Source organism: Tenebrio molitor, chromosome 1, assembly GCF_963966145.1.
Source record: "Tenebrio molitor chromosome 1, icTenMoli1.1, whole genome shotgun sequence".
Taxonomy (NCBI): domain Eukaryota; kingdom Metazoa; phylum Arthropoda; class Insecta; order Coleoptera; family Tenebrionidae; genus Tenebrio; species Tenebrio molitor.
Genome location: NC_091046.1, coordinates 38,047,207 through 38,186,569, shown reverse-complemented (window position 1 = coordinate 38,186,569; position 139,363 = coordinate 38,047,207). Strand labels below are relative to the sequence as shown.

At 34.7% G+C, this 139,363-nt stretch overlaps 18 protein-coding genes and 1 long non-coding RNA gene across 32 annotated transcripts in view; 10 read left to right on the top strand and 9 right to left on the bottom strand.

Annotated features, from left to right (window-relative positions):
• LOC138128798 (titin-like) overlaps positions 1–267 on the top strand; it is an 85,827-nt gene extending 85,560 nt beyond the window's left edge. Inside the window, exon 34 of the mRNA XM_069045035.1 lies at positions 1–267. This exon is cut by the window's left edge and continues 611 nt beyond it. Coding sequence (XP_068901136.1) covers positions 1–48 — 48 coding nt within the window. The 3' untranslated portion in view covers positions 49–267.
• Positions 268–10,160: 9,893 nt separating this feature from the next.
• Cyp4aa1 (Probable cytochrome P450 4aa1) lies at positions 10,161–17,693 on the bottom strand. 4 transcript variants are annotated; one of them, XM_069048976.1, is made up of 11 exons: positions 17,523–17,693; positions 12,576–12,769; positions 12,103–12,269; positions 11,853–12,050; positions 11,630–11,806; positions 11,524–11,578; positions 11,347–11,473; positions 11,151–11,297; positions 10,799–11,036; positions 10,559–10,738; positions 10,161–10,483 (listed from the first exon to the last, which is right to left on the bottom strand). In XM_069048976.1, exons 2-11 carry the CDS (start codon positions 12,578–12,580, stop codon positions 10,320–10,322), a joined length of 1,458 nt encoding a protein of 485 aa, XP_068905077.1. In that variant the 5' UTR covers positions 12,581–12,769; positions 17,523–17,693; the 3' UTR covers positions 10,161–10,319. The 4 variants fall into 4 exon arrangements, with proteins under 4 accessions (XP_068905077.1, XP_068905091.1, XP_068905084.1 ...); XM_069048990.1 differs by having other exon boundaries at positions 12,610–12,769; XM_069048983.1 differs by lacking the exon at positions 12,576–12,769 and having other exon boundaries at positions 17,523–17,692.
• Positions 17,694–28,778: 11,085 nt separating this feature from the next.
• Positions 28,779–33,744, top strand: Arp3 (Actin-related protein 3). Its single transcript, XM_069045298.1, has 6 exons — positions 28,779–29,015; positions 29,073–29,253; positions 29,309–29,623; positions 32,805–33,341; positions 33,392–33,475; positions 33,529–33,744. Exons 1-6 carry the CDS (start codon positions 28,972–28,974, stop codon positions 33,622–33,624), a joined length of 1,257 nt encoding a protein of 418 aa, XP_068901399.1. The 5' UTR covers positions 28,779–28,971; the 3' UTR covers positions 33,625–33,744.
• On the bottom strand, positions 30,301–32,408 carry LOC138129047 (uncharacterized). The gene is made up of 2 exons (XR_011159048.1): positions 32,276–32,408; positions 30,301–31,207 (listed from the first exon to the last, which is right to left on the bottom strand). It is a non-coding gene; the product is annotated as an uncharacterized lncRNA (long non-coding RNA).
• Positions 33,745–34,173: 429 nt separating the features above from the next.
• Positions 34,174–42,845, top strand: LOC138122171 (uncharacterized). Of its 5 annotated transcripts, none has more exons than XM_069036353.1 (9): positions 34,178–34,331; positions 34,660–34,729; positions 34,793–34,919; positions 34,980–35,351; positions 35,406–36,054; positions 37,092–39,210; positions 40,659–40,718; positions 40,775–40,819; positions 41,298–42,845. In XM_069036353.1, exons 1-9 carry the CDS (start codon positions 34,302–34,304, stop codon positions 41,474–41,476), a joined length of 3,651 nt encoding a protein of 1,216 aa, XP_068892454.1. In that variant the 5' UTR covers positions 34,178–34,301; the 3' UTR covers positions 41,477–42,845. The 5 variants fall into 5 exon arrangements, with proteins under 5 accessions (XP_068892436.1, XP_068892454.1, XP_068892444.1 ...); XM_069036343.1 differs by having other exon boundaries at positions 35,406–35,763; positions 35,815–36,054; positions 37,092–40,718; positions 41,298–41,342; XM_069036335.1 differs by having other exon boundaries at positions 34,174–34,331; positions 34,609–34,729; positions 37,092–40,718; positions 41,298–41,342.
• Positions 42,846–42,989: 144 nt separating this feature from the next.
• On the top strand, positions 42,990–52,503 carry Socs16D (Suppressor of Cytokine Signaling at 16D). Of its 3 annotated transcripts, none has more exons than XR_011156379.1 (7): positions 42,990–43,389; positions 43,440–44,141; positions 48,406–49,056; positions 49,109–49,277; positions 49,334–49,532; positions 49,583–50,657; positions 50,764–52,503. XR_011156379.1 is itself a non-coding variant. In XM_069036365.1 (6 exons), the coding sequence occupies exons 1-6, from the start codon at positions 43,246–43,248 to the stop codon at positions 49,857–49,859; spliced, it is 2,142 nt and encodes a 713-aa protein (XP_068892466.1). In that variant the 5' UTR covers positions 42,990–43,245; the 3' UTR covers positions 49,860–52,503. The 3 variants fall into 3 exon arrangements, 1 of the variants encoding a protein (XP_068892466.1); XR_011156380.1 differs by having other exon boundaries at positions 49,583–50,661; XM_069036365.1 differs by having other exon boundaries at positions 49,583–52,503.
• Positions 50,221–51,903, bottom strand: Ubc7 (ubiquitin conjugating enzyme 7). The gene is made up of 5 exons (XM_069036459.1): positions 51,763–51,903; positions 51,630–51,711; positions 51,462–51,580; positions 51,272–51,412; positions 50,221–50,612 (listed from the first exon to the last, which is right to left on the bottom strand). The coding sequence occupies exons 1-5, from the start codon at positions 51,803–51,805 to the stop codon at positions 50,494–50,496; spliced, it is 504 nt and encodes a 167-aa protein (XP_068892560.1). The 5' UTR covers positions 51,806–51,903; the 3' UTR covers positions 50,221–50,493.
• LOC138122245 (RNA polymerase II subunit B1 CTD phosphatase Rpap2) lies at positions 52,362–54,463 on the top strand. Of its 2 annotated transcripts, XM_069036425.1 has the most exons (7): positions 52,362–52,503; positions 52,562–52,673; positions 52,728–52,892; positions 52,946–53,070; positions 53,122–54,012; positions 54,064–54,213; positions 54,263–54,463. In XM_069036425.1, the coding sequence occupies exons 1-7, from the start codon at positions 52,436–52,438 to the stop codon at positions 54,432–54,434; spliced, it is 1,683 nt and encodes a 560-aa protein (XP_068892526.1). In that variant the 5' UTR covers positions 52,362–52,435; the 3' UTR covers positions 54,435–54,463. The 2 variants fall into 2 exon arrangements, with proteins under 2 accessions (XP_068892526.1, XP_068892521.1); XM_069036420.1 differs by having other exon boundaries at positions 52,562–52,892.
• Positions 54,464–54,532: 69 nt separating this feature from the next.
• Positions 54,533–56,941, top strand: LOC138122230 (nuclease SbcCD subunit C-like). Its single transcript, XM_069036416.1, has 10 exons — positions 54,533–54,667; positions 54,720–54,919; positions 54,987–55,091; positions 55,145–55,315; positions 55,368–55,616; positions 55,774–55,916; positions 55,973–56,119; positions 56,169–56,428; positions 56,481–56,648; positions 56,710–56,941. The coding sequence occupies exons 1-10, from the start codon at positions 54,547–54,549 to the stop codon at positions 56,889–56,891; spliced, it is 1,746 nt and encodes a 581-aa protein (XP_068892517.1). The 5' UTR covers positions 54,533–54,546; the 3' UTR covers positions 56,892–56,941.
• Positions 56,882–59,594, bottom strand: Ns4 (Nucleostemin 4). The gene is made up of 7 exons (XM_069036411.1): positions 59,332–59,594; positions 58,942–59,276; positions 58,748–58,888; positions 58,483–58,693; positions 57,923–58,432; positions 57,642–57,866; positions 56,882–57,286 (listed from the first exon to the last, which is right to left on the bottom strand). The coding sequence occupies exons 1-7, from the start codon at positions 59,417–59,419 to the stop codon at positions 57,027–57,029; spliced, it is 1,770 nt and encodes a 589-aa protein (XP_068892512.1). The 5' UTR covers positions 59,420–59,594; the 3' UTR covers positions 56,882–57,026.
• A 152-nt stretch (positions 59,595–59,746) lies between these two features.
• Positions 59,747–60,934, top strand: LOC138122282 (selenoprotein S-like). Its single transcript, XM_069036454.1, has 5 exons — positions 59,747–59,945; positions 60,000–60,146; positions 60,202–60,308; positions 60,359–60,473; positions 60,529–60,934. Exons 1-5 carry the CDS (start codon positions 59,891–59,893, stop codon positions 60,615–60,617), a joined length of 513 nt encoding a protein of 170 aa, XP_068892555.1. The 5' UTR covers positions 59,747–59,890; the 3' UTR covers positions 60,618–60,934.
• Positions 60,848–64,085, bottom strand: Nulp1 (Nuclear localized protein 1). Its single transcript, XM_069036400.1, has 8 exons — positions 63,803–64,085; positions 63,571–63,747; positions 63,308–63,513; positions 62,847–63,257; positions 61,754–62,170; positions 61,450–61,699; positions 61,218–61,396; positions 60,848–61,165 (listed from the first exon to the last, which is right to left on the bottom strand). Exons 1-8 carry the CDS (start codon positions 63,932–63,934, stop codon positions 60,973–60,975), a joined length of 1,965 nt encoding a protein of 654 aa, XP_068892501.1. The 5' UTR covers positions 63,935–64,085; the 3' UTR covers positions 60,848–60,972.
• A 120-nt stretch (positions 64,086–64,205) lies between these two features.
• Syx7 (syntaxin 7) lies at positions 64,206–65,943 on the bottom strand. The gene is made up of 6 exons (XM_069036446.1): positions 65,807–65,943; positions 65,589–65,714; positions 65,458–65,527; positions 65,160–65,407; positions 64,976–65,106; positions 64,206–64,925 (listed from the first exon to the last, which is right to left on the bottom strand). The coding sequence occupies exons 2-6, from the start codon at positions 65,689–65,691 to the stop codon at positions 64,677–64,679; spliced, it is 801 nt and encodes a 266-aa protein (XP_068892547.1). The 5' UTR covers positions 65,692–65,714; positions 65,807–65,943; the 3' UTR covers positions 64,206–64,676.
• Positions 65,807–68,164, bottom strand: Swt1 (Swt1 RNA endoribonuclease). The gene is made up of 6 exons (XM_069036434.1): positions 67,363–68,164; positions 67,131–67,308; positions 66,925–67,080; positions 66,772–66,875; positions 66,363–66,714; positions 65,807–66,311 (listed from the first exon to the last, which is right to left on the bottom strand). Exons 1-6 carry the CDS (start codon positions 67,888–67,890, stop codon positions 66,172–66,174), a joined length of 1,458 nt encoding a protein of 485 aa, XP_068892535.1. The 5' UTR covers positions 67,891–68,164; the 3' UTR covers positions 65,807–66,171.
• A 162-nt stretch (positions 68,165–68,326) lies between these two features.
• barr (barren) lies at positions 68,327–71,521 on the top strand. Its single transcript, XM_069036387.1, has 10 exons — positions 68,327–68,501; positions 68,555–68,748; positions 68,800–68,976; positions 69,032–69,248; positions 69,298–69,541; positions 69,622–69,780; positions 70,238–70,720; positions 70,773–70,962; positions 71,018–71,227; positions 71,278–71,521. The coding sequence occupies exons 2-10, from the start codon at positions 68,632–68,634 to the stop codon at positions 71,482–71,484; spliced, it is 2,004 nt and encodes a 667-aa protein (XP_068892488.1). The 5' UTR covers positions 68,327–68,501; positions 68,555–68,631; the 3' UTR covers positions 71,485–71,521.
• Positions 71,522–72,641: 1,120 nt separating this feature from the next.
• Positions 72,642–74,678, top strand: nop5 (nop5 ribonucleoprotein). The gene is made up of 3 exons (XM_069039053.1): positions 72,642–72,826; positions 72,881–72,957; positions 73,011–74,678. Exons 1-3 carry the CDS (start codon positions 72,782–72,784, stop codon positions 74,524–74,526), a joined length of 1,638 nt encoding a protein of 545 aa, XP_068895154.1. The 5' UTR covers positions 72,642–72,781; the 3' UTR covers positions 74,527–74,678.
• A 1,005-nt stretch (positions 74,679–75,683) lies between these two features.
• Positions 75,684–78,271, bottom strand: TH1 (negative elongation factor complex member TH1). Of its 4 annotated transcripts, none has more exons than XM_069039017.1 (10): positions 78,085–78,271; positions 77,578–78,021; positions 77,372–77,521; positions 77,183–77,313; positions 76,945–77,138; positions 76,635–76,887; positions 76,371–76,581; positions 76,016–76,156; positions 75,834–75,963; positions 75,684–75,779 (listed from the first exon to the last, which is right to left on the bottom strand). In XM_069039017.1, exons 1-10 carry the CDS (start codon positions 78,139–78,141, stop codon positions 75,745–75,747), a joined length of 1,746 nt encoding a protein of 581 aa, XP_068895118.1. In that variant the 5' UTR covers positions 78,142–78,271; the 3' UTR covers positions 75,684–75,744. The 4 variants fall into 4 exon arrangements, with proteins under 4 accessions (XP_068895118.1, XP_068895124.1, XP_068895130.1 ...); XM_069039023.1 differs by having other exon boundaries at positions 77,578–78,018; XM_069039029.1 differs by having other exon boundaries at positions 76,945–77,132; positions 78,085–78,270.
• Positions 78,272–78,397: 126 nt separating this feature from the next.
• Urm1 (Ubiquitin-related modifier 1) lies at positions 78,398–83,728 on the top strand. Its single transcript, XM_069039066.1, has 6 exons — positions 78,398–78,413; positions 78,463–78,607; positions 78,665–78,735; positions 78,981–79,062; positions 83,504–83,552; positions 83,604–83,728. Exons 2-6 carry the CDS (start codon positions 78,576–78,578, stop codon positions 83,670–83,672), a joined length of 303 nt encoding a protein of 100 aa, XP_068895167.1. The 5' UTR covers positions 78,398–78,413; positions 78,463–78,575; the 3' UTR covers positions 83,673–83,728.
• A 20,099-nt stretch (positions 83,729–103,827) lies between these two features.
• LOC138141147 (KRAB-A domain-containing protein 2-like) lies at positions 103,828–106,063 on the bottom strand. Its single transcript, XM_069061813.1, has one exon. It carries the CDS (start codon positions 105,763–105,765, stop codon positions 104,188–104,190), a length of 1,578 nt encoding a protein of 525 aa, XP_068917914.1. The 5' UTR covers positions 105,766–106,063; the 3' UTR covers positions 103,828–104,187.
• Positions 106,064–139,363: the final 33,300 nt, after the last annotated feature.

Genomic DNA, 139,363 nt, shown 5'->3' with positions numbered 1-139,363 from the left:
GCGAGTTTTCAAAAAGCCGCTGCTTTTTGGAACTCGTCAAAAACCTAATTATTTCATTTACATGATATTTAAATGACGCGTAAGTACCTATTTATGTAATATGTATATATTTTATTTACATCATATAGTGCCTTAAGTTGTATAAATATTTTAGTTGTAGGTCTGCTCTCTTGTTCTAATGTTTGTGTTTTCGAAGAGCCGTTGTACCCTCCAATAATGTACCTATTCATGTAACATTGACTAAAATAAATTATATTTATTATTGTTTACAGTTTATTTTATTGAATTTTATTGAAAAGAATTCTCTGAAAAGAAAACTTTCATGTTGTTGTTTTTTTTTTTTTTATCGCCGACCAAAAAGGTACCGTAAAAGCCGTATGGCAAAAAACGGGAATGGCATAAAAAAAAAAACTTTCATGTTGTTTTTCATAATCTCCGTCAGAGTTTTACAATAACCGGGGGATCAAAAAGGACTGTTTGAGTTGGTAATTCTGAATTGTATTTTTAAATGGTACAACTGGAGTAATCTCCGGTTGTTGACGGCTTGACACTGAAAATAGTACTGTACTGTATTTCAAATTTAATTTTTACTCTCATAAGTCATAACATACCATTTTGTCACTCTTAATACCTGTTACGTCAGATATCTGTCCTCTGCACCAACTAATACGTTATGGGTGCAGTTCCCCGGCTTGTCTCCTCCGTGACGCCAGACGCCATTGTTCAAAAAACGGTTGATGTAACAGAGGCCTTCCACTAAGGACTGTTGAGAAGCTCCAGGACCCGGGGTTTCCGTCAAGAAGCTGTCCCCTTCAAAAAACGATGGCACCCCCCAAGACTGACCCCTTAGTGTGCCCCCATTTTTTATTACCTCATTTCCAATCTGCCCCCGCGTCGACAACCTAATTTCCGCTAAACACGTGCTCACGACTTTCCTTATGGCCAATAAATGGCCGTTCCCGAAATGGACTAGAGTTTATTAATCACACGCTTGTTTCTGCATGAATTTGGTTTCGCTGCTGTCACGCCCTTCGATTCGCACATCCTGCTATCAGTGCCCTACACTGGATTTCGCCTCTTGTCCGCGCGCTATACAGTTACGGCGGCTGCGGTACCCGGAGGCCCGCAGATCTCTTCCGGGGCTCACCTTGACGTGTCACTCACCGATAACGTCCTAAAAAAGTCAAGTGTAGCGCAAAAGGGAACAAAAAGCATCGGACAGTGATAACAGCTCGGCTTCCAGGCTAGGCCACACGGGTGCGATATAATACATCCTGTTTGAAAAAAATAAACCACGTTAGGTACCGCTGTTCTTGTCATCCTGGAAAGGCCAAATACGGGGTGCTCCTCACGTTTCCGGGGGAGGACTGGAGGTGATCCTCTTCTGTCGAGTGGGCACGACCTCTCGGTGCTGAAGGAAGGAAACAAATCCGCCACCCAGGCTTTCGGTTCTTCCTAAACCTTCCGTGCGAAGGGCCACTAAATCTGCCGCAGCGCTTGGCAACAATCTCCCATTCCACAACCTTCGGGAAAACTCGAACCTACAGGGACCCCACCACACTTTTCACACTTCACCGTCGGTGTATCATTTTCCCTTCGGTCTCCACAACTTCTCTTAATTCTAAAATTAACCCTGTTCTCGAAGGACGAAGACCGATCTTTACTCCGCCCACGAAATAAATAACGTTAAAAATTGAAAAAACTATCAAATGATAAAATTTAAACACTTTAGCTGTGTGCCAAATTTCAATGAGCTCTGCTAAACCGTTCTGAAAATATTTAGCTGAATCCATACTTTTTAGCGACCCTGTATAATGTAGCTGTAATGACACGCAACCTCGGAACTATCGAACTGAACTGAGACGATTATAAAAAAAATCACTTAAAAACATAACCCACTGAAACATACAAAATTCTCCATCCCGCCAGTAGTTATCCTATGCCTATGATGTTGTTTACAGAATTACAGCTGTGACTCTAAATGAAGTTTCAGTACAGGTATTTTCAATAATTGTTATAAACTGTTGTTGGAATTATTTATTCTTCGAGTATTAATGATATAGCAAATGTTATAAAGTGTAGACACTCGTCTCTGTGTCTGTAAAAAAGTGTGCAATCTATCATCAGTGGACAGAGTATAGCTGTTCGTTGCGTGCTCGGTTCGTCGGCTGTTCGTGGCACCAATTTTGCGACGAGCATTACATTACATGTTACATTACATGCTCGGTTCGCGTAGTCTGTACGCGCCCTAAGGGAGGTCTTCGTGATCTTCGTCTCGTCCTCGAAGTACTAACAAAAAGGCACGACGATAAGCACATAAAAAGGATAAAAAAGCAAGTAGGTACACCGATCAATTGTCCGTTTGCTAGCAAGGTCACCAGGCCAGTAAGATAACGAAACCCTGTATAAAAAAAGGAAACTAAATTAACAATTCAAAAGGGCTAACTGAAAACTTAGAATTACTTGGAACAAACGAAACGAAACCGCTTAAAACTAGTCGGATACAGTCACCGAAGCTCTGATGTACATACGGCATACAGTGCGTTCGTAAGTATTAATTTCTGAGAAAAATCCTCAAAGAAGTCGACTTTGTTTTTAAAAAGTGCATATTGTTCAGTACTTTACTTATGTTGACAGCTTTTCATCTCCTAATAATGACGTCATCAATATTTTTTTTAAATCACAATCCCCACTTGTTTCTTCTTTTTCGGGTAGGCCTTCGTACTACCTAAATGATGAATGAAAAAATTTGATACCTTACATAAGATTTTTTTTAGAAAATGACAAATTTTAGGTACTTCAAAAATTGAATTTAATTTTTAATGTCAACATTTTTGTTCTATGGGTTTAGTTAAAATGGAAGGTTTATTTTAATAAACCAAACAATTTAGAAGATTTGCGGCAGAGAATTCGCGCTGAAACGGAGCAAATAAGCCCTGACATTACTAATAGTACGAGATCCCACTGCATGATTTCTACGTTCATCTGTTTTTTAATCAAAATACAATTTTTATAGATAATTTAATTCATGTATAAAAAATCCCATAAGCCGCGATGCATTTGTCACTTTGACATCGGATAAAGTTAGCCCTAACTTTACATCTGGATAAAATGTGCTTAAACTTCCATGGCAAACTTTTTCGAACCTGATTATTGTTTGTTGTTATGATAACGAACCAACAATCTTAAACTTTGACACAGCTTGTAATAAATTGAAGTGCAAAATGCCCAATTCAATGTTTCATAATTACCTACCTATTATTATTCATTAACACCACCAGATAAAAAAACTCGTCCTTCGGACTCGTTTTTTTATCGGGTGCTTTGTGTCGTCAATTTACCAAGCAACCAAATTATCGTAAAAAAAATCAATTTTATCCGGACAAAAAAAACCTCTTGTGTAATTACAGTCGATAATTATGAGTAGAGAAATACGTTTCTGCCGGGTTGCCTAGCAAAATATGGCCGCAAGTATTTTTTAATTAAAATTAAATAAATTATTTTTTTCCAAACAGTTTCGTTCACTTGTTTTTAAGATAAATTATAATTCATTTCAAAGAGAGATGTGTAAAGAACTTGAAAAATTTTGCTTGCCATTTCTCAGTTGTCAACTTCACATCATTTTTGCTCAATTAGATAGCCTCATTTTTATTTTAACCACCCACAATGCATCCTTATCTGATGCACGGTGTGGTGCGCTAACTCTCTCTCGCTCTTATCTATCTTTAACAGTTAGAGAAAAAAATTAGCTTTAATATGATATATAATTTATGAGGATACGTTATGAAGTTATAAATTAAACAGAGAGGTACATGTTTACACCCGGTTGCCAAGGGGTTGCGGCCAACTGAGAAATGGCAACCCAAACTTTTCAAGTTCTTTACACATCTCTCTTTGAAATGAATTATAATTTATGTAAAAAACAAGTGAACGAAACTGTTTGGAAAAAATTAATTAATTTAATTTTAATTAAAAAATACTTGCGGCCATATTTTGATAGGCAACCCTGCAGAAACATATTTCTCTATTCATAATTATCTATAATAATGGTATTTTGATTAAAAAACAGATGAACGTAGAAATCATGCGGTGGGATCTTAGACTATAAGGGCAGTGTACAAAGTGTCGGTGAGTGCTAAATGGTTGGCGGGAGGCAACTTCCGCATTTGCGTTAAATTGTATTGTTATAGTGGCGGCCGGGGAAAATGAGAATGACTTAAATCACTCTGGGCTGTATTCAAATAAAACTGTAATGGTTATCATTATAAAGATTTACGATAGGGTCAAATTTTTGCCTGTCACCACCTGCAAACAAAACCCTTCTTAAATCGTTCCTTCTAAGAACACAGGTATTCAAAGAAATCGGTCCCTGTCGTAAATCTTTCTAATGATAACCATTACAGATTTATTTAAATACAGCCCAAAGTAATTTAAGTCATTCCCATTTTCCCCGGCCGCCACTATAACATTAGATGTTCGTTTGTTTTTGTCTGAGGTCAATTATAATTTTTACAATAAAAATTAAATTAAATTTTTGAAGTAAAATTTGTCACTTTCGTAGTACTTGCCAATTAATTCGATTTAGTATTGAACCTCCCTAAACTCCTTGTAGAGATCATCTAGGGCTGACATGCGTGATTTAATTTTGTTTACATTATCACCTGGTGGGAATGATGCAACAAATTTTGATATTCTGTTAAGCTGAGCTGTGATTTGATTGTTCTTGACAGTTAATTCTGCTAACTCAGTCATTTTGAAATGAAATATGTGATTGAAATTAATTAAAGCTGAATTAAATGTGTCGCTCACGGAATGGATCTGAACGGGAATGATAAAGGATGCTCACTGACATGACTTGCTTGACTTGACTTCTGCTGTTGTCGGATGCTGCTATGGTGATTTCGCTGATGCACGAATTAAATCACTTGTCACTAATCACTAACTCGATGATATCCGGCTCGAAAAACCAACAATATGTTCGTGACTAGAACCATAACGAGTTGCTGGTATTTGTGTTTTTGTAGTAAATTGTTCGAAGGACCTGATTAAAACTCTATGTTTTAAATTTAACAATGTACACATATTCATCCCATCATTCCAACAACAATGGATTTGGACCGAACTGTCCGATGGTTGACACAGAAGTCGTTGTGTTTGAATGTTTATCTAGTGAGGTAAACTACCTGCAGGATAGTGCCCACCCTTGACGAACCAAACTACCTCCAGATGCACCAAGACCATTTTTTTTTTGTAAAGTTCTTTTTTGAGCCATATCTCATTTGTCATTTATTCCAAAGAAAAGTTTTGTTAATTTTTTTTTGAAGTGAGGAGCGAGTCGAAGGGCGAATGCGGATGGCGGATGGTCAGTTTTCCTTCCCCTTTTCTCCGGGAGAATTTTTTGCTGCGTTTCAAGAATTTAAAATTTTTATTTTATAACTGGGAAAACGACTACACAGTAATTGTAAATTTTTCAAATCCGATAAGAGTTTTCTTCATTTAGAGTGTACTCCTAAGATTTGAGGCGATAATAACCCATTTGTATATTCCACATTTTGTATTATTCTCCCGAGCTCCGGGCCGTCAACATCCTCCACCTGTTCGGTCGCTGCGCTCTGGAGGAAATCGCTGCGAAACCGACTCGAAGCTACACAAAAAAAAAGTCGTTACAAAAATTTCGGAACTTCCTGGAGAAACTAAAAGGAAACTAGTAACGTAACAGTACCTTCAATTTGGCGATAACAACGGTAACGGATATATGGATATCATGTTCTACTTGTATACAGGGTGGTCCCGATATAACCTGCCAAAAGACATCCAGTAATAGGTGACGATGAGTAGAACTCATACAGAAAAAAAGTTTCTAATAAAAGTCTTTTCGTTTTCGAGATAAAAATAATTGAAAATTTTGTCAAAATTTGCTGTACGCTAATGAGTTAATCGGTTTTAAAAAGGTAATTCTGGTTACTTGGCTGCAATTTCTTTAGCAACGGTACCTGCAACACCTATGACATTTGTCAAGTTTAATTTTAAATTTTCGAATCCTTCAAAAGGTTATGAAATTCACAAAACAAGAATACGCCGATTTGCATTTACTCTATGGCGAAACACGTGGTAATTCAAGACCGGCAAGGCGACCATACGGCGAGCGTTTTCCTGAAGGAGTCCTTCCGTCCCGTTGTACTTTTGTGGAGCTACATCCGCATTTATGTGAGGTTGGTTCTGACTGATTCCAATACGATGGCGTCCCCGATCCTCCATTTAACCCCTCTGGATTTTAATTTTTGGGACCACACGAAAGATTTGGTATACGAAGTTGAAATAAATACAGGAGGCCAACTCCAGAAACGCGTAACAGACGCCGCGAACCAGATTTGTAAAAACCCAGAAATGCTGAATTCTGTTTATTAAAATTGGTACCAGCGTACTCAAATCGGTGCACACGAGTTCCCGTCAGCATAATATTTTATACCTGGGCTTGGACATAGGCCCTTTAATCCTGCACACGAATTCCCGTCAAGGCAAAAATGCACCCCAAATTCTAGACTCGAATTCCCGTCAGAAAAAAAATCTTGGTTATTGAAAGCACTGTTACGAAAGTAAGATTCAATGATGAATCTTCTATGTTCTGAAGTAAAAACCATTTTTGCGTTAAAATATTTGGTTAATAGTGACAGTTGTTTGACATTTATTAGCTGACTTAGCAAAGATACGAAAAATCTGACACTGTCAAAGTCACAGCCGCCCCTTATCTAAGTACATATATAATTGTTGATCACAGGGTATTTGTAACTTTTTAAAATTTTAAACATTTTTTTGGTCCACGTAATGGTAAACAGCAATGGTACCGGGCAACGGCTAGAGGGGTAGGTAAGTAAGGGATTGACGGGAACTCGAGTTATGGATTATATCAGTTGATAATTACCTGACGGGAATTCTTGCATTACTTTATGACAAGTAATAAGTCAGACGGGAATTCGAGTGCGCCCACTCAAATGTGCTTAAATGCCAACGGAAGGCACACAGAACATTTATTATAAAATAATTGTTCTAGTCTAGTTTACCTTTCATTAATTAGTAGATATTCTCAGTTAGAGTTGAAAGTACGAATATGTAAAGTGTAAATAAATTTATTCAATACATTATTTTGGCTATTTAACCACAATTAAGACGATACTCTTGTTACACAGTTCTTCCACAATTTTGCACACACTACCTCTACATTTATTTACACATTGAGGAACACCACTTTATTTATTACTCATTCATCTCAGTCTACAAAATCAGCTTTTGTACCTAAATAAGCTGGTGAATTAACGCATACAGTGTAGGTACAGCGTTTTCAATAAATGTCATTAATTTGATTTAGTTTGTCAGATTTGAGATTTGTCATAAACGATTCAGGTACCTATGTTGCTTAGATACTGTCATACTTACAAACACCAACAATTAATTCCTGAGTAGGTACGTATTTTTGTGGTCAGCAGCGTCGAATGGGTGTGGATAGGGGTTAATTTATCCCCATTATTTTGGACCTAACAAAATGGGGTTTTTTGGATTTGTTAGATCCCTCTAATGACCCAGAATTTTTTTGGCAGGTTATATCGGGACCACTCTGTATATTTGAACATTTACTTTAAAAATGTACTTTTCGTTTAATGTTGTTTCCGTTCTTTGTTAAATGTCAAAGTGACAAAATTTAATAAAAGTTGTCCAAACATTTCATCACTGTTTTTTTAGCAGCAACATCTAAAGTCATTTCCTCCGAAACGCATACATTTAGTAGAGTTACCTTCAGGAAGGCGTGTGTGATTGGTTATCTTAAAATCGTTCTCATTTCAAAACTAACATGCTTTTGACATTTTTTCTTGTAGAATCCTTGTCGGATTAGATATTAAAGTTAGCAGTTAACGACTGACGCGCGAGTTCTGGGACACCTGTATACTAAATCATTTTTAGCAATTACTGCCCATTGTGAAGGGGGCTAAAAGGGAGAGTGGCTGAGCGACGGAACAGAGTGTGGAAACGTTCCAACGAGGGTGAGGCTGGAAAAAGGCGAAAGGAAGTGACCAGAAGATCCAAACCCAGACACAGTGAAGCGGATTTGTGCTTTCCCAACGAAGGGTTTCTGAAGAACCGTACGCCGAGCAGCGGATCAGAATTCCACGCCTGGATTTTGCCGTCCACCGTTGTTACCGAGGCACGTCCCCAAAGAATCAGCAGGGTCATTCGAGGACGTCGACAGTCCCACGACGGCCAAGCTCGGATTAGCGGTGATAGTATCAAAATTAATGTTAAGAAAGAAGAAACTTCACCATCCTTATACCGTGCGATCAACAATTTACATTATTTATCTTACCTGTAGATTAAGTAGGATAGTTTTAACGTTGTAAGACAGACGCTAAGGAATAAATAGTTTTAATAAATTTTATCTACTTTTTTCACTGAAAATCGTTGTAATAGTAAAGTCCATTCACGTTGGATTTTCCCTGCCAAATTGTTGTCACGTTGCAAGCCTGCGCCTCGTTTCTTAGTAATTTTTACATTATCGTGTTTTATTCGTGATAGAGCGATTGAGAGCGATTTGACGTCTTTAATTTTGAATGTTAGTCATGTTAGTTTGACGTGTGAAATAAAGTCACAGATTTTTTAATAAAATTCTATTCCTGAGTGATTTTACCATGGCGAAAAGAAAAAAGATTAATTTTAAAATTGCGTTAACCTTCCACAACTGACGTAATGTGACGAAACCCGCAAGCTAATACGGACTCAAGAAAAAATGCTTCAGTTCAAAAATTAATTAGTTAGAATCCTTTAATATTTAATGTATTGTACTCGTATGTATTAACATGATTATAATCAATTACGACCTTTATTGAGCAGTTTTAACAATACGACGTTATTTTAAAGGTAATGTTCAATTGTAAGCAATTGTAAAGCAAACTTTAGGATGTTTAACCTTATTTTTTACTACTGTCAAAATTATTTTAATCTATCAGTGTCATACGGGTGGGGTAAATCCCAGCTGCGGAGGCAGGGTTCAAAAGCAAAAGATCAACATGGTCGGGGTTTAGACAACCTTCAGAAGCAAGTAAGACGATTCTATATTTATCCAAAACTGAAGGTGCCATATTTTTGACAAGAATAATTTGAAATTGTCATGTATATTGACATTAATACTTGATTTACATTTGAAGTGTCAAAAAGTGACGACCAAAGTATTTTGGCCGCGATAGTATGTCAATTGTGTGAAAATTGCTTTTTATAAATTTTTAAATTGTTGTTAGATTGTTGAGAGTTGCCTTTTTTTATAAATTTACGAATAAAAGTTTGAGTCGTGTTTGAAGTAATTCAGTAATTGGTAATACTTGCCTAATAAATAAGGCAAAATATTTACACACATTAAAATACATCAATAAAATCCAGCTATCAGCATGGGTTTTGGTACAGGTTTCTAAGTAACAACAATTAAAGGATAGGTTTACAATATGGCAATCTAGCCAAAATTGTGCTCACTACTTGTACGCTTTTTTTTTTAATAGAAGTGTACAAGTAACATATTGTCGTAATCCTTCATGAATAAGGGTTCTAGTTTTAGTGATGTTTCATGACATTACAGCATCGACCTAGTTACGGATGAAACTGTCAACATTATTTCCAAATAAAACATTAAATTCCAAAGTTTTTGAATTTTGAATATTTTGCATTACTTAATCACTACCCTATACGAGTATAGGGTATTTCACGAGTGATAATGAGCCCGAAGGAATTGAAAATGCAACCCACAATGCATTTGCAAAGTAAACCTGGATATAATCCCTGTCCATAGCCAGGTTAATTTTGGAAATGTATTGTGGGTTCTGGGTTGCACTTTAAATTCCATCGGGCTCATTATCACTTGTAAAATACCCTGTATATAGTCTATAAAATACGTAGAGTTATTTACATCAATCTAAAATTCTCTAGAGTTGTCTGATTGTAAATAAATAAGACATGAAAGTGTGCTTTATGAAATTCAGTGATAGCCTTACTCATTTTGAAATCAATCATCAATCATATCATAATCATTTACTACACGTAGAAATGGAATTTTGATTTTTATCAAAACAATTTTTTTACATTCGATCATTTTAGCATACGTAACGTACGTTAACAAGAAAAACTTAGCTTTTTAAAATATATTTCTAACAAAACATAAAAATACAAATCTATAAATAAATTATTTAAAGGAAAATTACAATAACTACGATTGAATTTCTTTCTCCGTTGGCATTTTAGAGTCCTTTTTTAAATGATTGATGCATGTCTTCTTATAAAATGATTTAACCATTTCTATCCTTCAGCCTCAACCAAATGCCTTTTTTTGCTTTTAAGGTAATTCTGTATGATAAATTTAATTGCTCATGTCCAGGAGTCAATGACAGATGGTAATTTCTCAGTATTTGTGAAATTACAGTTTTCAGTTCTATCATGGCAAATTTATAACCTGCAAAAATAAAAGGTTTAACCAAATAATTTTGGTGAATTTATTACTTCTGATAGACTTTAATAAAAACAATACCAATGCAATTCCTTGGACCAGCGCTGAAAGGAATGTAACCGTACGGATGTATATTCATTTTATTTTCTGGTGAAAAACGTTCAGGATCAAATTTTAATGGATTTGGAAAAATATGAGGCAATCGATGCGTTGCAAATGGCGATATGAAAATATTTGTTCCCACGGGCAGTACATATTTTCCTAAAAAATATTCAAATGCAAAAAACATTCTTATATTGATAATTGAGGCTGAATATCTACCTAAAAGAACTTCTTCAGTTAATTTTCGAGCTATTAAAGGTACACTTGGGCACAGTCTCATTGTCTCTTTGATACATTGTTCTAGATATTTCATTTCAAAAACATCTTCAAACGTTACTTCTCGGTTAGTTTTTGCAAATATGCTATTCAGTTCGTCCATGACTTTATCCTGAATGTCCTGATGAGCGGCTAAGAAATATAAAGAAAATGTCAAAGCAGCTCCCACTGAATCCTGTCCCTGTAATAAAAATTAAGAGTTTGTATACAACAAATATTTCAAATTAACTACATAATTACTAATTATTATGCTGCTAACTATTTAGTTAAAAGTAATCAAGAGTAAGTAACTTACCGCCAACATAAAAGTACATGCTTCATTAATAATATCATCATCCTTAAAATCTGGATTGTTTTTAGATATTTCTATCATCATTTCCAACAAGTTACTTAAGGGTTTATTTTCGTAACTGTAAGTATTCCTTCTTTTATTTTCTAAAATCTGATCTGTTGTGTTTGTAAATTCTCAACAAGTAAATTGTACAACTTACAGATTTGGTGTAATTGCGTAAGAGATTTCTGTGTTTTGCTTCCATTTTCGAAACTTCGGTGGTTTTAAAAAGTGCGTCGAGGAGCAACCACGGTCTAACCAGCCTATATGGCATAAAAACTTTGCCTCTAAAATTTTATAAACTAAATTTAAAATTAAAAATTCATGACAATACTACTTTCTATACGGAGAAGATTCTGAATCGTTTTTAACAGGAATACCTAAAATAGCATCTAAAAATATTTAGATAAGTTTATTTGGTCTTATTTTTCGTTTTACGATACCTTGCAAAACATCCAACACAAATCTATTTGCATATCCTGTTATATTAACATCTTCTTGGTTCTTCAAATCTTGCACGATGATAACGGAACTTTTGTAAAATGCGTCAAAGTACACTTTCAAAATGCTTACGTGGAAATATGGCTGAATGAATCTACGATGTTGCTTCCACTTTTCGCCTTAAATTGTTTGTTATTTTTTTATTCAACGTATGCGAACAACTACCTGTATTAGTTATAAGACCGTCTCCTATAAAATTATGTAAAAGAGAATAAAACATATTCTTGGTGGTGTATCTGTTGGTGCTGAGAATAATTTGTAAATCTCTTGGTTCGAACACAAGAAAAAAAGGTATTATGGATATCCAAAATGTTACTATTGAAGAATACAACTGCGACAATCTTGTTCCCAAATCTTCCATTTCTAACATGGTGTTAATGTTAATTGAGAACTGTATAATACAAAGACAACTTACTTTTACTATCTTGTATTAAAAGGACATTTCCTAAAATGGGTAAAGCTGGAGGTCCAGGTATTTTAAATCCTATGTACAGAGCTTTGAAATAATTTTTAAAATAAAGCAGAATTAGCATAATTGTTACGATAAATAAAGTGGTAAACGAATCACTCCAAAGCATTTTTCTGCAAAGGAAAAAAATTGAATTAAAACCGGTGTTACAGTTGTTTATTAATAAAAAAAAAAGATTTAACCAATAAAGATATGTTTTTTTGTGAGTCAAAGTTGCATAAATTAACATCTGTTTATCTAAAGTATTGAAATTTAAATTGAACGTTGACGCAAACTATAGCAGAACTGAATGTCAAATAAAGCAGTTTTTATTGTTTTAGATAGTTTCGCTTAGGACAAAACTATTAGGGAAGAAAAGCTTTAACAAATGAATTTAATTAAACAAGTATAACTATAAATTAACATTGACTGCTACATACATCATCTCATCATACTGTTATATACGAATCTTACAAAGCCGTCGTGACTAGGTTGCTTCGTAGATATCTCTTCCGCAAGTCAAGTAAATGTCAATCCTTAATAAGATTATTCCGTACAGCAGTGTTTGATGCAATACAAGTACCATTGAAAGTAATAATTATACTACATGTAATCCCTTCACTTCTTCTAATCCCTGTATTAATTTTTAAATATTAATAATACTAAGTGAAAGATAATTTTTAACGCAGGTGCATGAAGAATACTTTTTCCCAATTTTGCTTTTTAAATTTTTTAAAAAATCATTTTTTTAAAATAATTACATAAACATTTTTGTTTTATAATACAAAAATTTCCGATAATATTGCGGAATCTGGAAAAGTGCCCCGAATGCTTGCAGCGTTTCCACGTTGAATGGCAAGGGAAATCCTCTCGAAAAGGAATTTCTTTGATTTTGAATCGCCTGATTCCGCGATAAGTCGGTTTCCGATGACATTAATGAAATCGATGGCTTCTTTGCACCAAGGGCCTAAGGTTTCAAATGCTAAACCTTTAAACACATAGTTTGACGAAATGATTGAACTATATTTGCTATGTTTGCGTTTGCAAGCCATTTCAGCGGCAAAACCTGAGACTTCAGATGATTTCAATACGTAACTGTCTGCAAGTGTATCTACAACAGTAACGTCCCAAACCAAAGGTTGACCTTTAATCCACGGTACTAAAGTCATCCCATCTGGGCGTTTTCCGTCATCCCGAGACAGTCCGTTTGGTTCTAAAGTTGAATTCACATGAATTGAAGTTAAAGACCGATTGATAATGGAATTAATTTCAGTGTGTCTTGAAAATCTACCACTGCTTTTGAAACAACTTAGACCGTGGGTGCCAATTTCGTCAACTTTCGCATTGCATTTGCAAATATGAGGTGTACAAAGATTACAACCCAATCTTAAACCAATACAAACTTGGAAGGAAGTGTTATCTAAAAGAGTACCAATATTAGGAGAAGGTATTGCATGTAACCAAGATCCTGATTCTCTGCATTGCAAAGCTTTAAAACGAGCCAAGTCTCTAGGTGAATTAAAGATTAAGTCATTGGCAATTATTCCTTTGATATTAATATTATCCCAATTCTTCTGAAATTGTGGAATTGTTGGTATTTCGTTCTCATTTGCTACACCCCAGGCTGCTAAAGCTTCATCATAATGGTGAATATTAAGCTCATTATCCTTTGAGTTTAGTAATAAAGAAACAAGCTTTTTAACCCCATTAATTGAAGATAGGAAAGCAGGGAGGCAAATATCGGAAATGCGACGAATTCCCAGACCACCAAATCTAATCGGTAAAGTGGACTGACGCCATTGTAAATCAGTTAAACGTAAATTAAGTATTCTCTCTAAACAAATAAAAATAGAGTGTGATTTTGAAAGTTGTGCAGATATTTTAACTCCAGGTAGTACATGTTAAAAGAAGGCAAAATAACCCAACTTGCCTTATGCAGAAATGTTAATGGTTTACGAGAGAATCAAAAGAATCAGTTTGTTTGGGAACCGCTGAAAAATTTAAAATTTGGACGTTTTTATGGCTATATGTTTAATTTTTTTAAGTTTTTTGAGTTTCATAATCAATTTTTGATAAAATTTATACAGTGATGATATAACTGCAACTTATTCAGAAAACAAGGGCTTAATTAACAAAGTAAAAAAAACTGTAATTGTAAGTAGGTAAAAGCAAAGAGTAAGGTAAAAGCATAAAATGAAATATGTACTTATCGAAGATACCTTTTGTGGGGTTTTATCACAGGTTAAAATATCTGCACAAGTTTCAAAATCACCCTGTATGTTTAAAAAATATTTAGTTTGGAATAATGCTTTCCAGAACTATTAGTAATGAATTGTAACTAGATATTTTTAATAAATGTATAAGTATAGAAAATGACATAATTTGCGAAAAAATGTATTCTTCCATAAACCATTATGTATACATACCTATGTACAGTGGCCGGCAAAACAAGTTAACCATCATTTAAATGTCAGTGTCATTAAAGCATTAATTACACATTTGGATTTTGACGTGACAGAAAAGTGATGGCTAGTTTTTATTGCCGGCCATTGTACATACAGGGTCTATCAGAACTGGCAGACCAAAATAATACGGTGTAGATATAAGATTACCTTAAATTATATTAGTAACTATCGAAACAAATTTGATTGTTGCGAGATCATAATAATTGAATATTATGTCATAATATAGTATTTTATTTCATCCTGTGTCAAATTTCAATACTTTACGTCATCAGTTTGAATCCGGGAAAACGCAAAAAACGGCCGGACGCCGGTTAAGTGTTGCTATTGGAAACACAAAAGTAACAATCGCAATAACAATTATTCAGGTTTAAGAAATGTTTTATTCAAAACTACATCTAAATGCAAATTAACAATTTAACTATTTCGGCCACAAAGAAGATGCACTTACTTTCTCAGACTAAAAACGTTAGTTCACAAATAAAGTAATACAACCATTTAAACCAAATCTAAAAAAATAGGTCAGCCAGTATAACCTCTTCCGTAATTTTCTTCACATTATTTTCTGATTTCTATTTACAAAAATGGCTGAATTGTTTTTGATTCCTTTCACCAGACTTGCTAGGTATTAATTCAGCACAGGCTTCTGCAGATTTTCTTACAATTTCTGGAGGATTTGCTTTAGAAGTCATTTTGACGCACAAAATTATTTCAACAAAATAAACAATTGCCAAACAGCCGTTGCGAATCATGTTCCAAAAATGTGACTAGATTTGGAGCTTTTGTTGAATTATTTTGAAATTAATTTCAATGTTTCTTTCAAACGAAATTTGAGGCAGGATGAAATAAAATACATAACGACATTCGTCCGTGAACTCTTTTTACAGTACTCGTTTCGAGTTTCAAGACTCGGCTCCTTCGTCGCCTCGTCCTTAAACGTCTAACTCGTAGTGTAAACTATGAGTTCCCGGACTTATAACGTTAATTACTATTACAGTAGAAGTCCGTTAGGATAGCCTTTACTGCCGAGCCAGAGATTTTGTGAGACGAGCTCGCAGAGCGAGTCGAATAATACTGGCAAGGCTGTAAAGGCCCTAACGGACGTGTATTGTACAATAGTTTTTGTAATATCTCTACGATTCGTTCACAATTATCTTTTTGAAATACATTTTTTTCAACGCCATCGAAAAAACCGAATGATTAATAAGTGTGCGGAGGACGTCGTCATGTCCACTGTTGTTTGTGAAAAACATTGTTGCAATGTTGTTGTCAGATTTGTTCAACGCTTAACTTTCCGTTGAAAATAAATGAATGAAATCAATAAAAAATCGCAATCAAGATATGCCCGATGTCCGGAAGTGAGGTATCGTTATTGCCTGCAAAATCGGGCTTGTGTTAGTCTTAAAATTGTGAAGCATCATCTTCGATCTTGTCTACATTTGCTGCTGTTTGTCAGATTTGTTCGACACTTAACTTTCCGTTGAAAATAAACGACTGAAATCAATAAAAAATCGCGAGCAAGATATTCCCGATGTCCGGAGAGCAAGTGAGGTCATCGTTATTCCCTGCAAAATCGCGCTTGTGTTGTGGTGTTAAAAGTCTGAAGCATCATCTTCGATCTCGTCTACATCTGCTAGTGGCATACGGATTTCGATTAATTCAAGGTGTGTCCCATAACATTAAACATTAATTATTGTACCAATTGTAAAAAAGTTGAAAAATAAAGTTTAGATCTACGTTGCTATAGTTATTTAGTCATTCATAACGGCCGCTCCCGCTCATAACGGACACCCTTAACGGACTACGGCCGTTATGAGGTTGTTTACATGGTGACAAACAGTCCGGAAAGCCACCTTTAACAACTAGATATTACAAAAAATTATTTCTGAAAATTACAAAGTTTTTATGTCAAATACTATAACGTAAATCCAACAATGCATATGCACTATTTGAAATTGAAATGCATCCATAGTTACAAATAAAGCAGAAAAACTAATTTATAGGTAACTTAACATCAACAAGAGAATTGGTCAATTTAAATTGCTTCTTTCCTAATCACTATTTAAGATAGATTTTTTTTAACATTTTACCTATTATTCCCAGAAGATGATGATTTCATCGTATTATTTTGGTCCACCAGTTCTGATAGACCCTGTATACCGGGTGTAGAATTGGTTTACGAGACATAGGATTTTACATGTAAAAATAAAGAGTTTCAATTATTGGCTCCCCTAATAAATTTACGGCAAACTAGTTAAAATGAAAGTTGGAGAGAATTAAAATTACTGCGTAATTTCAGGCTTACTTTTTTTCTAACATCTTGTGGTACTGAAAGAAAGGCAAGAAAGAAGTTGACACAAAAACAGTAAAAAGTACTACTAAGCATGAAATTGTGAAATTGTATTTCTTTCTTTAAATGTTATTACGGAGGATCTTTTTTAAGCAACTTCCAAGCAATATTTGCTTCAGGTTTCCGCGACCGATCAATTCCTGCCACAGAAACAATTGAAAGAATTGTAGAGAAGTTTGAGCATTTAATGGAAGATACCTTTTCAATTTTCATTCATCCTGTAGTCCTGTACGACTTCATTTGAAAGGCAAATTAAAAGACAATTAAATAATAGAGAAACCATCCGACATACATAGTATTTTAAAAGTCAAATTTTATGGCTAGTACTACTTTTTAGTATTTTTGTGTTAACTCCTTTCTTGCTTTTCTTTCAGTACCACAAGATGTTAGAAAAAAACGAAGAGTGGAATTAGACAGTATTTTTAATTCTCTCTAACTTTCATTTTAACTATTTTGGCATAAAATCATTAGGGGAGCCAATAATTGAAACTCTTTATTTTTACATGTAAAATCCTATGTCTCGTAAACCAATTCTACACCCGGTATGCATTATATTTTCTGCCACTATAACTTACCAAAACGTTGAATTCAACAGTCACTTATTTTTTAATTATACTTATAAAATAAGGAACATCGCATTACCACAAATGTTATTTATTGTGAAAACGAATTTATTGCTTTAATAAGTTTCGCTACTACACACTGCATGTGTTCACTCTAAAGATGAATATTATACTTACTATCATATAAGAATGATTCCGGTACGCAGATGTAGATAATAGAAATTACCGTATAAGGTAATTACCATACCATTTTGCATTTCTGTCGACGCTCGTCTTTAGACGTGAGTTGTAAACAATAAGTGTTGAAAACAAGGACAATAATTTTTCTTTGTTAGAGTCAATAAATAATAAATTAGGAAATGATTGAAGTAGACGTCAAGCAAAAACGATTCTTAGCATTAAACGGACAAGCTGAACTAATTGCGACTACTTTTTACTTTCGAACTGCATATGTTATAACAATTTTTGTTTAATACTTACAGTATGTAGGTAATATACGGGATATATTAAAAATTGTAAAAAAGCTGCAATCGCTCGGTAATGTGGGAATATGAAAAAATACAACGAAACATGTATGCAAGATGAATGTTATTTATAATTATTTAACAATAATACAAGTTTTTTTAATTAATGCCTACGTATGTCAAAATGTACTTGGTATAAAAGTGATAGTGGCCAACGTTTAGATGTAATTAAACCTCCAGAACATAAGGAACCACTAACGTCAAGGATCAAGTACTTTTGTGTTCAAGTAAAATGCAAATTACCTACTATGTATTTTTCGCCTAGCATGTTAAGAAATAAAACGCTAAGGATCTAATAATACCGTTACAATACGTTTGATGTGACTTGATCTATTCTGTTGTTGGTTTTACCATCAAATACTTACAGTTTACAGTGTTCTCAAAAAAGTTATACAATGTGGAAACTTTAACTGAAATAAAATTCATAACTTGGACATAGGTTATTTTTCTAAAAAAATCACGAAACAGGTCGATTTTTGTTTTTCCTTGCCCACATTTTGGCGCATATGGTTTTTGCATATCTCCTCCCGGAAGTGCGCAAGCACCCCTAACTTTTTGTTCAAATGAAAAGGTATGCCAAGTGACACCTCGTTTGAAAGCCTACTTCGCAAAGAATACAATGCACTATTTGTTTCCTGAATATTTTCAAAGTCTACGTGCTAAAAAATAAAAACCAATTTTATAAGTTAAATTCTATTTAATGCAACAAATGTTCAAAATGGGCAACTTGCAAATCGATAGTAACATGCATTCCTTACGTTTTGTAACATTCCGGTGTGATTTGCCTATAATAATACTGTTCGGTTTTAGGCATGAAATTAGGCAAATTACACGGGAGATGTTACAAAATCACCTATGTCCAAGTTATTAATTTTATTCCAGTTAAAGTTTCCACACTGTATTATATTGACTTCGAGCATAGCAAGAGTGTCGCTCGTAGGAAATAAAACATTCTTTTAATTCTGAAATTATGCCGTTAAAGATATTAAAAAAAAAATGAACGAACTCACAGAGTTCAAGGAAATCAAGCTACAGTCACCATAAACATTTTACTGTCGTTTTGAGAAAAGAAAATGTTTATAATATATGAGACACAATGCGCACAAGTAATAAAACAATGTAAAAATGAGTTGTCACAAAATGAATAAATATTAGCGAAGAATTGCAGATTGAATATTTAAACAGTAACCTCTAGCAAATATAAGGTTTAATAATACTTTAAATGCGCCGACCGACTCTTTTTTCATATAATTTTTAAAAATTACAGTAAGAATTTAAATTCTGATGTGAACTAATAACTAAGCTAAAAGTTGAGCACGATAAAAAACCACAATACTTTACGTGAACTCTGAAGATGGTTTTATATGTATTTATCTAATCCCGTGGGATAAATGATACTTATCCCACTAATTTTCAGTGGGATAAGAACTTCATTACCTCACGCATTACTGCACTCAGTGGGATAAATGAGTTTCATTACCTCACCCAGTGGGAAAAGTAAATTCTTATCCCACTGAGTGCGGTAATGAAACTCAATTATTTCACTGGCGAAAATCAATCAGATTTACCTTTTTTTTTTTAATTTAGGGCGGTCTTAGATAAAATTTTGTACATAACACGTGGGATAAAGCATATTACAGGAAACTCGTGTGATTACAGATGAATTCGATCTAACGCCCTCGTCATCTGCAATCTTCACACTCGAGTCCTGTAATATTGCTTTTATCCCACTAATTATGTAAATAACTATTATTTAGCAGATATGTATATAAAATTGTTTTTGCACGACCTGTATATAATGAGCAACTTTACTCCCTGATTGTATGGAGTGAAGTGGCTCTTTTTTCCCCTTGGGCAAAAAACTGCAGCCAACTCAAGCTTTTAGTCATCTTTTTTCCCCTTGGGCAAAAAACCATAGCCTATTCAACCTTTTATGGTACATATTTATTTCGCATTAATTTATTTTTTCACTCGAGATGCAGTTTGTAGCCCGAAGGCGAAGCCCGAGGGTCCTACAAAGCACCGACGGTAACAATCATGCAATCCCGAGGTGCAGATACTATTGTTTGCACGATCCAAAAATTTTAATTAATTGAAAAAAACCGAAAGGTTAAAATTATTTTTAACTGTCAACATGGCATTTAAATTTAGCTTGACAGTTAGTGATAATTTACAAATTTTCGGCTTTTTTCTATTAAAATCGGTGAGTCGTGCAAAAAATAGTGTATGGACCTCGGGAGTGAATGATTTTTACCCTCAGTGCTTTGTAGCCCTCGGGCTACGCCCTCTGGCTACAAACTGCACCTCGGGTAAAAATCATCCACTTCACTCCCTCGGTACATAATATACTATTATAAAATTCCACCAATTAAAATTAATAATTAAATCAAAGAAATTCCTTTTCGAGAGGATTTCCCTTGCTATTCAACGTGGAAACGCTGCAAGCATTCGGAGCACTTTTCCAGATTCCGCATTATTATCGGAAATTTTTGCATTGTAAATCAAAAATGTTATCAATACAATTTGTAATTTATTATAAACTAAATAATTAGTTATGGAAAATGTTAACAATGAAAGTTAGGTGATGAATAAAAATCTTACAAATTACTAAATAAATACTTTAATAAAATTTAATTCATAAAATTCGATTTATATTGAAATTTAATATTTCATTTTTTAGAAGGCCACACTTTTTTTATGAATTCGCATAAAATTTACGATTCTTTGTTTTATAAATTACATACATAAATTAAGTTAAATTTTATAATTACGAGTATTACTACCTCTGTACTATGGTATACGTTTGAAATTGAAAATACATATACAAATGTATACCTACCATATTTTTGAACAGAGGTAGTATTTAGTAATTTACGTCCCAAGTCTGATTCAATCTGTAAACTCACTCCAAAATTGAGATTTCCACAGCGCCGAAATTTATTCAAGATTACGTTCTAAGAACTCCCGTACCTAGAGCTTTGTATACACCTGCGAAGCAAAACGACGAACCGTTTCGCAACCATTTTACAGAACTTGAACAAGGGTGGGGTATGGCGTTAGCGAACTTGTTTTCTTAAAAATAACTTCCAAAACAGGGGCAGGTTAGTCTTCTAAAACCAAAAATTGTTTATTATTAGTTACATATCTCCATGTTCTTACAATGTTTAAATTGGAAACGATACAGGAATATTTTTATAATCAAAGGGTACAGACAAGATAAAATACTATGAGGACGACTGAGAAAAATGTGTAACTTGTACGGCCTAGATGCTGTAACACATCAGTAAATGGAATGACAGTCCCCCCACATCCGAATCAACAACCAGCAAAGCTATTAGGAAAATTATCTGGATCCCGCATTGAGTCAGGGAACAAAACGAGGCTGCTGGAACAGCTACAACAAGTTCACTTAAACATAACAAAAATGGTGAATGTAGTTTGGATTAAAATTAATTGTAAATATTTTTGGAACCTACTAAATTTTGATGCATTCAAAGGCGACGCGTAGAATTTTATAACTATATTTATTTTTCGTCTTATCGTCCCCCTTTGTTTCAGCTATCTTGATTCCACGTTATCATTTACAATTGATAATTTTTGATCTCAGAAATTCCGTATTTTTTGCAAAGATAATTGGATATCACGAAAGATTTCTTCTGAAAATGCAAAATTACTCGTCAACGAAGTGTAAAGTGCAGCTAGACTTATTTTTTTCTTTTTAATTTCGACTTTCAGTCACAGTCACTTTTCCAACCACTTTTTAGTTTGGTTAAAACGTTTCAACAACAGGCTCGCGTCTAGAATGCTACACAGAAAAAATGTGAAACAAATTACATTTGTGTTTTGTTGTTTTACAGAAAATGAAAATTTTGTAGCGAAAAAAATGCGTATGTGGAAATTCTATTGTATGAAGATTTTTTTACAATTTAAATGGGGCACCGCTGACCGCTGTACCGGGTGAGTCAAGTTTTACCGCCCGCACAATAAACCTTATTATTAAGGTTGTACATAGATTAATATAAAGGGTGTTTTTTAAAATTTGGCGTCGAAGTGGGAGTTGGAGAGTCGATTGAGATCGCACCACTCGTGTAAAAGCGTAAGATTTAAACAGCTGATCCGTGATCTGTAACCTGTACAGTATAGTTGTCCGTTTTCTCTAAGGTTATATTGGGGCCGTAAAATTATCCCATTGTGTAAAAGTTGATTTGTCTACAATAGGACAATAGGGCGGACGGTGGCCTAGTGGGAAAGAGCGCAGACTCTCACGGCACAGGTCCCTGGTTCGAATACTAGTCACGGCGGACCATTTTTCCGTCATCATCTCCATCCGTCCCCCCTTCAGTTGCCCGGCCAGCAATTAAGGGTGTATTAAAAAGGCTCAAAAATGTAGTGGTTAGTACGGTGGAGGAGAAATATCTCTCTCCACGGCTCGGTGCACTACAAAAAGCGGAAACGGTGAGATACCGTAGGACCTCGCAAATTATATATATAGGAAACATTTAGTGCTTGTAAACAGCAGGCAAACCCAGCTGGTTGTTTCATTCAGAATTTTTTGATTTATTGCAGGGGCGCGTAGCTTCTGAAACCCACACAAAAGGGCAGCTTATTAGGAGTACTGGAGTAACTACTTTTACGGCCCCAATATAACCTTAGAGAAAACGGACCACTATACGTTCACCATCGACAGTTCAACGCCTACTTCGACGCCAAAATTAAAAAAACATCCTATACTACATACAGAGTGTCCCAAAAATGGCGTACTAACGGTGCACTACGGTGTAGAAGAAACTACCGTAAACGTCAGAAAAATGTTTAAAAAATTCTATTGGACTTAATTGCTGATTTGGCGGTCCTTGAAAGTGGCACTTAACAGGAAAATTATTTTGAAATATATGTATTAAACTGTCATGACAGCTACCTCTAATCGTACATATTATCACAAAGTACAAGATTACTCACTAACAATATCTAATCCTGCACAATAGTGAATTTAGAAGCTTTGGAAATCGAAAAAAATATTTTAAATCCACTACGGTAACATTGCAAGGTAATGATGTACGAGTACATTTTTGTTTACATTGTATTACCGTTAATAATAAAAATAATAATTTATTTTTTTGTCTGAAATTTTTTTTCCATATTTTTTTCGTGTATATTTAAACATCCTGGATACAGTAGTAAGTAGTTAGTACGCCATTTTTGGGACACCCTGTATGTACGTATGACTGTAGTCCAAGTAGGCGTAAAAACTGAATGTAAAATTTATGGTTGCCACTCCATATAAAAAACATCAAAATGATGTGAATAAGTGAGTACACACCGTTCGCACACAGAAGTTAAATTGGGTACAAAATAACTTAGACTTGGTTGCAAAACAACTCAATATTAATCGTTAATTTAAAAAAAATAAATAAAATTCTCATCATCGCACTTTTCACCTGAAAATTGACAGTGAAAGCGACAAAAATTGATAGTTCACCTGAAAGTGGCAAAAATTGCCAGCAGCGCTACCTATCGGCGATGCTAGTCTCACTCATGTTATAAAGTTTCCGGCACATGCAAGTACGTCATCAACGCCTACTGCGATGAGACAATCATTTGTAATGACCCCGTATAAATTTTCTCTTAAATGGGCTCGACGATGATAGGTTCATGACATAACGCTTTCCAGTAAACTACATACATTAGGCCGGTGTTTCCAAATTAATGATCGCCATGTACGGTTGGTGGACAAAAAAAACTGGGACACGCAAAATTTCTTACGTTTGTATCAAGCTCTTAATTGTCAAAATAAAGTCAAAATAAAACTGATTTTTACAATCACTGTTGACAGTTATCTTGTCAGATATAATGCCAACTCTAACAGAATTACAAAAACACGTAATTAGACAACGCCTTGGGGAGGGTATTACCATAAGAGCAACTGTTAACGAGCTAAACGTTAGCAAAAACACTGTTTTGCTCGCGAAACAAAAACTTCAAACCTTTGGTAACAATGTGAGAAGACCAGGCTCTGGCCGTCCAAAAGTTACCACAGATAATGAAGATTTTGAGATGATAAACTTTCTTCGTTTACATCCATTTCGAACCGCCATCAGAGCTCGACAGGAGACGAATTTTCCTGCTTCTTTAAAAACAAGAAGAAGAATAAAGAAATCTGAATTAAATAGTAAACGTACAGCAAATAAAATCTTTTTAACTGCACAGAATAAACAACAAAGAGTTATGTTTGCTCAAGAATATATTCATTAAAATATATGGGATGCGGTAGTATGGGGATATATCAGCATTAGGGGCCCAGGAGTTTGTGCAATTGTGGAAGAAAGACTAAGAGCACTGGTCTATGTTAGAATTCTGAGGGAGATAATGCTTCCCTCAGTCACACATGTGTTTGGTGAACGAAATTTTATATTTCAAGACGATAACTGTCGTGTCCATAGAGCCAGGGTTAGAGAATTCTTGGATGAGCAAGGGGTGCGTCTTTACCGTGGCCTTCCAAGTCACCAGACATAAATCCGATAGAAAATATTTGGGGCTGTATGACCTCAATTATGTATAAAAATGTGTTTCGTCCAAATACTGTCGAACAACTGCAACAAGAAATTGTTGATACTTGGCACGAGATATCACCCGAATATACCAGGGAGTTGGTATCATCAATGCCACGCCGATTACAGATGGTCATTGATAATAATGGTGCAATGACGAAGTATTAGGTTTAGGTTTTTTGTTCGTTAACAACTTGTTTTAAACAAATATGCAATATATCAGTATTCAACTTACGTGTTTTTATAAATTGTGTGGATTTAAAAAAGGAATTGAAAACGGATGAAATCTAAAATCCGATTTCATGTTTGTAAGTGAATAAAAATCTCTATCAGAATTACTAAAAAAAAGTATGTGTTCATATTTGAAAAAAATTTTGTTTGACAGTTTAACGTTGAAGCCCTTGGGGCTTTACGTGAATTTAGTAGGCCATTTTGTAGTCTATTCACAACCATTTAATTTAGTGTACAGATAATTAAAATCCTCCTATAAATATGGGAGCTATGGACTCGTCTTTGTTTTGGCGACACCCTGTATATTATACATAAATTTTTATCTTTCTGCACTTCTCCTCCATATAACCTTTAACCATGCCAAATTTCACACTCCTCCGTGCGCACAGTTTGCTTAAAAAGGTATACAAAGCTTTTCGTTCACGTATTAATATACAATGAGCGGCAAAAGTATGGAATAAATTCATTAAAAATGAAACAAATTTTTTTTCAAAAAAATCTTTGAACAGGGCAATTTTAGTTTATAAAAATATGTACATGTTTTAGTATCAAAGAAAATTCCAAGCAGTCATTTGTTTTCGAGTTATCATGTCATCGATAGTTTTTTTAAATGGAAACCCCCTATTTTTTTTCTTGATTCTGATAGCCCTTTTAATTGTCTAAATTACAGTATAAAAATTTTGTTACCTTACATAAGAAAATTGTTGAGAAAAAAAAAACTAAAGTTGGAAAAAATAAATTTTATAACGAACAAAAACAAGTCAAAAAATTAAGTAGGTAAATCAAACAGTCAAATGTTATTGTCAATTTCATTCGTATGTGTTATTTGTTTTACAAAACGTTTTCGAAAATGACTCATTTAACAGAAACACAACGTATAGAAATTTTAATTTTGATTGGGTGCTGGGATAAAACTAAAACAGGGGGAATTTCTTCATAAACTTGCTTATTGTCAACAAGCTGGGGGATGGCAAATCGAACATTTAATTCCATAATTTTAAATACTTACTAGCACAGTTTTTGACTTGTTTTTGTTCGTTATAAAATTTATTTTTTCCAAATTTATTTTTTTTTCTCAAAAATTTCCTTATGTAAGGTAACAAAATTTTTATACTGGCGTTTAGACAATTAAAAGGGCTATCAGAATCAAAAAAAAAATAGGGGATTTCCATTTAAAAAAACTATCGATGACGTCATAACTCGAAAACAAATGACTGTTTCGAATTTTATTTTGCATTAAAATATGTATTTTTATAAACTAAAATTGACCTGTCCAAAGATTTTTTTGAAAAAAAATTTGTTTAATTTTTAATGAATTTATTCCATACTTTTGCCGCTCACTGTATAGATTCATTTTTAATTGCAATTTTACTTGCGAAAAATGACAATTATGTTTAGTCTAGATTTAAAATTAGAATGATTTTATTTGTATATAGTCCAATATAGTCCAATCAATAGGGAATTTTACCTTGCAAAAGGTACAGAAAAGTTTATACTTGGCAGGTATCTTCTATCAGGCATATTATTAATATTGTTGAGTTTGTGACCTTGGGGGGTTGCCGCTCGCCACGCCATACTGGAGAATAGGGGTGCAAAATCACATTTTTGCGATTATTTCATTATCCGTGCGAGATACCTCTCTATCTAGGTTATTATAGAAAATGTAGAGCATGCAATTATCTACATTTTTTGTTTTTTATGTTTTTTTGTCAGATCAATAGTTTCGTAGTTACAGCGTGTAGAAATCTAGAATTTCTTTTATTTTTGTACATTTTATTCTTTTCCACACCACCATAGAGGTAGAACAATAGGGTGCGTTTTTTTTTGACGTGATGTCCCCAGTGGGCATAGTCCACAATTCAGTAGAAGTTTACTGTTTTACTCTTTTTGATCTCTTTGTAACGTAGACGGACCCGAATGATCTGGATCGAACGGTATAGTTGAGCTGAATTCATCAGAGTTTATGAATTCGGGAATTCCTCTTGAGAACTTTCCTCTTGTTCCTCAGGGTCATCATCATCATCATCAAGATCATCTGGCATTTGCCAAAATAGAAATTCATTGATTTCAGATATTTGTTAGTCTTGATCTTCAGATTCTGGAACGTCTGTGATTATTTCATTATCCGTACGAGATACGTATATCTAACTAATTACAAAAAATATAGAACATTCAATTCTCTACAATTTTTGTTCTTTACGTTTTTTCTGCCAGATCAATAGTTTCGTAGTTACAGCCTGTAGAAATCGAGCATTTATTGTTTGTCCATCTACGGGCATATCGGACTCCAACGTGTATATTAATGAAACAGGTAAACGCCAAATGATCCTGATGATGATGATGATGACCCCGAGGAACAAGAGGAAAATTCTCAAGAGGAATTCCCGAATTCATAAACTCTGATGAATTCAGCTCATCTATACCGATCGATCCAGATCATTTGGATCCGACTACGTTACAAAGAGAGTAAAACAGTAAACTTCTACTGCATCGTGCACAATCCCCACCGGGGACACTACGTAAAAAAAAACCCACCCTATTGCTCTACCTCTGTGGTGGTGTGGAAAAGAATAAAAAGTACAAAAATAAAAGAAATTATCGATTTCTACACGCTGTAACTACGAAACTATTGATCTGACAAAAAAACATAAAGAACAAAAAATGTAGAGAATTGTACGCTCTACATTTTCTATAATAACTTAGATAGACGTATCTCGCACGGATAATGAAATAATCGCAGAAATGTGATTTTCCACCCCTATTCTCCAGTATGGCGGGGCCAGCGCCAACCCCCCAAGGTCGCAAACTCGGCAATATTAATAATATGTCTAATAGAAAAGTATAAACTTTTCTGTACCTTTTGCAGGGTGGAGCCATTTTTATGTCTTTATTGATTGGACTACAATGGACGTGTAAACACATGAGTGGATATGAATTTCAGGGTTCAAATTATATTCAATTTGAACTCTGTTTGGAAGAATTAGCAGAAAAAGGATATTTTTTTATTTTAACGAGTCCTATTGGTGGTTAAATTTATTACGTGCACTTCCATATTCCATAACACCGGGTTTAGTGTTAATTATGGCCGGGTGTTAAATAACCTCAGACAAATATTTTTAATTTTAATATCTTTAAACCTTATCGAACTATTTGACAAAGAAAGCAAGTAAAGGAATTCTTTTGCCTTTATGATATTTTTTCTACGACTGCTAAAAAATAAAGTATGTAAACTCGGTACGGGTTGCAAAGACACACTTGTCATTTGCAACAGCATTTTTTTCATATCTCTGAACCAAATAAAGACACAAAGGGACCAGAAAAGCATAGTTTGGGTTGATTATTTTCCATATAAGTACAGTTTTAAAGTAATTTCAAATGACTAATGCCATAAAAGCGCTGTTGCAAATGACAAGTAGACAAGTGTGTCTTTGCAACCTGTACCGAGTTTATATTGCATTATTTTTAATACGGAAAACATCTGTTTATGGTCATGGTGGAAAAAAGTACTACCTTATGCACTCGTTGTATAAATTATACATTTCAGAGCCAGCTGGCTGAAACTCAGCCCAATAATAGCGTTCTTTTGGCTCTTCAAAGTTATTTGAAATGTTATAAACTCAAATCCGCTGCTGTAGTGCATCTCTTCCCTTGGTGTCCTAAATATGTCTTATATTACATAATAGTTAATCTGTCTTGGGATGACTTTGATCTTTATATGTATTAAGAATAAAATACAGGGTATTTCACGAGTGATAATGAGCCCGGCGAAATAGAAAATGCAACCCACAATACATTGGAACGTAAACATGGACATGGAGCATGGAGGCGATAAATATCCGGCTTTTCCTCCTGATGTATTGTGGGTTGAAATTATCACCTTCTCTTGGTATATTCTTTGCTGTATACACGAACAAACTTTCCGTGATATGAAACCAACAATACACGTAGGTGCTGATGTGTCTTGCGCAGTTGTTGATACACCCGGGAGGTGCGGTTTGGTTTATTCCCGATGAGTGTATTTGGTTTATGATAGCGACCGAAAAAAACTGTCATATATCATATTTGAAGGTGTGGTTTTTTTTTATTTAATTCCCTAAACCAAATTAAAAATTTATTTCGAAATTCGCTGTTAAATTTATTTATTAAATAACCTACAACATGACCGGAAGGTTACCAGCTTGTGTTATCGACGTCGGTACAGGGTAAGTCGGCACATAACCAAACTTTCATATATCATTCATAAATTTCCTCCTTTGCAGTTACACCAAACTAGGTTTTGCCAACAACAAAGAACCGCAGTTCATCATACCTTCCGCCATAGCAATAAAAGAAACCGCCAAAGTCGGCGATCAGTCCAGTCGAAGACTGTGTAAAGGTGTTGAAGACTTAGACTTCTTTATTGGTGATGAAGCCTTCGATGCCACCGGATACGCGGTCAAAGTAAGATAAGCGCTTTGCGTTTCATATGCTTGACTCAATTTGATTCAACTTTAAGTACCCTGTTCGTCATGGGTTAGTAGAAGACTGGGATTTGATGGAAAGATTTTTAGAACAATGTATCTTCAAATATCTGCGTGCAGAACCGGAAGATCATTATTTTCTTCTAACGGAACCGCCATTGAATACGCCCGAAAATCGGGAGTACACCGCAGAAATCATGTTCGAATCATTTAATGTACCTGGTTTATACATTGCCGTACAAGCTGTTTTAGCTTTAGCTGCCAGTTGGGTTGGACGCAGCATCGAAGAAAGAACCTTAACTGGAATCGTTATTGACAGTGGGGACGGCGTAACGCACGTTATTCCTGTAGTAAGTACAAGAAATATTTTAATTCCATTTTTATATTAACAGTAATTAACCATCAGTCTAAAAATTATAACTTCAATGGTAGTTCCAGTATTTAATAAAACAAACATTAATTTTAATCTTTAGAAATATTTATTATGACATTTGTTTTTATTCAGTGATATTTCTTGCTACATACTTGCCAAAAAAAAAGTTGAAACTATTGAAATGGTATCCCATTTTTCTGTTTAGAAAAAGTTTAATACATTAGGCCTACAGGAATAAGGACCATATTTAAATAATGTCTGTGAAAATGATAAAATACAAATTTCTTAAATCTGCAGTATGTACAGTCGCGAACCATACATTTTGGTCGTCAATGTCATTTCAGAATTTGGTTAGATTGTCAAATTAAAAAATATCATAAGACATGATGATAGGTTATGATATTTACGAACGTTTTACAATGGAGCATTTTCTAATGTGTCAAAGGACATTGACGACCAAAATGTATTGCTCGCGACTGTACTGTTGGTTGCAAAAAAAAACGGGAAATAAAAATTTTCATAATGTAAATTTGGTTTTGTCCATTTGTCTACTTGACAATACCTCAAATATTTTTTCGATGTCATTGAATTTTGACCATAATTCTAACCTATCTCTCGTAAGAAGGTGAAAAAGTTCTGAAAACTAATAATATCTTATGCATTAGATTGTTTTAGTTCAAAGGTTATACAGCGTCATTATAAATGATTGTCCCATCACAGTAGGCGTTGGTGACGTAGTTGAATGTGCCGCAAGCTCCATAACACAAGGAGGTTAAAATGAGAGGAGGGAAGGTCAGTTTGAAAAAGTGATTGCCACCCGCCAAATCGTGGAGAACCATAAAAGGTTGCTAAACAAGGGTAGTTGGTGGGATGTTACCAGTGGCGTATCGTCCACTGTAAAAGACGGGGCGCACAGATGCATTTATTGTAATTTGTAACATAAAGTACATACATACTTGAAAAAATTTAAAGAAGTAAATTTATAATTCAGAAAAAGCTATAAATACATGAAAAATTAAATTGTCAAACGCTTAACACTAACACCTTGTTGCTGGGGTTAAAGGAACGCCACTGGCGCCAATGCGATGCGATAACCAATTCAAGGACGTTCACGGTCTTAAAAGGTTGCTGGAAAAGGAACGATTGGCATCACTTTCAAATGCATTACCAGCGCCTTCCCTCGTCTCATTTTAACCTCATTGTCATAACATGAGTGAGACTAGTATCGCCGATAGGTAGCGCTACCAGCGGTAGTGGAAATCTGTCTATTACATTAAAAATTAAATTAATTTTTAAAAATAAAATTGGCCATTTTCTCAAAAAAAATTGTTATGTAAGTTACCAATTACTATCAGAAAGAGATGAAAAAAGTGGGGGTTGCCATTTAAAAAAATTGGTGATGACGTCATTGCGCCAAAACCAATGACGTCATTTAAACAAGTTGTACGTCACAGGATGGCATTTTTCAAAATAAAATCGACCTGTCCGAGCGATTTTCCAAAAAACATCACATAACGCTACAATGAATTGTGTTCCAGATTTCATGTTCACACTATGTATCCTGTAATCAAAAAGTAACAGATCTATTAGTACATATTTGTTAAAAGATTTCATTTGCAATATTATTTTTCACTGCATAATATTGTTTATTTATTTTTTCAAATTTAAAATTTAAATAGCGTCTTGTCAATAAAAACAGATTTTAGTGCACCTTTTTTTATTTATTCAGAAGTTACGGATCCGAGAGTCGAACTTGCACCCATAATTGTCTAATAGTTATTTATTTAACGAGTTCGTGTGTAATTTTGGCTTTTTTTGGCATGAGTGGACCAGTTTAAAACTCGAGTGCAACGAGAGTTTTAAAGGTCCACGAGTGCCAAAAAAAGCCCAAATTACACAAAAACGTGTTGAATACAACGTTTTTTTGTTCGACGAGCCCCTTAAAGGCTCCAAATCGCTAAAAATCTTTAAAATTAGCTTGACGTTTCGTTTTGACAAGTTGTCAAATTTATCAAAATCCGTTCACACAGGAGAAAATTCTCAAATTTTGACAGTGTCGAACAAAAAATGTAAATTAATTATTTGTATTGTAGTTACTTTCACTTTTTCGACGCATCCAAAGCATGTACATAATTTAATTTTTAATTTCTTAATTAAGCAGTACAAACCAAGATTACAATTTGCAATAATTCAATTTTTTACTCTGCTGGTTTTACGAAAACTCAGTAACATTTGACTTTTGACCAAGTGTTAAAGTGCTTATTTACGGATGCACGAAACAATTAAAAAACTGCACGCCGCTACGCTGACGTAAACTTCGGTTAACAATGACAAAAAACCATCGTTAGCTTTTGTAACATGGTTTACGGTCACAACAGGTTACGAGTAATGCGTCAGACAAATAAACCTCTGGTCAGCAGGTCATGCATTTATTTGTTTACTCACTCATACACAACGTAAAAAAAACAACATGGAGCGGATTAAACCCCTCAAAATAGTAAGATTTTCAATATGCATGTATAAATTTCCACTATCTACAACACGTGTGCAATAAAATATTCAAATTATAAACAACGTTGTTTACGGTTAATTGCGAAGTAACAGTAGTGCCAGTTTGAAACCTACATACCACGGTGCCCCTAGAATTTTCTAAATATTATCGACAAAAAAATGCGCAAATGAGCTAGTATTACTAGGTTTTATTCTTATTTTGTCGTTTTAATTTGTAAACCTGCTCATGGTACTGCGACTTAATAAGTACCTTACCTAATTATTATCAGAGTGCATGATTTATGCAACAGTGCGGTAATTATTGACACAAGAGTAAAACACTTGAAACGTACGTAGATTTAACATGTCAACAATAAAATTGCCGGTTTTGTACAAATATAAATTATCGTTATCCTCTGCATTACCTGCATAACTTGAAATATGTGATATTCGTATATTTCTTGTATTATCAGTATCGTAGTCCCAAATTGATTAAACAAGTACACTGGTGGAGATAACTGAACGATAAAAGTAGCACATAAGTTGTCCGGATTGTGTTCAGGTCTACGTCCTGTCGACGTTAGTTTTAGGTACTGCATTTTTATAGAATGTTAAGCCAACGATGAAACAAGTGGCAACATTAATTAGAGTTTTGCTTCTGTGTTTAGGCCGAAGGCTACGTTATTGGTAGTTGTATTAAACACATTCCGATCGCCGGTCGCAACATCACCTATTTCATCCAGTCGCTCCTTCGCGAGAGAGAAATAGGCATCCCACCGGAGCAATCGTTAGAAACCGCCAAAGCAATCAAAGAAAGACACTGTTACATATGTCCGGACATCGCAAAGGAGTTCGCAAAGTACGACACCGACCCGGGCAAGTGGATGAAAAAATTCGAAGGAATGAATTCGGTCACCAAACAGCCTTTTACCGTTGACGTTGGTTACGAGAGATTTTTGGGACCAGAGATTTTCTTTCATCCCGAATTTTCCAATCCAGATTTTACTATTCCGATTTCACAAATCGTCGACGACGTCATCCAAAATTGCCCCATAGACGTGCGCAGGCCCATGTACAATAATATAGTGTTGTCGGGGGGCTCGACGATGTTCAAGGATTTCGGAAGGCGGTTGCAGAGGGACATCAAAAAGACAGTGGATGCGCGATTGAAGCTCAGCGAAACTCTTGGAGGCGGTCGATTGAAGGTTCGTGGTACTGTTTCAGATTTACTTCATTCATCAAATGTGAATTTTAGCCCAAACCAATTGACGTTCAGGTAGTTTCACATCACATGCAACGGTATGCAGTGTGGTTTGGAGGAAGCATGTTAGCGTCGACGGTAATAAACGCGTTAATCGGATAAAATATGTTTGCTGAAATTTATCGTTGCAGCCTGAATTCTACACAGTTTGTCATACGAAAGCCGCATACGAAGAATACGGTCCCAGTATTTGCAGACACAACCCAGTATTTGGAACAATGACATAAATGAAACATTTGAGTTAAAATTTATTATTGTGCATTTTTATTATAAAATTTATAGATAATATTTTAATCGATTTTTGTGAAATATAATTTTAATTAATAAAAGATACATTAGTTCTTTTAGTTGTGTTTCATTTTTTTCTTACGAATTCTGCAACTCATGTTTTTAAAATTTAATCTGGCTGAAAGCCGGCTGCGTATTGTAGGTAAATTCCTCGATATATGCGTAATTAAACCGATAAAGTCATTTACCGAATGAGATTTTAATATTGTCAGTCATACGGTGTTCGGACAATACCGGAATTAATTTTGACATTTTGGTAAGTGTACAGTAAATTATATAACTTTCTGGCCACTCCCCGTACATTTGAAAATTCCATTCACAAATACCTACCGTTCCCAAAAAAGGCAAACATGAAGTTCTGATCGTTGAAATTTTGTGGACCGTGATAAAATTAACAATCGCAAACGTGAGTACGTTTTGATGTTGTTTATCTTGAGGGAGTTGTTAAAATACTTGTAAATAATTTAAAAGTTTCGTCGTTAACAGTTGGTAACAGTAAACCGCTCGCCCTGAGCCAACTTCATGTCATTTGTTGATGCGTCAACTGACAGATTTTTGTTAAAATGTGTAGTTAACATTTAAAACTAAATGATACAAAATATTAATTATTGTTATAATGTTGCATAATATAATGGAAACTTGCGGAGTAAGTCTACAAAGTATTTTATGTTCTTTAAAGGCTGCATAAGTCAAATTAAAATGCTCCCACCAATGCGCCATTTTTATTGTGTTATTTAAATTTAGTTTAATTCAGCTTGTTCTATTAAAACAACGGCCCTAATTTGATATGAAAATGTCCACACCGTTCCTAAATGATTCAATTGTGACAATAACATTCCCGTTCCAATTTTTTTTGTTCAATTTGTCAACATAACCCAACCTCACCTTCTGTGACCTCACAGTAAACAATATTATTTTTACAGATTTTCTTCGATATTAATTGAGTTCGAATTAATTTATTTTTTATTCAATAGAACATGGATTCTAATTTGATTAATAGAGTCTCCCAGATCATCGAAATTGAAGATGATATTATTGACTTGGGTAAGTATTGAGTTACAATTTTATCAGTTTCCTTTGTAAGAACCATTGTCGTTGTGCCTCCAGACGGTGCCGAAAAAACACCAGAAGAGTTGATATACGAGTGGGACGCCAAAATTCGGAAAAAATTATCAATGTTTGCTGTGGCTGACAATGAAAACGTCCTAGGTGATCTAATGAAAGAATACTTGCAGTAAGTCAAACTAAGTCATGTGCTTTTTTTAAATGTCAAGCTGTTCTACTTTTGTAACAGGTCTCTACAAGAAATGGCTAGATCCTTTGATGACAATGAAACATTGAAGAACAAAGTGTTTTGTCACATCAGTTTCCTCTATTCGTATTATGTTGAGCTGCAGTGCTGTACTCCAGACAATTATTTAACCAATATGGAGGACATTTTAACGTTATATTGCAATTTGGAGTTGGAAGTTATTCGTCCATTAAAGAAGAAAGACTTGAGTAAACATAAATACAAAAAACGAATATTGTCAGTGTCGAGGCAAGTTATCCACGTGTTAACTGTGTATTTATTTGAGCGACACGACCACATTCTGCATGTGTTGATCAAAATGAACACCAACAACATTTCAGAATCTTGCTCAGAAGTGTTAAACATTCTTTACACGTAAGTCTTGTTCACATAAAGCATATTTTTGTTCACAAGTAGATTTTATTAAAGGCATTTTCTCACTAAAGTACCTGCATTCAATTTGTGTGATGAGTCGTTCTGTAGAAACTATATCGTTTTTCAAAAGTGGAAAGAGATTCGGAAAGTGGAAGATTGGGAAGGTATGGACAAAATCATGTACAAAATGTTCAAAAGAACGCCAGAATCCATAAAAAATAATGAAACACTCAGGCAAATCTTGATGCCTGCGTGTCAATCAACTGTTGATATTGTTCTGAATTTATTTCGCTCGTTTCGAGATATATCTAGTGCGTATTTTAAGCACGTGATAGCGAAGAAAAACGTCGAACTGGATGATCTCGATTTCAATATAGATTTAGGAGAGGATGAACCAACCATACCAGTTGATGTAAGTTTGTGTGATGACCATCAACATTTGCGTCACACTTTTGCATTGAAGGATGAGAACGAAGAGGAAGTGAAATTCTTGAAAGCTTACTACGAGGTTGAAAGAAACATGTCAAATTTGGCGACGCAAAATCACAATTCAAATATGGCAGAAATTGATATATTTAGGAAATGTAAAGAGGAATTTGATGACGACGATGACGTTCAATTTATTGGTATTACGATATTACCAAAGCAGCAAGTGCAAGATATTCTCATCGAAGATGACGAAAGCAGTCGCGGGTTAACCAACGTAAGTGATTTTGCGATTTTATTCCTATTTTGTGATAACCCAGAACAACGTAGCAAAATCGATACCCAGTGCAATAGAAACCTATTCTTGTCAAGTCAGCTTAATAAATAAAATCATTCCCTTTTTAACATTTTATAAAATATAAAAAAATTCATTGGTCAAAATTGGAACGTACAATTGTCTTATTTTTTTATTTAAAGTCGGTTGAATCTGGCTCAACTAAATATTCCGTTAGATTTTTTTGTGCGATTATTACCCACGGTGATCAGGATGCTAAGAACGACTACAGTTTTTAAATTTGAGAAGTTTTCAACGTAAACCTCTCGTTGGAGGTTTCTTTCCATTTTTATTTATTTTGTCACATAAGTTTGTTGCTCGGTAAAAATAAAATATAAAAGTGCCAATTGCCGTGTGCATTCAAACCACTTGCGATAATTGTTTTGAAATATTAATGCAACCAGAAATAAATTTTTAACGTTTTTATTTTTATACCCGGCTGGAGAAAGAGATGCAAGCTGTAATTCCTATGACTCGGTTTTATTGATTTCACGAACCAGCGGCCGGGAACGTGGACTATGTGATTTCCCGACCTGATAAACATTTTTGGAAACACTAGCATAATGTGAAATTAATTTTTAGAATTCATAATTAAAAATGTACATTCCAAAAAATATATTAATTAATATTAATTATTTTATTTGTTTGCCAACGGCATTACACATCTTCAGAAAAATGTTGCGCTATTTTTCTACATATTCTAAGGAATAATGCTTATTTTAAATAGAATAATTATTCTAAGCGCAAGATATTTGAAACAATTGGTGCATATGTTTCCCGTAAGAAGTTTAAATTTTTGGAATAATTTTTATAATCATACAATGTAGTTAAATGCTTTTGTTAACGTAGTTCAAACTAGTTTAATCTTTTTACTCACTTTAAAAAGTAACACCCACTAAGTAGACCAATTACTCAACTAACACTCGAATTAATAATCAAGGAGATTGTGCACCTTCCGACGTTTTCTGTTTTATTTGCAGACGAACAAGAGACTCGAGGTGGAAGAAGCAAGGATACCGATTCCCGCTTCACCTTCATTGTTAAATTCTGCGAAAGAAAAGAATCCCGATTTGGAAAATCTGAATGGAATTACGAGGATTTGCGTGGGCTCTCCTAGAACAGTAACGGAAACGTCAAATTCTTGCCCGACCGTAGAAGTGCAGCCGACAATAGAGCTATCAAATCCACCTTTGAGTTCCCAACAAGAAATGACTTCATGTGAAGTCCCTGTAGAAACGAATCAACCTAAAGTGTCCTTGGTTTCGAACAACACGCCAGTTCCGAGTCCTTCTAGTCCGACAAAAATTAGTGATTCAGTTAGTGACATAGACAGCCTCAAACGAACTATCGAAATGAAAAGTGTCGAAGTGCAAGCTGATACCATCAAAGACTACTTGTATAACGACTACGGACTTACAACCCCACCTTTCGACGTACCAGCAGACGAGCAGATCTCGAGGCCCGTCGAACCACGTCTCTACACAAATATCGGCCAAAACCTGAAAGACGACTTGACACTCGAGAGGGACGTTTGCGAGAAAAACGCGGTGGTGACGAGGACGGTCGAAGTGCAAGTGGACCCTCCTCCTAGCAGAAAAGAGTGTCCCTACAACGACTACGGTCTGACACCTCCCAACGAGGTACAATTAGACGACCACACTTCGAGGTCACAAGAGACGTGTCTGTACACGGACATCGGACAAAATCACAAGGACCTAAGTGATAACGAAAAAATTGTCAAAGAGACGTATATCAGCGATTCCGAACAAATTGATGCGCACAACAGTGAAGTTCCGCAGGTCGACGATGTTGCTCAAGAAAGAACCGAAATTGAAATCGAGAGGCCTGACGATGTTATTGACAATCCAGAAATATTACCGAACGCGAAGAAAAAATTCGACTACGAGAGTTGCCCCGTGGACGGGGTGAACGTAACGATAGAGCACGATTCAGAATTTGAAGACTTTGAAAATCAGTTGGACATTTCCGAAATGACAAATATCGATACTGAGTACGACACTGAGGAGATCGACGTGGAATCTTGCCCCGACCCGGACAAAGACAGTCCCTTAGTACCAGACGAGGCTGGTGCAGAAGTGCAGAATCACAACGACACACACAATTTTGAAATCAGAGTCAATCCGGAACTGCAGATTCCCAAAGACGCGTTCAGCACTTTCAAAACGAGCGACCAGATCGACACGGGTCAGAAAGTAATTTTGAATACGGCCCCCAATATCGAGGCGATCGCGAGTATAGACAATTGTTCAGAAACCAAAGACACGGTACCGGAAACCTTCAACGGCAACACAGTTCTGAAACCTCTGCTGTCGTCGAACAGGACAAACGGACAGGCGAAAGATGTTGGCGCCACACCGACGAAGATAATGTACACGTCGTCGCAGAAAATTAAGTCGACGACGCTGGACGACTTCTCGAGGTTCGAAAGCGCGATGCACGTACAGTGGAACAAGATGAAAGAGAACCACGATTTCGAGGAGATACTGTCGGGTCCCGTTTCCAAGATAATGCCCACGAAACACAACAACTTGCTGGCCCCATCGGACAAGTTGGATATCTTCAACACCATCAGTCAAGAGGCAAACACGAAAGCGGTGACGAACACCAACAGCCGGTCCAACAGTCCCACTGAAATGACATCACCTGCCTACGAAGCGATCGACGACTTCCGGAACTATTTCAGTGACAGCGTGAACGGCCGCGTACCTCCCACTCACGACGTCCGAGTTCCCCAAAGTATCCTCAAGAAGAACAACAGCACCCGGAAGAAGAACTACCGGATAATGTTCCACGAGAGCACGTGCGACAACTCCGAAGAGCGAAGACTTCGCAGTGACGGTGTTCTGGTGCCGAAACGAGTCCGTCGCGATCGGAAACTGAACATGGAACCGCGAGTGGTGGTGGAGCGGTTGTCCTTCATCGAAAACAAGATGAAGAAGGTGTTGAACAATCCGCCCACGTTAAGGGTGGACTACGACAAGACGACCACGCACATCAACGAAAAGGACGTAGTTCGGTGCATCTCGCCACCTAGGTTTTCCTGGATCGTCAACCTTTCGCCCAGTAGACACAACCCAGGTAATGTAAAGTCGTCGATCGACGCGTACTGCAAGAAAGTTTCCTTGAAATGCGAACAAAACAAGTCCTCGTGTTGCAATCAACTTGCCGAACAGTTCAACAAGTTAAATTGCAACGTCACCGAGGACAAAGCCCTCAACTTATCAATCCCAGGTGGTGCCGTTCCTGTCGATCCCGAAACCGAATTCTCCAATTCCCCCACTTTCTTGCCGGACACGGACAAGCTCGTGCAACATTGCCTCGAAGAAACGTCAGTCGAGACCGCTTCAGACTTCATCAAACAGAACTCATCTTTGCTTTGTGATAATTCAAATTTTTACAAATCCCAAACTTGTCTGACCAGTAGCGATAACGTAAACGAGAACTTTAGCAGTCTAGATAACATCAACCCGGGTAAACGTGATTTTGTAGAGTCAAGTAGTAATAACAAAAGTAATTCCGAAATCGAGTTGAAAGAACCAGTCGCCGACAGTTTGATACAGTTGCCGACGGCCGTTCCGGAAACGTACGATTTCGAGAAAAATTTAAAGAACGAGGTCTTCTCCAAGATCGACTGGCAGAGTTTGGAAGATTCAGATTGCGAAACTAGACTACCTCTGAAGAAGCGGAAGCTTTCGGTGGCCAACAAGAACGAAAGCGTCACGGAAGAACAGAAGAAAGAAGAAATTAGTTACCCGGCGACGCCGATGATCAGCATAGCGGAAGTCGAAGCGTTGCACCCGAGGAAGTTGCAAGCGAACAACGCGCGCCCGTTCAAGACGCCAGCTGAAAGAAAAGAAATGCCTCCATTACCTGTTTTTTATAACGTAGAGTCTGATCCTAGTCCTATTATTACAGATCAGTTTAATATAAATAATCACACTTACAATAATCCCACTATAAATTATCACATGAATAACGTTCCTGTGCCGTTTATTAATATACCGTGCGGGTCATATTACTCTTTACCTCCTATTTTAGTACCTTTCAATAATGTCTCCACTTTTGACCAAAGCAAAATGAACACTCAGCAGCAAGAGAACTACGTGAAGAAAGAAAGTAGGAAGCAAGGAAGACAAAGAAGACGTCATTAAATTCAAATGAAATTAATTTCATTCCAACATTAATTTTCTTTGAAGTATCCAGTATTCAGTATCTAGTAGTTTTTTAAACTGGCTGTGAATTAGTAATCTCTTTAATTTATTAGTTTGTTGAGCATTTAATGGTTATGGTTTTTTGAATTTTATTATTTATGAAGAAACGAGCAGCGTAACGAAGAAGATTTCTTTTGAAATATATATTTTTTCACTTTATCATATTCATATAATATAAATTGCATGTGATTGTCAAAGATGTTCCTCGTCGTGAAAACATATTTCCTCTACATGGATGGACTTCATAAGTGTTTATAGAAAAATTACTGTCTCTATGTGTCTACCAGTTAATAAAACAATTGTTTCTGTTTTAAGGTTCGCTAACTGTGAAAAATCGTGAACACTTGGAGAAAAAGCCAAAGAAACGGAAATTTGGTAAGACGTTTCGACCAAACGTAAACGACTTATTTTTATTGTTGAACATGTTGCAGAACCGCAGAACAACAGCATCGATGAACCTGCTATAAGAAAACGAGGTGAGTCATTTATTTCTATTGAAAATTTCCGTACAACTGTCTTATCTTGTTTATAATGACATACATTCTGGAGAATCGTGATAATTGTTTCTATGTTCTATGTAATTGGTGGATTGCATGCATTAGTAATTTCATTATAAAGTTAATAAAAAGCAATTCAGATTTAAACGTTGATAAAGTTGTTTTTTTGTTTACGGCTGTAATATCAAAATATTTGTGCTTCTACTTTGAATTTTTTTCGTTGGCGGTTGGACGTAGCCAAAGGCGGTTTTCTACCTATAAAATAGAAAGTCGCTAAAACTTCTCAGGTGAAAGGGAAGGTGGATCAAAGCCTGTTTTGGATTTTGATGTTGTAGTTCATTTTTAGGGTTGAAATTTTCTTCATTGAAAACTAGGTTTCCTTTTTTTTTCTTGTTTCTGTGTTGAATGTTAAATGTCAAATTGATGCATATGTCTGTAAAAATTTAATTATATCTAGCTTTCAGGACGACCAAGAAAAAATCTCTAGCCACGAAGGGGGTGGGGCGAGTCCGAAAGCGGCAAAATTCGGGTTCATCAGAGAACAATTTCGTTTCAAAGAGTGATAGTGAATTTGATAAATTATTAAATAGTGGAGCGTACTCAAATAAACCGTTTAGACTCGACTTAACATCGTAGTTTAACAAACGTTAGGTGCAGTGGATTAATTCCCTGTTGGGGGTATTTGTACATTTTTCTATATGAGAGTTTTGTCTGTGATTTATCCTAATAGATTATTGTAATTTTTCTTTTCGTTAACGGACTGACGTCCTTCCATGTAAATAATACATCATTTGTGCTTGTAAAAATTGTATAAATTGTATAACACATGTAAAGTACAAATAGAAAATAATTTTTTTAAGACAAATGTTTCCAAATCGAAGATTTTTATCAATCGACTGAATATAAATATTTTTTATGTAATCGAAAGTGTGTCATCTCATACAATTTTCTTTTGTACACTGCAATAATTATCACCAAATTTGCCCAAAATAAATTTATATTATTTCGGTTTTAAATTTATTGTGTTTGATCACGAATCAAGGGAACGTGAAAAGTTGTTCAGTGTGAAAGAAAGTATTCAGAATGCAGTTCTAAAAGTTGGAAGGAAAAATGTTTTAAGAAGTGATAGAAACGTGCTCGTCAAGTGTCGCCAAAATTTAACCGTCTGATTATGAAGGACTTGAGGGGAATGACTGATTGTAAATAAACATTTTTTTACCTGAATATTAGCACATCAAACTTCAAATGCAGATAAAATATCATTACATACATGGTAAAGCGTATTACATAAAATTTAAGTTATGTACGGTATGTCACAAATAATTTATTGTAAAACAAAAATTTCAGTTTGTAGTGTTACTTTGTGTTGAAATAGGCAATGAGCAGATAAGATAAAAATCAATTGCAAATTATTTTTTTCAGTGTAATTTGCATATCACTATACATAATTTATTTTTAATTAAATTAATGGATAAGAAGCGAAGTTAACAATGGTTCTACTGTTTCAAATTCTGTGACAATTAAAATAAAAAGTAATGATATTAAAGCATTTTTCAATTTCGAAAACCCTTGCAACCCATTTTGTGTTGGTTTTTAAATAAACCGTCTTTAGTAACAAATATGGATTTATTTGTGGTACTTTTGGTTTTAAGCGGAAAAATTTAATCAGTTATTTGTCAAGCACTTGAAGATTTTTATTCTTATTTAGATACGCAGCATCAGGTTTTTTTTCTAATTCAAGAATTAAATATAATCTATATTTATTATTCAATGCGCAGGTCTTTGTTTTTATTGTTTCCGCTGCCTAATTTGGAAAGAATAAAAAACTTCATGAAAAGTAAAGGGAACGTACAGAATGTCTAATTGGTTTTTATGTTTCTTTTCTCTAAAACATTGTTTTGACTGCTTTAAAAAAATAAAATAGAAAGTCAAATAAGGTCCTGTGGAACTTTATGAGAGACAATTTATAATTTATTTTTCCTATAAATAAACATTCGATATTTTACTAAGCATTTATTTGTTCACAATAAAGAACCCAGTGTTCGTTTAATCAGTTGAAGAAAGTGGGTCAAGGGTGAGTGATAATAAATTTTGCATTAATATGTGATTTAAATCTTGAAAGTTGCCCAACTTGTTTGTACCAACATTAGTAGCGTAAATGTTCCTGAATGGAATCACAGAATTGACAGATGACAACAGCTATGGCTTTCAAAGAATGATTCAGTTAATAAAATTAGAATAATAAACCAAGCAAAACATAAACAACAACGTAAGATTGATTTTTTTATGCAACAGTGCGAATCCCATAACACTCACCATATGGATATTTAGTGTTTAATTTGCATAAACAATCGCCAGAAATGACATGAAAATGGTAATTTTAAAACTGAAAAAATAATCTAATTATGGAATCGCCCCCTTCAAGTACAACTTGGTCCGAGGCTTTTATTCTAAGTGATGATAGTGGTCTTCTGTTAACGAATAGTTCTATTTCCAGTGGTAGTATGAGTGGTGATAGCAGAAGTGGTCCAAACCAATTCTTTTTAGAGGTAAGTGTTTTGTCACTGAAGTGCCTCCAATACTAATTGTCGAAATCCAGGACAGTGACTGTGAAGAGAAATCTTTTTCACAAGATTCACTCGATGGAATGTCCGACATAATGTGTGGAGAGAATTTTAATACATTGAAAAAGGGCCCCAACTGGACTGACCATCCAATAAAACATTCATCTTCTCCTATAGAACCCCCTTTGGAGTTCCAAGACAAACCTGCTGATGACTCATTGGAAGAGTTTTTTGACTGTTTGTCAGAAAAAATTCTCAGAAAAGCGGTGCAGGAATATAGAGACAATGAGTTACGAAGGATGAAAATTCTGAATCACTTTCACCGCCCCTCCCACCATTTATTATTAGGGCGATCATACTACACGTCTGAATTCATTCCATTCAGTCCTTGTCATGGGAGACCTGGTTCGAGAAGCTCTCTAGGCTCTTCGCGTCTTTCTAGTTCGCATAACTCTTTGTCCGTCCCTGCTGCACACAAAGTTGACGATTCGAGCTTTATTACACAGGCAGTGTCTCACGATACGCTTTCATCAAACCAAATTAGTGATTTATACAATGTCCCCTTTGACAGTGATATGTATGCCGTTCCGGTTGATGTTATTAAACCACCCTTGAAGCCCAAGAGGAATCAACAAAATAAGAAACGAAGAAGAAACACGTCGTCAGGATGTAAGGAAATTGAAGCGCGACAGTACAGGGTTCTTTCAAGCAAGAAAAATACCCTCAGATCTGAGAGGGTAAGCATTTTTTTCAATTTGCTGAAACTATTTTTAAAAGCGAAATTATGATCATATTTAATCTTAAGAAAATGCATCAAAAACGTTTCAGTTACATAAGCAGTAACTATTTAAATGAATGAATTCGTGTTGAACAGTTTAGGCTTTTTGTTTAACAAAATATGCATAGATGGCAGAAGTATTCGCAGGTATGCTGTGTATGAAATTAAAGCGCTTCATGTTGTTGATCTCATCCCAAAATAAACGTATGTGTAGTGAAAATAGTCTTCACCTATGCTTTCAGGTAAAACTTTATTTGGGAAATTTAGAACAATTTAAAAGTACGGAAAACTGTTTAATGATAAAATTTTAAGGAATTTATTAATTTACGTTTGTTTGCTATTTTCGATAACCCGAAAGTGTACTAATATTATTTTATTTGAAGTAAATTCATGATAAGAAATCTAAAGTAAACACTTACCTATTATGTAGTAATTATTTTCAACCGAAAATAATTTTCATACATGTCTGTGAATTATAATCTCACATTCACAATAGTGTTTTAAAGTGGCCCACTCATGCCAAAAAAAGCACACACGAACTCGTTGAATAAACTACTATTTTTTTACATCATACATTTTTTGCCCTTTAAAAGAGGTGCACTGGTTTTTTGCTACAACTGTCATTGTTTATAAAAAAAACAATTGTACAGAGTGATTCAAGTTTTACCGTCCGCACGATTAGCCCTATTAAAAAATTAGCCAAAATTACGAAACTTTAGGGTTACATTCCCTTCATACAGGGTCATTATAAATTATTGTCACATCGCAGTTGGCGTTGAAAACCCACACAAATTTTGGATGTGCCGCAGCCTCGCAACGTTAGACAAAATAGTAGACAGATTTCCACTACCGCCAGTGCGCCACCTATCGGCGATACTAGTCTCATTCATGTTATGAGGCTTACGGCACATTCAACTACGTCACCAACGCCTACTGCGATGGGACAATCATTTATAATGACTCTGTATAAGGCTTCAAACGTGTGCAATCAATTTTCCCGTATCACTTCATTCAGAGCCATAAAATTTTAAAAATTGATTTTAATCAAAAATAGTTATTTTTATATTAAGTGCGCGAAGAGAGTGTTTTTTGTGCATGAAAAGGTCTTACGCCGAGACGAAGGTCGAGGCAGTATAAGCCTTTGAATGGTGAACTTTTTGGACGTGAACGGTGAACGTTTTAAAAAAATCCAAGAAACAAAACGTTTCGAGTTTGTTTTCATCAACCGAAGAACATCTTTCCGTTTTGGAGTTTAGTCTTAGTGAAATGTGACTCACTGGAGTCTCCTATCTTTGGTTTCAGGTCGGAGAAGTAGTTTTCATACGCGATTCGATTCCTTCAGTCAACATTTCAAGTACATATTCACCTAATCTCTTTTTGTTAAATTCCATCGTTATTTCCGGAGCAGTAAGTTTAATATTTATGTAACTGATTATTATTATTCATTTAATCATAATGCAAAGCAATTCTTGAAATATTCCTTATCGATTTCGGTCTCATAAATTTCCCGTTTCTTGTGTTCAATTTGGCCCACAGAATATCCTTCACGATTGCTGATTTTATTATTATTGTTTGGGGATTTCCACGTGGCATTAAAAAAAAAAAAGAATTCGTAACTCGCAAATTCTTCGCACCGCGCAAATAAAATAATGAGTTTAGCGGCGTTGTTTAGATAAATTGTGGTTGACTAATCGATTATACAGGGTTATTCTAAATGATTGTAGTCGAAGTAGGCGTGAAAACTGAATGTAAAATTTATGATTACCGCTCCACATAAAAAAACATCAAAATGATGTGAATAAGTGAGTACACACGGGAGTTAAATTGGGTGCAAAACAACTCAATATTTCTTAATTCAATCGTTAATTAACAAAAATAAATAAAAACCTCATCACCGCACTTTTCACCTAAAAAATGACAGCGACAAAACTGACAGTTCACATGAAAGCGGCAAAAATGTAATAACATGGGCATGGTCTACTTCGACTACAATCATTTAGAATAACCCTGTATAAATGAAGAAATTAACAGTCATGAAAAGTGTAGGCGTTTCTCGGATTTTAGAAAAAATAAACTGTTAATTGAAAGAAAAATAATTTCTGATCTGTCTTCTTAACAACCCATTTGTTCTCGGTGCACTTGTTTGTTGAATACAGCTGGTAAAATATTGGTTTTAAATTCACTTGTTTACGTTTAGATTTAGTTGTTACATTTAGGTTGATGCACTTTGCGACAATTTAAAAGTCGCCAATAATTTACCGCTCCTGTAGTACGTACGTTCAGGTTCAGAGAGAAAAGTACACATCACGTGGTGTCAGCCTAATTGATTATCACATAAATCATAGCACCGCCCATGTACTTCTGGATTTGAACGTACTCTACAGAAAAACATACTTTTATTTTTCGCTAAAAATTGTGCCACTCTTTGTTAATTGTTAATTCAAAGAACCCAACACTTCCGAGAAAACGCAACTATACAAACCCCTGCATTATAACTTGATTAATAACATTTTTCATGTAAATTGCTAAAATATGATTAACTTGTGTTTTCTTTAACGTCAGAGTACCTTCTAGTACTTTCAACTTCATATGATTGGCACCATTGATCTTTTTCCGCGGGGACAACCAATATGTTTGCACTTTTGACAGTTACCGCAATTAGATGTACACACTTTAATTATATATCGCTGCGTTTTATATAAAAAATACTTGTGATTTTACGTTTTTATGTTTAATTCTTAATTTTTGAAAACATCGAAAAACTTGCAGACTTATGTTTTGGACATGTTTAAAAAGAAAACATTATTATACAGGTGTCCCTAAAAAGAAGACGAGTCCATAGCTCCCTTATTTATCGAACGATTTTAATTATCTATGCACCAAATTAAATGGTTGTGAATAGGCTACAAGATGGCCTACTAAATTCGCGTAGCCCTAAGGGCTTCAAATACATACTTTCAAATACACATACATACTTTTTTTTAGAAATTCTAATAGAGATTTTTATTCTGAAAACAACAATGTATCACAAGTATAACCTCGCATAAAAAAATATCACTAACTTTTGAAACAAATGACGAGCACCAAGCGAGAAGCTATCGTGCGTTCATTTAAATATATCCCCAAAGTTCGCGTTGAAGAGTCGATTGCGAACGCACCACGCATTACGGATCACGGATCAGCTGTTTAAATATTACATTTTTACACGAGTGTTAGGTTCACAATGGAGTCTTCAACGCCAACTTTTAGGATAAATTTAAATGAACGCACGATATCAAAATGCATTGCGTTACAGTGTAATAACCAAATTAAGTTAACTGGAAAAACAAATGACAAATAATAACATAGTGATTGCGCAAAGATGCCGCCAATGTTTAGCGCAAAATGGAGCACATATTATAGACGATAGTAGCGTTTTTTAAACTTTTTTTTTGTATTTTTGTAATGTAGGTGTATACTTGTGATACATTGTTGTTTTCAGAATAAAAATCTCTATCAGAATTACTAAAAAAAAAGTATGTGTTCGCATTTGAAAAAAAATATTTAGACAGTTTACCATTGAAGCTCTTGGGGCATGCATTTATTAGGCCCTTTTGTAGCCTATTCACAACCATTTAATTTGGTGTATATATAGTTAAAATCCTCCTATAAATAAGGGAGTTATGGACTCGTCTTCTTTTTTGGGGACACCTGTAGGTATATGCGCCGAAAGACTATAACAATATCCATTGAAATTGACAACTTACATTACAGTGTTTTTCTTTCGGTTTTCCTCTTTTGTCAATTGTATTTCACTATTTCTCAAAACTCTTTCCTATCTCTATTAAATGTCCAAAGTGACGTAAATATGAAATAGTGAAATACAATTGACAAAACAGGAAAACCAAAAGAAAAACAATGTAACGTCAAATTAGTAAATAAATCCACCTATAAGAGATATTTACTGAGAAATGGTTTATAGTTACCAAATTCCGTTTGTAATATCTATCATATCTTATGTGATACGAAAATAAAGATAAACGTTTTGACACATCGTTTTAAAGTTTAAACATTTCGCGTTGAAATAAGTTGTGAAAATTATTTGTGGTTTAATTATGCGTGTACGTTTCCTATTTATACTCTGTTTAACACATATGATATCATTTGCCAGAGTAAATGGTTTTTATTGTTAGACCTGTTACCGAGTGATTTATATTTTGGCGACAATTGTTGTGTTTTTTTAGTATCATTGGTGTTTACATCAAGAAAACAAACGACACAGTGTCGCCGGTACATCTGCTCCGGTAGAAGGGGAACCCATCCACATGACTTTACAAGAAGTCCGCCATTATCTTCAAACGCTATATTCAAGTTCATCCGATTCATCCGATCACAAAGAAAGAAGCTACAGACCAAAACCTCCGTTAATCGTCGCAACAGACAACAAGTGTACAACAGAAACAAACAACACTCATGTAAATAGAGATGTTAATTGCGTCTCAAACGCAAACGGAAGAACGAAAAAGAGTACATTCCTTATTAACATTAAGAACAAAAAAGTGAAAGACTCCTGTGATAATGTCGGTAAACAGATAAATATTTCGCAAACGAATAAGCCAGACAAACGCAAAAAGACACCAGCGAAGTTGTTTTCGTTTAAGCAGACCTTATGTAATATGTTCAGATTCAAGCGGTTTTTGTCACCTGAACACGTAAAATGTGATGTTAGCGACGTACAAGAAAAAACCAATTACATTAGCAATGCCAGTTTGGTGGAGGAAGCGCACAACAACATATCCAGCAGGGCGTTGCCCCCTTTGCCTTTGAAAGAAGAGGAGGAAGTCTCAGAGGAACCTATCTTGGATTTTGCCACCAGCATCCAAAGAGTCAAAGACGTAACTCTATCCAGTTTGCTAGCGTTCTCGCATATTAAAAACGAATTTTCAGTATGGCTGGTACTGGGGTCCATTACCGAGCGAAGTCGCCGAAAAAATCTTGTCCAACGAACCAGACGGATCATTTATTGTACGTGATAGTAGCGACGATCACTATATTTTTTCATTAACTTTTAAGCTGAACAACTGCGTTAGACACGTCAGAATTGATCATGATCAGGGTACGGCGTGCCGAACGAAATTTTCGTGGCCACTACTTATTGTCTCGATGTTTCAGGTAACTTTAGTTTCGGTAGTTGTACAAAGTTCAAGTCGCAAACAATCGTAGAGTTTATAGAGAATGCGGTGGAACATTCTCGTAGCGGTAGGTATTTGTTCTTTTTGCACCGGAGGCCCGTGATTGGGCCGGTGAGAGTGCAGTTATTACATCCCGTGTCCAGGTTTAAGCAGGTGCAGAGCTTACAGCATATCTGCAGGTAAACACCGTGGTTTATTTAATGTAGGCGATACAGCCGTGTGCTTTCAGATTTGCCATACACAAAGTGGTGCGCAGGGATTTAATTCCCAGTCTTCCATTACCAAGAAGAATGATCGATTATTTGAATACGCCACATTATTATTCAGAGCATCTGATCGACGTAGAAGATACAAGTAATGAACAAGTCCCACAAGTCCCTCCTAGAAATCCCACCCCAGCAATTCGTCGTGATTATCAAGAAGAGGAAGTCCAAGCACTCGTCGTTCCCAACGTACCTTTAAACAATTATGTTGTTTTAAATAACACAAATCCCAGACAATCCTGAGACTTTAATTTTTCGTATGGTATTATAGTTATTTATTTATTTTTTGTTGTCTTGTTAAATTTGTGCAATTATTCAGACCAAAGTTTTAATGTGATTTTTAGTATTGTTATGCTTGGAAAGTCAGCCGTAGACCTTAAGCCAACATATAATTATTTATAAGAAAGTAAACGCACATGATAGTGGTTAAGAGGAAAGCAGGTATGAAGAACGTATTTCATAATAGGTTGTGAATTATGTTAGTCACAACGGGGGCTCCGCATCGATCGCTATCGATGATTGGCCGCTCCCGATGTGTGCGGATGCTACCATATTTATTTCATCGATAGCATAGGTTCCTAACAGATTAAGTTTATGGTTTAACTGTTTTCCAGAATTAATATATTGAAATAAAATTTTCTCACTGACAACAATTTTCATTTTATAACTAGGATTCAAGTGTATTCCCGTTTGAAAGCAGTTATATTGCGATTGTTGCGTTAGGAATTTGTTATACCAAGTGGTACTGCTAGTCTAAATGAGCGAAGGCTCATATTTGAGCCTTAAATTTATAATATCGAAATTTGACCCCATAAATTACTTTAAGATAAATAGATACCAACTTTCGCAATATAAAAAAAATACCAGATGCCACGATTCACGTAGGAATTCCCAAAGTTCTTCGTACGATTCTCTCGGCTATTCTATTAAATTCTTCTCGGTTCTCTCTCCACATTTTCGCCGCGTCAACGTTTGCCCCGCTCTCATCATTTGGCTCTGTAATAATGTCAGATGATTATCTACAAAGGAACTCTAAAGTAGGTAGGTATGTAATTTCTTAATAACAAAAAAATGGCAAAAAAAAAACATGAATTTAACTCGCTATCACTCAATTGCATCTGTAATTTTAATACACGAAGGATTTTAGGATTCCCCAGTTAGAGTCGCTAATAATGCCTTAGAAAAAAGTAATTACCATCAAAGAAGGACGTTGAAGAGTTAATCCATTAACAGTTTTCATGAAATAAACTATTTTAAAAATAATTTTTATGCAGTGAAATTTGTTATATGGAATCTAAGATACAAGTATGTAATTGCAGATAAAAGAGATTTTTTTTGTGTAACACATTACAGTTTACTTTATTAATTGCAAAGAATATCAATAAAAAAATTGGTATTAAAGTGTTTTTTTTTTTTTACTTTGAGGGTCCACGGGACCCGGCGCTTGTATTAAGTATAGCGTGTCACTGGTGCAACATTAAGAGAGGATGTTTTAATTTAAAATTTACATTAAAAAAATCATTTTTGCAAGTGGGCAATTCATTTTGCACGTTTGTATGGCCACTGTCAATGGGGTAAAGTGTACCAAAAAACCGGTGCGGCTGCGTAGCATCCCCAAGAGACAAACGTGTTTAGAGACAAAAAGACTAATTTACCTGCCAACATGCTGACAACTGAAAGAAGTATTTTTTCAACGCTTTGGACAGGTGACCACCTTTCAGCGCTTGATTCATAACCCATAGGATCATCCCCTGGTGCATGTAAAATGGAAATGCACACCCGACCATCAGAATAAACTAAAAACAGCTGATTCATCATGTGGTATAATTATTAACTGAAACTTACTATTTGGGTGGAACATTTCACAAGTAAATTGCATTTTTGGTGGACTCAGGGGATAATCTGCGGGAAATATTAGTTTCGCCGGGAAAACGCCACCTTCGAAACAAGTTCCCTCTGGACCACTGAAACGCATTTTTTTTACGTTTGTCAGGCAATTATTTTAAAAGTTACGTTATTAAAGCTTCCCACTCGAAAAAATTTTCTTCGTTTATTGGTCCCGCTATTATACCTTCGGGTGGATTTAATGTTAATTCTGAAATTAAAAATCGGAGTGAAAACAGTTTTAGGTTATAAATAACATTACGTTTGTATTCGGCCATCAATCTTCTTAACGCGGACCCTGCCATTCCACCTAATTATCAACAATTTCTTCAACAAACAACTATTTTTACACAAATATATTTGTACTCAAATTTGCAGTTTTTATATATTTCTATATATTTTTTCCATTGCACGTCAACAATTTCTACATATGATGACAAGAGATTTTGACAGAACGACAAATTTGCAAGTATCACAAGGGTGGGGATAATATCAATTTTTATCGGCAATAAAAAATCTGTTGTGTATTTTCCTCATTTTTGATTTTAATTTTTCGATTTGATTTTTTTTTTGCCACTACAGCTATAAACCCGTTTATTTTAAGTCTATCGATCCAAGGGCGTATTCAACAAAAAAATCTTTTAAAGTGTGCATTATTAGTTGTTAAGTATTTCATTTAAAACTTAAATTAAAATAAGTTGTATTTCTAAATTTAATGATTAATTCCAAGCGTAAACCTTTTAAAAGGAATATAATATATTTTTTTAAATGACATTCCCATAATCCCCACCACATTTCAAGTTACGGCGCATTTAATTTCTGCCTTGACGTCACTTTCTGTTTGCTTATTTGACGTTTACTTCACAAAAAATAGGTTATGCCTAAACTGAACAATATTTTCTACAAAAACTAACAGTTTGTAGTAATCAAGCACAATGCAGGACTCATTAGAAGACTTTATACGAATTTCTCGAAATACCAAAGAGGGACCAGCGCAAGTTAAGTGAGTGCCCCCAAAAAATAGACGCATTTAGTTTTTACAATGAATTTTTTGTTTTTAGAAAAGAAGTCTTAATAACTGCTCAAATAAAACAGGAATGCGACACAAAAGCAATGCAGATCCTTCACTTTGCAATAGAAGGTAAAATGAGATCTGATGCTTTGTTCAAATGTGTAAGTACACAGGATAAAGTAGCAAGCGAAAATTTAAGTGCAACTCTGTTGAAGCTACCATACATCAATCAGGCACATTATCAAGACATTGTTGAAGAAAGAGCCATAAGTAAATTGTGTGGATATCCACTTTGTGCTAAACACATTCCAGATATGCCAAAGAAACAGTTCTATATTTCCACAAAAAATAATAAAATTTATGACATCACAGATCGTAAGGTACCTGTACACATTGTAAATATGTTGAATGAGTTGTAATCAAGCAGTTTTAGAATTATTGCAGTAATTTTTGTTATCGGGCCAGCATTCACATCAAAGCTCAAATTGATAATAGCCCACTGTGGTTAAGAAAACATCAAGAGAAAGCTCATTTCACACTCTTACACAAATCTGAAAAGTAAATATTCTAATTTGGTGGTTTGTCTTGTAAGTGATGAATGAATTGTAGGGGATTGCCAGGAGAAGTTGTAGATCAGGGTATAATAAAACCAGTTTTGGAGCCACTGTTTACCTCAGTTTATACATTCACTCAAATGTCTCTAGATGAGGCAGAAGAATATGAACTGAATCCTCAAGAAGAGGAATCTAAGAAACAAGTAAAGAAACCAAAAAAATTCCAAAAGAACACAATGAAAACTATCAATGAAAATGAAGAAGAGGACCAAATTGAAACAGAATCTGATTATAAATCAGACCATATCAAAAAAGATGTTAGTCTTGATAGAATTGATATAGAGGAAGGTTTTAAGCCAGTGGCAAGTTGTGATAAGGAAAATCAACAAATGGAGAATATAAATATAACAAAAACTAAAGAAAATCCAGCCACATCTAGAAAGATAGCATGTGAAATAGATGTAGAATCTCTTGTGCATAAATGTTTTAAAGAGTGGGTCACATTAGAAACATACATGTTGATATGTGGAGAAGATAAAGTGAAAGAAAAGTTGGACAGTCAAAAACTGAGCAATTATTTTGAGTCATTGAAAGTGGCTGAATTAGAAGTGGAACAACAGAAACGTTTTGTAGATATCTGTAGGAAACTGCATCTAAAAGAACTTGCTGAAGAAAAATTTGATAATGCTGTCACTGGAAATGAAGTTTTGAAACCTTTACCAGATTTTCACGAGTTGAAAGAAGAAAGTCAACAACGTGATTTGAAAGTAAAAGCATTTTACAGTGGAGAATTGCACATCCAAGAAAATACCAATTTTCCCACAAAGAAAAAAGAGGAAGATAGTACTAAAGAAGATGAAGGACCACTGGCTATATTACCACTAGTTGATCTCAGTTCACAAAATGCTTTAAGGAGGAAAATTTTCTTAAACTCTTTGAACAAAACGTAAAATTCATTAATTTAATGGAAACTTATGTCTTACAGGAAATGTTTCAGGGTGCAAGTCTTATGTCAAACTTTAAGGATCAGTCCAAGTTTAGTTTTATCAGATCTCCAAACACTTGTGAAGACTTTCACACTGAAAGCTGATAATATTGTTTTCAAACCAGCCATATGGAACTACATTGCCATAATACTGCTGAAAATGTAAGTGTCAAGTTATAATTTAGTTACAAGTTAATATATTGTGTTTTAGTTTGTCCATAAAAGATGAACATTTGCAAAATATTTTGGATGAGGATAAATCTAAGGAGCAGTTAAACCTGTGGCTGTCTTCACTGCCCCACAAAGGTCAGTTGGTCGACGATATTTTGAAATTCCTTTCTGATGTTGATTCTTTCGTTGAAAATTACATCACCTGTAAATAACTTAGTTTAATAAATTTATTTATCAAGTAGTTATGACATTATGAAGTTTCATTGAAAGATGCGCGTGTTGTAAGTTTTATTTTTCATCGAGGGGCTATTTCGCGTATTCAAAATGAACGGTAACGTTATAAATATGTTCGCGGCTAAAAAAGTCAAGTTGCACGGAATGAAATCAGCGAAATGGACTACATCGGACAAGATAACTCAATACAGGGGGCTCATCAATTTATACAGTAAGGTCTCGATCTCGACACTTGGCCGACATTTACTCGCGGAAATTTTTAGCCAGAGATAGAAAAATTATCGAATTGGATACGAACGTAAATCGCAGGAAACTACAGAGGGAACTGAAAGATTTACAAAAGAGCGTTTACAATGACCGGCGAGAGCTGGATAACGCCATCAGGGGCGACAAGCAGAAGTTGCGCAACACTCTGGCCGAACACAAGCAACTGCAATTGGCATATCAGAATTCGCAACCGAAGGTTCGTTCGTACAATGCAAAGAAAATATCGAATGACACCTTTTCGTTAAACTTCCTGATGTTTTTAGATTGTAATCGAGCAGATAGATCAGCTGAACTTCACCAGAAGAAAAGTACTGGACAAATTAAAATATGATAAAAAGATGAAGGGGCAAAAATTAATCGACCTCAAAGTAAATTCAAATTAAAGTAGGTCATGTTTTCATTACTTGACGATTTACTTTAGCTGGAACAAGCTCTGCTCGAAGATCGACTTAAGTACGCTTTTTTCGGCCAGATCAAGCAAGAGAAAGAAGCTCAAATTATAACCGGTAAAGTGCAAGATGCGATATTGCGCAAGGAAGGTGCCTGGGCCATTTATCACATATTTCGGGAAATACTAGACATTATGAAAAAAGTAAACTGAAGGAAAAGTGTGACGAGCAATTAGGTAATTGGAAACATTTTAGGACGCTCTGTATTTCGACGTGATCATAGCTACAGTCAGAAATGACGGTTTTAGCCAAAGCAGATGTTTCTTGGGGGCGACAAAATTGGGCCAATTGGCGACGGAATACCTGGATGATCGACGGCAAGAGTACTACACACTGGAAAAAATTATCATAAAAGACTTGACCACACGCAAGACCGACATTAGAGTTTTACAAGAGCAGGTGGAAAACGCCGCGGCTAGTATCAAACAGCTCCTAAGGAAAGATGTAATGCTTTTTCATTCTTAAATAGATTGAGATTCCATTAAAACTAATCTCACAAACATTACACACCACTGTCTTCGATTATTTTGTTTGAAACACTGATTAAGAATTTACTGCACAAAAATTTGAAGTTTATCGTTTTTTACTGTACAAATTGTAGAGTGACATTACCACCTGCCACGTAACATTAACAGACGGACCTAGTTTGGAAGATCTGCGTAACGACGTCAGCGAAGTTGAAAACACTTTACAGTTTTTAAAAAACACTACACTGGTATCTACGTATGAAGCAATTTATCCGTGGTAGGTACCATAGATACTACGGATTTTATGGATTCTATCTGATTTTAACATTGAAGCCTACAAGAGCAAGTAAAACAAAGAAGACGTTTGAGATATCTCGCAAAGAAATGTGAACGTGACAGAGATATCTTGCAGAATAAAACCAACCACGCTGAGTTGATGAGCTCGGTTTTAAAAAATACAATGGTGGAAACAACATCTGAGTCAGTTCAAAAAACGCCTCCAACACCGTTGAATCATTCGTAATTTTAGATATAAGGCAAGAAAAAAAGAATTAGTGGATGCTGTGGATGAGTTGAACAACGAAAAACGACATTACGAAACCGTTACGGCAAAAAAACGCACTACAGCTGCTAAGATTAGAGTCGGGTTGAGGCAACTGCTACAGCTGTCAAATCAAATAAAAGGTGCCGACGACCGTGACGAAGAAAATAAAAAATCTGGGCCTACTCGAGGCACCGATGTGGACCCTCACGCAGCGAAAAAACCGCCGTCAGCCGAAGAAACTGACGGTAATGGGTCGACGTTGTTTCTGAAGCTAAAATCGATTGGTCTCTTTTTTAGGGTGTAAAATTGTACCCGTATTGATAACGAAATTTTCGTCTTTGATGTCGAGTTACCATCAGAAACAGAAAGACGAAAAAGTTGACGAAGCCTTTAAGCAGTTCGAGCTTATGATGCAAGAGCGTATGATCAAAGCGGATAATGTTGAGCAGAAGATCAGCGAATCATGTAATACATGATTCTGATGTGTCCAAGCGTGTAATAATGGAAATGTTGATTTTATTTTTAGCTCTGTTGCAAGGTCTGTATCACGAGGCCTCGCAACAACTCACGCGTGAGGATATCAAGAAACAAAGTGCCGAAATTGTCGCCGCAAATACAAAAAATGAAGACTTGGTTCCGCTATTCGGGACGACGTTTAGAACAAAAAAGAGGTTTGGAACAAGATCTGGAAAAATGAATAAAAAGTAATCGCTGGATTTTAATGAAAAATTTCCAATAAAGAAAACTTTTAAATTTCATCAATCTACAATTTGTTATTGGATGATTATAAAGTGAAATAACAGTAACGTGGAAAAATGTGAAGAACGGACATTTCGTGAGTGTCTAATCATCTTCTGCCAAGGCCGCAAATTTATTGTGAGCGTAATTAGGAGCCCCATCATCTGAACTGTTTTCTTCATCTTCATCCTCGTCTTCGCTGTTCTCATCTTCACTACTTTTTCGGTGATCACCAGACGAACCAGTAGCCTCAGTGTCGGAAATATCCGAAATATCATCTTTGATGTCCATTGGTTGGCCGGCGTCATCCGATTTCGCTTGAATCCACTTAACTTTTTCGACTTCCGGATGAGAGTTCCAATAATCTGAAAATAGTCACTTCCTTTTAGATTTAATAAAATTTAGGAACTCCTATTGTAGACACATTTAGCAGATGGTGCCAGTGAATCGTAAGATCACAGCCAGCTTCATTTAACTCTAAAGAGTTTAATTTTATTATTTTAAAGTTTAATGAAACTTCAGGGGAAAAAATCTATTATTTCAGATCTGCCATGATATTAAATAGGCAAGTACTGGTGTTCTGTTCAATGGGGGTGAAAATGTACGTGTTAAAATGGTGATTTCTCAACAAAATCAGTATATAATTTTAAAATATTGTATTAGATGGCGCACTCGGCGCCTTGTCAAAACATTTCTGCTTGTCAAACGTGGTGGATTTACCTTTCTTGGCTAAATATGATGGAGGCCTTAGGCATAAACAAATTTTGCCGTCCAGTGCCATTCTTAACAAATCGTTGGCTGCACGATAACTGTCTAATCTCGCGGCTTTGGCTGTGATGAAACCACGCTTTTTCGCCCAGCCATCGCAAACATCCAAAGCACACCATGTGTCGTCGTTTTCTGGATGTTCTATTCTCAACATATTAGGTAAATTCAGTCTTTCGCCTAAATGAAAACATTTTTAAATATTATTCACAAAAGCAATTGCAAAAATGATATACCCAAAAATTTAACTGTTGTAAATGGCTCTCTGAGCTGGGCAATTGGAAAGCTACCCATCAAAACCTGTAGAACTTTAGGGGCTTTTGATGGAAACACTAAACCAGGACAATCACACAGCCTGACGTTGGGAGTTAAAAATATTGTTTGGAAATGTTTGGTGTGTCCTGGAGTTCTTGACACACTGACCACTTTTTTGCCCATAATGGCATTAATCAATGATGATTTACCCACATTGGGTTGGCCTAAACAGCCAATAGTGAGAATGCCGTTCTTATATTTTTCATGTTCAAAAAAACTTGTGTCAACTGTTTTTGTTTGGACTGTTTCACCAATTTCAACTTTTTCATCTTCATCATCTTCATATTCCAAATTCATTTCTTCTTTTATCTTGGTTTCCCACGAACTTACATCTATGTTGTCACCAACTATATTTTTGCAAATTTCAAACAACTGTTGACTTCCTTCAGCTGCCAAGCGAAATTTGCCCTTCCTCTTACGGACTTGCAAACCTATGATTAATCACTGATTACTTAAACACAAAAACATCTCCAACACTAACCAGCTCTATTAACTTGAGTTCCCACCAGATTATAACCTGGAAGTGTTGTAAACATGGCAATGTGAAGTTGTGGATAATTCTCTTCAAAGTATTTTTTCCAAGCAACAACTAACAGTGCTGGTGCCAAATCAATTTTGTTCAGAACTAAAATAAAATCTTTTTTTAAAGTTTCAGTAACATACTCGTAGAGAGATGGTGGAAACATGTGAGCCTAAAAATGAAAATATCACTTCATGTGAATAACTTAAAAATAAAAATGTGTTACAGGAAATCTAATATCAACAATGTGTAAAACAATATCTGACATCTCCAAAACTCTCCATAATTGCCTCCAAGTTTCCAAGTTTAATTCAAAAAAACCCAGCTCCTTCCAATTAAATTTTTCAATTAAATTATTGACATATTCCTAAAAGTATTTTATTAATAATTAATTGCTAAATCATTTTTCAAGTCGCATACATTAAAATATTTGGTCTCACGCGCTTCTAAAGCTTCAGGACTTAAATCATACGACCATGATGGTCTTTTTGGAAAACTTAGTTCTTTGGGAAAATAATCTTCAGAATCAATTTCTAATGCTGTTTCAGGCACAGGATCTAATGTCTTACAAGCTTCTTCTTTACGTGCTTTTATTTCTGCATTACTTTCGCGGTAAAACTGCAGTGCATAGCGGTTTCTATCTGACCTCCCATCTTTAGATGGACAGTAATTAAATTTCTGCACTTGACGTTGTTCCTCATTATCACCTTCGTTGGTTTTTAATATTGGTCGTCTATTTCGGAAGCCAAAACCTTCTGAAAGTGGTCGCCGTGGTTTATTAAGAGATTAAAAAACACATTAAAATCATACCAGGAGGGGCATTTTGTTTAGATTGTTTCTTTGCTTTTAATTGTTCTTTTTTGGCTTTGCCACTGAATGGTTTCTTTCGCTGTGGCATTTTCAGTTTTCACCACAAAACTTACAACGCAACAAATTAGCACAATTTAGATTTATTTTGTTTCCGACACCAACGAATTCCAGAACTTTTTGACTCATATGTCATATTTGAATTGACATCAGGTACAGGTTAGGAATTTAAAGGGAATGTAAAAGTTAAAAGTCCCATTACGTATTTTGAAAAAATTTAAAATGGCAGTTTTTAAATTTAATAAAATATCTATAAACATTTTAAAATGATCTTAATATTCCAATATCTTCTTTTAAAGAAAATATTTATCCTTCCAAAATGGAAAATTTATCATGACGTCATTAAAATTGCTGTCACTTTGACAGTGACAAGACAACAAAACGGTGTAATAATTAAGTGGTTTCGCATTTGCAGTCTGTTGACAAAATTAAAAAATTACTTAATTTCATCTATATAATATTAATTTCTATTCATAGACATTGAAGGATTTTTTTTTAAATAATGGACGATACGGATTTTTTACAGCAGGAAAGTTCTTCCAGTGTATGGGGCTCAGGTAATTTTTTGAATATGTATGCTGAGTACTGATTGTAATAAAATGTTTTTCCAGTCGTTTACGTATTTGAAAGCTATGGTTGGTATATGTTAATTTTGTCAATCATTTTGGCTGTTGTGTACAATAATACAATAAAATCGTACATCAAAAAGTACAGAGAAGATAAGTTTGAGAAAGAGTATTCAGCAAAATATCACAAAAGTAAGTACAAAGGTAAAAATTGTATTGTTCTGATGTTTAAAGAGTTATTTTTAAGATCCTGACGTTTTTGCGGCTCATGTAAATGCTCAGCAATTATGGGCTGAGAAAATGCAGGAAAAATATAATAAAGAAGCTGAAAAACATGAACAAAAAATGAAAGAGGTGTAAAGCGTAATCAGGTATAATATTTTTTACATTACATGATATTTCAGAAAGAAGAAAAAAGGAAACAAGAACTGATGGAGAACTACGGTGGTTCTGAAGGTTATGTTTTAGGTGGTAGAAGTGGTAGAAAAGATGATGATAAACCAAAGAGTCTGAGGCCAGGTAATATCTAGCATCTAACATAACATGTTGTATTGATTTTTGCATGATTTTATAGACTACCATCCATTGATGGGTGGTGGAAGTTCATCAACTTACCGCCCACCTAGAAGGAGTCCTTGTGGAGGCGGCGGATGTGGGAAATAAGTTATCATGTTTTGAAATATAATAAAATTGCTTTGAGATTCTGAAATAAACATTATACCAATACTATTTAAAAAATATATATCCTTGTTAATTGAAAGGGTAAGTGGGTGCTTCACTAATTGAAAATAACATTTAATGAAATGGAACCTCATTTGTACTTGTGTGATGAACACAAGAGTTTGTAACTGTTTTTACACGATTAATGTAAAAAGGGCCATTTAAAAAAGTGATATCTTTCAGATTATTTATTTTATTTGGTTACATTATAATTATAATAAACATTTTTAGAATATACCAACAATAAAGAAATAAAATTATGTTTAGTGTATTCATTGCTAATTTAAACTGCACTACTTTAAGTGAGGTCATCATAATCTTCATCCACATCTGCGTCGTTAGGTACTTCCATCTCTGGCGGTCTAATGTTGTTCAGTAAATCTCTCATTGCGCCTACCAAAGACGCAACACTTCTTCTCAAATCGCCACCTTCGTTATTTGCGTTGTTCTCATAAACTGGCAACGCTACAGCTCCATCTTCGTCTCTACCTCTGGAATTTTGGAGGCTTTTCAACGAATTAATACACAATGTCCGTTACTTACGGCTCCAGTAAATTTTGTGGAATTTGATTAGGATCAAAATTGGGCAAAATTGATCTAAAGAAAATGCCTAAAGGAATGGAACTGTTAGTCGCAACCGTTGGTCGTTTTGGTTTGGTGTAAATGTTGATAGAATCTTTTGGTGGCAACGGATCAAAGCCCAAAACAGGCCCACTGAAGTCCTAAAATAATCCACAGACGCTCCATAATAGATTACAAAAATGTGTAGAATTACATCAGTGATTGGTGTTAAGTCCTTGATGTCAGAGAGTAAAATGTGTCTAGCTATACTCCTAGGAAGAGGTCCTTGATACCTTTTGGATCTTTTCATTTCGTAATCCTTGGCTATCGGATCGTTCTTGTCAACTCTGTCCAAAACCACATGAACATTTTTTTCAAGCCAATGCATTAAATCGCTATCTTTCCATACGTGGTAACATCTACTTACATATAATTGGATCAGTTGCGTTAAAGCTGCTGTTTGTCTAAAAATAAATCTGCGTGGAGACACAGTCGGCATCTCAATCAACCATAATTACTTGTGTTCGTTAGCTGAAGAAAAGAACTTGTGTGTCACTACCCTGTTGTCTATTTGCACTGAGCATTTTTCTAATAAAGGCATGAGTACACCAGGAAACATTAGTAAAGCGTCTTGAAGGAAGCCGTCAGCTTTCGCTGTATCACCGCTTGATGTGTAAAAGTGAGCAACAGCTGTTGAAAAAGCAAAGTTGGGCAACTGCGATAAATTTTTTGTGGTTTCCCATTCATCGTAGAAATCTATCAACCAAGTGTATTCTCTGGCACGTAAGGCATAAAAATCGATGGCTAATTTAATTGCAAGCGGATCGCCTTCTGGATCCAGAGAGAGAAGAAGCTTACAAAACTCTAATGAAGTTCGACAACAAGCACGTCCTCCAACGAACGTCAGGTGTTTGAATAATGTAATGTATAAAGCTCTGAAATTAAAAAATTTACTTCTTATAAAGACAGTAGTAAAAAAAATTAAAAACAACTGACAGAAATAATATTATTGATGAAAATGACGGTTAGAATAACAGTGCCATACAATGGTCAATATATATTTTTCGCTAAACGTTTATTATGAAAATTATAATTGTGGAAAGGGCCAATAATTTTATTGACTCTTTGTTAAACAGATGGCGCTGATAAAATTTGTGAATGTTAATGACAGAAATACACTTTAAATTCAATATTTAAATCAAACACTGTCTAATCATACAGTCGAATGCAAAAAAAGTAGACAAGAAATCTTCGGCTGCTTGGTCCAGTCTTCCAGTTTTTCCATGTTGGTTGGCAGCTGACAACGGCTGTATTCTTGATTGCCTAGCCGAATGCAAAAATAGTGAGAAGTTGTCGGTATTAGAAAAGCCACATTTATAAAATAAAATAATAAATTTTTGTCTACTTTTTTTTGCATTTGACTGTATCAACCACCACAGGTTAAATCATGATGGCTCTGATCTCTTGTCTGTAATGATTCATGTCAAAATGACAGTACAGTCAATAACCAATTAGCGGTCAAATGAGGAATTAACCATATTGCTAGTCCTTATTTGACTTTCACATTTATAATACTTGGTCATGTTTAAAATGATGTAAAAATGCACTAACCTATTCTCTTGTCTTCTATAATCCAACCTACAATTTCCTTGCGCGACGTTAAAAAGCGGGTGAAAAGCATACTCCAAACAGTACAATGCTCTTTCTATTAATTCTGCTGCCATTGCCAAATCTTCACTTAATTTACAAAGATCTGATAACTGTATAAGGGCGTCAATATGGTAAGGCTGGTCATTAATAATTGCAACAATGTTGTCAGGATTGAGACTTTCAACAGATTCAAGGAATCTATTTTGAATTTGCCGGTAACTTTGACTGTGTTCATATGTAAAATACTGTACTCCTTGTTTGTTTTCAAGGAGGTTCATGGAAAGACCTGATTTGCCTACTTGAGGCCATGTATCTTTACTATTTACTAACCAGGTCGTCTTCACGTGACCTCTACCCCTATTTTTTCTTTTGCTACAAATAAAACAATGACATAGTGAAAACTAATTACACAGAACTAATACTGTTCAGCCTGAATGATTTTAGAACCAAATATCCTCTTCAATTCGTTATTTGGGTTCAAGTGTTTATGTTGCACTGATAAAATATTTTTACTGTGTACACCCTTATCATGCTTGGTGTTAATTGGTGGAGTTGAAGATACTTTGGGAACATGGTTTTCACCCAAAAGTCTGTTTACTTCACGAACTGATCTTTCCACTTCATCGATCTAAATGTATGTTCAGAGATAAAATTATTAATCAATGATAAAACAGACAATACTTACATCAGCATTGTCTTCACTGCTTCGTTGTGTATTTACATGTTTTCCAGATTTTTTCTTCTTTTTCTTCTTTTTACGTTTAACAGCCTCATGATTAGGATCTCCTTCACATGATTTTGCAGCTTCTGTTTCATTATCATCTTCTTTCACTTCACTTTCAGAATGTGACTGCTGATTCAGCTGGAATAAAAAGGACGTTTTCAAGCAATCTGACATTTTTTAAAAATCTGTATACCAAATCGTAGCGATTAATATTGAGCTGTTTTCTTCGAGCACCCCCACTGACAGGAATGTCCGTTTCCGTATCTGAGATATCATCCACAATGTCTTTGTCTCCTTGTAGTTTTCTTAATACACGAGAAGACATTACAGTATCTTTAATGAAATATATTTAACTTCTTTTTGAAGAATATGATTATCCCTTGGAAGAAATCAATGTAAATCTGGAGATTTTTATTTTGACATATTTGACACACGACTTTTCCTAACCTACATTTATTTGACGTTTACTACTTTTTCTTCAAAAATGGTGTACCTAAATATGCGCAGTCACGACATTTGAATGCTGACAAACGATTTTGAAAAGAATTGTTTGATTAAATAATTGGAATCAATATCAAGTAAAAAAGAGACACCAATTAGTGAATAACAATTTATTTCATAATTAATACGCTTTATAGAATATATAGTTACTAATTAAGTGGTTTTTCTAATTTCAATTTAAAGCATCTGCATTGATATTTTGAAGAAAAGAAACAATACAAAGCTTTTCATCTTCAAATACACAATACTTAATAGATAACAATTATCAAATAATCATCACAAATCTAGAATAAAGAGTAGATACATAAAATTAGTTTGTATTATACTGGATATAATTTTATAATTAAAAAAATCTTAACAAAATTTATACTGAATTAAAATCTTTCCATATTTCATAAACAATTACAGTTAATATCAGTAAATTTTTAATTTGGCAGTTTAATAAAATGACCTTCGCACTGAATTTAAACTGCATTAAAGACAGCAAAAATAGATCTCATATAACTTAGTCATATGCTGTATGTACAATAATATGGTTTAAAACAGATTTACATACTTGTTACCTATTACGAAGTTTTCCAAATTATTATAATTATGATAATTATTAATATAACAGCACCCACAATACCTAAGATCAGTTTCTTTCTTCTAAGTTTATTTTTATAAGTACTGGCCTCTCTTAGTTGTTGTCCACCTTGACTTACAAAATCATTGGTTCTTTCAACGTTTGATTCAATACTGTCGATTACCTCACCCTGTTCATGAACCAGGGCCCCAAGTTCTTTAAAAATTTGATTGACATCATTTATATCACTCTGAAACACAAATGTGAGCATAACGTTTTTGCTACTATGTGATACCATACTTCCAACTGTCTGATAGATTGTTCTTGTTCTTGGAGGGCCCTCAGCTCAGATTCTTCTTGCATCTGAACTTGTTGTTTTGCCGCACTGCTATCTTGCAATTCAATTAACTGTTCATCTTTTTTATAACTGCCTAAAATTATTTATTTGGGTCAGCAACTTTTTTTACTAGGTTAAATTACTTACTAAGGAATGGTTCTCCATAAGCTTGGGCTTTAGCTTTATTGACTTGTTCTTTTTCTTTCTGTGCTGTACTTCTCTGGGCAGTTTGGAACATGCTCAAAGTTGCAGTAAATTCATCTTGTAAACGCTCCCTTTGCATTTTGCGTTGTCTCTGTTCTGACTGCGATAAGGACGGAGTAATAGCATTAAGATCTTTGATGTAACCATTTGTATCTTTAACCAGTTGTTGAGTATAATGTTGAATAGAGTGGCTAAAAGCAATTTTCTTAGTTTTTAAACAAAACAAACAAAATGAGCATACAGCTGTTTTCTTAACTCAGGTGAATCTTGATGAGTTCCTATTTGGTTAACCATTCGCTGCATTGAGGAAACTATAAGAAGAACATGGCATCAAGATTATGTTAATGACAAAATAAAATCTCTCGTTATTACCATTTTGGGAGATTTTTTGTATGCTAGTTCCAATAGTTTGAGACAGCTTTTGAAAATCCTGCTCCCTATTCTGTCCACCGTTTTGATACGAGAAACTCTCCATGTTTTATTGTTTATTAATATTTTCTGTAAAATCAAACAAACAGTTTTATTATTATAACTTGTTTACTTAGATCAAGGTAATATAAAGATATAAAGTAGTCTTCTGTGTGTCTTACCTATAACATCAAATAACGTAATTGTATAATTAATCAAAACTAGTAATTGTTATTGTATTTTCGCCTTTAATCAATAATCCTTGAAATGTGAGTCACTACTTTGATTTGACACTTTTGACAGACGTCAAAAATTGTTCACTAAATGACAGACAAGAGTGTAAACATTGCAAAAATAAAATTTTAATCTTTCAGCGTACGAGGATCGTTAAAAAACTAATTGACCACACAATTTGATTAATTACATTCACTGCAGTTTAATAAGAATGTACATGTTTAATGTCTCATTTTTACAATAAATACGTTTTATTCTTATTTACATTAATCATAATGAATAAATTTTCATTAAAAAAAAACAATTTAGTACGTTATGACACTTTAATGTTGTTTAAGTCACTAATGGTACTTTCAATAGTGTCTTTGCAATCTGTTACATCTTTTAAAAATAAGCAAACTCTGATACAAAGTCTTAAGAGCTCGTTCAATTCAGGTGAGTCATCTCTAATAGCTACAACATAAATAACATGAAAAGATTATTCTACAAAACCAAACAACTTACTTTTGTTTCTAGCCATGAATGCAGATAAATCATCAACTGATTTTTTAAACTGTTTCATTAGAATTTCCTGGAACACAGGAAACCAGTATTTCGTAAATATTACCATACATTCTTCTAGTGACTTTGGTATAGACTGACATATTGGCATCTTGGTACATGCATCCCCATATGCATTTTTAGCACACTTACGAATGATAATGCTACACAAAGTAGTCATTTTTTCTAAAATAATTTGAGCCTTTTCATTATTTAACATTAATAATATCTTTGTCATTATGTCAGTATGTGAACAAACAGGAATGTTGTTGATGTGAGCCTTATTTCTCATGTTTACATCATTTGTAAGAAGAATCTGCAATTTTATCATTAACATTTACACACAAAAAAGAACAATATACTGCATCTGTACCATATGTTTATGTTTTTCTACAACTTGAATGCAAGTTGCTATTATTTTATTATCTTGACTTTTTCCAACATCATTTTGTTCATTTGCCTCATTTAGTGTTTGACCTATAAATGTTAAAATAATTCCATTTATTTACTGTACACTATTATTTACCCCTTATACGAGGATGTTTCTCACAAAGAGTTTTTTCAATGTACTTAATGGCATCACGAGCTTTGAATTTAAGACTTTTTTTACTTGAATCTTCTTTTATAAAATCTAATTCTTCAATTACAATCCATGGAATAAATATAATTGGCTTATTAGACCCTTAAAAAATATTTCTAACATTTTACTTCACCAAATGTTTAACATTTTACCTGTAATAGTCATTGAAATAATATCTCTAATTAACTGCATTTGCGATAAAAAGATATTTGTATCTACTACAATAAACAAATCAGATGTCAACTTATCACAAGAATTTCTATTAAAGGTCATTAGTGAACTTGATGGACTTGTACAAGTGTTAGATACAATTTCTTCAGAATTATCAACCTAAAATATGAATTATTAATCCTAATTCTACACTCAATTATTTAAAAATTATACAGTAGACCATTCCATGTCTTCATTAGCATCAGCTGAATTTTCTGGTATAGATAAATTAGATACCGGAAAAGGATTCTCTGTAACTGTAGTAAAGTGGTTACTTTTGTGGATAAATTCTTCTTTAAAAACATAACCACTAGATTGGACATTATTTCTACTAGAATCTATTTCTTTTCTAAATACTTTTGTTGATACACATTGTGACTGCGCTGCTTGAGCTCTTTTTCTTCCATAATTTAAATATTTTACTGATTTGTTAATTTGAGGATTTGTAGTTGATGAAGATGCAACTACTTTGCTTGATTCACTAGAACTATTGCGAACCTCTTCATTTAAACTAGTACGAAGTCTTTTCATCCTGTCATTAGCAATATTCTTTTTAGGTGTGTCATTGGAAAAGGCTGAACGTTTAACACCCTTTTTAAAATTATTGTCTTCTCGTTTATTTATGAAGCTCCCTGCACTGCTTGGAAATTTGTTTCTTTCATGCCTTCGCTTAGCACTCAAGATTTTTCGATTATCCGACATATTTTTGATTTTGAATATCACTGTTTTACATTACTAAGACTTTTCTTTCATAGTAACAATTTTACACATTACTTTTCTGTGATGTTGGAGAATGACTGAAGTCTATAAAAGTCGCCTAATTGATGAAGAAAAATTAAACAAAAACAAACGCCATCTTGAATCTTGTGTGGTAAAAAAATTACCATAAATTGACAGGTGTATCGTTGAATAAGTAAAACTACCAAAAATAATCAATCCAGTTGATAAATGGAATATTAAATGTTTATCTGATAACAATGATTCTGGAAAATTACCCAACTTACTTTGGATTTTATCGTTCGCAGTAGACGTTCCCGCCATTGTTTAAATGTTTATTTAGCTCGTGTACCCTCTGGCGGCATTAAGTGACAATTAATTTGAAATGACAATTGACAACTTGACAACAACATTCAACATTCAAACGGTTTAACGGTTTCGATTTTGCAATTGTGGTTAAAAGTGTATTTGTATATCTATTTTGCTTAAAAGTGCAATTATTTTGTCTTTTTTTCTGTTCTGCAGTAGATTTTATTTATTATATGTTTTACTGAACTAAAGAAGAAGTTGACACATTCGAAAAACAAGTTGAAGTGGTTAGGTGTTACATTATGCGCCCAACTTATTTTTAAATAATTTTTATTGTCAGTATATTAACTGTGATAACATCGATCAGCTCAATACATCTTCAAATATTGAGTGTTTTTTTTAAATTAGTACGTAAACATGGAAGTGTCAACTCCATTTAGACAAAATCTTCGAAGACGTTCCTTACTGAACGTTTCGGCTGTTTCGTCACCGCTTCGAAAAAGCACAGTTGGTGGAGCAGATGTTTCGTTACTGGTAGTAAATCAACTATCTCAATATAAAGTGTTGTTGTCATTATATTTAAAGGAACCAGCAGATGATGAAAAAGAAAGAACTAATAGACGAAGCATGGTGGCAATGCAAAGGAGGTTGACAAATATTACATCTTCAAGCATGTCACCACTTGTTGATTCCAATCCCATTATTGATGAGAGCCAGATTAAGGACCATTTACGAATTTGCACTAAACTTTATACTGAAAATGTGAGCCTTAACATTTGTTTTGTTGGTTTTAAACTCATTATCTTTCTTATTCAAGAGAATATCAGCAAAAAATGCTTGGCAGTTGCACGTTATTGATGTTATGAGGAAAATTGCATCAACTGACAATGCTAATGTATTACAAGTTGCTGGGTCATCACTAGATATAGGTGCCAAAGTGTATGGCTTACGGGTAGATGATGTTCATGCAAAAGGCTTACAATTGGCCAGTTCAATGGCAAAAAGTAATGAGAAGCAGATAAATGAAGAAAATGGTGAGTTCATATGTTTACTTTGCGCTTTATTCTTGATGATATTTTTCAGAAGAGGATGGGAACACATCTCTAGATCAACAACAAAGAAAGAGAAGTGCAAAGAAAAAGACAAAAAAGCTGGCAGCTGATAAAAGGAATGTTGTTATCAAAGAAGAAAAGAATTTATATGGGTCAATTAAACATGTAGAATCAGTTGTTTTTTCAACCAAAGAAAATATTGACGTCAGCGCCACAGACAATTTGTTTACTCACAAACTTCCCACAAATCCAGCAAGTCATCAATTTATGTTATTGTATGTTTTTATACAGAAATATTTAGTTTAAAATTTAAAAAATTATTAATTATTATTATTAATTATTATTAACCTTTTAGGAGTGGAGACAAATATTGGACCAATAGCCCAGATCAGGTTTTGCAAGATGTAGATCAAGTTTTAGACATTGAACTACCTCAAGCGACGCATTTTAATTTGTGTCTGTCTTTTAAGGAGTTTGAAATAGGCAAATGGGATCCAGAAGAAGAAGAAAAATTGTAAGTAGTAGATGGCGCTGGCGTCGCCTAGTCAGAATGTCAATGCTTGTACAGGGTTGTTATAAAGGTTTCTAAAATCGTAGGTTTAATTTATTCGATATGTACAGATTTGCCGCCTCTTCTGTGTTTATAAATTTAACAGTTCACATTGTCACTTTGAAGGCTTGATTGCTTATTTTTTAAGTGTAAATTACGGTGCTCTGAATTAATTAAGGCGACCGAAGAAGTCTTTCCAAAACCAGCTCGTGCAAGACAGTTATTTTTTGTGACATTAAAAAAAATAAGTACATTATCTAGAAACTCCATGCTGTTAGGCAACCGACTAATCGCTTATTTCAAATTTTATTTTACCTTCTATTTTTTTTATTGAAACAAACGTTAATACCTCAAATTAAGTGAGTTTGTTATTTGTGTAAATTTAAAAATGAAAAGACTAAAACTTCTTTGCGCACAACAGACTGGCAGAGACGCCGGGTTTACCCGAAGTTGTTTTGGACGATAACGGTCTCCCAATTCCCGAACTAGATGGTTCAATTCACGATATTTTCGAAGACAATGATGTCGCCGAAGATCCGGTCAGCGACGTTGAAGAACACCAAGAAGTATTTCAAGCTCAAATTCACGGCGAAATTGCTCACATAGTCGATGCCGTGCCAGAAGAAAATCGTATTGAAACCGATTACGGTTACAACGTACTCGTTAAAACAACGTCTGGAAAATATATTGATAAGATCTGGGCAGGACCTAGCCACTGGAAAGTAAAATTTAATAGGCGGTCAGCGGCTAGGTTTTCGGGAAGTTGTATCCAGCAAGTGGTCAAGCATACCAGAAAGGTCAGAGTCCAGCAAAAAGTGGACTTTTCTCAGTTAGTAGACGACATACATGAAAATGTGGGGAAATATGTTGTCAAGCGAGCGCCACCTACTACCACCCTGGAAAAGTAAGTCTGATCTTAGAGCGAGTCAGTCAAGTGTTGCTTACGTTTCTTTAAGGATTACACTGCCCGTACCCGACTTATCATTTCAAAATTTTCACAAGCAGACCGACGAACTGTTGATAAAACCGGGAGCGCGACGTCCCAAACTGAATTCAATTCGGCCGGAACTGGGCAACGACAAATACGAAGTACAAGTTTACAATTATGACAATCCTAACGATTCACAATACTGTTCTCAAAATAATGTAGGTATATTAATAATTAGAGGAAATTTGATTATAAGCCAAAATAAAATTGAAGAGTTTCGTGGACAATGAGCCAGACCAAAATTCTTTCCAAGACGACGAGGGTCCGCCAATCTCCCAACAAATGTTCATGGATGAACATCTCGTTAACGCTCCCGAAACGGTTTCAGCTACTCATATTCCGTACGCCATGCAAGCGAAGAAAATGGACATGAAAAAGTTAAAAAACGCCGTTTGGAAATGTGTAACTATGGAAGAGCAAGAGGTTTATTTTCAATTCGTCATAATTTCGGCATAATCATTTGCTGGTTTCAGGGTAAAAAATGCAGCAAAATAAGACCTATAAAATTTTCAACGTTGTATCAAGACTTGCCGCAATACATCAGTACCGATATGAAAAAGGAACTGACGAGTCCACTAGCTCTTGTGGCATTATTGCATCTGTGTAATGAAAATAATTTGGAATTGCGGCAGGATCAAAACTACAAAGATTTTACTGTTTTGAAAGCTGTTAATGAATGAACCAAATTAAAATGTACATATATACTGTTTTGCAGTACATGCCGTTTTTGTTATATCATTTTTGAATGAAGAAATATTAGGAAGTTGTTTGAATCTTAATGCATTGTAAATATTTATTAATGAACGATATGCTACATGGATCTAATTTTAATCTTATTTATAATTTTGCAGTATACTTTTTTATTTTTTAAATGGACGTCGACCAAAATGTCTTACATCCAAAAATGGAATTAATTAAATTTATTATCCTAAGTAGAACATTGTATATTCGGTGAGGATTTTTAATACATCTTAACCAGGAATATTCCAATGTGTTAACAAAGTATTACATTTTCTTGTAATGGATCCAAACGACGTTTCTTGTTCGTTTTGATAAAACATCTCTGCTTTTATTAGTAAATTTTATTTATTATACTACGGTATAACATGACGATAATTTCTTGTCATTAAAATAGTAATTTAGATTACGTAAAAATGAGTATGACAAAAAAAAACACTATAATTTTGTACGACCGTTCTGTGGTTCGACCAGGTCCATTTATTAGTAAATAAGAGTGGTTGCTATTGGTTGGATATTTGAACCGCGCAAGTTTCCCCCACCAAATGTCCCTTCACTAATCGACTGGATTCTACTAAATCATCTCTGTTATCGGGCGGAATCAAATAGACATTATCTTGAATGTCCATAGTTCTCTTAGTCACTTTGCAAAATATTAGAATGCACTTTTATTACTGTTTAATGTGACCGCTTGATTTAAAAAAAAATTACATTATTTTTTAATTTCTTCTTTTTGTTTCTATACATGAGCATGGTTGTTTACATTTTCATATTCAAAATTAAAATCTATAAAACTGAGCAAAAAAAAGTTAATAGTGCAATTTGAAAAAAAAAAGTTGACTATCATCTGTCAAAAACTGAATTCAAGAACAAATATTGGATCAATTATCAATTCAAATTGTAGCCCATTTTAAACGATTTTGTTTGACACATCATTTATTAAAATCGTATGAAAAATAACGAAGTTACAGCACCAAAGATTTTTCATAATACACCCGGTATTTTCTTTTGAATGTGTGTTTGTATTCATATAGCACGGGCGATTTGTATTAGTGCGTTTCATTAGTAACAAAAAGTGTTAACAGATGTCAGCACCCGTTTCCGTATCCGTTCCGTATCCAGAAATCACGTCACGATGAGGGAAGCGTGTTAGTTGATTAATGACCGGTATTTTTGTTATTTGAGTTGTTTGTTTAAATAAAAAGTGTAATAGTCATCGCCATTACATACAAAAGAAAAATGTTGATTTTGTTTGAAACCCCGGCGGGTTACGCTTTATTTAAGGTAAGTCGACGTAAAATTTTAACCCATATAACCTTACATTTTCCACGCTTTCAGCTCTTGGACGAAAGTAAATTAAAGGAGATCGACAACTTATACCACGAATTTAACTCACCGGAATCCGCAGGGAGAATGTACTGCTACCACTTTTTGTGAATATGAAAAGCTAATGTGTGTAATTTTTTAGTGTGAAGTTAAAACATTTTGCAAAATTTGAGGATACAACGGAGGCTTTGGCCGCAACGACTGCTGCGGTAGAAGGAAAAGTTTCAAAAAGCCTGAAAAAAGTTTTGAAGAAATATGTTGACAAGGAAGTGCAGGACAAGCTTCTCGTGGCAGATGCGAAATTAGGATCTGCAATTAAAGATAAGCTTAGTTTGCAATGTCTTTCGAATACTGCAGTGCAAGAGTTGATGAGGTGTATTCGGTCTCAACTGGACAGCCTCATCACGGGGTTACCTAAAAAAGAAATGACTGCGATGGCCTTAGGTTTGGCTCATTCATTATCTCGTTATAAACTGAAATTTTCACCAGACAAAATTGATACAATGATAGTGCAAGCTGTGTCATTATTAGATGACCTTGACAAGGAACTTAATAATTATGTAATGAGATGTCGTGAGTGGTACGGTTGGCACTTTCCTGAACTGGGTAAAATCATAACTGACAATGTTGCATTTGTGAAGACTGTAAAACTGATAGGGACGCGTGATAATACAGGTAGTTCAGATTTATCAGACATTCTTCCTGAAGAAATTGAAGAGAAAGTTAAAGAAGCAGCGGAAATTTCAATGGGTACCGAAATATCTGACAATGATATTTTAAATATACAAAATCTGTGTGATCAAGTTATCGAAATTTCAGCTTACCGCGTGCAATTGTATGACTATCTCAAAGCGCGCATGATGGCTATGGCACCAAATTTAACCGTTTTGGTCGGAGATTTAGTTGGCGCTCGATTAATTTCCCATGCTGGTTCTCTGATTAATTTGGCCAAACATCCTGCGTCAACGGTACAAATTTTAGGCGCGGAAAAAGCGTTATTTAGAGCTTTAAAAACGAAAAAAGACACTCCAAAATACGGCCTGATATATCACGCTCAACTAATAGGACAAAGTAGCACGAAAAATAAGGGTAAAATGTCTCGAATGTTAGCTGCCAAGGCATCATTAGCAACGCGCGTTGACGCGTTAGGTGAAGACGGCAACTTCACGTTAGGAGCCGAACACAGAGCCAAGTTGGAAGCGCGGCTTAGAATATTGGAAGAAGGCAACTTAAGGAGGATAAGTGGCACCGCAAAAGCCAAAGCTAAATTTGAAAAGTACCAAGGGGGCAATGAAGTGAAGCAATATCCGGCCGCTGCAGATTCAACATTACCGTCAACTTCAAAAAGGAAGAGGTCCGAGTCGGAGGTCAAAGAAGAAGATACGGCTCAAGAAACACCTAAACAGAAGAAGAAGAAGATGAAGAAGGAGGAAGCTAACGTCAGCGTAGTAGAAGCGAGAGAAGAAATAGCTGCAGAGAATGGTGAAGGAAGTGAGGTGGTACAGAAGAAGAAAAAGAAAAAGAAAAACAAGGAGAAACAAGAGGAAGAAGTTACGGTGGAAGCAGAAATGGATGTCAGTCAAGAGGCAGAAGTTGGTTCTGAGAAGAAAAAAAAGAAGAAAAAGAAACACGCGAAAAAAGTGGAAGAGCTAGATTAAGAAAGAAAAAAAATCCATTATGAGTGTCGATTTTTAAAAATTCATTTAAGTCTCATATTTCCATAAATACATAGATCTATTTTTTAATACACTATAGTAGTGTAATTGGCTTTGCAGCATATTAAAAGTATATATGTATAAATTATAGTTAATTTGGATTGTTGTCATTTACCTACAAGCTAAAGATGGTTTTTAGTAAATCATTTCTTGAGATTTACAGAAACTGGATAAGCGATGAACGATTGCCATCACCTCTCAGTATCAATTATTTCACCATTTGTCATCAACTGCACGAACGTAATGCTCAAATTTAGAACCGTTTGGTCTTCTAAATCGGTGATAAATTGTGAAAAAATGTATGCTGTTTACAAAATATATAATCTTGATATATCTTCATCTTTTGCCAACATTTTTTAATTGTTTAACACACGACCTGCTGTATAATAACCGGCCTGTTCATTTCATTAAAAAGCATTGCGAAAGTGTTTCCGAGAAAGAGCCAATTTTCGCCGATGAGGGCGCCACAGTACGGGCGCTTCTAAAGAATAAAAATACGGAAAAATATGTTTAGACATGATTTTAGAGTTAAGATTGAGTACAGTAAGTTCATATTTTCTTTCTAAAACAATACTGAATACAAGTGTATTTTTGATTTTAAATTTGATTGTCATTTGAACGAGAAAAACTCTGGGTGACAAAAACTTAAGATGAATAATATCCCCAAAAAGCGCCCGTACACTAGCGCTCTGCGGGGATCACTCAAATTACACTTTTGAACAGGCCGGTTATAATACAGCAGGTCGTGGTTTAACATTTTATAAATTAAATTGGAGATGGTGACCGATAATACGATCGTGGCGCTGCGACGGAAGTTTTTTTAATTAGATCTAATTCCGTATCACAAAGCTAATAAGTGTCAAAAAAAGTGTATAAAATGTTTTGATTACTACATGCTTAAACGGTTTATCTAATGTGCATTCTAATTTCTAAATCTATAGACGGATTAAGAAATATTGAGAAAAAATTAAAACCTTTTAAATATGCCCTTATCTTTTGGACTCTACCTACCATGGAAAAAGGGGATATTTTTGAAGCGCGAAATGAATAAACGTTAGTATTAACGTTTTAAGAATTAGGTTCAAAAGAAAAGTCATAAATTGAATTATGTATTTCTTATTCTTATGGCTCATATTTCAAATACAGTCCTAATATTTTTTATTACACCATAGCAGTGTAATTGGCTTTGCAGTACACTACAAAATTCATATAAATTATGTATTTCATTTAGATTGTTATTATTTATTTACCTATAAACTCGGACACTGGATCATTTTCTCCATCCCCCCTCATCGTTCCAGTTATTTCGTCATTTTCTACCATTGGCATGAATAAGTGCACAAATTCGGAACTATATGGGGGTCCAATCGTTTCTAAAACCTTTTAACATTCTTGTTAAATTTTATGGTCGTAAAATAAAATATGTACTTACTTCTGTCACAAAATACCTAATTAACGAAATATCTGTATCACCTTTTTGCCAACACTGTTTAATATATTTTACAACTGGTACAACACAACCAGCACATAATAAGTTGACCATTCTGTCCAGAACCATTTTTCTCATTTCAAGCTGTAAAAACACATTTTAAAATAGTGAAAATGTAATTTGTCTGGAGGTGCTGCTGAAATAGGTAGTGTCTTTTTAAAACCAATTACATAGTCTCAATTTCTGTATTAGCCATTACATTTTTTCAAAGTTCATGCAATTGCCGAAAAACTAGTAGATCAGAAATTATTGTGGAAAACTTTAGAATTCCAAATATATACTGCTATTGTATACTTACTTGTACTAAAATCTCCAATTCGTCTTGCTTGGATTCAAATAATCGAATCAATAGATCCAGCACTTGGTTATGAAGAAGTGGATGACAGGTAACTACTTCATCAAGTAATGCTAGATGAATTGGAGTGTGTTCTGTTGACAATTTAAAGTAGCTAGGTTCAGTTACTGTACATTCAACCCATCGTATAATCCCAACTGACACTACTGGATATCTAAAACAACATATCATTATGTAAATTGATACATAAGAAAACTTACAACTTACTTAAGACACTGATAAATAATTCCAAGTTCAGCCATGAGTTCTGAACTTCCTTTATTAGTGTTGCATATATTATGTACAGTTTCGATGGAACGAACGGAGGCTTGAAGTTCATCTCTGTTGATTATGCGTTTCTGTCCTTTCTTTGCTGGCATTTCATAAACACTGGCTGCATATGCCAACAGATGAATATATTTTGGTTTATGATCGGGATTGAGTTTTACCCCAGGCTTAAAGAGAGCATCAACTAGAAGTTCTACAAAAAATATAGTTACAAATAAATATTTTTTTTTGTAAAAAATTAAGTGCAAACCTAAAAATTGAGGAGTTCTGATTAAGTCAATAGGTGGTGGGTCAGGAGCATTATAATTTCTATATAGCACAGTAATATCAGCTGGATTTAATGTATTTTTTGATAACATAGATGTTAATGCTTGGCATGCCAAAGGATATGCTGAAGCTCCATTTAAGGCCATAGTTATGGGAGTAACATCATTGCCACTAAAACTAATAAATGAAAACCTAGTTTTAGCATCTGAAAAAATACAAACTTTTTTTGTGCACATTTGGTAATTTCTTGTGACAATCTCTTCATGCTGCTGCCACCTTTAGATTCACGGGCTAATACATGTATGATTACTTGACTGTACACATAAGTATGTTGTCCATGGCACACCATTTTCTAATGTACACAAAATTTTAGTAATTACATTTAAAAAGCTAAATAATCTGATACTTACTGCACATTCTCTACTAGTGTTCTGCCACTCTTCAGGATTAGTTAAGAAACTAGCAATAGAGGTTTTTAAAACTCTAGAAAACACTTCCAGTTGTTGAGCAGCAGTTGAAATACTTGTAATTTCTGCTTGGAAACCAGCATCAGATATGAGCTAAAAATTGTAGCAAATTTAATTTTCTCGAAATGTTGCTATATTACAGAGCTTACTTTAATGGTAAAATTCAACATTAGGCAATCAGGATACTCTTCTGCTAATCTGTAAATTAATGACCTCCAAGTTGGATGTTCAATCAATTGTGTTAACCAAGCAGGAGTTTCACCCTCCTCTGTGAAAATTGTGTCTGCTTTTTTAGGATCAAATGTTTTTAAAATCATTTCTTTTAAGTGATTTTCTACCATCGCTTGAACTGTTGTTACATTTACACCACCAGTAATTAACCATTCAGCAATCAGATTAGCCATTTGCGCTACTGCAGTGTAATTTTGTGATAATTCTTCAATCACTTGTAAGGGATTTCCCCCTGACTGAAAATATCTTTTAAGCTGTGAAAAAATTCCCGGCTCCATAATATAATCAGATGTAGAAAATTTTTCAGCACATTCTTTCAGAACTTGTTCAGGGTTTTCAGCTTCGTCACCTCCTTCGGACTGCTCCAAGTTGATAAAAATTAATTATTGCAACAAATTGATTATAAAAGCAAAAGTAATACATACATCATTATCCAGTCTGTCAACCCCGTCCCAGGCTCTATCGTCATATTCTTCTTCCATTGTAACTTTTAACAAATTTTATTGTTCAACAACTTCGCTAACAACAACGCCAAGAGAACCAATACCGCACTAAATTGTAAACATAACCTGTTGTAAAAGTAGACTCCGTTTTGTTGTATATTTATCGCAGGATAGCCAATATACCCAGCTGACCCAGTTCAAATAACAAAAAAACCTAGATAGTTCGACTTCAATAAAAATTCTGCGTGTCTTTCAAAACCACCACTCATTTGATTATATTTTAAAAATTGAACCAGTTTTTTAAATAACTGGTTTGATAGGTATTATTTATAAATAATAATACTGTAATTTGAATTCTAGGGAATTTGCAGTCCATTTCTTTTGTATTGGTTATTCTGGATTCAGATCGATGGCTCTAGAGGTTATGTTGCAATATTTTGAAATTAACTAGAACAAAATATAAAAACACAGCAATGCCGGATGTACACATTACTGTGGAATTTGGGTATGAGGTATAATACATATTTTGGTTTTTTTATTTTATCATGATTTACATTTTTAGTGGGGGTGCAGAATTACTTTTCGATAATAAAAAAACGCATTCTGTGACCCTACCTGAGAAAGACAAAGAATGTAAGTGCCTTATGAAATTTATTAAGTAACACTGATGACAACTTCATATTGCAAAGTATATTTATATTGTAAGGAATATATGTGTTACATTTTTACGTTAACAGAAAAAATCGTGAATATGAGTTTATGATTATTGGTACTATGATAAAATTATTCTGTAGATAAAAAGGAAATTATATTTTAATTAATTAGAGTAATTTCGCATCTAATTTTACTTTATAATTATAAGAACTTTTGCATTATAGGGTTAATTAAAGATTTGCTGACTTGGATTAGAGATAATTTATTGAAGGAGAGACCAGAATTATTTTTACAAGATGATTCAGTGTAAGTAGCTTATTAGGTACTATTCCAGCCAAAACATTTCGTTCCCCTTTCCTGTCATTTCTTAAAAATTATTATTGACGTTTGCAAATTAAAATTTGCAATTTATTACTGTCAGACTGTCACCCATAAGACCATAGACACAATTTGATTGACACATGTCAACATGTGAAATGAGGTTATTTGTTATTCGTTCCTAAAGGCTGCTTTACAGCATACGTCAGTGGAATGACAGTCGTGGACGAATTTTTGTGTCCGCCATTGTACACTTGGATTTAAAAAAAAACGGGACGCCAAAATAAAATGGATACTTTTTTTTGGTTTTTTAATAGTTTGAAAAAGGTTTATTAGAAATCGGTTAGAATTATTTGAGGGTAGTTAATTTATAAATAAGTAGGTTAGACTTTAACAAATTACCTATATTTTTTATAGGTATGTACAATGGCGAGCACGGAATTTCGCACACATTGGACATTTCACTGACATAATTTTATTAAAATGAGATACTGGCGGCAGTTTAGTGACAGTTTAGGTGAAACATCAGTCATGATCACATATATCATGATTGATTATAATGACAATAAAGCTTAGACTAGATAGTTTTTTTTAATGACATACAAATTGGTGTGTGAAATTCCGTGCTCCCCACTGTACTCATTAACAGTCCAAGAAAAATTGGGTTCTTTGTTGTTTGTCCCGGTTTTTTTAAATTCAACTGTACTTGTTTTTTATGTACAGTTGCGGCCGTTGAAATCTCAGACAGGAAAGATTTAAACACTCTGTATAAATTCCGAAATTTGATTAGCGTAAACAGGATTTTCATCAAGGATTATAAAGTCAGTGTCAGTATTTGGCATATTAGGTCAGAATCGCGCGTAACTTTTGAAATGCCGCAATTATCTGATTTGCAAAAATGTGTTTGACTGAGGGACGGTGTGAGTATAAGAGCCATTGCGAGAGAAATTAATGTGGATAACGTTTGAGTGACATTTTGAGAAACGTCACTTTCAATACCATTTACAAAGCTAAAAGTTTGGCGTTGTCAAAATGTCTGAGTTTTCAACGGCCGCAACTGTACAGTTGCATTAAAAAAAACGGGACACGTAAAAAAAAAGACAATTTTTTCGGGTTTTTAATAGTGTGAAACCGTCTTACGGTTACAATTATGGTCAAAATTCAATGGCATGGAAATGGCAGGTATTGTCAAGTAGACAATTAATTGACAAATGGACAAAACCAACCATTAGGAAAAGATTCATGTCCCGTTTTTTTGAATCCAACTGTACATGTATTTTGCAAACTATTTGTCTAACCCATTATTAAAAACTTAAACAATTTACAAGGATATGGAAATATATTCCACCAGCACCTACTTAATTTATGGTTTTTTGTGTAGCAATTTTTTTCGTGTAGAAATCGTGTGTTGTGAGAATTGTAATTTTTATTTTTATACTGGGTTCCCCATAATTCACGGAACAACTCAATGGGGCAATATCAACTCATGTTAGAAAATAATGAGAAAAATAATTATAAAATTCTATACCTCTTAGATTTGAAGATATGGGGTCTCAAAAGGTGCAGCTTTGATGTCATTTATTTTAAATGTTAAAAAAGATTTTGACTATTTGCCTTTTACTAGCCAGTGGCATCATAATTCTGAACGATTGTGATCAGGTTTGCAATTATTTTCTTTATTATTTCCAACATTTACAAGCAGTAATTTTATGTCCGTTTTACCTCAAATAACGTATGACAACATGGCTTTGATTTTTCTTTCTTATTTCCATGGATACAACAAAAATGAAATATTTGCAGACTATTGGAATACATACAGGTCATCATAAATGATTGTCCCATCGCAGTAGGCGTTGGTGACATAGTTGAATGTGCCGCAAGCCTCATAACATGAGTGACTAAAGTGTATTTTTTCCTGGTAGGCGGATTTTATTCCACTAACCAATAGGGAGGTCGTATTTCGTTGCAGGATTTCGTAAATGCCGCGCGCATCCGCCTACCAGGAAAAAATAGACTTTAGTATCGTCGATTGGTGGCGCTACCGGCGGTAGTGGAAATCTATCTACTAATTTGTCAAACGTTGCAAGGCTGGCGGCACATCCAAAATTTGTGTGGGTTTTCAACGCCAACTGCGATGTGACAATAATTTATAATGACCCCTGTAGAATGTTTTTAAATGTTGCCACATTTAGTGTAACAGATAGGTCCATATCTTCTACAAAAAAGAAGATTGATTTTTTTAAAATATTTTTACCTAATATTAATATGTCAAGGAAATAAATAGATCAATTCTCTTATTGAATTTACTTTTAAGGGTACCGGGAATTTATTTATCAAATAATCTAACAGTTAATCGTTAAGGAACATTATACATATAATAATTATTATATTTGAACCTAACACTGAAAGATGACTTCTGATCTAAAAGTTAGTTTACATAAGGGTCATTTGTAACGGAAATTTATGACCAAGACGACGCTTGCCGGTGAATAGTCCACTACTTTTTGTTCAGCCGAGTTTTTTTTTTGTATAATCACTAAATCTTGATGTAATAGAAAGCATCAGAACGTAAAATTAAATTTTCTTTTCCCATCCGATACCTCGAATCAATAAAGGGAATTGCAGCTGTGTCATTCAACTTTACAAATATTTTTCACGATATGTTTGTTATTTTAGATAATGCCAAAGTTAGCTTTTTATCCAGCATTACCAAGTCAGACTTAATGAGAAATCACAGCAGAGTGTCATTTCTTAAATATCAAAGGTACCTACTACACCGTTAAAAAATTGTTTTTTAATCAATAATGATAATGCGTCAAAGGGGATACTTTTTTCGAAGCGTAAAATAAAATACTGTCACTCAATCATTCAGACTTTATCATATTCATTTGAATATCATAACGACATACGCACCACACTAGTGTGGTAAAGTGAGATACACTGACCGGCACAAAAAACGACTCACTTTTAATTTTATTGATATGTATAGTAATTCATTGTCTTAGAATTTTTTTTTGATGTCATGTTGTATTGATAAGTGTTATTTAAATTATTCTTTGCCAAAGAATGTCCGACAAACAAAACATTAAACACAGCAAATACAATTTTAATGAAAAAAAAGTAATTTTTTAGAAAAAAATTTATGTTATGAAAAATTGTCAAAATTTGAACATCATTTTGAATTAGTATTTCGTATTGTCAAATTAAATCTTTTAACACGACAAAAACAACATGGAAGTAGCGCAAATTTTCTAATAATTTATTTAAACAAAACAATTCGGTTGCCATGGTGACCATAGCACTCCTGATCATTGAAAATATCCCAATTTAACTATAATAAAGAAAAATAAGCACAAATATAATTTCAAGATCATTTATTAAAGAAATCATAATGAGTCTTTTTTTGTGCCGGTCAGTGTATTTGTAAATACTTTGTATACTTTCGTCCTGATTTCGCTGGTATCAAAATTGCAGTAACCACATTTGCTGCAATATCGATATTTGAGGAAATACTTTCTTGGTCTATATCGTGTATATTGCCTGCATTTTGGCTATTAACAGTATAATTGATGGTAGATAAAACATTGTACTGTAACTTGATGCTATACTCGATCAATTTATTATCCAATTCTTGTCGTAAAATGACACATTAGGATACTTATACCGTAAATAATTATTATTTTACAGTTTGTGGAAGTAATCAAGTTTTGCTTCATTTGCTGCAAATAAAAAAAAAATACAAAAATAATTTCTGATGGAAGTGCTTTATTACCGTTTTCACCACAGGATTCACTCATTTCATCGAAGTACAAATTGCAAAAGAACTCTAAATGGTGACAGCATGGTGACAGTTTTTTGCTTTTAGCTGGTTACCTAAGTTACGTAATGACAGTAGAACATTAATATTACCTCTCTTTGCCTCATTTTTCAGAGACAATGCTGTTGCACATAATAATTATGTATTCAAATTTTGTATGAAGCACTTTTCTTTATGAATTAGATAACAACACTCGCTGAGCTCGTGCGTGCAAACTTCCCACTTCCAAAGAGGTAGTGCTTTATACACGTGTTGCATAAATAACTGTTTTTTGCGATTCTTAAACACTGAAAGCCAGTTTTGAAACATTATGACCTTAATTTGCACTTGTTATAAGTCAATTTTAGTGCATTTTAGAGAAGAAGCGAAAAAGGTTATGTTAATTAAATTTTCTATTTGGTTCTACTTGAGTATATATTTTTTTGTCATACATATAACATTTGTTTAAGGAAAATATGCCGGAATGCGGTTATTTACATGAAGTATAACATTATTAAAATGTCTTGTTTTTATTCCTACACAGTTGACTAAAATGTGTGTCATCATAACTGAAATATGTAGTTTTATTAGATGCATGTCTGAAAATATTTTAAAACGCTGTTTTTTCTTTAGGAGACCCGGAATATTAGTGTTGATAAATGATACAGACTGGGAATTAATGGTAAAGTAGCATTTTTACAAGAACCCATGTACTAATTTTTTTTTTTTTTAGGATACCATAAATTATGTTATACAGGAGAATGATAAGATATTATTTATTTCTACGTTGCACGGTGGGTAGGACGTAAATAAACATTTCTTACTTTATAATGTCTGGAAAATACATTTTTATTTTAATTAATGAAAACAGAATTTTTACTAATTAAACCGCTCGTCTTCGACGCGTTCGACATCTTAAAAAGCTTTAAATTTCATTCACGTCTTAATTAAACTGGGGGAAGTTCAATGACTGGCATAATAAACTAGCAGTTGTCTGTGTCGTGGTTTTGGCGTGTGCATTAACAGTTCTCCATAATATTATCGGACCAGCGGCGTCGTGTAAATAGGCTCGTAAATCGATGTGGTCAGATAGTTTACACCCCAATGTGACCCTTATATGTAAATTATCGCCAGGGATCACATAACAAGATACACACAGAATCACATAATAGTTCGCCAGCTTTTGTCACCACTTCCGAAGTTAACTTCCCTTGTTAAAACGGCATATGCCACATAGAAATAACGATTCCGTTCAAAAAAATCTCTGCAGTCAAACAGTACAAAAAGCTGAGACACGTAACGTTACATTCGTGGTACTTTTGGAATATCTAAGTGCACCGTCAGCAGGAATAAGAAACCGTCACTATCTCATTGTTCACGATTCTATCGTAGATTTTACTTATGGATTATTGTCGTCCCAACCCATTTCGAATATCTGATCCTTGCATATCTTCCCACAACGTCTAGATAAATTAGCATAAAGTCGGTGAAATGGGCCCGCTAGAATGAGACAGTTACAATAAAAGTCCTTTTTGTTTTATATCGAAAAGCGGATAGCGATACACCATATTTGAGATTAGGTAATTTTCATAATGATTGAATTTTTTCCTTCAATATTACTTTATCATGGGCATGACCGTACTAAGCGTCGCGTTTAATAGCCGGGAAGGTGATAATTATTTGAGTAAATTGGCAAAATTGGTCATTAAATTTCCATAACTAGCAGGGAACGATTTCCCGAAAGAAATATAGTAAATTAAGGTTAAGTTTTATGATTGTGCCGCTGTAAAGGATAAGGCGGTCAGGACTATCGCGGGATAATGATGTCGTTTATATGGAGATCCTGTGCGTAGATGACGCTCACCCCGGTTGACTGAGGTAGTGAGGTGTGTGGCGACATATGTAACATCTATACGAAAGGGAATACAGTTTGTTTCTGCATAAAATTTACGTGAAACAGGGAGAACAGTCAGATCAAATAAAATATTTCCCAAATATGGAATAAATTCCATTTTAATGAAATAAGTAGCGGCACAAAGGACGCTCTTTTATGGAATTTTCAAAGTGGAAGTATTCTTTTGTGTTGAGGACCAAAAAAGGAGCATAAATCAAAGACGTAACAATAAAAATCAAAAACGCTGATTCAATAAATCAGTACATTTGTACATTAGACGTTGCGCTATTGTCACTTTGAAGAACTATTAAATTAAAGAGAAGTTTTTCGTGCAGTTATGTTAGGGAAAGTTTTGCAATTAAACTTAAATAAATCGTTTTAGTTCATCACATGAGAGAACACGATTGAATTTTATTTGTATTAAAAATAAATCAGTATTTATGGTTTCGCCGGAAATGAAACCAACTTCACATTTTCAACTGGTGGAATTACGACGATACGAAAGTGACAGAGGTGGAGGCGACTTTTGTTGGAGGAAAGACAGTCGAAGGAATGTAGGATCTATATCGCCTTACGTTATATTCAATTCAACGAAATTTACTGTCGACGTTTGTATGCCAAGGTAATGTTTCGTGCTCCAACCGATACAATACGTTATGTGAGCCACAGTAAAGAAGTCTGAAACATTTGAATATTTTATCCGGAACTTATGAGAAACGTAAGTGGAGATATGCATGAAAAGTGTTAATCCGGTGGAGTCAGGACGTTACCGTAAATAAATAAATCGTCTAGGCAGAACAATGAATTGTGCGAGTTGGATTGGAGCTTGTAAACATCGTGTGTTTGGCACATGCAAGAGCGCTACCATTCCGTGTCTATTCTGAGCCGTAATTGCTAAATTTGAACGAGTGCGCCACCAAATGAATCGGAACTATTTCCGGGAACTCCAAATTGTAAAATTATGTCGTCTTGTTATCTTCGTAATTTGCGACAACGAGACATTGAGACGTACGTAGAGCACGCACGGGGGCAGAAGAGGAGGGCGCCTCCGGAATATTTTTATTAATTTGAGAAGTTGGAGCGGTCGTGGTGATTGGCGTTTCAGTGTCAAAAACATATAATCAGGGTTTTATTGAATGAGTTTGGAAACGTAAAAACTTCTTTCAACAAGTTCGAGGGGCAGTTATTGAATATTAGTTATCAAGTTAGACAGTCGAAATCGCTTATGGATTAGACGAGCGAACTTTTAGATGAAACAATATCCGCGTTGTCTGAAGCAGTCGAGTCTCGGTTTCTTTCTCCACATATCGGGATGCTCTGCCGTCCTGTGCACGTCCTTCAAAACTAATAATGGAACTCGGCTCGCCAGAAAAGAAACTTGGCGAAGTTGTACAAGATATTACGGCATCTTGTATAATGGTTGTCGACCGTTTATTACGAATCTGCGACACATATTGTCTATCTGCATCGTTATTCTAAGTGCAATCGGCGACACGGCGAGAAAGACGGAGGGCGTCCCGGAACCGCGCGCCCGGAGTAAAGGACGGACTCGGGCATATTGTCGCGGACAGCTAAGACACGCCATTATTCCTTCGTTAGGATTTCCACGCTAAACTTAGACCTCACATTAGTTTTTATAGCGTCTAGTTATTGAACATTTGTCAAGGGGAATATCACGAATTATAAAAATTTATTTCCCTCATCTCTCGACGTTCCACGACAAATATATATCTCCTGCTTCCGTTAAGGTGTTCTTAACATTTTTTACGGGCCCCACAAAATGTTACATTAGCATTTGATAAATGTTCTCTTAGAAAATCTAAGAGATTCCCTCTAAATGCCTCTATTAAATTTTTTATCTTTGCAAGTATCTTCTCAACCTTTTTCGCAATTCGCCGATTTGTGACAGTCAGATGCAGGATTATTGTAAATGGATTAATAATGTTTATGGGGGAATTATCGATTGCGGACCCCGCAGAGTTCATCCCCCGAGTTAAAATGAAAATTAAAATTATATTAAATAAATAAAATCCCAAAGGATTTCTTGTAACGCTGCCGGTAAATTTTATTGCCATAACTTCCGAAAATTAAACATTTTTTACAATTTTAATTTATGGATGAAATGTGTGCCGTTTTCCCTGAAGCAATTAAAGAAAAATCCAATGAAATACCACCAAGAAAGTCAGCGATTATTTCCCGTTGAGTGCTTTTTAAGTACTACAGAGTGTTTTATAATGCCATCGCATTATGTTATGAGGGTATAAGAGAAATTCCATAATCGAAAAATTACACGACAAATTGGCACTAAATAAAAGTAATGTTTACGTTGCATTAATAAAAGCGTAATAATGTCAGCTACTTAATATTGTCTGGCGCTTTTGGAGGAGATTTGTCTTTAAAGAAGATTTGTCTTTTTGTTCAAGAATTAAGAGAAAAATCAACTCAACCCGTTCGCTAATAGTAGATTATGCACCGAAGGAGTGCAGTGCAGTGCATGATTTTTACCCGAGGTGCAGTTTGTAGCCTGAGGGCGAAGCCCGAGGGTTCTACAAAGCACCAAGGGAAAAAACCATGCACTCCCGAGGTGTATATACTATTTGTTTGCACGACCCAACGGTTTTAATTGAAAAAAGCCGAAAGGTACACAGTGACCATTTTTGTAACCGTACTATCTAAACATTTGTGCCATGATGTGCCGTCAACGTAAATATTATTTTCCATATTACTGTAATGAATGACAAAGAAAATACAAGTTAATAAGCAACTGAATACCTATATACTATGATGCGATTATCTTCACTTCCCAGCAGAAAAAAAATGTTCTCCTGTTTTCAAGTTTATGTTTTTTACAATATTCATGACCCATTTGTGATTTTTTGAAACAGTTGGAACAATAGAATGTTATATTTCTTTTGACGCATTGCGTCTTTTGTTCTTAAAGTAAGATCGTTATATTTACCTTTTACAGCAATCAATAATTTACCTTTTTTAGTCAATAATTGTCGTGACGTTTATGTTAAGAAATATCTAACAGAAAATTAAACACTTTTTTTTTGCCTGTTTAAATGCTGAAACTCTCTAAAACCTCCTAACATTATTTTTCAACCTTCTAAGCGTCTTTAAATATTTTTTCCAATAATAATAATAAGTTAACCCTCGGCCATTGTATGTACCTAGAAGGCCGTAATCCCTTGGGTGTCCGTCCGCCGGTGGTGGAACTCGACCATCAGATTAGGAACGAACGATGGTCGAACTCGATTACACTGTCATCAACAATGTAGGGCACTTAATTACGGAAACAAAAGATTTTCTGACAACTCATACCTGATTCTGTTGGTTTACAAGTTGTGGGCACTTTTTAGGGCAGGATGTGTTCAAAATTTAAAATAGACACTAACGACATAGTTAAGTTTCCAAAATTTTAAATGGGGGCTACTATTGATGAACGGTAAAACCATTATGTGCAACCCACAATACATTTCCAAAGTTAACATAGCAATTTTAAATATCTAATTTTAAATAAGCTTAGTTGATTTTTTTAGCTGAATTCTCGTTTAGTTAAATCTAATTGTTTGACGTGTGCAAATACGCTGTATCTTCGCACGAATAATTTTTTTTTTTTAATTATTATTATTATAACATCGTATTGTTGAAATTATGAATCCATGATGGCTTTACCTCTAATAATTTTATTTGTCAAAACTCACATTTACGAAAAAGTTAAAATATGACGATTAAAATGTATTCGAACGATGAAAAAACAGAAGACGTGATTCTGATTTATGGCGAATGTAATAAAAATGCTTCTGCCGTTGCGCGTTTATGCAGACAATAAACATTTTCCCAAAAACAAGTTCATTTAACCAAGCGAATGGCGTTTATGTCAAAATTTAGGAAACTGCACAGCTAACTATGTTTTATCTTTTTTAAATCAAAAAAGAAATATCCACGTTAACTTAGCCAATGTATTGTGGGTTGCATTTTCAATTCCGTCGGGCTCATTGTCACTCGTGAAATTGCAGATACAGAGTGACTTTGAAAGTTGTGCAGATATTTTAACCGGTGGTAAAACTCCACAATAAGTAACGATTGAGCCAATAATGCTTTACACAAATGTTGATATTTTTCGGGAAAAAGAGGCTAAAAATTTTCAAAAAAAAGTTTGCGAACCACTGAGTTTTATGAAAAAATGGGTAAAAAAAAATCATAGTAAACTTTTTTCGTGTCATTTAATTCCAAATTCACAAATGGCTTTGATCTATGGCGAAGCCCGTGGATTCAGAACTAGCACGGCAAATCTACAGTGAAAAGTTTTCTCAAAGGATACTTCCTAGTTCACGAAATTTTGTAAACGTTGTGCATCATCTTCCGGGCGTTTTTAAATGAATAAACTCGATCTTGACCACCAACAAGGAGATCACAAAAGAAGAAATTCCTCAAGAAATTGAAAATGCACCACAAACAAGTACTCGGCGTGTTGCAAATCACCTGGGAGTTCGGTTTTCTTGGACGCGTCGTACTGAAGCTTACATTGCAAACGATGGCAGGCATTTTGAGTAACTTGTTTGAGGTTTCATTTTATGCTTTTACTGTTACTAACAATTACAGTCTTTTTACTTTGTGGTTTAAGCCTTTGTTTTTTGTTTTCTGAATAAGTTGCAGGCACTATTTTATCGTCACTTTACAAATTTGATCAAAGATTCATGATGAAACTCAAAAATATTTTGCGATAAAAACCAAACATAACCTCGAATGACAGAGAAACTTGACATTTTAGGTTGATCGTATGTCATAACTGCCTGCCAAATTTGAAAATTTTCAGCGGTTTCCAAACAAACTGATTCCTTTGATTCTCTTGTAAACCATTAACATTTGTAAAGAGCGATCAAATTAATTTGTAGTCGAGTCACAAGTTAAATCTCGACATATCAATCGCAAAAGACATACGGATTCAAATCCATGGATGACTCGATTATAAATTAATTTGATCGCTCGATATAATATGGCAAGTTGGGTTATTTTGCCTTCTTTTAATACCTACTACCTCAGGTTAAAATATCTGCACAACTGTCAAAATCAGACTGTATTACGATACTCGATCAATTTATTATCCAATTCTTGTCGTAAAATGACATGTTAGAATACTTATATCGTAAATAATTATTATTTTACAGTTTGTGGAAGTAATTAAGTATCACTTAATTTGCTGCAAATAAAAAAATTAAAGAAAAAAAATTCTGATGGTTCATTACGAGTTAGATTACAACACTCGCTGCGCTCGTGTGTGCTTCTAAAAAAGTAGTGGTTTATACACATGTATAGTATAATTCAGAATAAGTAGCATCGCGGTAGGTGTTGATTCTCTAAAGCGAGCTTTATGTTATGTCAAAAAATTTTGCAAACATGTGAAACCGTCATTACTTTATTCTGAGGTTATGCGTTACATAATTTTGACATGGTTTTCGCCCACAGCAGAGATACCCCCAGAAAATTAATACACTTTTCATAAATGAAAGAAGGAAATTCCAAATATTATAACAAGAAAATAAACACAAAACGATTCCATTGATAATATTAAGGCCAAATTAAAAGCGAAGGTTACCAACAGCATTGAAACTAGGGTTATTATTAGCAAGGGTCTTGCTGCCAACGTAAATTTGAATTTCCAACGTCTACCGCGATGCCACTCATTCTGAATTATAATATAGCATAAATAACTGTTTACATGTATCTAACTTCTGGCTCGACTTATTTGCCATTCCAAGAGACAATAAAAAATCGTTCGGAGTCCATTCTTTATATTATTTAATTATTAAACTTCATTTATTTTGTTAAAATCAGTAATTTGTTCAACGAGTGATTAAAATCGTAAAAAATAGCACAATTTTGAGTTTTTTAATTTTCGGTTTTGGGATTAATAAAATTAAAATCAGTTTTTATGTAGGTTCGAGTCTCGAGTAAAGGCGGTTATTAAAATGCGCAACGATCACGAGCATTACAGCTTATGAGTTTTCAAATTACTCCAAAATTGCCAGCATAATCTTAATGAATAATTAAATTGTTAAACATGAATAGCAGAACTTTATTATGGAAATACAGAACATGCACATAAAACCTCGTACAAAGTGAACTCGTACCAAGAAATTTCCAAACTATCTATTAGCGAATATCTGTCATATAATTCGAAATAATTTGAGGAATGTTTTCGGTTTAACGTATTTGGAAAACAAAGCATTAAGTTGGTGGGACAAGTAATTGGTTCATTGTTTAATTTGGTTTCTGGATTCTGAAGTAGCGATGGCGACAAAGAAGGAATGCGAATGTGGTTTAGGCTTTCTATCTGAGAAGTCTTACAATTAGTTGATATCAAATTCTGAACGCGCGTTTGATAATTACGTTATCTCCGAGTAGTTTTTTCTGTTTTATATCAGATCTACTGGCAAAAGATTTACACATAGATTCATACATATTAAAACGAAGCGGAACCAACTGAATATTAATAAAGTTTTTGCCCCGTTAAGTGGTTGTTCAACAATATCGCGAACACGGGCGATGCTTGCGAAAAGGACGCTTAATTATTTAAAGTCTGATAACTTGGCGAGTTAAACTTTCAATATACATAATATAATTTTTAATGAACACGCACAATATAAAGTAGATACGAGTACCTACGCTCGCAAATGAACAAATACAGGAACGAAAACTTTCGAATAAATCGACTGGTTGTCGTCCCTGGAGAGCCGGAATATTAAATTTGTTTGATTAACAGTTTTATGTTCTATTATAACGTTAGAAGATGATCAAGAACTCCCCACTAAAAGTTTATTGCCGGCGTTGTACTTCGTTTCAGGCGCAATCATTTTAAAAACTCCTCTCGACTGATTAAAAAACTTATTAATCACATATTTATTTTGCTTTTATTATTTCACAGACGTTAAACTGATGATGTAATGTAAGTTTATACTCAAGACGATTGCCGTTGCAACGATAGATGTTAATTTTGTTAATTGCACTGTGGTGGCCCCGGAATGCACGAATAAATTTAAAAGTAATTATACTAAAAACCCACTTTTTAATTACAGATAATTTTAAATATTCGCCCAGTTCGGGAGATAAAAATTAAAGTTAAATAAAAATTAATGTCCATATTTTAATTGCCCTCTAATTCTCGTTAAAAATGGTGTAGGAATTGGACTTCCGAATTTGCATAGCACGTTTTATTTACCTAACATTGCGCACAGTGCAAAAAGTTTTCAAAGTAACAGAACTCGGAGTAAATACAGTTTTCAGCTGGAAGACAGTAATTAGCTAACCTAAGTAATTGCTCGTTTCCTTTTCGCCGATTCAATTCAATTAGCTTTCACACTATTCCGCTCCATTTGTGCAAAAACTGAAACGAAAGTTTTTTTTATTATCCACCTTCATCTGAAACAAGTGCTTGCTCTCAAACAATGGATTACCGGCGGGAAGGGCAATGTCGCACTGTTTTATCCAAAGAGTGGAAAACCTTTCAAGACAATTGTGTGCATCTTTTCAGATGTTCGTACCGAATTAATATGCAAGGATAAAAAATATTCAGAACATTGTGACTACAATCTTGTTCCTTTTCACGAACGCCGTAAAATTTCATGGCCTGCATAAAGTATTTCTTCTAGGATAACAGATAAAATTAAACATTTTATGAATATTTTTATATATTAATTTACGATCGTATTATGCTATTTCGTGTAAGTCTAGGGGTTTCGTAAAGTGCATGAATAAAAAATGCGTATACGAAAGATGAAATAAAACACATCGTAAAAGATAAATTGATCTGCTAACGATATACGATATAGATATAAAATGCGATCATTTCGTATAAAAAATATTTTATTGCAATAGTTATCCTGAACGCTATGAAAATTATTGACGTAATAGTGCGTTGGTGTCCTTGTGTGACCGACATTACCTGGCTTTACAACGAACTTGATTGAATCAGTGTAAACATGCGATAAAGTTAAATCATTATAAAATCTATTTGTTATTTAATCAACCATCGAATCAATCAGTCGGTCAAATAATGCAACTTTTGATCGTCTATTATTACTTAATCACTGCAACAAGTAAGTTCATTCCAACTTTAACCATTAAGTGAATTTTAACGACGCTTTCGAATGGGATTTAAATAAGTTGGATTGATTTACATTCTTCCAATTGAAGACAAAGGTTTTCGAATATACCGTCTGATTGTCGGCGGTTCTTCGTTCATCTCGATTTTAATTGTACTGTTGCAGCTAACTTTGTTTTAAATGTCATCATTATCTATTTATAAAGTGCGTAGTGTTTTTATACGTTGCTAACAGCATTATTGATAAATGCTAGTTAAAAAAATGACATTTTAATTAAAATCAAGTTTTTTCAGTTTCAAAATGATCCATAGTTTCAGTTTTTAAGAGAAGATGTCGTTTGAGCATTACATACAAATTTAGGTCTAATGGGGAATAAAAAAAAATTACAAAATAGAATTTTTTAAGAGGCAATATACTGGCTGTCCCAAAATTCGCGGAAAAACTCAATAAGGCATCATGTCATAAAATAATAATAATTATTATTATTTAGTTGAGCTTGCCAACAGGTAATGACCTAATTACAGGCAAGCTATCATTAGTTAAGGTAGTAAGTGGAATGAGTAGCAGCAGGATACTACTCTCCCATTAGGAATCACACTTACTGCCAGCTTATTTATATCCTTTTAATTATGAGAAAAATAATAAATAAATTCTACAGGGTTATTCTAAATGATTGTAGTCGAAGTAGGCCATGCCCATGTTATTACATTTTTGCCGCCTTCATGTGAACTGGCAGTTTTGTTGCTGTCACTGTCATTTTTTAGGTGAAAAGTGCGGTGTTGAGATTGTTATTTGTTTTTGTTAAATTAACGATTGAATCCAGAAATACTGAGTTGTTTTGCACCCAATTTATTAACTCCCGTGTGTGAACGGTGTGTACTCCACTTATTCACATCATTTTGATGTTTTTTTTTTTTATGTGGTGCGGCAACCATAAATTTTACATTCAGTTTTCACGCCTATTTCGACTACAATCATTTAGAATAACCCTGCATATCTTTTAGATTTGAAGATATGGGGGCTTGAAAGTTGCAGGTTTGATCTCATTTGTTTTGAATATTAAAAAAGATATTAACTATTTGTTTTTTACTAGCCAGTTATACCGTGCGATCAGAAATTATTTGGGTCAAAGTAGGCGTCGAGATTTTCGACGTATGTCCGTAAATGCTCTGGAATGCCGGAAGTACAGGGTTATTCTAAATGATTGTAGTCGAAGTAGGCGTGAAAACTGAATGTACAGTCGCGAGCAATAAATTTTGGGCGTCAAGGTCATTCTTTGACGCAATCGAAACTGCTCCATTGTAAAACAGTCGTAAATGTCATAACCTATCATCATGTTGTATGACATTAATTGTCATTTTCTTCTCATTTTTTTGACACTTTGTTGACATGGGCATAATCAGGCAGGGAAATTTTTTAAATTTGTGACAATCTAACCAAATTTTGAAATGACATTGACGACCAAAATGTATTGCTCGCAACAGTAAAATTTATGAACAGAACAACAGATCTAAAAATTAAAAATTTGAGTTGTGTAAACATCGCTTTTTTAATAAAGGTTATGTACCTATGCATTGTATAGGTTTGATTTTTTCTTTGGCCAATAAAACGGTGCGTTTATCAATATGCACTGCAAAGTGTTGAGTGGTCCTTTTTACGTGATGGTCAGGATGTTGATGCCGCCGTGTCCAGCTTTTACTCGGTACTAAACGGCGTTTTTCAGCAGTATGTTCCATTGAAGAGATCCAAATCTAACAGTTATCCTGCGTTCTTCGATAGTAACATAATCAGGTCGCTGAAGTTGAAGGATGCTGCCAGGAAAAGATACAAAACTTCTGGGTCAACTGTTGATTGTGAATCATTTAAAGCTATAAGATGTAAACTCAAGACCGACATCAGAACTGCTTACAGCAGTTACGTCAAACGGATGAACAGCGATATAAGATCTAACCCCCGACAGTTTTGGGCATTCATTGAGGATAAAAGAAAATCGAATTTTATTCCGTCTGTCATGACTTACCAGTCTGAGACCATTACAGGTCCGCAAGAGATTGTTAACGGTTTTGCGGATCATTTTTCTAATTTTTTACTCCTGTTAAAAATAACACCTACGTACCTCCCGCGTCCAACAACACATTTAGTCTAGATTCGGTGACTGAGGAGCAAGTGCTGACTGCTATTAGGAAGCTGAAGCCGAATATGACCCAGGGTCACGATCAAATCCCGGCGTTCCTGGTTCGGGACTGTGCCTGTGTTTTCGTGGAACCGTTGGCAATCATTTTTAATCTGATTCTGAAGTCTTGTCAATTTCCGGAAAAATGGAAATATTCTAAAATTTGTCCTGTCTACAAGAAGGGTGTAAAAAAGGATATATGCAACTACCGGCCTATCTCAATTATCCCCAACTTCGCGAAGGTCTTTGAATATTTACTTTTTAATTTTTTTAGCTTCAATGTTCATCCAATGATATCCTGCTGTCAGCATGGATTTGTCGGGGGTCGTTCCACTGTAACGAATTTGTGTACAATCACTGAATTTCTAAGTGGTGCTCTGGACGAACGGCGGCAGGTGGATGTGATTTATACGGACTTCTCTAGTGCATTTGATAGCATAGATCACGATATATTGTTCAAAAAACTTGATTCCTTTGGTTTCTCCGACAATCTGCGGTTACTCCTTCGGTCATACTTACATGACCGGTATTTATATGTATATTTGAATGGTTTCAAATCCTACTTTTTTAGACAGGATTCCGGAGTCCCCCAGGGATCAGTTCTGGGTCCGCTGTTTTTCAACATCTACATAAATGACATCGTGGAATCCTTGGACTTGCCATGTTTGCTTTTTGCCGATGACATGAAGGTTTACTCGTTGATTGGTTGCTACGATGATGCCCTACGACTGCAGGATGGTATCGACGACATCGTTCGGTGGTGCGTTGACAATAATTTACATTTGAACTGCGCCAAATGCAAGGTGGTCAGTTTCACCAAGAAAACTAAACCTCTTCTGTTCAATTATAACATCAACGGCAGAATACTTTCGCGTAGTAATTTAGTTCGAGATCTTGGTGTTATTTTTGACTCCAGGCTGTCGTTCACTGACCATATTGAGTCCATCGTCAACTCGTCATTTAAGTCTCTCGGCTTTGTTTTGAGGAACGGCAGAGAATTCTCGGATGTTGACACGTTAAAGCTGCTCTACTTCACCTTCGTTCGATCTCGCTTGGAGTATGCATCATTAGTTTGGTCGCCTATGTACAACAATCACATAGCCTCTCTAGAACGTGTTCAACGCAGGTTTTTGAAGAATGGGGTACATATGTTAACTGGTAGTTACCCACCCAGAGGCCATCCAAACGATCTTCTTTTGGGACAGCTTGGAATGTCATCACTACTTTCAAGACGTGCTGAGCACTCAGTGGTTTTCCTGTTCAAATTGATCCATGGTCTTGTCAACTGTTCAGATTTATTATCGCAAGTTACTTTTAAGGTTAATCGTCCGGCTTGTCGCACGAAAAACACATTCTCTCTTCCGACTAGACGGACAAATACTGGACTCTCGTCGCCCGTCGTCCGGATGATGATCAATTACGGAAACATTGAGGATACGGTTGACATATTTTGTTGTGGCATCGATGCTATCAGGAAGTGCTATCTCAACCCCCTTGTTCGAGACCAGCAATAGAATGCTAGTTGCTTGGTATGGCTTGAGATGGTTTTGTTAATTCTCAATGGTGGTTCCACCGTTTCCTTTGGTTTCTGCTTTAGCTTTGTCTCTTAATTCATCAGTGCTTAGTTGACCTATAATTGGGACATCCTGTTGGTCAACTTATCAAAAAAAAAAAAAAAATATCGCAATCCCGGCTCTTAAATGTTGCGCTGTAGTCTGTTTTTCAGTTAAACCCATTTTTTTCGCATTGACTTTGACACTGACAATAACGTCTGACGTTGTAAACTTTGATTTACAACACTAAAATTTTGGCTGTACGAGTTTTTTTTTGACCAGTGATGAAAAAATTTTAGCCGTCACTGTCTTGACATTCATGTAAAGTGTAAATAAACCTTTAGGAACCGTAACCCCACTTCCGATTCTTGTCATTTTGACGTGCATATTGTTATTCTGACAATCAATTTAAACCGTTTAAAGCTCAGATATTCCAAAAATCCGATATGAATGAATAAAATTAGAGCAGTCGTACATAAAGTCCATTCAAAAATCAAAAAACCATCAACGTCGCATTTTCCTCGATAATTACTATCGGCAACGCTGTCTGGTGTAAAATTTGGTGACACTTGTAATTTTGAGGTTAAATGTTTATTAAGTGTCTTGTTTTTCTGGGCATGTTTAACTAAAAATAATAAGAATCAATAAATAAATGAAACGTGCTGCTAATAAAACAATATAAACGAAATTCAAAGCAAGTGAATTTTATTTTGAATAAAATAAATGTCATAATTTATAGTTACCAACAAAGTATGAAAAAAATATCTACCTAGGGTTTTTTAAATTTTACCAACCTAAAGTAACAGGTGGTGGTTTTTTGATTTTTGAATGGACTTTGGATAACCTGAGGTAAACGTCTGTGTATAGGCCTTGCCAAACCCAAATAACCACCACCTGTTGAATTATGTTGGTGAAAACAAAATTACACTAAGTGTTTAATGGCGATTTTGATATTACTAGGATGCTAGACCAATCAAATCTAAGTGTACAGCGTTGCCGGTTGATTTTTTGGGTAGAATGCAGTGTTGGTGGTTATTTGGCTTTGGCAAAGACTATAGTAGAAAATGACAAAATAATAAAATAAAAATACCAATCATAATCAAGACGGTAATCATAATGACAATAAAGTATGGTTTACAATTTTTGTTTTTTGAAGGGACAGAAATTGACGGCTAAAATTTTTTCGCCGCCATAGTACCTGAAAAGTGACAGCGAATAACGTTTTTCCTGTTTATTTGGGCAAAGTCTTAAAAAACATTAATTAATTGTAAATTTTGAGGTTATCGTTGACAGATGTCAAGTTAGGTAACTTGATTTTCGAATTTGCGAATAACAGTGCAGTGCTGTTGGAACTTGGAACCTACGAGACAGCGGCACGATCAAATTAATGCTAGTAACGATTGACTCATTCATTTAATAACCGTTCTTAAACCAAAATCATTTTTCATCTTGTTGAAATGATTGAAATTAAAAAATAAATCGAGTTTGCTTTGGAGCCTATGCTATAGCATGGGTTGCCATAGGTAACACGCTGACTCGATTTATTTTTTAATTGATCCCACCGTACATGCACACCTCTACTCGTTACTTCATGACAATTAATGTTAGATGAGACAAGTTAATCCATAATTTTTCAATTTTTTTGTTTTTCGCAGACGCATTTGGCCATACATTTTTTGAAACAAGTGGTACGATTGGTATTTGATATTAATTTAATGCAGGCATGCGATTTTCTGTTAAGTTAATTTATTGGGTCATATTGTATTGTCCTGCGGACAAAATGTGATTTCATCATCAGTCATCACGAAACGATCTTGAAGAGTCTGAAACAGTTTGAACACCTCGGTTCCTCCTGCTCAAAAAAAATCGTGTTAAGCCTTCGCTTCTTGGAACAAAAGCGGAATAGCTTTTTTAACAAAAAAAAAATTATTTTAACTTAAGTCTTTTTTCTATCCAATTGCTGTTGATTGTACAAACATTGCATCATTTTCAACTACCTTAAGTAAGTTTTTTTCATAGTTTTCGTTTCCTAAAAGATTTGTCAGCTGAGATTACAATTACACCAGCTGTAAAAATAATAGGAAACGTTTCGTCTAACTAATATTAAATTTTTTCTAATTTTGACATATAAAGTGACACTTTTCAAAATTAATTGACGTTGGGAAACGTCACACTTTTCGTAACTGGTTACGAAAAGTAAAATCTTTCCTAACTGGTTAGGAAAAATTTATTGTATCATCAATTTGACACTGTCATATTTTTTGTTTTTAAGCAAAATAACCGTGCCTACTTACCTACTTGATATTTTAACACAATAATAATTTATTATTAATGAAATTCATTACTTCGTTTAACGTTTGAAGAAACTTTTTTTTTTTCAAAATTAGAAAAAATCCAGTATGTAACACTTTAGGAAATGCAATTTTGTGTAACTCGTGTGATTTTGCGGGATCTCGCTGCGCTCGTCCCGCAAATATTCCACTCGTTACAAAAAATAACGCATTTCCTAACTGGTTACATAAATAGCTATTACATACAGTTTTAAATACCTAGCATTTCTTTCAAGTACCTAACGTATGAAATTGGGACAAATTTGCTAACACATTCAACAGGAGTTTTTATTACATTCAATTACATTCAATTTATTTAGGTCAATATTTAACTGGTTAATCAATTAAACTATTTTTCATTCTGTTTTAGCTGTGTTTGTAATTCGTTGTAATTTTATTAATAAAATTTCTACACAATTCAAAGTTCCATTTTATATCTTTACTAATTCGATTGATTTGATGTACACAACGGTAGTAAATACACGACACTTGTCGAATTATTAATAAATACATTTTATCTTCAACCGGTCGAAAATCGCGTCTTTGTGGTGGTTTACGAGTTGCAGTTGCAGCCTGTGAAGTAAAGGATTCAGCAATTCCATATAATTACTGTAAAGTGGAAAATTGGATGATTAAGTGAAGTGTAAAAAAGTTACTAGTCATGTTATACACAGTGTCCCAGAACTCGCGCCCCAGAGAAAAAAGGAGAAATCTTCATAAATAAATAATCCCAATAAAAAAAATTTCTATGTTGAACGGTATTCAAGAAAAGAACAGTTTAATTCGACCAATCAAAGCATTTTAAGCCATCCAGGTCTATTTCCCGTAATTGTTGCTAGGTTGCATATTTTATTACGTTTTCAATAAACTGACCGGCTATAAAACTTTTGAGAAACGTCAGTGTCAAAATTTCATTCAAATCACTTCAAATCGCTTTAGTACCGCCGTCGTGGTCAACCGTGCTCTTTCATTCTGCAGCGGATTATGTGAAAATGTTGATAATTTACGGAAAATGTGGAAATGTTGATAATTTACGGAGAATGTGAAAATGAAGTAAATCCACATGCTCTATTTTCAAGAGCATTTCAGCAACGATTTTATATAAATTTGTGGGTTGGTCTATTAGGGAATCGTGTGGTATGTCTTCAATAGAAATTAGTTTACATGTCAGCTAGGTAGGGTCTTTTGAATTTCCAACTTGCTTGAAGACACATCTTTTTTATGCTATCGGCTAGTTTCAATACGACGGCGACGGCGCACTACCACACTTCAGTCGACAAGTTCGAGAAATTTTGGATCAACAGTATCCTCATCGATTGATAAGTTGTGGTGGTCCACGACACTGGCCTGTGCGGTCCTATTGCCTTATTGCTGCAGGAGAACAATTCAGGAGTTGCGTTCAGGAAGCTTTTGTCACAATTACACTCCTGAAATGGTTACGAATTCTAAACTGAATCTTTTGCGACTGGCACGGTTATGCTTGCAAATTAATGGTGGCCACTTTCAGCACTTCTTCTGATTGTATTTATTTTTCGTTTCATAATCCTTTTTGGCTTGTGTTATACCTTTTCTTCCTGTTTTGTACGATAAGCTCACGTGCATTAGAATAAACAAAGTTGTGTTCAGAACCGCCATTTGTTGTTTTATTAAAAAAAATAAAAATACATAGATTCAAGTGATGGATGGCGAATGTGACATCTTGAATGACATCTGCTTTAACCTAACATGTTGATGTTGACACTTTAGCGGACCTGTCATCTGGCATTATTTAATTGTGACAATTTATAAACTTAGCAACCGATTTTATTCACATTAACACCTCAGAGTTCGCTTTCTGGAATTGGTGGATCTTAGATGTCTCACAACTCTCTTATGCAAGCCATTAGAATCGAGATTGTCGTCGGCATTTGTCTGTTTTCTCTGGGGCGCGAGTTCTGGGACACCTGTATGTGAAAATAATAATAATTTATTTAACGAGTTCGTTTCACTCATGTTTTAAACTGGCCCACTCATGCCAAAAAGGACCCGAATGAGTTGAATACAATGTTTTTTTGTTCGACGAGCACCTTAAAAACTCCAAATTCCTTAAAAGAATTTAAAATATACTCTCGTGTCAAAAATGGACTACTCCCTAGGATTTAGGGATATTCGTTACTAGGTTGCCATAAATTTGGTTAGGTTGGAGGCTATGTGGTTTCTGGTGACAAACAAAAGATATCCCAAAAATGTAAGACAGCAAATTCATTGTAACAGTTGTAAATGACTAATTTCTCGCTAAGTGATAGATGATTTTTCGTTTCACAATCAATTTTGGTTACTGGCGGCATATTTATTTGGATTTAATCTCTCAATTCAAAGTAACCAACCTTAGGCATTCAAAATAACTTCTGAAAATTCTAGTTACACACAACATGAAAAACGTTATTTCCCTAAAAGTTCGAATTCTAGGGAGCAATCCATTTTTGACACGAGAGTAGTTTCATCAAAAAAATGTTTTTTATTTTTGGCTGGTTACGTAAGTGACGCAATGATAGTAAAACATTGATGTACGAGTACGTAACTTGTGCGTGAAATATTTTTTTTTAGTGTGGGATTACAAGAGTCGCTACGCTGGTGTGTGTAAACTTTCCACTTGTAAAAATTGATACTTTATACTATACTATACCGCTTGGGTTTTTAGTTTATTTTTTAAACAATAATAAGACAATACTGTCGATACTGTAGTAACACGATGCTTTGCATTGTCAAGATGGACGTCGAGTTGGAATAGAATTAAGCATTTATTGCTTAAACTGGTGGAAATTAGTGTTTTGGAGGAGTTTGCGATAGGGATCATCGGATTAGAAAAGTGTAGTAGGGCCTAAATGTTGGACAGGTTCTAACTCATGACACGCACGTTACGAATTTAGGTCTGCAGTAAATAATTCCTCATTAAATCGTCATGTCGAAGGGTCAAGTTTCAAAGCTGTAACAAATCCGTTCGAGGCGGACAGATCCACCGACATTTCGGGTGAAAATTTTTTCGTAAATATTTAATTAATTTAAGTAATCGTCCAGCAACGGACACACGAATGTTTGAGTCGGTTCCGGTTCGGCGTCAGGTCGCAAAAAGCGCGGACTTCAAGAATAGTTTACAAAGTAACTTACCGATGACTTTAACAGAATTTTCGTGCAGAAGTTTGGTAGAGCAAACTCAATTTAACTGTAACTCGTTCTTGCTGGCGTGCAAGATGTCCAGGGGCGTCGCGCGGGAGGATGGGCACGCTGGGTTGACAACTGATCTGTTTTGCAAGTTAAATTCGACAACGGCACCCTCGCTGGGCTCTATGTGTCTTCGGAAGTTCATGCTGGTGGTAAAGCTTCCCTTTAACCCTCCGCCATTTGCAAGGGAAATTGTCTCTAATCAATTGCATATTAGTACTGTTTTGTTAATTACTGACAACATGCATTTGCTTACGGCGAAGTCATGCCGCGGTCCCAGAAACTCGTTTGCTTCGCCATTTGGGAATCTTCACCGTTTCACCTCTGCAGAGAACCGAACTGAATTATCGCCGCCTACACTAATTAGTTTCGCGAGTAATCACTTTGCTACTTTTTAGTTGAATCACGTTGAGATACCCCTGAGAAAATGCTGAAAAGTGCGGATTGTTATGGAGTTTGGGGAATTTTACATTCTAAAAATTAATTAAATCCTACTGTACCACTCCATTGACTTTATTTTATTCATTGTTATATGCCGCTGTAAATGTTAGGTCCGGTGTAATTAAATCACACCCTCGAAACCCGAGCTATTTTATTGGAGCCCATATGATACCCAAAGTCAAACACGTTCAGATGGGAGAAAGTCCTGCTATATTCTATACACTAGCCTTTGATGACCACTTTATTGCAAACTTGAGATTCACGACCCTTCTAACTATTCCATTATTATAATACAAAATAGATAGCTCTTTGACCCAACGCCCATTATTGCCCTTGAACCGCATTAAACATTTGCAATGCATACTACAATTACTCATATATAATTTCAAAGTGTCATATCGTTTCTATCACATTTTATATGTATAAATGTAAGCCATAAAAATTTTATAATCGGAAGGAAGGGAGTGATAAATATTTTATGGAATGTGTGAAATTTTGATATAACATAAAACTTTCAGAATTATCAGCTACAGTTGGGGATTTTTCTTTAGGAGGAAATCAAATTTCAAAATTAATTTCTAATGACTTGTTTGATAAAAAATGGGACCTTTTGAATGCTCAGATCTTATTAGAGACTTCTAAAACTCGTCGAAATTTTAAAATGATAAAGGGTTATTCACGAGAGACGCCCTGATGAAAATTTCGTTATGTGCATCCCAAAATTCAAGAAACCCCTAGAACTTGATATTTTGATTAATTCGAAATAATTATAGCAATCCAAGTAGCTTGGCGAATAAGATTAATCATGACACTTTCTCTTTGTTGAGGTTATGAGCACAAGTTTTTACAACAAATATGGATGTTGCCTATTTGGAAATCGCCGTCTGTAAATAAATGCAGCTTGCGCACCATTTTTTTTTTTGTATTCTTGAAAAATTATGATTAGTTCAAAATGTGAAAACTAACATGACAGATTATACTGACATGACAGACAGTAAGGGCCAGCAATCGTTGATTTAACTTAAATGTAGTTGTAGTTTGGATTGCATATGTTACCGTGAAAGACCGAAATCCGGTAAATGTCGAGATACACCGGTGAATGTCAACATTGTCGAAGTTGTGTGGCGTATGTCCGAAATATTGGTCAAATATCATTATTTCTAACTTACACCGGCGAATGTCGACATTCAGGATGCACTCATGGTGTATGTTGAAAAGAAACCTTTTTTTTTAAATGAAAACAAAAATAAAACTCTATAGGTTATATTTATTTATTAAAACAATTTGGAAAACAAATAAAGACATTGTTGTTGAACTTAAAACAAACAATAGGGCATTGTAAATCACAAAACACAACTAAAATAATATCAATATAATAAACGTACCTACACGTACATTTTAATTTTTAAACTGAAATATAAAAAAAAAGAAAAACACGTATTAACAATCTTATTTATTGCAACAACTTAAACTACCATGACACTTCGAATTGCACAAAAGCCCCTTGTTTTTACAGCTGCATTTAGCCGTGGAACACTTCCTTTTGCAATTACAACGTGTGTAGCCTTGCCCTCCACTTTTTGAATTAGCAGAAGCTGCTTCTCTTAGTGACATTTCTTAAGTTGAAACCTCGTCCATGGAAAGTAACTTTTCTTTACAAATTGCAAACTGATTACGGGTGAAAAGTTGCTTCAAGGTACCATGTTTGTTTGCTAATCTATAAAAGTCGGAATCCTCTATTCCAGCAACAACCGCTAACACATTTCGGTGGTCTGTACGACCACGGTCGACATCAGGGACTTGAATTCTTACGGTATCACCAATTTGGGCCGGAGGAAACTTTCGTTTTGAGGTTCGCAACATTTTTGTTGCTTGAAGTAGAAGATTCTCTTTTGCGGCTACTCTTTTTGAAGAAATTAGCTCGTGTTGTTCAGTCAGTGCTTGACATGAAGACGTACTAGGTTGCGGATCAGTCAGTGCTTGAGATGAAGACGTGCTAAGTTGCGGATCAGTCAGTGCTTGAGTTGAAGATGTGCTAGGTGGCGGATCAGTCAGTGCTTGAGATGAAGACATGCTAGGTTGCGGATCAGCTTTTGTATTTTGGTTATCCACGTCGCTTTCATCTAAAACATGGTCATCAATATGGTCACTACCCAAATTTTCTTCAAAAGTATTAACATAGGCTTCAAGGTGTTCTTCGGTTTCAATGTTTGCAATTTGCCCGCGAGGGAGAGATGACGATGCTATGCCCCTTTTTGGTTTAACGCCAAACAGGGCTTCATATGGACTCTGGCGTATTCCTTCGTGATAAGTTGTGTTTTTGGCGAATTGGACAAATGGCAAACCTTCTGACCATTTATTTGAATCATTATCTTGCATCCATGCGGTTAACATATTCTGTATGTCCTGATTGGCTCTTTCGACTGAGCCTTGTGTTTGACTGTGACGAGGCTTTCCGTGCACTATTTTAACATCTTTCCACATAGCGCATAGTTCAGATATGACTCGATTACTGAACTCTCTACCATTATCCGAATGCAAAATAGCGGGAGCACCAAATGTTAAAAAAATATTAAGAAGGTGATATGCTACTTCTTCCGCTCTCTTGCTTTTTAAAGGTCGTAACTGGACAAACTTGGTTAAATGGTCTTGATATACCATTATAAACACGTAATCGCCATCCCTGTGTGATTGCAAGTCTATCAAATCGACTTGACATCTAGAGTTCAATTCGGAGCTGACCATTGGTTTCACAACAATACCTTTTTTAGGCGCACTGTGTTTCATTTGACATTGTTTACACAAATTTAAATACAACATTATAACTTCATAAGTAATATTTTTGTATCTGACTTGCAATTCTTTAAGCATTCGTGTTCTTCCTCCATGACCTGTTCTTATGTGAGTTTCGGAAAGTATATTAAACTCATCATTTGTAACATAATACTGGATATTCGTTTCTCCTGGTTTTAATGGCACAATTAGCTTTTCTTCATCACTAACTTTTAAAATGTCAAAACGTTTTAAACGTCTGTAGTCCAAAGGTGTACTACACTTTCTTTTAGCAAAAATCACTTCAGAAACGATTTTAGAGTACCTTTCTTGAGAAAAATAAAAACAATTGTCTTCTCGTTTACTTCCAATTAAGGCATGTAACTTTTCAAAAAACTTATCACGATTCACTGCAGTAGCCATTGAACACAAATTATAATTTCTGATAAAAAAATTAAATTAGCAAGCTTGCACGCACGCTGTCAAACCTTGCGAAAGAATGACGAAGCCAAGAAACAAGATGCTGGAACCGCCCAAGAACTTGTTGCGACCTGTCGTTTCCGACATTCACCGAAGATCATTCGTGTTTGTCGACATATACCGGTCAAAGTCCGAATGTATAATAAAATTAATAAATGTTCGGTCTTTCACCAAGGCATTTGGTATTTGTCGACATTCACCGGCGAATGTTGACATTCACTACTTTCGGACTCTCACAGTAACACATATAACGAAATTTTCATCGGAAGTCTTTCGTGAATAACCCTGTATACAGGATGTCTCAGCTAAGACTTTCGAGCCTAATATCTCGGTTATTTGCCAACGGATTTTTATGAAATTTAAAATACAGATATTTTAGACGGCGAAGGTTCAATTAGTAATAATAAAATAACCTCAAGTTAAAAAATGTAATTTTAACACATGCTTCCTTTATTGAAAATTAGGCGCGATTATTATTAGATTGTTAAACATTAAAAAATAGGGGTCTACACAAACAATTAACTAAATCACTCGTCTGATTCAACGAAAATATTAGATTTTGTTGTTAAAAATTTAATGTAAAATTTGAAGGTATTTGAGCAGTTACCTTTTGAAACAATTGATGAAAGATTGCCAAGCAACATTTTGTACACCCTTTAAAATCTGTCAAAATTGGGCGCGCTTTATTAGAAACGTCAAATTGTGTAAATTTATTGAAAATACTCTAAAAATTGACTACAATGGCAGAAATTTTAATATTGTTGAAAAAGGAAACAATTTTTGCCTATGGAGAGTGTCGTAAGAACTTCAATGACACAGTTCGTTTTCTCGTGGAACACTATCCAAATGTAGGCTTTACAAAATGTAAGGTTAAGAGAGTCGTCAATTTATTAGAAGACACTAAATTACCTTGCTAAAATATCCCGATCGTGTTTTAGTCCTTTATGGAAGAATTAAAGCATCCAGTATAATAAATTACGTCTAAATGTTGTCTTTAACTTTGTAAATGTTTGTAAGATTAGCAATATAAACGTCAAATATGTCACCTGCGTTTGTGCGAAAAGGGATGACCAAAATTGGGCGATAGTGGGCGTTTGTTTCATAGGCGTCTACGTTTTTGCATTTGCAGCTACGTTTAACACAGTTTTTTCTTTTTTCTTGCAAACCAGACGTCTTTCGAGGACGAGTTTCTCCCTACAGCATTTTTTATTGACGATCAATTTTTTGATGTAAATCTTAAGTGATTCAACATTTTAAAAAGGCATGTAAAAATTACGTTTTTAAGACTTGGGTAATTGCATTAATGGGATTTTATTCTTCACCGTCTAAAATATCTGAATTTTAAATTTCACAAAAATCCTTTGGAAAATAACGGAGTTATTAGGCTCGAAAGTCTTAGCTGAAACACCCTGTATAGCTGAGAACAGTAATAACTAATAATAATAATAATGGCTTGCAAACGCAAACATAGCAAATATAGTTCAATCATTTCGTCAAACTACGTGTTTAAAGGTTTAGCATTTGAAACCTTAGGCCCTTGGTGCAAAGAAGCCATCGATTTCATTAATGTCATCGGAAAACGACTTATCGCGGAATCAGGCGATTCAAAATCAAAGAAATTCCTTTTCGAGAGGATTTCCCTTGCCATTCAACGTGGAAACGCTGCAAGCATTCGGGGCACTTTTCCAGATTCCGCAATATTATCGGAAATTTTTGTATTATAAAACAAAAATGTTTATGTAATTATGTTATTAATTAGAGTGTTTTCATTATTGCCCGGTTGTTATCTATGATTTTTAAATTTTTCAAACTATTCATTTGTTTAAATTGACATTGTCAAATAAATTGCATAATAATAATAATAATGACGTAAGGTAATTCATTTACAACAGAGATGATTTTAATTTTACGGTTAATTTTTCAAATCCTTGAAATTAAGTATTTTCACATAATTATTTTATATTTTAAAAGATACTTACTTGGAATTATCTATCTTACAAACACATATTATAATATACCGGGTGTAGAATTGGTTTACGAGACATAGGATTTTACATGTAAAAATAAAGAGTTTCAATTATTGGCTCCCCTAATAGTTTTACGGCAAAATAGTTAAAATGAAAGTTGGAGAGAATTAAAATTACTGTCTAATTTCAGTCTTACTTTTTTTCTAACATCTTGTGGTACTGAAAGAAAGGCAAGAAAGAAGTTGACACAAAAACAGTCAAAAGTACTACTAAGCATGAATTGTATTTCTTTCTTTAAATGTTATTATGGAGGATCTTTTTTAAGCAACTTCCAAGCAATATTTGCTTCAGGTTTCCCAGACCGATCAATTTCTGCCACAGAAACAATTGGAAGAATTGTAGAGAAGTTTGAGCATTTAATGGAAGACACCTTTTCATTCATCCTGTTCAGGAGTACGACTTCATTTGAAAGGCAAATCAAAAGACAATTAAATAATATAGAAACCATCCGACAAATACATAGTATTTTAAAAGTCAAATTTCATGGCTAGTGCTACTTTTTAGTATTTTTGTGTTAAGTCCTTTCTTGCTTTTCTTTCAGTACCACAAGATGTTAGAAAAAAACAAAGAGTGTAATTAGACAGTATTTTTAATTCTCTCTAACTTTCATTTTAACTATTTTGGCATAAAATTATTAGGGGAGCCAATAATTGAAACTCTTTATTTTTACATTGAAAATCCTATGTCTCGTAAACCAATTCTACACCTGGTATGTAAATTCCAATAAGAAGCCTTGAATTCAACTTACAACAATGTTCAATATTAAAACTTTCTTAGTAACAATTTGTAAATAATAGCATATTATACACCAAGGTGGAGAAGTTCATGATTATAGCCAGAGCGCCAAAATTAGATCCCGAGGCTCGCTGAGGGATGTAAGGCGCGAAAGCTATAAGAGACTTCTCTACCGCGGTTTATATAGGTACTATTTTTTTCACTACTAGATACGTAAAAACCCTTTCTGATAATAATTATTAATAAAATTATTTTGTCGGATGCGACGGATCCGAGTTGTTATTTCTAAACGATTGCTATGAAAATCGTCTACGTTAACCAATGAAATCAACGACAATCTTTCGTTGCTATGCTTGAGCCAACCAACAGATATAGTAATAAAAAAAAGGGGATGTGGCCTAGTTGCGTAGAACGATATACGCCGAAGCCTGTTTCACAATGAAGCGTACCACGTACCAATTTCTAACAAATAGAGAAACAAAAGTCTTGAAAAAAAAACTATTTTGTAATACAAATCGAAATATGCCAAGGAAAACAAACAAACATAAACACGTGGTCAAACTTGCGAAGCGAGGTTAAAACGAATGAGATGCCGGATGCCGTCAAGTAATTTTTGTGGATGTACATCAGGCTTTCGAAAATGTGCGCACGTTTTGAATAAGCCAATTGGAAGCTGGTATTCAAAATACGCGGGCACTAGGGGGCGGTTTTATTACTATATCTGTTGGTTGGCCCAAGTTAGGGGACGGTTAACCCTGCGTTAATAATGAAAAATTATTAACCGTGGGAGAGAAATTCTACTTCTGGGCTCGGTTCAGGAGTAAATAACAAATAATGACGCCTTCTGAGACTAGTAGTGAAAAAAAAATTTCGAATGGCTTGACGTAAAATTGAGTTAATAGCTATTTATGTAATAAGTACATAATATAGGTCTTTGTGGACGAGCTCTATAGTTTGTGGCAGAGCGAGCTTGCGAGCGAGGCTAATAAATAGGGCAAGTTCACAAAGCCTAATTATGTACGAATTACATACAAAGCTTTATGTTCGATTGTGAAGTTAAGTTTCTTTTAGATACAAAATTAATAGATTCTAAAAATTACGATAATTTCGAAGTGTTCTGTTTTTGTTGCTGCGGTTACGAAGTTGTTTATTACTATTTATTTGAAAACGAACAGCGCTTGTGTTTGAAATACGAGCTGAAATCGTCTTTATTTCTAATTGTAATAATGAGCAAAGTAAGTGCAATTGCGACAAAAGCCAAAGAATCTTTACTGCAAAGTTTTCTATTAATTCTATTCTTTCCTGATTTAAATTAAATTATGAAATTTAGTTGTTTTGACGTTTATTTTGAGGTAATACTCAAAATTGAAAAGCGTCCGCTTTACTTTATCATTACGGACGAGTCCCTAAAGAGGTAGTTTATGGACGACAAACGATATCATAAATCATGAATTATAATACGCTCGAACATAAAATAAATTAAGATTAGCTACAATAAAACTACAAATTCGTTCAATTTTTTCAATTAAAATAAATAGTAATAAGTTGCGTTGTTGTTCAAAAACTAGTTGTAGAATAAACATGAAAGGGTCTTTTATCTTTTAGCGTTTAATGTAATAAATTAAAAATAAGATTATAACAAAACCCGAAATTAACAATTTTCATAGACGTCGTCATTGTCTGATTTTTCCTGCTGCTGAAACTATAACACCTGCTTGGTCTCAGGACGTTGTTAGCATAACTTTTCTTGCTGATGCTTGAATTTCACAAACACGTTTGCTTTGTGGTGCAAAATAATGCATTCACATTTCGTTCCCTCCTGCATCTGAAAGGTCATATATTCGTTGTTCATGTCGAATCAAAATTCGTGCAGTATCTTTTGTGCTAGGAGAGCAAATCTTTTAATCAGATTCTGTCAAGGAATTAATATCGCAAGAGAACTCCGGTTCTGAAGCAATATTATTAGAAATAACAATATTTCAAAAGAAATTGTTTAAACTGTTATTATTATTAGCCTCTCTAAACAACACGTCAAATATTCTGATACGATCTCCCTAACGATGTCTCCATTATCATCCAGGTATCTCCCTCCAGAGGAAAGTATTATACCCGGCGCCTCCACCAAATCTGATATTTTACCCGAGAGCTATTTTTTAAAGCTTGTTTAGGTATTCCGAGGGCCTTTAACCGTACTTTTTCGTAATGTTCGTCACGGTCCCGCCAGAACATACAGATTATAACGTTTTATGGTCTCTTCCGCGGGGAATAAAAAGAATATACACCTGCAGTGACACCACAAATTTGCACAGCGTGCTTGTTAAAATAAACAATAATTTGGACGTTATTTTAACTAATTCCACTATTCTCTCAAACGAGCGACTCAATCCTCCCGTTGTCTACAGTCGTGAGAGGCTCGGTTGAATAAATGTTCTCGCCACGTTCATCTAACACCGAGAGGAGAATTTATTCATGTATTATTATTGAAATATATTTTTTTTATTAAATTCAATAAAAATTCCTAAACAGTAATAAATATGTTTTATTTTGGTTGATGTGGTAGGTGTGATAGGTTGGAGAGGAATAGCGGGGGGAGTTAGAGAAGTTACAGAAAAAGCTTTTAAAATGAACAACAATTTGAGATTATTTGCAATAATTCTAGTCTTCTCCCGAGCTATTGACTTTGGTTTTTGTTGTCTATTTTGGAAGACGCCGTTCGGCTAAATAAATGACGCTCTCAGCACATTCACTCAACATTGAGAACAAGAATTTATGAACGTATGAGCGAAAAAATGAGTTTCTATGACAATCTCAGTCGAGATAAATGGCCGTTTTGAACTATATAACTGTCTCGAACCGATATAAGAATGTTTCGATTCGTCCATAAAATCAACAGATGTGGGTATCAATCTCGAAAGTTGGAGGAATTTAAAGAGAAACCGCGCAACTCGAGACACTAACGAGTTTCTGGTGGCATCCAATTTATCCGCAAGTGCGTCGCTCGTTGTGAAACGTCTCAAGCGATGATGTCCATACACAGTCCTTGATCAAATATACAAACAAGAATTGCGTTTGGACAATCAGGGCCTGAAACTGTTGTCTGGATGTGGAGTCCCTCGCCGAGGTGCATAGTTTGTTATTCTGCATCGCTGCGTCAACGAGATAGAGATGCTGGATTGGCCACTGCGGCTTTACTGACCGCACTTCTACTGCGTCGGTTTCGGGGCGTTCGACATGCAACTCGGGCCTCGACGCTACTGCAGCACCCAGTTTAAATTGTCAAACTCGAACCTAAATTTATAGCCACTTTCAGCCATTTAGTACCTACCTTATTGCCGAACTAGGACACCGGGAGACATTTTGTCTAATGTATTAATGCATGAAACTGAATTATGCATAAGCACCCAACACTGACATAATTGTATTTCTGCCACCAAAATAATAAGCTATCAAGCGCTCGAAGTGCCGCCAATGCAAACGTAACACACTATTCGCACAACACAACCCTGGTAAGTTATTAATCAAAAACAAAAAACCATTAGAGATTATGCAGACACTTAAAAAAATTGCAGTTAAGAGGCCTCGTTTTCAGTTGTTGTAACTCAAACTGTGAATGTCAAACGTCACTTGTTCAGTGACCAAGCAGTAGTCTGAATCACATCTTTTACAAAAAATATATTTTTAAAACTAACCACCCAGAGTTTTCTAAGGCTTGTGTAGAGAAACGATATTTATAGAATAAGCAGAGAAGATATTTAATTAAAAATTGAAGATTATTAATTTCAAAGGAATTCGTATTCATTTTTTATCAGCTTTGAAAGTCAAATTTTAAAAAAGATGAAATTAGATACCTACGTCCTGCAGCTTGCAACTTTTTGGCCTAAGCCCATCGTAGGAACTGCACCTTAAGCTCACTATGCTGTTTTTCCATCACCGACCTTTAGATTATAGCAAATTACACTTACAAGCTACTCGTTTGGAATAAGTTTTGTTCAAACTATGTCCAGCGGAATCTGGTCATAACCGCTGACGTGGATTTAATTAAATAATGGACACATGTTTGAATTTTACCCCATTATGGACAAGAGCTTGAAAACTATTTCAGGTAGTAAAAGAGATTATAACACCTTGACCCTCGTCACTGCGGGAGTAACTTCTAAATTGCCAAAGTTGCTTTCAATCGGGGAACAAACTTGTAGTGACATGACCATAAACCAGACTCTAATTTAAGTACTTTGAATAGAATATATTTTATTTTTGTTGTGGTATTTAATGTGTAACGATCTTCAAGTATATTATAGTCCATTTTTTTTTTAAATCAATTGTCAATGTCAAAATTCCCTCAAAGACCAGGCTGTACCACCCTAAAACCTTTCGTTTCGGGACACTTCTATCGTAAAATCTCCCTAGATCAGGTTTGAGGTTATATCAGTAATTTTCAAATGTCAGAAAAGTTTCAGGTGTAACCAAATTTTATACCAAAAGACAAGAAATAAAGACGATAATCACACTAAAAAGTGCAACTTAACATATACAGGAAAATGGGAATTTATTTAATGGGTTATATAAGCAGTTTACCTATTCATTTTGAGAATCTAACCCCCAATCGTCTTCCGAATATGATTCTGCGGAAGAGGAATGTCCTCAATTGGTAGATTTCCCATAAATTTTTTCCAGTCCTCTCTAATCAGTTCCTCGCAGTGACGAACCCATATATTAAAAGAAAATACCTCGAATATGATGTGTGCATCTTTACTGCAATTTAGCATGGTCGGTTTTTCTGTCTGCATTTCTTCACGTAATCTAATCATAGCCAATTTTTCTCGTTGTGTTAGATCCTTGTTTTCGGAAACTCATTTAACTTTGTATTTTTATTTAAATGTAATTGCGTCTTCAATAGCGCAAGCGCCTTTACAATTTACATCAAAATGACTGACATACAGTTGACATTTTACGTTGCCAATCTAATAACTATCAAATAACCAGTGGCTTATACCAACATGACAACACTTTGACAATTGATTATAAAAAAAATTGGAGTTAGTGTTAATTTTATCTGTTTTTCTTTTTACTATCAGGAGAATCAAAATAACGAAATGATGGATGAACCTTGAACCAGAAGGGTTTAAGTAAAAATGTGACTTGGTTGAAACAAAAATAAAAATCTTGATATAAATGCTTTTGGTATTAGAATTTGTCATTTTGAAAACGAGCATGAGACTCATGTTATTTTATGTGCAGCTGACAAATGTTCGATCACAACGAGATGATTTAAAACTTAGATATATCAGCAGAGAAAAAACTGGAACCTTTCCAACAAATTTTGCAACTTTTGACATCGAAGTATCAAGTTTTTAACGCATTATTTCCGAGCCATCTTAGAGTGGCATTAATTGGATAGTTTTCTGCAGGAAGAATTTTTGATGGCGTGTTGATTTATCATCCGAAAGCAAATCCATAATGCTGTAACAATGATTAATCGAACACATCAGTGTTGGATGTAAATTGCACTTTAATGCCAGTTTTAGTGCTTGCAAAATTGAGTTAGTAATTCTGCATAGATAAATTGAAGTTAATTTCATCAATACTAGGGCAAGTTAATGGTCTGTCCTAATTTACGTAAAGAAATAAAACGTCTACGAGGTCTTTATGCCAAGGGGCAAGAAGGCAGAATGGAGAGAGGGCGGACAGGAGAGAAAAAATTCGTCGGATGAGCCTTTCTGCAACCAATTCATCGATCTTAGTCTTGTCGTGTCCATATTTACTTCGGCACTAATTTATCTTATGTACATGACGAACCCTAATGGCTCGATCTATTCCCTGTCGATGTTCGAAGACCGGTCAGAGATTTCTATTATTACTCTAATGGGTTTTCTTGGATTCTCTTCAGCTTGTAATTCTGAAATATTCATTCGATCATTTGTACGGACGCCGAGTTGAAATAACCCAACTTAAAGAAACGACCGTCGATGTAATATTTATCGCTCTAAAAACATTACATTGTTTCGACCTTATAAAAGAGGAAGAAATCAAACGCAATAAATAGGGGTTGATACCTTTCGACCCCTTAGATCTTCTCTCGGCCAATCCCGAAGGTCGGTAATTAGTTTCCCTTTTCCGAAGTCGTTCCTTTAGTTGTTCGCAGAATATCCTTTTCAATTATATTATCGTAAAAATGCGGGAGTACTAATTCATTTTTTTTTCATATTTAATCTTGGGGCTGACATTACTCAGACACGATAATACGAGCCGCTTCAAAGCCGTCAACGAGAAGAAACTTAATTACGAAAAACACTCCCGGTTTTTACTGGATAACCACATAAAACGGACCGCAAATCTTATGCAAAGTAATCTCGTGAGAAGTGCATAATAGCATTACGGGAAACAAGCAGCCCCACCAGCGATAAATGAACAAACAAGAAAAAAAGAAACAGATTATGTAAATGCATACAACATGGAAAAGTGGAAGGAAATATCAAAGATAAAATTTGAAATGTTGATTACTTAGCTTTCGCAGTCGAATGCAGCGTTTAAAACGACTTCAGGAGATGAAATTGTCAAATTTACCACCATTTCATTAAAATACGCAAACACCACATCGAATTCAATTCACTTCTTTTATCGAGTCGAGGGAATCGCTAATTAAGAGGTCAACAGGGGACAGCGCCGCTACTCTTTTCTGAAATAATTTTGCCGCTTGAGATTCACTCACCACTCTGATGGAGATGACGACCGGAAAAATGCATTTTAATTTCTCAATTCGCTTGTCCAGTTTGCGCACAAAATATGTTAACTATTTATTCATTTTTCTCTAAAGTGTAAAGAAATATTCCGGTATAATTATGCCAATGTACGAGTAGCAGATACGTCCAACGAAATTTGTACTTAGTTCGATAGGAAAACATTTTTACTTAACGAATATCTCTACGAGTCATTGATTGACTGACAAATAAAAAATTGTATGTGTTTTTATTTTTTTTAAAACGAAACAAAACCCAGAGCTTCGGAGTAATAAACTATATCTAGCATATACAGGGTATTTCACCAGTGATAATAATGAGTCCGGCGGAATAGAAAATGCAACCCACAATACATTAGGAGGAAAAACCGGATATTTATCTCCACCATGTCCAGTTTACGTTCCAATGTATTTGGGTTGCTTTTTGTATTCCGCCGGGGTCATTATCACTCGTGAAATAGCCTGTATAGTAAATTCATTTTTTGGTTAGATTTTTTTTTTACAAAATAAATAAAAATTAGACAGTTGGCAAAGATTGTCTTATTATATTGTCGTTGCCATAATGAATGAATTTCCAAAACGGAGTAGAGCATCAATAAACAAGCAGACGAAGCGGCACGTTTTAAAGGCTTTCAACAAAATAAAAGAAAATACTCATGGAGATAATGGAAACGTAATGATAAAGTACAAAATTGTAGAAGCAAATGATGTGATCCATAACCTAACTTTTTAAAAGCCCAAATTCGCGGTAAAAAGGTGTGTTTACAAGACAAAAGTTACTAAATTTAGTAACTCTAGTTTGTCATTACAAAAATAAATTTACTATAGTTAATCTGGCAGAGAGTTTTGTGAACCTCCACTAGGCTTGGAATGCTCCAGAACTGTGCACGAGAAAATATTGATTTGATTCTCGATATGGTTCTCCACAAGAGACGAGCCGCAATGAAGTTTATACAAAAGAGTGGTTGAAGGAACAAAAAAAAATTTTTCGAGGCGTCGAAACACTTTACAATCTTGGATCAAAATTAGCGTCTTAATCTTTCTATTGAGAAATAAAACTGTTTGAGCGGCTTACATTTAGTTTTTTGCTTCATATTGTATTTGCAAGTTTGTTGAAATGGACAGTAAAAATAATAGTTGATTTAGAGGTTGTTTGTCGCCCTAGGAGGCGATAATGTATTGCATTTACATCATATTAGGTGAATCGAGATCATTGGCTTATTGAGATAACAATGCCAGCTGTTAACATAAACGTGAGAAGCCCCTTCGTTGTTTGGTTGAAGGTATTATGCGACCTGTTTATGACACAACAGGTTTAAGGTAATAGCAACAATTGGCTTATTAGAGCAAGAGTGAACTTGCGCTTGTTGACGAGGTGTTATATTTAAAGGTCTAGACAGATATTTTAAAATTTAATGCTAGACTATAAGCGAACTTATATAATAAAGGAGTAACAGATGTCAGAGTAATATCATGTTTTATAGTAGTGTGTAGTATCATAAAAACATTACAATTAAATGTGAAATAAAAATCAGGGAAAAGTGTAAATGATGAAAGTGTAGTGAGAATATAAGTTATAAGGGGTGTTTTTTTAAATTTGGCGTCGAAGTAGGCGTTGGAGAGTCGATTGAGATCGCACCACTCGTGTAAAGCGTAAGATTTAAACAGCTGATCCGTGATTCGTAACCTGTATAGTGCGTTCACAATTGACAGTTCAACGCCTACTTGGACGCCAAATTAAAAGAAAAACACCCGTTATATCACAAGATTCCCTTTCAACGATGTTAATTAGGTAAAATAGAATAGAAAGAGTATCCTCGGGGATAATATAACTAGAGTTATGATTATCATCGGAGCCCGAGTTAAAACCGGTGAAAATTGACCGGGTGCGCAGCACGAGTTCAATTTTCTGTAGATTTTAACGAGTGTGTTATATTTGGTGAGAGAATATAATGTACGCTAACAGAAAATATATTTTTTTAACTGCATGTGATTTTCACAATTGGTTTGAAGATTCAAGGGTTTTAATATTATGATTTATTTCGATTTCAGCCTGTATATCGGTGTTCATTAACATTTTTCATCAAAGTTGGCGTTGAAGAGTAGATTGTGAACGTACTACGGATCACGGATCCGTCATCAACTTGCAGATTAAAAACACATACAACGCAAAAAGTGAGGTTAAATTTAAACAGCTTTGTCAGAATTGTAATCCATGGTGCGTTCACAATCCATTCTTCAACTTTGACAGGACATTTTAATGGACACCCGATATTATAGCCAGATGGATAAATATAAATGTGGTGTTGGATGTTACATCTTTTACTGTTTTACTGACTAAAAGTTTGCATAGTACTTGCATACTTGCATTCATACTTACAGCGCAGACTGCCATTTTAATAAATCAATTATTCAAGTGCGCTACGTGGATACTGGGTAGTAAATCAGTTTCTAGTTTTACTTTATGTAACTAAAAGTAAAAATTTGTTCAAAATGAACGAAATTTCATTATTATTGTTTAATGGTTTAACTTCTTTATTGAAACATCATTTAATGTAGGCTTTAAAAATTCCGAAATAGCTGGGTGTAATAATTAATGATAATTTCACTTAGCTTTTCTATATAAGTAACATTGATTTTAGATTAGATCCTAGATTAAGATTATGTTTAATAGTTATTTTCATATGAGTAGAGCTGTCAGATTACTTTTCAGGTATGAGACCGAAATTTGAAGTACGAGGCGTTAGCCGAGTGATGCAAAACAGGCTGAAAAGTGACAGCGCACGAATTTTGAATAACGTTTTTCGTGTTCGTTTGGGCGAAGTCTCAAAAAACATTAATGAAATGTAAATTTTGAGGTTATCTTTGACAGATGTCAAGTTAGGTACATTACCGGGAAAGTTTATATATTTAGTTGTATACCACTTTTCCGGTTATGTATCTCAGCAAACGAAAATGAAAAATTTATTAGATTATTGCCCAATTGATGAAAAAAATTAAATCAACGTTATTTTAATTTGCAAAGTGATGTGATTATTTTGTGCCTTTTCATCATCTGTGATTTAAATCTTCTCATGTACACTCTTCACGTTTTTGTGAGCAGGCTCTTATGTGGCAAGAAGAACGAGAAATATCGGCAAAAAATTAATTACAATTCTGTGTGTGCACAAGAGAAAAAGCAGCGTTTTCTATCTTGCACTGTTTTTTTTAAACCGCCGACGGAAAACATTAAATATTGCACGAGTAAATAGGAGCGACAAGACAACATTTGCTTTTAATCTAAATTCTTCAATTATTAAGTAGCACTCTTCTTATTTAATTAATGTCGTAAGAAGGTAGATTATAATCGAGAGCTTTTTTCAGAAATACATATTTAATATTAAGAAAATAAGAACCATATTTTATTTTTGGAAGGGCGACTTTTATGTTTGCTCAAATTTCAGGCAAAGAAAACAGATTAAAAACACGTTTACGCATCCATTTAAATTATTCTGAACATAAATAGACTTAATTTATTAAAGTTAATTCATACCTAATATCGGCAGAGCGAGCGGTTTCTAAACGAGTCTTTTATCTGTGTATTTTACTACGCATTTGAAAAGATCTAATAATTGAGTTTCATTTAATTTCCACATTAAACATCCCCAGAAAAAACACGATGCAACGTTACGAGCATTTTTTGTTGCGTTATAAGTCGTTTTTCATTTTCGTAACAGTAAATGTCACGTAAAACGAACGTATTGTGATATTGCAATTTTAAATAATTTACCTCGAATGTTTTGATCGTTACGATTACATTCATCCATTCTGTACAACAACGTTCACAATAATGTTCATTTCGTGATGGCACAAAAGCCCATTATGAAATGCATTTTAAATAGACACTTTAGAATTTACAGATTTGTTTATGATTAAAAGCGATGTTGCCATTAGTCAATCGGCGATAACTAAACGCACCGCATGAAACAATTAAATACGCACATGATTCCACTCGGCACGAGTACTCGCAGCAGAAGGAAGTGACGTCCGAGATCAGATCGCAGGGCGCATCGTGCGGTTCAATTAAAGACGGCGTTCAGGTGTTGCGGGACGGTTCGCGAATCCTTTCTTCGAACATGCGGCGGATCAAAGATGATAACATTTTTACGGCGCTGTAAAAATGCCGTTCAGCCTCCAATTAAAACAGGAAGCTGATACGGAATTGACGTGGCCATTATCGTTTTAAAAGTTGGTGCAGTGAAGATGTTTTAAGGGAAACTTTTGAATCTCGTATCGAAACTTTAAGCCGGTTAATGTTATTATTGACTTTAGATTTACGAAGCGTGGATAATGGATGATACAGCCAGCTACCAAGAAGGCTGAGCGAGGGAAGCCGCCGGAGCAGCGGCACTCCACTCTGCAGATTTCTTTGAAACTCCGCGCACGATACGCATACTTATTATTATTCCATTGTCTCAACTTATACAAGGGAATGACGATGAAGTTTACAATAAAAAACAAACTGGCGAAGGCTAAGTTTGCGCCATAAATGCGAATCATTAACCCGGATTTCGGCGAGATGAATGCGACCTTAATACGAATAGGAATTGGTGCTTGATGGGCCACACAAAAGGCTGCCACACTCAAATCCACTAGTGGTAAATCCTCGAACTAAAGACCAATTTATAATTTATTTTTGTGCGGGATATACACTCTTCGGTTATAACGGGCTGTGTTTTGATTTAGAGCGTCGTCTTAACGAAGTTTTGTTGTAATCTGTAAAAAATGCTAAATATTCGTGATTTGATTGTGAAGCTGTGGACGCGGAAGTTTATTTGTGAGGGTGAAATCGGGCTTGTAGCCGACAAAACGTTTTATTGATCTGAAAGTGGCCAATTAGGGAAGAATATCGAAACGTGCCGTGAAAACTCTTAATTATAAGTTTATGGCATTGTACCTTATAATTTTGAACTTGTTATTTTTATTCAAAAGTAACCATGGCGACAAACATCGAAGAGACCTGGCGAAGTGGTCCAGGCAAACACTCGTCCTGCTCCTGCTGCCAGGCGCCTGCGAAGCATCTCGACAATTGTATTCTGATTCTCCAGAACTGAATCGAATTTGTAAAATCGTTTTCAGTTCAAATTCCACAAATACTTGGCGCCTGGAAATCGTTTCATGAACGAGAGTGGAGAACTTAACTCGCCGGCGATTAGAAAGGCATTAATTTTATTTGTATAAAATTCACTACAAGAGATACTCTTTGAAATGTAAATGAGTCTCCAAAAATGTCTTTTCAATTAATTTCAATTCAAGCCGACAATGATTGAATTCCAATCAAATACCTAAAGCAGTGTTCTCTTGCAACCTGCTTTCGTCCTTTGAAACTCTCAGCTCCCCAACCAGAAATCGTAAACAAAACGAAGCTTCGGTAAAATATTTGCACGGTGAGTTTGGCTAGAGGAAAAACTTGTTATTACACACGTCGCCGATTAAATGCCACGTCAGCACAAAATACCGTTTATTTTTCAGAAAAATCACGTCACACACCCTGACGCGTCCTTACGCTAACTACATTCTCACTACGTGGTGATAATGAAATGCAAACAAAAAAGCATTTAGCTCGGTTTGCCGATGTCCGGTTTGCAACCAAGAAAAAATTACATCATATAATATAATCACGTAATTGGTTATTTGCTTATATTATTCTGAATATTATGTGCAAACACGTACAAAACTGGGATTTACTACCGACATACCATAAATTACAAAAACCTTTTAATGTTATGTACAAACATCCGATTAGCATATCGGGGGAAAATCCGGTATAAATTAGGGACAAATGGACAAAGACGAAATTTTCCGGACGCAGTGCTGGATTACAACGCCGCTGCGGGAAAATATATGTATGTTCTAGGTTCGAGGCGAATTTACCCTACTTTTAAATTTTGTCGTTGATGGTTCGCCCCACAAAACCGAAGATTTGATTTATATTTCTGAGTTACGATCTTTTTAAAAAATTTCAAATACATTACCGTACATAAACATGTACAGTTCTCATCTTCACTTCACGAGATGATGCAACAATAGCGCGTGTTTACAACTCAATGGTTCGCAGGTGTCATGCTTGCATTCGAGCTCAAGAAGGACATTTTGAACAACTTTTATAGGAAATATTTTTCTGTCATAGTCATTTATTTTTCTAGTTATCCATTTTTGAAAGTTGTACTTTAATAATTATTTCAATAAAATTTAAATCTGATGTAGTTCTGTAAATAAACAAAATAGGACCTATAATTATCTAACATTTTTTTCTTAAAATGACTTCCTGAACACGATATCAAAGTTTTTTACACCTATTATAAATCACCCTGTATATTTACAGCGTCAATTTAACAGTTGGACATAGTTAATTTAAGTGTTATATTATGAAATTTTAATAATAATTAATAATAATTTTAGTCCAAACAATTTCGATGGGGTAGGGAATCAATTCAAGATGACCCGGAAGGTCTGTTGAAGCAAGAACCAACGAAAACATCAAGAAAATTGACGTTTTGGTCTCAGCAGATCGATGAATAAGAATTTCAATGACTGCCAATTTAGTAGGGATATTGGAGCTACACTATTAAAAATTTAGCATGAAGATTTAGGAATGAATAAGAATTCAGCACGTTGGATTCCGAAATTGCTTAATCCCGAACAAAAACTGTGTTGGCAACACATTTGAGAAGAAAACTTGGGGACTTTGGGTAACGACAAACAGCTTTTTTCGAATAACAGGTGATATAACAATGGGTCCACAAGGGATCTCCACCGCCAAAAAAGCAAGAACGCAGAATTCATTAGGAAAGCTGATGGCGGCGTTGTTTTGGAATATGCAAGGAATCTTACTGATGAAAAAAGGCTCTACAATAACAAGAGAAGTCTATAAGGAAACAATCAAAAAGTTGAAAACTGACAGACGGAAAAAAAGGCCTCACAACTGTGATCTAAAGATTATGCTGCTTTATGACAATTGCAGACTTCACAAAGCTCGTCCAGTCCGTGAAGTAATCGACGAGTGGTGCTTTGTAGAGATGGAACATCCACCCTACAGCCCAGGTTTGGCACCGAGTGACTATTATCTCTTAATTATCTCTAAATTAAAAAAGCACTTGAAGGGAAGCCGTTTTTCTTCGGATGAATACCAAAAAGGGACGGTGAAGGAATTTTTAATTTTTTTGAAGGCATAGCCTTATTCGAAAAACGTTGGAATAAATGTGTAACCGTTAACATTGATCTGGTGAAAAATAAAATATTACTTTTCTCCCAACTCTTTTCCTTCATAGCTAGGTAGATAATATAAAAATCTCCCCTCGTAGTTTGAGTGTAAAACGTAGTTAGTGACGTGCAACATTTATGTAGGTAGGAAATTTTTGTTAGAAGAGGTGACCTGATTGTGCAATACCATAATAAAAATTCAAAGAAAAATATAAAAAAAAAACAATCTTTTAAATCTTTGAGAATAATTTAATTTAATTTAATTCTAATTTAGCTACACAAAAACTTCAACACAAAGCTAGATATCCTTATTTTTACTTAAACATATAAAAAAAGCAGAAAAACGCAACTTTTCAAAAAGAGCTCTTACTATAAAATGTTCCCTATAGCAATAAAAGTTGTAATTTTAATTTTAACATTTTACATGACACCATTCTTTGTCTCTCTTACTATCACTATAGGCCAGAGTAATGAACACATTTCATATTATTCCATTCCACATTACGAACAAGATCACTCTCGAAAAATGTTATAAATTGTTTAAATTTAAAAAATGTAACCATAAAATTTTGTTTTTACAACAGTAAATAGAGTACTCGTACTTCTCGTAAATATTACTCATCCGCAGCATAAAACCTTTTTTTTCTCTAATGAACCTCCATGGAGCTTGCCCATAAAGACACAGTGGCCGTTGAGCACACAGAGGAAAATTTCTACAAACAACCCTTCCCCATTCTCTTACAATTGGATATGCCGCTCTTCGTATCAGGAACGTATTGCATAATCGATTTATTTCCTCTACCTATTAATTTTTATTTTGTTTTTAATTAACGTTATTACTTTGTGACGATACGATACAATTCTTTGTAATTTTGTGCCAGTGTACAAAAAGTATAACATTTCACCCCTGTTGTCGTTTAGAATGTTACCCCCCACTTGGGCCGCCATCGAGTGGAATAGAAAAGTGTAATTTATGCCAAAGATGACAATTATTAATACAAATTGATTTGTTCAAGGATTTTTGCAGAAACCAACGACACTTTTATAATAGGTATTTATAAGTAAAACATTGGTGTGGAAAATGGTGGATGCGCCGGGCCAATTGAATTTAATTTTGTTACAAATATTTATTTTTTGTTACTCAATTCTGAGTAAATTTACTTCACTAGAAAAATAAACATCACTTATTTCATTTTGCTTTATTAGTTTGACTTGATTACAAATCACTTTAATTTGAAATGTAATTTGAAAGGGCTGCAACTTGTGATGCCCTTATTGTACGATGTTTGCGACGGACTCATGTCCTCTGCTTGTAAATGAGAAGTTTGCACTTTAAATTTTAAAATTATTTGTTCAGTCAAAGTTTACATCAGATCTACAATTATTCCGTACTAAATACATATTTCCTAAATAACCTGGCAATTGCACCATTTCAATAAGAATTGTCCATAAAGATTATTATAAAGTGACGTTTTCAAAATGATTTAGTAATAGTACTAAGTTCAAGATTGATAGGATTTTTCATTTAAGCAGCTTTCTATATGAAATGGATACACAATAATGTGAATCGAACAAACTATACCAATTTATCTACGATCAAATATACAAAAAAAATATAAAACAAAATCTTAGTTCAATACATACTTTGAAATTTTTAAATTTTAATGTTCATTTTGTTACCATGGTTACGTTCTTATATTTGGTTAAGTTGCTGCAGTTACTGCAATCTCTAAATTTGATTGGTCCAAGTCCGATGGATAAAAGATCTTGTCAATTTTATCCATGGCTGGGAACCAATAAGAGCTCTCTTTTAATTTATCGGTGGATAAAATGACAATTTACACTAGAGCTTTCACATGAATATAGTTGCTTTTATCCGATGATCGTAGATAAAATTAATTTTTCAAACCAACTACATAATTCTGTTAACAGTTTTAGAAAATTGTGAGGCACGTTCTGATTTTAGGATAATCCAAGTATTGATTGGCGATAAATTTATTATAGTTATTCTATTTTCCGGAAATAATCAAGAATGATTGATGATCTTTAGGGATATCTGTTTTCTTGTCAGACCGTAGAAGCTGACAACTTTTTCGCTTATGAGGCGTGAACTGAAACCTAAAATATACATTAGGACTCGACTGGCTGAACTGGCCACATCCGGACTAAATTTATCTTGCTGAATTTATGATCACCTAAAAATGAATCCGATATGTTAATGCTGTTGTTCCTTTAAACAAACTTACACCCAATATAACCGAACGGTTTACGCCTAATAATAATAGCCGTTTAATGAAATCATAATATTTTTAATGACGGGTGGGATTATTACTGCGGTGAGATTGCCTATAACACCATTAACTATCTTGATGCATAGTTCCAGCTTAATTTATCAAATATTATGGGAGCAATTAGCATATCAAAGCTTGTAATTTTGGTCTACATTGAATTATACCGAAACGACTGACCTGTAAATACCAATAATTAGCAATTATCCGAGAACCAAGTAATTAATTTGTGCAGATTATTAGTTGTGTCGAAAAAAGAGACGCCTCTGTGCTGAATTACCGTGTTTAGGTGTTACAAACGGCCTTTTTGTATTGAACGGTCGCGGTTTGTGGTCACAATTGCAATAAATTCACGTTGCATTACGTTACACAATAATATTATTAATCAAAGTTGTGCATACAAATGAAAAAATTATGTAAATTTTTCGGACAAAATTTTATCAGCAAAATAAAATAATTGCGGCACATATTCATGCATGTTTTGCATGAAACGTGAGATTTATTAAGCACTTCCCCATTGTTTACACCGAAATTATCTCTCGTTAAGTCATTACTCATTAAATTTCGCATTACAATAGTTTAATTATTGTACCAATAATAATAATATTTATTTAATCCAGCTGGCCGGAGAGGCCCAGTTTAAGATATAAAATAATACATGAGATTAACTAAACCTAACTTATAAGTATTTAATAAACAAAATAAAGAGGTGTACGGAATCTACTATTGACAAAAATACTACACACTAAGTCCAATTAAGTAGGATGTGACATGGCCGATTGAATCTTTAGCTTAAGGCTCTGAAGACTATCATTAAAAATATCTAAACTTGGAACCATTTCTTGAAATCGATTATAACAATTACTCATGCTAAACAATGGTGAGTGGAGAAGATGGGGTGTACTCCATGGGTGTATCATAATAGGAAGTACAAGTTTTCCTGATATTAAATACTGGTATATGTATGTTAAGTTGTCCTAAAGTTAATGGTGAAAAAGTAAAGCCATTAATATTTTTTTCTACTTCGTTGTCACAATGAGCATTTTGTGACACCGAAAACAGTTTCACAAAGATCAATTTTAGCATCGTTTCTAGTGATAATTGAATTTGGGGTTGGTACTGAAAGTAAATTCAGTGTTAAATGTCATTTGAACCTGAATCCATGTTTTGGATCAAAATAAACTATTAAGCGGGTAGATTATTATTATAACAACATCTGGGAGACCATTTAAAATTTAATTTTCAATGAAATGACATTGCTTCGTCAATACCAACCCAATTCCATTAAAATAAAAGTCACTAGATAATAATTTTATATTTAAAAAATTAAATTAATGAACCCGAAGTAGAAAAAATAGCATGTTACACTCCTTGCACAAGACACGTTGTCGAACTCGTTCGAAATAGACTGTCTTGTGCAACTCGTATAACAATATGTACTATTATAGAAGAACAAAACAATTAGGTAAGTAATCACGCCGAACCTTTAACGAACACAAGAATTATCTTAAGGAATATCTTCGCTCGTGCAATATAAAAACAGTTCAAATATCGTTTGTTCATTTCTCGATTATTTTAATTTGTTCATTTCATTTATGAACGAGTCGTTTTTAATTACCTCGTTAACTTGTTTCTCGGATTTAATTAACGTCACCTGGTGTCTTCTTATATTGCATTAAGGTAAATAACAGTAAAGAAGATAGATGAAAACGAGACGGTTATCGATCCTTTTTGAAATAATTAACAATTGCTATAATAAGTTCCCGTTTTGAGACGGTGCCGGTGTAATTCTTCTGGCACTGGAATACAAATTAGATTTTTAATTTGGGGGGACATGTCCCAGTCGCCAGCTTTCTTGTTTACCTTCTCGGCTGCATCCCGGGAACGTCTATTATTACACATTTTCAATTTATACGAATGTTCTTATATTTCCGCTTTATCAAGTGAGAAATATGAGCCGTTGGTGAGAGATAAACAATGCTTTCCGTCAACGGCGGGCATAAAGTGTGTTCCCGGATTCATTACAACCTCACATATACCGATGCTTGAGAGGAAACTTTTCAATACTAAACAAGTAGATTGCCCATTTCGATGCTGCGAAATGGAAAAACGTATAAAACAGAAACGACGCCGCGGCGATGAGTGGAAAATGTACATTTAAAGAATGGGATGAAATCGGATGGAAATGTACAGAATGCCAGTGGAAGGGAGAAAGATGGATACAGATGTCGGAAGACCGTTGCCAGGCACCACCAATTCAGTCAAATAAAACATCCGGAAAAAACTAAATTGAAATTTCTTTACAAGAATGTGAATTAATACGAAGTCGTTAGGTTGTTTAAAACCGTGCTCATTCAACACCAGCCCCGCAATAACATTGGCGTCCCCGGCGCTAATAAATTGGCTGGCATTTTTATGACACTTATTGATGAGCCAAATCCAACACCGCTGCATGTGTTAAGAAAAACTCGATGTTTTCGTCTTTTGCTCCCTCATAATTGACAATTCTGCCGGATATTTAATAAAAAAGTGGATTCTTTGTATCATTCGAGCACACTCCGTGCGACTTCCGCTTTTCCACGAGGTGGTTCTCTCACTCGAAAAAGCAAAAAATTAAATTACCTATTATTAAATCTAAGAGATGAGCTTCCACAAGAGACGAGACAGCGTTAAGAATCTGTAACGTTTTTGATTATTTTATAATCATTATTTTAATTATTTGGAATAGTGATATGTATGTAATTGCGTTGGGATATTATTGTTGTTATCTGCTTTTTATAATTCCAAATTATTTATTTTTTTATGGTTTTACCAAAACGCAAATTGAATTGAAGAATTGGACTTAAAATTTTATAAATTTAATTTTTTTTGGTCAATTTTATTACTCCTCATACTTCATCAAAGATGCTTCTGGGAAATTTTATAAATGATAACATGATTCACCATAAGAGTACAAAAATCTCATCTTACAAGCAAAGTGTCACTTTACCACACTAGTGCGATAAAGTATACCATTATAACTTTCAAATGAATATCATAAAGCTTGATATTATGTATTGATAGTATGTACAGTCGCGGTCGTTGAAAACTCAGACACTTTGACAACTCCAAACTTTTGTCTTTGTAAATGGTATTGAAAATGACGTTTCTCAAAATGTCACTCAAACATTATCCATTATCCACATTAATTTCTCTCGCAAAGGCTCTTATACTCACACCACCCCACAGTCTAACAATTTTTTGCAAATCAGATAATTGCGGCATTTCAAAAGTTACGCTGTATTCTGACCTAATATGTCAAAAACTGACGCTGACTTTATAATCCTTGGTGAAAATCCTGTTTACGCTAATCAAATTTCGGAATTTATACAGAGTGTTTAAATCTTTCCTGTCTGAGATTTCAACGGCCGCGACTGTACAGTCATGTTCAAATAAATAAATCTGGGACAACTGTTCTAACGTAACTCAATTTCATTTGTGCATAGAAATCTGGGACTTCTTTTTTGGGTTTTAAATGTGACTTAGAGGAGTTAATTAACATTTTATTTAAAAAAGTATTTTGGCTAAAATTAACAATTCGATAGTCGTTAATTTATAAAATAGTTATAGATTAATAAATAACATTGTCCCAGATTTATTTAAACATGACTGTACATATTATACTTATTGCTATTTTTGTAAAAAAAAAATTTGATATACATAGTGCTAAATAAAAAGCTTAGAGAATAGTCTCGAAACATGGTTGAGCTTTTAATTTTTTTTTTAAGTAAATATGAAGTTAAAAAAAAAGTGAAGTGCCAAGGATAAATTAATTTTTAAGGAAAAATACAGAATAAATATTTTAAAATAAAAAAATTCTCATAATCCTTACACGGTCACTAGGAAATGACAACTTAAAATTTCTCCTAAATACAAAAGGAGGGAGTAATGGCGTCCTAATTAGCCAAATGTAATTAGTGTAATTAAAACATTTATTTTGACAGTATGGGAATGTTCCCAAAACCAGAATTTTTGACAACAGTCACTACATCGAATCAGTTTTGACGTACAAGGGTCGTCAAGGGTTCAGTAGCTCTGATTTATATGGATAGAAACACACGTTCTTCATACACTGGAAATGATTGATTTTGGTATCATGCTTTGGAACAAAATGTAGAGGGACTGGTCTTGAATGTAAACTCGGAAGAGAATGAGAGATATCTGATCGATAATATTAAGTTCGAGGTGGAAAAGTGGGATTGACGTGTATGACAGATTTTCCGCACTTTGAACAAGGATCATTTTGACAAACAATTTGGCAAATTCGGATTCCACAAGCATCGACACCAATCTACTCGTTCTAAGAGTCAAGAAAAAAGGATTTTGTTTAATTGATAAAGCTGGGACGGTGTCTTATAATTAATTTGTCAAGCTAAAAATCGCAGAAAATGAAGTTCTAGTAAGGAGTTGTTTTAAGTTTTGGCAAACCTGAAGATTATCTTTTCCTCTCAATATTAAAAAAAAACTTCGGTAATCTTTTCGTCCTTGAACGACACTAAAATCATTTTAGGCGTGGCACTAGCTTTAGCAACTATTTATAATCCCAAAAGATACATAAGAACAGAGAACAAAGGCTTTCTAGTCATAAAAATATTTATTATTATTAAATAACACACCTTACTTACCTTAACTTTGTCACTTTTTTTAAAAGAGAGATATCAAATGGAGAACACTTCTTATGATGAAATCAATATTGATTATTTATACAGTTGCCTGCGTTGACTGATCAGTCTTCTGAGCGGAAAAAAATCATTATTGGATCTTTCATAATTCTATCTGTATTATGGTCATACATATCGTGCGTTCATTTGAATTTACACTCAAAGTTGGCGTTGGAGAGTCGATTGAGAACGCACCACGGCTGATCCGTGATCCGTTATCCATATGGTGCGTTCACAATCGAATCTTCAACGTCAACTTTGAGGATATATTTAAACGAAAGTATGATATATTGGGACAGCTTTGTAGTAGCCAGGTCCAAAATACTCGTAATTTGTGGTTAAGCAGGCCATGGTTTTCTCTCTCTTATCTCTTTTATCGCTTTGACATTTCCTTCAAATAAATAATGTCACTTTGATTATTACTTTAGTGTACATTTAATGATTAATTGAAAGCAAAAATCTTGGGGGTACGAAAATTAGGACAACTCTCGTTGGTTACTTCTTAAAAGAACTGTTTTTGGCAAAATAAATAATTTACACCACTGCATGTTCCGCATGTTCGGCGAGCAGATGACGTATGATATCTAGCGTGCGATCAACAATTAGGGCTTTATCACAAATAGGTTAATTTTTGATATGACATATTATATAGACACTGACAAACATATTGAAAATTCAATAGTCTGATTTACATAGATTAAATTAAAGTGTCCCAGTTTTATTTGTCCATCGACCGTACAGTCGAATGCAAAAAAAAAGTAGACAAAACCAGGTTCCTCTAATTGTTTTTCCTCAAAATGTTACGGTGCAAATGTGGTTTTTCTAATATGTACCGACAACTTCTCACTTTTTTTGCATTCGGCTAGGCAACCAAGAATACAGTCGTAGTCAGCTGCCAACCAAAATCGACTGGGCTGGACCTAGCAGCCGAAAACTTCTTGCCTACTTTTTTTTGCATTCGGCTGTATGTGCGGATCTAGACTTTCAGATGCTCTGGATATATGGAAGTATTTTTGGTTGCACATACCTATTTAAATTTAGATTTAGAAAAATTTGCAGAAACTCGGCCAAAGAGAACAGCACTGTATGTTCATTCTCCGTTATTGATAACACCATTATAATTCAATGATGAATCTTTTATGTTCTGAAGTAAAAACCAGTTTTGAACATACATTAGTTATCAATATTACTTCACTAACGTTCAAAGTCACTTGAAATCTCGCAGGATTGACTTCATTTTTAATAACCCTGTATACGTGGACGTTATTTTAAGACAATTTAAAATTAAAGACCACCGTGGTATAAAATTAGCGTCGAGTTCTTTGATCTGGCTCTATTTTGATCCCATTAATATTATATTATGCATATATTTGTGTGAGAACGGATTGCGTGACGGTTATTTTAATTTAAAATTTATGGAGTAAGTTTCATTTTATGGATGGCGTAACAAATTGACACTTATCCGTAGGTAGTGTTATTAAAAAGCAATGACGGTGCAGCGGGGCCCATTGAAAACGTATCAAAGCCCACCTACGGTAGGTGGTGCATCAATATTTGGGGTTAATTTTGCGGCTTTGTGCCGGTATCTTAACGAGCGAGCACCCGTCACTGCTATCGTCGCTCGCACCACCATCGATCCGTCCTATCGCTCCTATTTATGGGGATGTTTTACAGCCGCTGCTACCATCGATAATTGAGGGCAGATATCGATGGGTGCCGCGTGAGTTAATGCAACTGCAATTGCACGGATTGCATCGATAATGCACGTTTCACCCTGATTTACTAGCCAGTTACGTCAGGGAAAACGAAATTATCCCGATCCGTTGGTGGCCCGAAGTGAGTTTTAACATTTTTCTCCAAACGATTCGCTTTGCTAAATTATATATTTTTCGAATCAAATGCATGGTAATGCATGGTAAACGATTTTTGTTTGGGGTACCAAACAAAAATCGTTTAGGTATTGTGGGGTCGTAGCGCTGCTAAGGGTGTGTTCTCCGGTCTCGTCTCTAGCGACCCCTCAAGCTTTCACTGCACAATAGGCTTAGTTCATAAGCATGATCTCATCTCTCGTAAGACAATGAATATTAACCGTACTGGGGATAAAATTACTTGCCACTTTAAGAAACTGTCATTAGGTAGTAGTCCATTCAAAGGAAAATAGTAAGACTGACCTTTGTAAGAAACTGGACTTACACACCTTTCTGGATTAATGTGGAATTTATGTAGGTTTGTACACACGTATATTCATGTTTTATCTCTTCTGGAGATAGCTGAAGACAATGCATCCGCCTGTGTCGCCGACTAAATCCTGAAACAATAGAAACTTTAAATTATAGGGGTCAATGACAATTTGGGACAAATGATATTAGTCTTTGGGCATTGGCCCATATCAACACATATGGCAGCATAGGGAACTTTGAGTCTTGCGTTTGATAATAATCACAAATGAAATATCGTTCCAAATATGCGGTTCGTCGTGACTATGAATGGTGCAAAAATAAAGAAAACTGAGAACGCGTAACGGTCCAAGAGTATGGAAGTTGACCGTTGGGGTGCTCAAACTCTGCCATATTATAAACATCTGGTCCATTCTTGTGGTCGGAATAAATACGATATAAAAATAGAGCAGATGAATGTAATAAAATAAAATTGAAAATGGACGGAAGCTCGTGTGGGGTCAAATGAAAACAATTTTTGTGTACGATGAAACTGGGGATATCGTCTGTATGGGTGGTGCGACCAAATAGCCGCGGACGGTTTAACAGCTCAACATTGCATGACAGTCTGGCGAGAATATTGCCCTGTTATCTCATGTTTTGTTGTCTGAGGCAATAAACGGCGCTAAATTAATGCAATGCAAAATACAAATCAAATTACGGAACGGGTCAGCGTTGAACAGGGAAACGTGGTTTCCGTCAAGGTGACTAATGGGATTTCATTTTGGAAAAATGATACAAGCACTTTTACATTTCTCTTTTGAAAAATGTAATGCGGGTGTTTTAGTTGTTTATTATTTGTTCGCAGTTACGGTTACATCTCGTGGTCCAATTGTTTTTTTCTATTGTAACGATCACAAATATTATCTTCAACATTCCAAGAGTTTGTAGATAACGTGTATTCAAAAACATTATTTTGTGGTTGAGTGGTCCGGTGCTTGCTTTCGTTTCCGTGAACGTGTGGCGTAGCTCATTGGCTGTTAAACCACAGACTTCAGCGAACAATCAGTGGTGTGAATGATTTCTTTTGTCAAGAATATTTCTTTTTAGAACTAACCAACGAGAGTTCTCCTGGATTTCTTAGTGCGACACGATGGTTTTTACTTTAAATTAATTGTGTAATTAACACTGAAGTGATGATCAAAGTGAAGTTATGCATCTGAAGGAAACGTCAAAGCGTACCAACTAAAAAAACCAGCTTCGTTTGCAACAGATAGAAAACCAGGACCACATATTTTTTTGAACGCTCGTTACGAATGTTTGATGTTAATACCAGGTGAAAATGAGAACAAGAAATAAAAATTTCTAGAACAAGACTGACAAATTGTTGAATCCATTTCATAGACACTTAATTACTGTATTGTTAGTGCCAATGAATAATTAATTTTTTTAAGGGATTTACGATTAAATCTTGCATCAAACAAAGTTTTTTTAGATATAAATTTTGATTATGTAGGATATGGACACATTTTTTACACAGTGGCCTTTATTGCCTGTACTTATATGGTTTTTTTAATAAATAAAATGTGCATAACTACATTTGAATTTTCAGTTTTTCCGTAATAAATAACACAAATTGTTAACAATAGGCATCATACTTGTTGATTATTATTCTTTTTGATTTTTTTATGATTCCCTTAAGTCATAATATTATCTCAATTAAAGGTTTAAGGAAAAAAGTTGGAAAACTGAGCGTGATGCTATAAGTTATTAGGCATTCACGATCTTTTTGGGACCGAGTTGGCTATGATTTTTTCTTTTCATGTTGGACGAACTGACTCAGTGATGCAACGGATGCAATTTTTTTTTCTGTCAGTGTCTGTTCGAAATTTTCTTGCCACCGGATTGCCAGATTTATTATTTTAATATTCGTAAGAAACTAAATGAAATATGTAATAGTTATTCATTTAACGAGTTCGTGTGTAATTTGGGCTTTTTTTGGCATGAGTGGGCCAGTTTAAAACTCGAGTGAAACGAGAGTTTTAAAAGTCCACGAGGGCCAAAAAAGCGCAAATTACACAAGAACGAGTTGAATACAACGTTTTTTTGTTCGACGAGCCCCCCCAAAGGCTCCAAATGACTGAAAATCTTTAAAATTAGCTTGACGTTTCGTTTTGACAAGTTGTCAAATTCATCAAAATCCGTTCACACAGGAGAAAATTCTGAAATTCTGAGAGTGTCGAACAAAAAATTATTTAAATTTCCGTCAAAGGAACAGTCAAAATTACCAAAATAATTTTATACGATAAAAAATTTCTATTAAACGATTTAATTTAATTTAAAAAGGACAGATCAGATTTAAGAGATCCGGCAACAATGTACCTATTCAGAAAATATAACTCTAAACTGAAAACAACCTAACCTAACACAACCAATGTCAATTTCCTTTAGGAAATTTAGTTATTACATACTGAGGTCCTGCCAACAAAATCAATATATGGTCATAGCCAACTCGATCCCAAAAAGATCGTGAATGCCTTATACAACGTGTAACAGAAATAAGTACATTAATTTTAACCGGTAACAGAACTCGTCATGATGAACAATTTTTCTATGTACCACTTTTTCGAAATCGGCAATTTTTTTAAACATTCGCCCCCCCCCCCCCCCCATAAATTAACGAGCCGTTCAGCCGCGTACGTAAACCTTCTAAGCACAGCGACCAGGTAGCGTGGTCTCCAGTGGCGGGTAGCGAAATTCGTGAAAAATTTTAAACAATTTTAACAAGAACGTTTACAAAAAAATTTTATTTAGAAAAGTTGTTGTTCTTGATGAGTTTTATTACCAGTTAAAATTAATGTACTTATTTCTGTTACACGTTGTATGCTCTTAAGTTTATAGAGTCTGATTTTGAAGGCTGTGCAGATATTTTAACTTGAGGTAGCACGTGTTAAAAGAAGGCAAAATAACCCAAATTACCTTATACAAATATTAAGGGTTTACAAGAAAATCAAAGGAATCACTTTGTTTGGGAAACGCTGAAAATTTTCAAATTTGGGGGGCAGTTTTTACGTACAGCCAACTGCCAACCTAAAATGTCAAGTTTTTCTGTCATTCGAGGTTATGTTTAGTTTTTATCGTTACAGTTTTTTGAGTTTTATCGTGAATTTTGGATAAAAATTGTAAAGTGATGATAAAATAGTGCCTGCAATTTATTCCGAAGAAAACAAAGGCCTAAACAACAAAGTGAAAGGACTGTAATTTGTGAGTAAAAGTATAAAATGAAACATTAAAGAAGTTGCTCGAAATGCCTGCCATCATTTACAATACAGTGTCCAAGAAAGCCGAACTCGATTCAGAATGCCTCTGTTTTCACGAATTTCTTGAGCGGCGTTTTGAACGTAATGAGGCGAAGATAAAACATAGGGATCTACGAGGTGATTTTCAACAATCCCAACCCACACGTTAATTAAAATGACTGCAGGAAGCGACGCTCTTGGATTTCGTGAGCAATGTTTTCTTCTGCAACTAAAATGCGATCTACTCGTTGGCGACCAAGATCACGCTTATTCATTTCGAAACGCTCGCAATTGCGAAGATGCTGTGCAACGTTTACAAAGGTTCGTGTATTGCGAAGTATCCTTTGAGGCAACTTTTCACCGTAGATTTGCCATGCTAGCTCTAAATGTTCGTCATAGATCAAAGACCATATCGATTTTCTCCAGGTTGGTGAAAGACCTTTGTAATTTAAATTGAGGTTAAGATTTATGTTCTTGTCAAAATGACTTAATTTTGAATTAAATGACAACCAAAAAAGTCTACTATGATTTATTTTTGATCCATTTTTCCATAAAATTCAGTGGCTCCCAAACTTTTTTTGAAAAACTTTGAGGCCCTTTTTCTTCTATCGCAGGTTAAAATATCTGCACAAACTTCAAAGTCACTTTGTATATCGGGTATTCATTTAAATTTCTCCTCAAAGTCACTCGTCAGTCTACATAGTAAAAACACAAACAACGTAAAAAGTGAGGTTAACTTTAAACAGCTGATTCGTAATTCGTGGTGCGTTCACAATCGACTCTTCAACACCAACTTTGAAAAGAAATTTAAATGAACACCTGATACATGAAGCATTCGTGTTTTTCATTTTAACTTTTGTAAAATCCTTTAGGATTGATGGTATGACTCATGAAACCGGAGCAGCACACTCAACTCGTCCTATGGATCCGTTGAATCCGCAGCTCGATTTCACTCGTAAATATCATCGATGATAATTCTTCAATTATGGCTGAAACATTGGAACATTTTTAGTTGTGGAGCCAAAAATTTGAAAATCTCTCACTTATTTTTAGAAACGGTATTTAAGTTATTGTTTGTATCTCGGACAATTCAGTAGCAACTTCAAAATTTGATTGAGGAAATTGAGGAATAATAGTGAGCATCTCACTTTCAAACAATTAATTATTTAAAGTTTGTTTTTTAATTTTACTTAATTTGATGAATTGGATGTGTTAATCTGTTTCAAAAAAAATAACCTGGGTATAAATAGGTTAACTGTTTGTCGTATGATTATTGAGAATCAGTTTGTCGACCATCATTAATCATGAAAGATTATTACAGGCACATTACTGTGTACTACTTACAAAGACAACAAAATAAAAGCTTCTAGGAGCATACAGTTCAGAGCTCAAGACTTGGACGGTATTAATGTATATTAATAAACAGGCCCTTAATTTGAATGATCTTGTAGTGGTGGTTGTCGCATCCGCTAATTTAATTTTCGAGATTGATTCTCATGCAGGGATGTGGGCAGATAATCGTCCGTCCTTTTCCAGTATTACCGTAGCAAATACTTCGGGACCAATTGCGGTTCATGTAAACAAGGATATCTGTCCCTCAGGAGCGATTTCAGCTCAGTCATTGTCATTACACGATTCTAATAGCAAGTAACCTGGAGGCACGCTATGTTTAACGTTGATACTGTCGGAAGTGTCGTGCTCAAATTTTCCTTTTACTTAATAAGAGAGAAATTACTCTCTTAATGAAAGTCCTCAATAAGGACGAGCTCGACCGGTACACACAAAAGCCCCATCCTGCACGAGACGTAATCGTCGAACTAAGTGGCAATTGTAAGTGGTCTCCCATAAAAAAGCAAACTCTCGAATTTCCATTCAATAAAAGCGCTTTTACGCCTGACTACAGCTGATTTCGTTTTTATGTAGTCCGACGGGGCAATTAATCATATTTATCTGAGGAAAACTTAACGCTGAAAAATAACGTGTTTCATGAAAAATGTGTTCCAGGAAGAAGAGCGATTTTCTTAATTTCATATTTCATCTTTGTGTTTGAGGTGTTAAGAGCTGAAAAATGATATTAGTGTAGTCGAGTGTACGCAACCAGCCGCAAGACGTAATCGCATCATATTTTAAAGTCCCGGACTCTTACCTACAGTTGCCGCTTGTCAGATTGATTTTCCTAATTTGTTAAATAAATTGTAGCAGCTGTACCTTTCAGAACGGCGGCCCTTCGCGTCTAGCACCTGCGTTGCGATCTGGGCCCTTGATCCGTTATAAATTATCGCTAATTCGTTAGTTTTTAAACTCGCGCTGCACTTCCGTAGGTCCTCCGGTCCATTAAAATTCAATTTTGGAACGTTCCACCGGCGAAATGATTTATTTGTGGCGAGACACGGTCCGATTTCAATTAATTACTTCGGTAAACACAGACAAATTGGATTCAACAAATTAATGGAGTTATGTCTTTTTGTGCGCCAACGCAAACTCCTATTTGCATTTAACACGCTCCAAGTGGTCGTAAATAAGCCCATTACCTTAATTATAATAACATAAACACCTGGCGTAGACCCTAAGTTAATATCAACACGGGAATGGCAGCAGGAGATGTTCCCCCCAGGTCGGGATTAGCATTCGGATAATCTGCTTGTTGTTACAAGTGGCACTGTGCTCGACGAAATTATGTTAATGGAAATTGAATGCAGCGAGAGGTGCAGACCGGGCTTTAGCAGTTCGCAGTTGATGCGTGAACGCCGCACTAAATATAGTCCTATCACATATCCCGAATGTGTGCGGTTGTCGAATACGCCGCCGATTTGGCATCTGCTCTGAATAAGTAATAATCCTATTACAAGAGACCAAACTCGACATCTCAATACTGATTGTATTCGACGGGGGTTTTTACTACGCCCAGGAAATCTCCGCAGAGACACAAACTCCCACCGAATTACCAAAATCGAACCTTACGAGGGCGCCACTCTCGGGATAATGCCGGTCCTGATAGGTGCGTGGAATTTGCGAATCAAATATAGATGTAGACAGTTTTCCTCACTTTGTAGTGTTGAAACTGAGCGAGACAAGATAAAGAGAATCGCCGGATAAATCGATACGAATTTAGAAGTGCGAGATCTGAAGAAAAAAGAACTTTGAATTAAACAGCGGCGGAAGTGCACCCAGAATAAAAGAAATGAAATATGGCCAACGGTACACAATGCTGGAAAGGGGAAAAACGGAAAAATAAAAGTTGTACAAGCAAGTCATAATGGGAGCGCTCAAACTTAAAAGGTGTAAGGTGGCTAAAAAGACAATTTGATTCCTGCAACACAAAAATTAGATTTATACCAATTTCAGATGTCAGAGAATTCAAATGCTCACATGAAAGAAAAAAATGAAAACATGTAATCAATATAGGGGGTGATCAAGATTCAAGAGGGACTGTTTGAGTTGGTAATATTGAATTAATTTTTAAATGGTACAACTGGAGTAACTTCCGGTTGTTGACGACTTTGACACTGACAGCCGCATCATTGACAAGCAACGTTTAACATTTCAAATTGAATTTAACATGCTGGTGAATCTGCTCGAAAGCCTTAAAAAAGTGGTAATTTATGTTTAGGGCCAAATGGGCGGGCACTTCGGGCATTTCCGTTATTTAATTTTTAGATAATTGTTCTGCATTTCAAGTTTAATTTCTTTTTACCGTTAATTTTTACTCTCATAACCTACCATTTTGTCGCTATTAATGTTACGTCCGTTATCTGTCAAATAAACCAGCAAAACACATCCGGTTGCAGTGTTGCAAATAACGGAATAAAAAGATGTTCTTACTTATATTGCGAACTCAAACCGTCCTTCTTGATCACCCCGTATAATATTTAAAACATTCAAACATAACCTCAAATTTTGAGATTCAAAACCTTATAGCGTAATGTAATACGATCAGATTTACAAATATTTATTTGAAATTAGAGTTAAAATTAAAATAAACCAGACCCCGTGCGTTGAATGCTCTAAATTGATATACAGTGTGGAAACTTTAACCGGAATAAAATTCATAACTTGGACTTGGATAGGCGGTTTTTGTAAAAAATCCCGAAACAGGTCGATTTTTGTTTTTCCTTGCCCACATTTTGGCGCATATGGTTTTTGCATATCTCCTCCCGGAAGTAGGCAACCACCCCTAATTTTTTTTTCAATGTGGTTTCCTTGTTTTAAAGCATATTTCCTAGAGGTTACTTCGCATTGGCGTACATTTTATAAAATATGATATACAAGGGTGTATTTTTAAAATATGCCGAAATTTTACGTACGAGGTTGTGGGACAACGTAGAAGACTAAAAGCAATTAAAAAAAATTGTACTCAT

Bases quoted from the DNA above. Each gene is read 5' to 3' on its own strand.
- Ubc7 (XM_069036459.1), bottom strand. From the start codon at position 51,805: ATGGCAGGGTCCGCGTTAAGAAGATTGATGGCCGAATACAAAC. The intron at 51,712-51,762 runs GTAATGTTATTT...TTTTAATTTCAG, and splicing joins ATTGATGGCCGAATACAAAC to AATTAACATTAAATCCACCC. The intron at 51,413-51,461 runs GTAAGTTTCAGT...AGCTGTTTTTAG, and splicing joins TGAAATGTTCCACCCAAATA to TTTATTCTGATGGTCGGGTG.
- LOC138122245 (XM_069036420.1), top strand. From the start codon at position 52,436: ATGCAGGACTCATTAGAAGACTTTATACGAATTTCTCGAAATACCAAA. The intron at 54,013-54,063 runs GTAAAATTCATT...GAAATGTTTCAG, and splicing joins TTAAACTCTTTGAACAAAAC to GGTGCAAGTCTTATGTCAAA. The intron at 54,214-54,262 runs GTAAGTGTCAAG...ATTGTGTTTTAG, and splicing joins GCCATAATACTGCTGAAAAT to TTTGTCCATAAAAGATGAAC.
- Ns4 (XM_069036411.1), bottom strand. From the start codon at position 59,419: ATGCCACAGCGAAAGAAACCATTCAGTGGCAAAGCCAAAAAAGAACAA. The intron at 58,433-58,482 runs GTTAGTGTTGGA...GATTAATCATAG, and splicing joins AACTCAAGTTAATAGAGCTG to GTTTGCAAGTCCGTAAGAGG. The intron at 57,867-57,922 runs GTATATCATTTT...GTTTTCATTTAG, and splicing joins TACAACAGTTAAATTTTTGG to GCGAAAGACTGAATTTACCT.
- Cyp4aa1 (XM_069048967.1), bottom strand. From the start codon at position 16,716: ATGAAATCATCATCTTCTGGGAATAATAG. The intron at 11,037-11,150 runs GTAAGTTACTTA...TTTTTATTACAG, and splicing joins CATGTACTTTTATGTTGGCG to GGACAGGATTCAGTGGGAGC. The intron at 10,739-10,798 runs GTAGATATTCAG...AATATTTTTTAG, and splicing joins AACTGAAGAAGTTCTTTTAG to GAAAATATGTACTGCCCGTG.
- Socs16D (XM_069036365.1), top strand. From the start codon at position 43,246: ATGGAATCGCCCCCTTCAAGTACAACTTGGTCCGAGGCTTTTATTCTA. The intron at 43,390-43,439 runs GTAAGTGTTTTG...GTCGAAATCCAG, and splicing joins CAAACCAATTCTTTTTAGAG to GACAGTGACTGTGAAGAGAA. The intron at 44,142-48,405 runs GTAAGCATTTTT...GTGTTTTTTTAG, and splicing joins ATACCCTCAGATCTGAGAGG to TATCATTGGTGTTTACATCA.
- Arp3 (XM_069045298.1), top strand. From the start codon at position 28,972: ATGACCGGAAGGTTACCAGCTTGTGTTATCGACGTCGGTACAGG. The intron at 29,624-32,804 runs GTAAGTACAAGA...TTCTGTGTTTAG, and splicing joins TAACGCACGTTATTCCTGTA to GCCGAAGGCTACGTTATTGG. The intron at 33,342-33,391 runs GTTCGTGGTACT...TGTGAATTTTAG, and splicing joins TTGGAGGCGGTCGATTGAAG to CCCAAACCAATTGACGTTCA.
- LOC138141147 (XM_069061813.1), bottom strand. From the start codon at position 105,765: ATGGCTACTGCAGTGAATCGTGATAAGTTTTTTGAAAAGTTACATGCC.
- TH1 (XM_069039017.1), bottom strand. From the start codon at position 78,141: ATGGAAGAAGAATATGACGATAGAGCCTGGGACGGGGTTGACAGACTG. The intron at 77,139-77,182 runs GTTTGTATTTTT...TTCATTTATTAG, and splicing joins ACCAAATGTGCACAAAAAAA to TTTTAGTGGCAATGATGTTA. The intron at 75,780-75,833 runs GTAAATAAATAA...TGAATTTTGTAG, and splicing joins TCCAGTGTCCGAGTTTATAG to TGTACTGCAAAGCCAATTAC.
- Urm1 (XM_069039066.1), top strand. From the start codon at position 78,576: ATGCCGGATGTACACATTACTGTGGAATTTGG. The intron at 78,608-78,664 runs GTATGAGGTATA...TTACATTTTTAG, and splicing joins CACATTACTGTGGAATTTGG to TGGGGGTGCAGAATTACTTT. The intron at 79,063-83,503 runs GTAAGTAGCTTA...TTTTTTCTTTAG, and splicing joins TTTTTACAAGATGATTCAGT to GAGACCCGGAATATTAGTGT.
- barr (XM_069036387.1), top strand. From the start codon at position 68,632: ATGGAAGTGTCAACTCCATTTAGACAAAATCTTCGAAGACGTTCCTTA. The intron at 68,749-68,799 runs GTAGTAAATCAA...TTATATTTAAAG, and splicing joins GAGCAGATGTTTCGTTACTG to GAACCAGCAGATGATGAAAA. The intron at 70,963-71,017 runs GTAGGTATATTA...ATAAAATTGAAG, and splicing joins AATACTGTTCTCAAAATAAT to AGTTTCGTGGACAATGAGCC.
- Syx7 (XM_069036446.1), bottom strand. From the start codon at position 65,691: ATGGAGAGTTTCTCGTATCAAAACGGTGGACAGAATAGGGAGCAGGAT. The intron at 65,408-65,457 runs GTATGCTCATTT...AATTGCTTTTAG, and splicing joins CCTGAGTTAAGAAAACAGCT to CCACTCTATTCAACATTATA. The intron at 64,926-64,975 runs GTATGGTATCAC...TTTGTGTTTCAG, and splicing joins AATCTATCAGACAGTTGGAA to AGTGATATAAATGATGTCAA.
- Swt1 (XM_069036434.1), bottom strand. From the start codon at position 67,890: ATGTCGGATAATCGAAAAATCTTGAGTGCTAAGCGAAGGCATGAAAGA. The intron at 67,081-67,130 runs GTAAAATGTTAA...ATATTTTTTAAG, and splicing joins TATTTCAATGACTATTACAG to GGTCTAATAAGCCAATTATA. The intron at 66,876-66,924 runs GTAAATAATAGT...TAACATTTATAG, and splicing joins GAAACATCCTCGTATAAGGG to GTCAAACACTAAATGAGGCA.
- LOC138122171 (XM_069036326.1), top strand. From the start codon at position 34,302: ATGTTGCATAATATAATGGAAACTTGCGGA. The intron at 34,332-34,659 runs GTAAGTCTACAA...TTTATTCAATAG, and splicing joins ATATAATGGAAACTTGCGGA to AACATGGATTCTAATTTGAT. The intron at 36,055-37,091 runs GTAAGTGATTTT...TTTTATTTGCAG, and splicing joins GCAGTCGCGGGTTAACCAAC to ACGAACAAGAGACTCGAGGT.
- nop5 (XM_069039053.1), top strand. From the start codon at position 72,782: ATGTTGATTTTGTTTGAAACCCCGGCGGGTTACGCTTTATTTAAG. The intron at 72,827-72,880 runs GTAAGTCGACGT...CCACGCTTTCAG, and splicing joins CGGGTTACGCTTTATTTAAG to CTCTTGGACGAAAGTAAATT. The intron at 72,958-73,010 runs GTACTGCTACCA...GTAATTTTTTAG, and splicing joins CCGGAATCCGCAGGGAGAAT to TGTGAAGTTAAAACATTTTG.
- Nulp1 (XM_069036400.1), bottom strand. From the start codon at position 63,934: ATGTCTTCTCGTGTATTAAGAAAACTACAAGGAGACAAAGACATTGTG. The intron at 63,748-63,802 runs GTATACAGATTT...TTTTTATTCCAG, and splicing joins ATATTAATCGCTACGATTTG to CTGAATCAGCAGTCACATTC. The intron at 61,700-61,753 runs GTAATTATGGTT...ATTTATTTTTAG, and splicing joins TCTTCAGCTAACGAACACAA to ACAAACAGCAGCTTTAACGC.
- LOC138122282 (XM_069036454.1), top strand. From the start codon at position 59,891: ATGGACGATACGGATTTTTTACAGCAGGAAAGTTCTTCCAGTGTATGG. The intron at 59,946-59,999 runs GTAATTTTTTGA...ATGTTTTTCCAG, and splicing joins TTCCAGTGTATGGGGCTCAG to TCGTTTACGTATTTGAAAGC. The intron at 60,474-60,528 runs GTAATATCTAGC...ATGATTTTATAG, and splicing joins ACCAAAGAGTCTGAGGCCAG to ACTACCATCCATTGATGGGT.
- LOC138122230 (XM_069036416.1), top strand. From the start codon at position 54,547: ATGAACGGTAACGTTATAAATATGTTCGCGGCTAAAAAAGTCAAGTTG. The intron at 54,920-54,986 runs GTTCGTTCGTAC...TGATGTTTTTAG, and splicing joins ATCAGAATTCGCAACCGAAG to ATTGTAATCGAGCAGATAGA. The intron at 55,617-55,773 runs GTAATGCTTTTT...TACAAATTGTAG, and splicing joins AACAGCTCCTAAGGAAAGAT to AGTGACATTACCACCTGCCA.